This window comes from Eumetopias jubatus, unplaced genomic scaffold (assembly GCF_037043125.1).
Source record: "Eumetopias jubatus isolate StellerSeaLion01/CBP00866 unplaced genomic scaffold, mEumJub1_p1.0 scaffold_8, whole genome shotgun sequence".
NCBI classification, from domain to species: domain Eukaryota; kingdom Metazoa; phylum Chordata; class Mammalia; order Carnivora; family Otariidae; genus Eumetopias; species Eumetopias jubatus.
Window position 1 is genome coordinate 76,943,331 of NW_028274814.1, and position 132,174 is coordinate 77,075,504.

Consider the following 132,174-nt stretch of genomic DNA (forward strand, 5'->3'; position numbering starts at 1 on the left):
CAGCAGCAGCTGCTGGGAAAGTAGGAGTGGCTCCCTTCCCCCACTTGCCTGGGGCCTTCGGATCCCGGCCAGGACCTGGGAGAGGTGGAGCCATGTAGGAGAGGGGAGGAAGGGCAGACCCACGCAGGCTGCGGCCCAGGCTCCCAGTGCCCTCCTATGGCTCAGCTGGGGTACAGGTGAGGGTGACGGAGACAGACAAGGGCAGCCCAGTGGGCTGGGGCTGCCACTCCAGACCCCCTCCTGTTCCCCTATCAGTGGGACGACAGGAAGAACAGGCATTAGAAATGGAGCTTAAAATATGTATGCGAGGCAGGCAGTGTATCTAGAGGCTGGTGTTATGTCAAGCCCACCTTCCTCCCTCATCCCTTTCCAGACCACAGGTGGGCTGAGCCTAAGCCCAAGTGGGTGGGAAAGACGGCTCTAGACTGGAGCAAAGATGCCTCTGGGCTGCCGGAGGGCCCCAGGGCCTGGCCCCAGTGGAATATGATGGAGAACTTCCCCGTGAACCATTGGGGTGAGGAGATCCGAAAGCTGGTGTGGCTCTGGGTAACTGTTTTCCTGGAGTAACAGGGCATCCCACAGGGACACACCCTGGAGAGCCAAGCCCTAGGTCAGAGGACCTCATGAAGTCCAGGATTAAAGAAGTCATCCCAGAAATGTTGCTTTGCTTTGCTTTGCTTTGCTTTGCTTTGCTTTGCTTTGCCTGAGAGAGACTGGCCATCGAGAGCCTGTCCTTCGGTGTCTGATTGGTTGATGACATCTGTTTGGAGCTTTGGCTGGTCCACATCTCCAGTGGGGTCTATGGCAGTATCCGCCACGACCCCTCATTGCCTCTCAACCTGGAGCCCCGTGCTTAGCCTGCTGGAAAAGTCTAGACCAGCATCATCCAGCAGAAACCGAATGTGAGCCACATGTGCAACTTTAAATTTTCCACCACCCTCACCAGCAACAAAGTAAAAGTAAATAGATGAAGTGAATTTTAATAGTGTATTTAACCTAATATATGTAAAATAGTATCATTTCAGCGTGTAATTGGAACAGAGAAATTGTTAATGTGATGTTTTACATCCTTTTTTTCACACTCAGTCTTGAAAAGCGGTGTATATGCCACACTTGCAGCACATTGCGGTCCTGGATGACCACATCTCCAGGGCGAGCGGCCACTGTAGTGAACAGCACAGGTCTACACGGCTCGTAGCTGAGCTGCTTCTTCAGCCCCTTGCTGGGGAAGAGGCTCCAGAAGTAGAGGAGGGGGCAGGTGAGGTCCGTATGAAGGGTTAATTGGCTCTAGGAGGGAGGCCACCCACTTTGATTTTCAAGCGTCTACATCTAGACCTGGAGCCAGTCTTAACCTATAGGCAAGCAGGGAAACTGAGTCACAGAGCAGCATCTTCCTAGGCAATGGGCCTTCTCCTCCTCTTCCTCGACCTCTTGCTCTAAGCTGAAGATTGGAGGAAACCTATTTCCTCTTCAAATGTGTCAGCCGCAACCATTCTCTTTCCCCTTCCAAACCCAAACCCAAACCCAAAGGGATTCAGGCTGCAAAATTAGGCAGTGTGGGAGGAGAAGTGAATCTGGAGGGAAATACAGAGTCAAGCAGCGGATGTGTGGAGTTTAGATATTGAGTGGACAGTTGCCATCCAAGGAGGAAAGGCAAAATAAAGATCTGGGGTCACCAGTGAGAACTGGAGTTGTAGGTAGGAGTGGATGAGATCACAAGAGCAGGGAAAAGACGGGAAGGGAACCTGAAAGATGGCTAACTATAGGAACGTGGGAGAACAAAGATTCTGGGTGGGCAGAGGTGTGGCAGCCAGTGAAGGAGGCAGAGATTTAAATGAAGCAAGAGCAGGTGCCATGTCAGAATCCAAAGTGGGAGAGAAGGGGGAAAAGGGGAGATTTGCCCTCGATTGCGAATGATGATGCCTTAAAACCATTCTGATGGAAGGAGCTCACACAAACTACGATGAACAAGAAAACAGGGGTAGACTGAAGTTCAAAGCGCAAAAGACTCTTCAGGGAAAGAGGAGACACAGCTAGTAGGTGAGGTAGGGGAATGTTTAGCTTGATCGCCATCAAAGTGATGCCAATTAAAATAAGAGGAAGGTAGACGCTGTCTTCCAACATCAGTGAGAGAGCGGCGAAATTTACATGTTTGCAATCAATTTGGCAATAGATAATAAGAGCTATAAAATGGTCTCACCCTTTGCTCAGTCACGCCACCCAATGTACCCTAAACTAGATTTCTACAGCCAGAATTCAGGAGGGGGAGTGGAATATGTGCATAATGACGTTCACCCCTGCACTATTTAGAATATGGAAAGTTAAAAACAATCTGAACACCTACAACTGGAAAATTGTGAAGCAAATTATATTTCCACTTAATAGAAAATTATGAAGCTGTTATAAAGATGTTTATGAATGCAATATAGCATCACAGGAGAGTATCGATTTGTGTATGCACTGTGATGGCAACTGTAAAAAAAAAAAAAAAAACAAAAAACCCAACATGGGCACAGAGGAAAAGATCGAGAGGAAATATGCAGTAGGTACTGATTAGGTAGGATGGTATGAGTGTACATGTTTTTCTAGTCATTTAAAGATTGTCAACATTGTGAAGGAGAGTGGGGATGAAGGCCCATCAGAAGCCTAGGTTGGGCTATAAGGAGGGCCCTGACCACCTTCTGGAGGTCATGAATTCATTCATCACCTGGTTTATTTATGGGGCTCTGCGCATACGCCGAGTGCTGTCGCTGGGGCATTGGCTCAGCCCTCTCCTGGTGGGAAAAGCGCAGATTCCCTGTCTGGGTTCCAAGCTCCTGGCTCTTGTGTCACCGATGGGGGCAAGTCCTAGTCCTGGGCACGGAGGGACAGACCCCAGAGGACAGGACCCAGGCAAGTCCAGAGCAGGCGCTGGGGAAAGGGAGCGGTGCGTGTGGGTAGCAGTGGCCCCAGGGAGGGATCACCAGGGACATGGGGGCTGTGAAGACTGCTCTGCCCTGGGGGAGGAGCTGGTGGGATGTGGTTGCCACCTACTGTTTCATGTCTCCCTGAAGGTGACAGGAGATGGGAGTGGGCCATCACCTCCGCAGCCCCCCACAGGAACTCCACCTGGGCCCCACCTACGGGCACCATCCGGCCTGGCCAGCCTCCTGCCCCCACCCCCCAGCTCTCTTCCTACATTGACACACTGGGGCCTTGAAATAACACATCTTTATTTATGCCATCATTTCCACATAATTTGCCTATGATTCACTTGTTGTCAAGAGGCATTAAAACCTCCATCCCCAGCCCCCAGGCACCTACCGGTCCCCTGGCCCACTGCCCCTGTGTGCCACTGCTCTCTTCCCACTGGGTCTTCCCAGCTCTGGCCGTACCCCCCACCCTCAGCGCCTCTTCCTCTGCAGCACCCGCACCCCAGCTCTGCCCTCCCTGGCCTTGGGTGGGGAGCAGAAGGCAGGGGCTGCGAATGGCCCAGATGGGATCCGTCCGCTTCCCCAGCCCAGAACCTGGCCCGAGGGAGGCTCTGCTGGGAAGGCCCGTGGCATTAGGACTGGAGGTGACTGCTCACCAACAGGAAGCCCTGGAAAAGGGAAGAAGTTTCTCTTGGCCTAGAAGCTGTGGAGCCCCCAGCCCCAGAGGCAGCCCCCCGCCCCAACCACCACCCCCTCACTTCCTCAGGCTGGATTTTCCTCATACCTCACTCTGTTTCCTACAGGGCACAGGGGTATAGAGTTTCCACCGTGTGTGTGTGTGTGTGTGTGTGTGTGTGTGTGTGTGTGTGTGTGTGTGTGTGTGTGTGTGTGTGACAGAGAGAGAGAGAGAGAGAGAGCGCGCGCGAGAGAGCGAGAATGTGTTGGGGGATAGAAAGAGCTGTCTTCTCACACCTTCATTACCCAGTAGGGCCTTACAGCTTTGTAGCTCCCCCACCCCACCCCCTACCCCAGAATCTAGGTGAGTCAGGGAGTTATGAGGTGGGGGAGGCAGGGGAGGAAGAGGGCAAGGGGTGAGGAGGGGGCTACTGGAAGCCAAGTCAGGGTGAGGGGAGCTGCTGTGGTTGGGTTATCTGATGTGAGGAGCCAGGTGTGCTCCGGGGGTGGGGGAAGAGCAGCCGGAGGCAGAAACTCTGCCAGAGCAGCCTGGAGACACAGAGGCAGGGACAAGAAAGACCGAGCAGCACTGAATCAAGAGGAAGACGAAGGGAGACTTTAGATCTCTCCCCACTGGGGACACCTGCCTCCCAGCTCCCCAGGACCCAGAGAACAGGCAGCCTCCCCCCACCATGGGACAGAGGTGGGGGCTGGCCAGGGGGTGTGTGCGGCAGCAGGGACAAGGGTCCAGCCTTATCCCTGAATCAGAGCAGTTGGAGACAGTTGAGGGTCTATAATCTCGGTTGGGGGTTGATGGGTGGAGGAGGCTTTGCAGGAGGAGATAATGGGGTGGAGCAGAGCCCTGGTCCGGAACAGAGTGCCCTCAGGCCAGGCATGGTCAACCGGCTCTCCACCCCCAGCTCCTCCTGCCCTGGGGGACACGGATGGAAGCTGCCCTGGCCACAGGCAGAGGCAGAGCTGCGGGACTGAGCCGGGCTGTGAGCGCCCTTGGGGTGCCAGCCTGGTCCTCCACAAGAGCTGTCCACCTGCCAGTCCCAACGTCCACCTCCTCCAACCCTGCCCTGGCCATGTGTGCATGTTGAGGGGAGGGCGCTCCTTACAAGGAAGAGGGTATCTGCTTAGAGGAGAGGATCCCCAGATGGTGACGAGAACTATAGTAATCAATTATCAAACACCTGCTCAGTGCCAGGCACTCCTCTGAATGCTGTGTGTGCTGTCACTCCGTCTTCACAACACCTATTCATGGGCGTCACCGTTCACAGGTGAGGAAACCCGGGCCCAGAGACCTCAGATCATTCCCCCTGAGTAGGAAGAACCTACTTTTGAAGTCCATGTTCTTCCTCGCTAGCCTGGCTTCCCCCCAGGCCAGGAATGGCGGGAGAGGGGCTGGGAGAGGCCCTGAGCTCCCTCCGTCCATGCCACCCTCTTAGCCTAGACTGTGCTGGTCCAGGGGAGAAGGAACTGGGTAAGCCTTTGCTCAAAGAATGAACCAACAACCAAGCCCAGGTCCTCTCCAAAGGCCCCTGACAGTGTTCCCTTTCCTCCTCTCCACTCCTCCCCCACCTCAAGGCCTCCCCATAAACACAGCAAAAGGCAGGGAGCCCCTGGGGTGGGGTCCTATCAGAGAGGAAGCGGGGCTGGCTTCTCTCCCATCCCCTTTATCATTTCTCCCCATCCCCACTCAAACACAACTGGCTGATCCACTGTCCCCCCTGGGCCGCTCCCCTGGGGCTCCAGGCTGGGAGACGGAAAGAACTTTAAATCCCAGGAGCTGGGGGTGGGGTTGGGGGCGGCTGGAGGAAACAGAGAGGACCCTAGGAAGGGGTTTGTTTCCCTGGCACTCTGAACCTGGAGCTCCCAGTCCTCTGCACCCAGGCTGGGCTGACCCGGGTTGCCAATCCTTTTCTGATGGGCTGCTTGATCTCCCCGGCCCACCCTGGTAGGCAAATGGAAAAAGAGGAGCCAGGCACAGACAGTTAGGACCCCAGCCTTCTCCTGGCCCTAGCCTCACGCCTGCTGCCACAGGTGTTCACAGGCAGGATTTTTATTTAGATGGGGTTGGGTCAGAGAGGCCCAGGCCTTTCTAGAAGCCCTGTAGGGTTCTGCACATGAGTGCAAAGGACAGTGGGGCGGCCTCGTGAAGCTAAATAAGGGCTGGCCTGGGCTATGTGTGACTTCTCCACTCTCCATCGGGGTAGGGGCGCCTAGGGAGAGTTCTGCCCACTGTCTACTGTCTACAGCCTTCCTCTCCTCAGAGACTATGCCTTTCTCCCCTGAGTCCAGCTGAGACAGGGTTTGCAGAACAATCCAGCTGGGATGTGATACTCGATCCATCTCTGCCTGCATTCTCTGTATCAGATATCCCTGGATCCCCTGATCCAGGGCTCGGATCTGGTCTAATTCTATAAGAGTCTGTTCAGACTTGGGCAAGACTGTTGGGTCCCGGGGAGGGCGGAGCTGTGGAAGCATTGACAAGTTCCCCAGATTCCTGTGGATGCCTGGGTCTCTCCATCCACTCCTTTCCCCTGAGACATAATGTCTCATTGCCCACCCCATCCCCTTGCTGCCCGGGAACAACCGAAGTGTTTCTGGTCAGTGTGCTAACGTCAACCGCAGGAGGGCAGAGCCTTTGCCTCAGTCTCAGTGAACTCTGCTCATGGTCTGCAGACCTAAGTTTTGGGAGATATATGACCAGGGGAGATGGTCAGAATATTGAATGACAAAATGAGGATTCAAAGGATTCGAGCAGGCTAAGGTGTGGGATAAATCAAGTCAGATAAATAGGAATCGGGATAAATGCTAAGTTCGGCATTTTGGTCCAAAAACAAACTGTCCACCTACATGCGGAATGAGGGAGATGTGGCAGATGCTTTAGGGAGAGGTAGTTAGTGAGCATATGGGTTCTGAAGCCACAGTGACTTAACTTCTCAGTTTCCAAAGTTCAAGGGAAGGTGTTTAAATTTGCATAAGTCCGTTTGCATTTCATTTTCTAGCAGGGACCCAAGCAGATTTTTTTTTTTTCACTTGACATCTATGGTGAAGACCAGATCTTTTGGAGGCCCACAGAAGTGGGTAACACATTGCCCTGTACTCATTCATTCGTCCATTTATTCCAGCCTTTGTGGAATCGCTCGTTTATTCCAGTCTGGTAAGGAGCACCAAAGGCAAAACAGAAACTTACAACACACCACAATGGGTGCTTCATTCTACAATAGGGTGAGCGCACACTTCTACCCAAGAGAGGGTGCGCGGGCGCGGGGGGGGGGGGGCGGGGTACAGCTTGGTGAAGTTCCGGGAAGATTTTGTGAAAGACATGGGAAACCTGAGCTGGCAATGGCAGGAGTATTCGGGGGATTGAGGATGAGCGGAGGGCATGGCAGGCCCAGGAAACAACTGCATAGACAAACGTAGGTCTCGGAGTGTAGTCTAGGGGTCCCCGTGAGCCTCTGAGCCCCATGTAGGGGCAGCGCAAGATCAAAACTACTTTCGTTATAAAACTAAGGCATGGTTTACCTTTTTACTCTTGTTCTTCCACTGTGTACAGAGGAGTTTTCCAGAGGTTCCATGATGTGTGATATCCTAACAGACAATACAGAGCCAGATATGAGTCTCCAAGCTGGCTTCGATTGAGCCAGACGTTAAAGAGATTTGCGAAACTGTAAAACAGTGCCTTCTTGTCACTAAATTGTCTTGCTTTGGAAAAAGGTTATTTTTTAAATTTATTTTTAAAGATTTATTTATTTGAGAGAGAGAGAGAGAGAGAGCACACAGGTGAATGGGGGGAGAGGTAGGGGGGAGAGAATCTCGGGTAGACTCCCTGCTGAGCACGGAGCTCCACAAGGGGCTCAGATCAAGACCTGAGCTGAAACCAAGAGGTAGACGCTTCACCGACTGAGCCACCCACGTGCACCCAGAAAAAGTTTATTTTTAATAAAAAACGTGTTATTTACGTTAACTTACATTCATTATTGTTACTTTTTAAAAATTTTTAAAAAAAACTTAGGGACGCCTGGGTGGCTCAGTCATTAAGCATCTGCCTTCAGCTCAGGTCATGATTCCAGGGTCCTGGGATCGAGCCCCGCATCGGGCTCCCTCCTCCGTGGGGTGCCTGCTTCACCCTCTGCCTGCCTCTCTCTCTCTCTCTCTCTGACAAATAAATAAATAAAATCTTAAAAAATTTAATAAATACTTTAAAAATGTTTCAATTTAAATTTCCAACATGGCCAATATGGATAGATATAATCCCACATGCATAAAAGCTCTTTGGGGTCCTTATTTTCAATAGAGTGAGGGGGTCCTAAGACCAAAGCACTGAGAGCCACTGGTGTAGAGGCAGGCCCCCAGGGCGCAGGCAAATAGTCAGAGAGAGCCGCAAGCGGCTGGAGTTTCAGCGTGTGGACAGTGCCACGTGAGAGGCAGCCAGGCGGGATCGTGGTGGGCTATGTACCTAGCCAAGGGGCAAGTGTCTAGTAGACACTGGCAGAGAAAGAGCATCAGTGGAAGAAGTTGGGGACAGTATTATCTGGAGTTCCATGTGTTTCTGATTTTTGTGCCTAGCTTCCCATCACTCCCTCACCGCCCTCCCCAGCAGGGCTGTTTAGGTAGGGGCTGCTTGGGGTTTACTAAGTTGCACACCTGCCCTCTGGTGGCCAGATGCCACAATGATGCCTTCCCCCGGCTCTTAACAGCTCTTTGGGGAGTAGGAGCCCTCGGGTCCTGAGGCTGAGGTCTGGACGAGGGGCCAAGGAGACCCTCTGGAGTGAGTCCAGAGGGCTCAGCAAGGATGAGTGGTCAGAGGATGGGAGCAATGTCAACTCCTAACGAAAACTTACTTGACCATCCCTCCACTCTGAAGCCTAATGATGCTGCCCAGCATTTCTAAGTCATGGCTACATCCAGGTAGTGGGGTTGGTTTTTTAGACAGGTTATATCACAACAACAAACCCAGAAGGAGGCACCATTTTGTTGCTAATCTATAGGTGAAAATTCTGAGGCTCAAAAATGGTAAGTAAATTGCCCGAGTTCCCACAGGGCCAGGATGATGACCCAACCGTTTATGGCATCGAGTGATCTACTTGACCATCTACTTGGTGACTTCTGCTTGCGCTGCTGGGGGATGCTCTGTTTGTAGGGCTGTCTTCTCCTTTTGGACTGCACCTTTCTTGGGGGCAGTGACTGTCTTATTCACCTCTGTATTTCCCGCGCTGAGCTCAGTGCTTGTGCTTGCACGCACTAAAGGACTGCACAACCAGGCTGGACCTCAGAGGGAAGCTGGAGCCAGCATGGAAGGTGTCCAGAGGCATAAGAGCTCCGTCTTGGGGGGCCCTTAGCTAAGGTGTGTCAGATTCTCCAACGCTCCCCCCCCCCACACCTGCTGTGATTCCACAGACACCTGGGAAGCCAGAGAGCAGGTCCCTCGTCCATCCTGCTTGGTCCCTGGCATGAGGAGACAGAAAGAGCACCGGGTGCCTCCAGCAGCAGGGAGTCAGGACCTTGCTGGATCTCAACCGCCTTCACGGAGAAAAAGAGAGGCGGGAGCCGGAGATAGAGGGAGGACAGGGGAAGAGGCCAAGCAAGTAGCTCAAGCCTGTCCCTGTAGGTCAGTAGCACCACCTAGTGGTGAAGTTCAAGATGATTTAGGAAAAAAGCACTAGATTGTCCATAGCTGGGGAGAGGCGGGGAGCACTGTCCTCTGGAGGGAGCTCCAGGGACTATTGGGGTCCCCCTCCAGAGAGCCAAAGGGCAGGGCCTGGAAGCCTTCTGGGAGCTCCCCAAGGCAGAGCAGCCCACTCTGAAAAGCCCCGCCTGGTTGTACAAACTGTAAAGAAACACACCGCCAGTCCTACCTGCCCTTGGCTGAAAAGAGCCACCCAGCTCAAGGTCCTGTCAAGGTCACACTCTTCCTGGGGACTGCCCTGCATCCAATGACTAGCTGATGCAAGAATAAAAAAGCCGTCTTCCTCACCTCAACTTGGGGCCGCGTGAAGGGTCATCCCAGTTTCGGAACTCCCCATCAGGGTTAGCTGAGACGGTGGTTGAGATCACACTGCAGCCCGACTTCTCCCTCTCCCCGACCCACTTGCTTCCCTGCCACAGAAGCTGGTGATCCTGACACCTCTCTACTTCATGCTGCATTTCAGAGTCAGCTTCCTGGGGACCCGACGAGCCACACTCTCTCATATATCCTGTGTGTAACCTGTCTGAATATGGAGATTGAAAGCAGTCCTCCGGAGCAGGGACCCCGACCAGCCACTGCTTCTCACCCCCTGTGCGCAGACTGCCCCGGCAGCCTCACAGGCTTCTTGCCTACCTGGAGTACTGACCACTGACAGGACATGGGCGGGAGGAGACCTCCCCTTGGCCACGCTGGGAGACAGACACCCCCCTGCGACAGCCTCCGAGGAGCCCCGGCTGAAGCAAGAGACACCGACCAGAGGGAGGGCTCTAGCCACCCCAGACAGGCCCTGTCTGTGTGCCCCCAGGGCTGAAGGAATCCCTATTTCTCCCCCCCCCCCCACTGCTCACCTATTTACACCGCACAAAGCTCTGAGCTATCAACCCCATGGCCTGTGCTTTTCCTTTTTGTCTCTTTTAAGGAGTAGACCTATTCACAGCAGCCCAGTTACAGCCTTGCCTGGTGTAAAGGGAGGATGGTTCCTTTATAGCTTCTATGAAAAGCTAGAGTTTAGGGGCGCCTGGGTGGCTCAGTCGTTAAGCGTCTGCCTTCGGCTCAGGTCCTGATCTCAGGGTCCTGGGAACGAGCCCCGCCTCCGGCTCCCTGCTCCGCAGGAAGCCTGCTTCTCCCTCTCCCACTCCCCCTGCTTGTGTTGCCTCTCTCGCTCTCTCTGTCAAATAAATAAATAAAATCTTAAAAAAAAAAAAAGAAAGAAAAGCAGAGATTAGTAGAGTGGCTATCTGCCCAACAGATCAACAGAAGCCTATCATCCACAGTTAGTGCCAGAGAAGAACGCCTTGTGTGGACCAGCACTGTCCAGGAGCGTTTCGTGCAGCCAGGGAAATGTTCTGAGTCTGGACTGTCCATTCCCGTAGCCCTGGGGCTATTGAGCCCTGGAAATGTGGCTAGTACCACTGAAGAGCTAAATGTTTCCTTTTATTTACTTTTTTTAAAAAATATTTTTATTTATTTTTTGACACAGAGAGACACAGCGAGAGAAGGAACACAAGCAGGGGGAGTGGGAGAGGGAGAAGCAGGCTTCCCGCGGAGCAGGGAGCCCGATGCGGGGCTCGATCCCAGGACCCTGGGATCATGACCTGAGCCGAAGGCAGATGCTTAACGACTGAGCCACCCAGGTGCCCCTCCTTTTATTTACTTTTAATGAATTTTTTTAAGATTTTTTTTTATTTCTTTATCCTAACCCTAAGGTCTTTTGGGGGCGCCTTCCTCTCAGTTTATGGTAACACACAGCCTTGGAGATTCTGTATTCCTCTAGTTCATCCATAAAATGCTAAATCAGATTCTCCTAATAGTTTTCAAGACCTTCCTCTTCACACTTCTCCAGCCAGAGACATGCCCATTTATGCAGCTGTTGACTTCCTTCTCCAAGCTCATTCACCTTTCACGACAAAATAGCCCTCGGGCTCTCTCCCCGATTCTTCTAACTACCGTCTCATCTCGTGGTGACACAGTATAGTCTTTTGTCTGAAATCTTCACCGATACTTCTGAAAAATTAAAGTAAATCACATCTACACGTTTCCAGACTAACCGACTTATCCTAAAATAAATGCACTGGTTGCGCATGACTTCCCCGTTCACAGAGCGCGTGTCTTTGGTTGGGTCTTTTTGCTTGCTGCATTTAGGGGTGCTGCCTTTATCATACACCTCACTTCCTTGGGGAATGGAGTGGGGTGCCTCAGTTCCTCTGGGGCCCTTGAGAGTCTGTTTAGGCACAGGAGACCTTTGCAATTCTCCAAGTCACCGACACAACATTTTGAATACGAGGCACATTTTTTGTCAACAGTGGCCTGGTTCTCGTTCTTGAGGGTCTCAGGTAAGAGCCACACTGGATTGGACCCAACACGTGACCCCCTGCTTTCTGCGAGTAGAGCACAGTTCGACCAATCACCGCCAATTTCCGCATGTCAGGGCCTGCTTCGGGAATGGGAACCCCCCCCTTACATCCTCTTCGGTAGAGAGCTGACAAGACTGTTATCTGTCATTTGTCAGGCTCCTCAACTCAGTTGGAGGTGGACTAATGCAGCAGTTAATGAATGGCTTCCGGAGCCAGCTGCCGAGGGTTCAAATCCTATCCCCGGGTGAGTTACCCCTCGGTCAGATGGGGTTCATAGTAGCCTAGCTCCCCTGGGGTCCAAGTTGGTTTGCATAAGGTTTATTTACAGCAGTACTTGCCACAAAGTACGTGCTACGTAAGTATAAGCTCATTTTATTACCATAAGCAAAGCTTTCTTCATTTGTTTTTTTGACAAATTTCTGGCAACTTGATACTCTCTTTGGAAATCGCCGAGGAGGCACTCTGTAAAGCCTTCTTTTGCTCCTTTATTCCTTTCCCCTGATCCGTCTTACACTCCAACCTTCTCTGTTGGGAGGACCCCACTTGCTTCCAGTTAACCCCGCAGATGGATTTTCCCATCTCCCAGAATCTTGCGTCTTTGGCATCTAGGTGTGCACTTTCCAGCATTTCCAATAATATGCTTTAAACATTTTAGACTTATAAATGTCTACCTTCATTCTCTCATTCTAAAATAGAAGAGATGATAATATTTTCTTCCACTCCAGTCCTGGGAAACCTCACTTTTCCTCCCGTCTTCTCCTCCCCCACTCCTAGACTGCCCTTCGGTAGTGAGCTGGTGTCGTGGGGCCCCGGGGCTGAGGAGCTGGTGTTTCCAGGGTGTCCAGTGGGGTGCCCTGAAGAACGCAGGGCCAGAGGGAGAAGTGGGAAGGTGGAAACATTACAAAGACAAATGCACTTTATTGATAAGGCAACAGCATTATACAGAGCTGAGGCAGAGACCCCGTCTGGCCGGGGCCACACTGGGGCAGGGGTTTCTGATTCACATTGAGACACAGGCTGAGGTGTCCCTCCTCCTCCTCCTGATGGGTCAGCAGGGTGACAACTCAGGGAAGGAACGCAGGGGTCCAGGATCTAGATTTGCTGTCTGAAATCTAGACCCTCCCCTAGGGGACTAGGGCAGCCTTCGGCGGGGGGGGGGGGGGGGGGGGGGCGGGGGCGGGGCGGGAAATGGGGTCTGAGCACAAGTGTGGTGTAGTGAATAGAGTACTGGGCGGGGAGTCCACAGACCAGGCCCATCCCTGGAGCTCTTTCTAACTAGCTGTCTGAGCTCGGGGGACCACACCCTCTGCCAAGGGTCAGGTTTTCTTTAGCAAGGAAGTTGAACTAGTGTAGCAATTTTTAAGCCTTTCTTCCCCCCACTGACTAGCATGCTAGACCAGTGTCTTCTGCAGCTAAAATCCAACAAGGGCCTCTCCCTAATTCGTGAACAGCAAGGACAATAACGATAGCTGATGTATAGAATTTTTTTACAATGTACGTTTCCCCCCATAAATATCTCCTCATCAGTGGTGCCTACTACCTGCTACATTAGAATGTGGTAAAAAAAAAAAAAAAATGGAGTCTGATTCTGAAAACAACTCCTAGCTAATAAATGTCAACCTTGGCCATATCAAAGGTACTGTGCCGTGAGAAACGTGGCTGTCAGAGGTTTCTCCACCAGCAGAAACACCGGGGCTTGTGGACGCGGACAGTGCTCACAGAGGAAGCCTCACTGCTCCCCGGGGTCCTCAGAGAACAGCAAGGGAAGGTGGGGGCAGCATCGGACGGACAGGAGCTCCTCCCCAGTGAGTCATTGAAAGCAGCCGCCTTCCCCAAACTCAAGCAACCATCTGAGGGATGTTCTCTGACTCCTGGAGGGAGCCCCTCCGCAGTGGCCCCACACACCTACAACTCACTCACCGGGGGACCCCACCCCAGGGGAAACAGAGTGAGAGTTCCCACCTCCCGGGTTGGACCGACTATGGAAGGGAAAATGGAGTGTGAGGTTAAGTACACCCCACCCCTTCTGAATTTGGGGTGCTGGAGTGAGAATAAGAAGCGAACCAGCCCCACATGACTCCACCCCTGGATGCTCCCTCAGCCTAGCCACGCGAGGCCAGCCCGCTCTCCCTCCACCCACAGCGAGGTGTTGGAGCACTAGCTCCTGGGTCTCTGGGGGACGGCAGTCTTGGAACTACACCTCGATGGGCCCCCTGGGAGGGCAGGGCCTGGGCTGTCGGGGTCTGAGGTTCTTCTCTTCCATCCCACCTTGCCAGGTGGAAAAGAGGTGGCAACGCGGGTGAGCAGAGGGGCACCGCTTCTCCAGGCCGTGGGGGATTTGGGAGAATGCGCCCATCTCAGGGTCATCCTCCACCGTCCCAGGGTGAGGCCCCTCCAGCACCCACGGCCACTGGTTCTCTCTCTCCTGAGTGGGAGGCAAGGCACTGGCAGGGTGAGGATGAAGATGCTGCTGGGCATTTCTCTGCAACCTGGGGGCAATTCCGTCTTGCCACGTAGATCATCGGAAGGGGAGCTCTGGCCTCCACCAACCTCTCAGATCCAGGTCAAGGAGCCATGGGCTTGGAGACAGGGACAGCTGTGGCCACCATCCACCACTCTCCTGTGAGGCCGGCTTTGCCCGTCCCCCACTTCCTGGGCCCTGCCCTCCTCCCTCCTTGGGCCCCTCGGCAGGTGGGTTCTGGACTAGTGGTCCCTGCCGTGGGGGGAAAGCCCGCCTGACCATCGCTACTTCGGGAAGAATGTCACCATGGCAATGGGATGAAGGTAGGCACTGATGTGTTAGGTGAGTGCCCTCTGGCCAGCAGAGATGGGTGAGGGGGGGAGGTGTGACCTTTGTCACCTTGTGTTTGGTCATCCTTGGCAGTGAGTGTCCTAGACAGGCCAGGGCTGGGAAGGCGAAGGGAGAGGGCCCCATCATGGCATGAAACAGCACGGACTGGCAGCAGGATGGGATGGGGGGCGAGGGGCGGGGGTTGTGGCGAGTTATTCATCGTGGGTGGGGCAGCGGGAAGGAGAGCCCCACTCGGCTCTGGGCATCCGGGCCAGGTGTGGCGGGGAGGTCCGGGCATCTCTGTCCCTGAGGAATGGGCGCGTTTCTTGGGCCTCGCTGTTCCCTCAGCAGCAACCAGGGGCCACTTTTGGAGCCGTAGGGCCATCCCTGGGCGAGGCCCCACCTTCACCATCCGCCCTCTGCCCCCACTTGAGTTTCTTGGTCAAATAAACAGCAATTCCTCATGACTGAGGTCTCAAGGGACTGCGGGCAGCCTGTGGCCAGCAGGAAGGGGAGACCGGGCGCTAGGTCGTGCAGGAGACTGGGTGGGCTGACTGGGGAGGGGAAGTGCGGGAGGAGGGGCTGGGCCCCGGAGGGGGCGGGGAGGCCTGCGGGGCAGCAGCGGGCCCCAGGCCAGGGCACAAGGCCCCCGAGGAGCAGCCCCGCCCAGGGGCCCGGGCAGGCTGGCCTAGTCAGGAAATCTCATTGCCAAACACCTCCAGCACGAGGGGTGTGAGCTTCATGCTGCACTCGGGCTGGAAGGAGAGGCAGCGATACTGCTTGGAGTGCTCCTCATTGAGGCTACGCAGGTCGGCCAGCTTCTGGATCATCTTGGCGTAGAGCAGGTGGCTGCCCGGGGGTGGGTGGCGGCAGCGGATGTAGGTCTGTAGTGTGTTGGACAGGCGGTCCTGGATGGCCTCAACCAGGGCAGCATCCTGCACCCCGGGACGGTCTGGGCGCACAGGGAGACGGGAGGAGAAGGCACAGGAGCTCTGAGCCAGGCCCCTTAATAGTCCATCTCCCCAGGACCCCTATGCCCAGACAGACACCCAACCTCAGCATCCTCCTGGGTCACCCCTGTATGGCTGCTGACCTGTGACACCACAGTCCCCCCTAAAGCCTCTCAACCATTTCCCCTTGCATTTCGGATCAAGTGGCCCAGGTCCCATCCGGCCCTGTCTCCAGCTCAACTCTCTCCCTCTGTCCCTAGGCTCCATGTTTCCATGAGTAAACTGATGTGCCATGCTCTCTGGCCTCCATGCTTCACATTTGTGTTCCCTCTGCCTGGAACCCAGCTCTTGTGTCTTTGCCTCTTACTGATCCTTCAGGTAACAGCTTAAAAGATCTTCCTCAAGCGGGCCATTCCCGATGACCCCCCCCCACTTCCATTCCCCAGACTGCATCAGTTTCTCTCCTTCTAGTATACCCTGCTATAGTATCAGACACTTGTTTATTTTTAAAACTTTCATCACATTAAAATCAGTCATTAAATAGTAATTGTTTAATGTCTCCTCCTACAGTTCATGGAAGAGAAGTCTGTGTCCTGTTTGCTGCTAAATCCCAATGCCCAGCACAGCGCCTGCTACCTGGTAGGTGCTCAATAAATCATCGCTGAGTGTAGGAAGGAATGAATGAGTGAATGCTGGCCGGGCAGGGGGAGGGGAGCCCACGTTCCTTCCGTGGGTCCTCAGCTCATCCCTCACCCGTGGGTCCTCAGCTCATCAAGCCATTTGCTTGTTCCCTCAACACAGGTGGAGGCAGGGCTGCCCCCTGCCCTTAGGCCTCATCACTAATATAACATCCCCAGGATCACAATAACCTCCTTCTCAGCCTCTTTCTCTCTCTTCCCACCCCAACAGACAGAAGAGCTCAGGGCCACAGCACACTGCCTCCAAAATCCGTCGGGTAAGCTTCCGAGGCAGAAGCATCTGTAAGCCCCAAGTTTTTCTACCCTACCCCAGAGGTGATCTCAAGTGTCAGCAAAGTTCAGTCCAGTTCACATAAGAGCAGAACCTGAGTACTGGGGACATCCGGACCTGTCTGTGGCCTGAGAAGCCCCATTTATCTGGTTCCTCAGCGTCCCACCTATGAATCAGCTATGGTCTCAGGGCCATGGGCAGTGAAGGACCTCTCAACATACACACATCATATGGGCTGTGCAAAACCAGCAAAGTGGGTATTTCCTTGTCTCTCTTTCGTTTTGCCCCCTCCTCCCTCCAGACTGCCCTGCTGGCCTTCAGCTGGGCTAGTGCTCCATGTCCCCCCTTCCCAGGTCCCCGAGGTCCCCACCGCTAGGCCCCATACCTGGGGAGACAATGCAGATGGCCATGAGCAGGACGTGCTCCTCCTCATGCAAGTTCAGCTTCTTCAGCCCCACCTGGAACTTGATCAGGGGCTCAATCAGCTCCAGGCTGTGTCCAGCTACGAGACAGATGGCCAGACGCGGTGGGCAGAACTGAGGAGCTGCCTACCCAAACCACCCCACCCCACCTCCAACCCTGACTGGGCCTGTCTCTCACCCTTCTCACCTTGTTGCTGCCTAGCCCCCTCTAATGCACCTGATCGGGGCTCATGACCCCAGGAAGTGCAGAGCCAGAGTCTAGGAGCAGAGGATGGGGTGGAGGTGGGGCCTGAAGGTACCTTTGGCCACATCACTGATGCGGTACTTGTAGTCCTCGCTGCCACAGGTCCAGGACATGTCGTCCATGATGAAGGACTGGTTGGAGCGCAACATGATGACCTCGATGGCACTTGACTTCAGCAGCACAATCTGGTCATCAGAAGTGAGGTCTCTGCCAGGGAGGGCAGGGAGGAGTCAGGTTACTGGTCAAGAACTTCAAGTCATGCAAATCACTGTAGCATTTTGACAGGCGCCTGCCAGGTGACCAGCATGTGCCCTGGGTCCTTCATTGAAGAGCTGGTGGTCTGATCAGAAAGGAAAAAAAACTGTTTCCCCGAGGGAGAACATCTCAAGACTGTGATTGTGCACCAAGGCTGGAAGTAAATGAGCTCAGTTACTAAGGCAGAGAAAACCCAGGGACTTACTGGGGTCCCCAGGCCTAAGTGGCCAGAGCTATTAGGGGCAGGAAGAAGAGCCTGAGGGTGCTCTCAGGGTTAGAGCATGAATGCGGAGGTCAGCAAGAGGTATGGCCACAGTCATCTTCAACACCTCTCATGCCTTCTTTTTCTCCCCTTCCTGTCCTCTGGTCCTTCCCAGAAGTAAAGCTCAGCCAACTCTCTCTCCAGGACCTCTCTTGAGCCCTTGACCTCCTTCCCACTACTATCAGGACTGTTCTGGTTCAGAGCTCCATCATCTTTTTCAGTTGCCTCTTATTAGAACTCTAGAACCAAGTCTCTCTCGGGTCTCTCCTCCATGGTGCTTACGGCTCCTGCAGGGAGATACTGCCTGTGCTCGGAAACACTCCCTGACTCTCAGCCCCCTCAGGATCAAGCCCATGCTCCATCCCTTGGCTCCAACCTATCTTTCCAGCCTGCTTCCCTTCACAAACTCCACCAACCCTCCATTCTCGCAACTTCACACTACTCCGCATTCAGTGTCGTGTGTTCTTACACCAGCTTGCCTTTGGGCATGTGACAGCTTCAGCCAAGAATGCCTTGCTTCTACTGCTCCACCTCATCTTCCTGACTCTGAACCTGGTGAGGTCTCCCTTGGAGACCCCCCAGCCCCATTACCTTCAGTAGGATTAGAACCATTTCTTCACGGCCTGCAGCTTGCACTCCTACTTTGCCCTTCCCCCTTCAGCTCTGCTCTTTACATGCTTGTCTGTGTCTCGGAACATGCAAGCTCCTTGAGGGCCAGCACCACTTCCCAATTCCCTCAGTGTTGCCCACACAATGATTATTGAGCCCTGAGCACAACAAGGTCAACAAATATGTGCTGATGAGTCAAGAGGCCAATGACTAGTTCTACTATGCTGAGTCACGAGCTGGGCTTGCCTGAACAATGACAAGGAAAAAGCAGCACCCACAGATCAACTTGCTTCCAGTTTTCTCTCCTTTTCTCTTCCTGACTACATTTCCACCTGGATATCTCATGGAAGGGCTGCCGCCCTCTCCCATGGCTGCACTTTGGTACATGGAGAGGTGGGAGGCAGATGCTAATGGACGGAGAGTTCTGTATCAGCAGGTGATAGATGATGGCTAGGATGGCCGCAAAGGGTCTGCACTGAAAACAATCTCAAAGCGCTCGAGTTGGAAGGCCCCCCTTAGAGGCTATGCAATCCATTTCCTTCTTCAGCATTCCCTACAGATGCAGGATATTTCTGGGGCCAGGATACTTGAGGTCTCTGGATCTAGCCATGAGGTTGTTAACTCCTGGGTTTATAGCTTCTTCTATTGAGCTACACCCACAGGATGACACACTCATCCACTGCTTGTCATTCTGTCCTCTCAAGGAACACAGAACTAGACTTCTCCATTAGCCATGGGGCATCTTTTAACCATTTAAACAAAGTTACCATGTGCCCCTGCCTCTTCTCCAGGACAGACAGCCCTGATGACATGGTGCCTAGACATCTCACCACCCTTGCCACTTTTCTGTTGATGCTCAGTACACATTTTAAAAATAAAAACTAATGCCTCATTTTAGTTTTAACTCATTACACAATAAAAGATACTCATTATGAAATCTTTGCAAAACACAGAAAAATATAAAAGCAAATAAAAATTGTTCATAAACACAATGACCATTTTGGTCTATTTCCTTCCTATCTTTTTTTTAGATGCAAATCTCTCTCTCTCTCTTTTAAATTTATTTATTTGTGAGAGAGAGAGAGAGAGAGAAAGAGAGAGCACACCTGTGGACAGAAGAAGAGAATCCTCAAGCAGACCCCCTGCTGAGTGTGGAGGCTGTCTTGGGGCTCGATCTCAGGACCCACGAGATCATGACCTGAGCAGAAACCGAGTCGGATGCCCAACCGACTGAGCCACCCAGATGCACTGCAAATCTCTCTTTTTCAAACATACTTGAGTTCATGGTAATTCTGTGTCCCGCTTCTTACATCATGAGCAATTCTTTGGCCCAGTCCATAGCTAGTTGCATAAAATTACATCTTATCAACATACTATAAGTTATTTAATCAGTCTCCCATCCACCTATCTCGGGACATTTTGGTTGCTTCTAACTTTTGCCATTATAAGTAATTCTGTGAGGCATTTCTTTGTACATAAGCTTTTGTTCAATGGCCCATTTGAAGTGGATGGACGGAAGTGAACTTGCCAGAGAGATTTCAGGGGCACCTCTCCTACTGTGATCCAGGCACATGGCTCCTATGAAAGCAAACCTAGAACGACCTCAGATTATGGCCAGAAACCCAGGGACTCTCTAAGTGCAAGTCACAGCCAGAAGAGGGGATGGTGGCAGGTGGAAATGACGGGGAAATCGGTAAGAGAGCTCCTTCCTGCTGACAGGCACCAGTTCAGGCTCTGTGCCTCCTCCCTGGACCTGTGTAACGTCTATATCCCCTGATCAGTTCTCACACCGGTGGCCGGCTGCTTCTGGGCACCTGGGGGGTGCTCTGGAGACCTGCGGCTGTCTGGTTGTCCCCGCCCCCAGGCAGAGCCCAGCCCCTCCTCGCCTGCATTCCCACGGTACCTCCAGTAGACCTCTCTTGGTTCTTATCTCTTCACCGCAATTGTCTCACGTCTATCTCTTCCATCAGACACTGAGCCCTGGAGGTCAGGAACTGTGTCCTAGTCAACTTGTATCCTTCACAGTTGATGGAAGAAAGCTATTTGTTACATAAATGAGCAAGTGAAGACAGAGAAGAGGACATGGGAGGAGGGACACACACTATGGCCTCAGGCCTCTGACCCAGGAAGGAGCCCCTGGGAATAGAAATGACAGTGAGGTCAAAGGTCTTTCGCCCAGAGGGCTGGGCTTCAGCTGGTTTGGCCTGGTCTGTCTTACACCTCTCTTGGCAATGAAACCTGGGGGTCCTTGGTTCTCAGGTCCAAGATGGCTCCTGGCCATTTGGATGCTGCTCCTGATTTCACTTCCTCCATGCCTTTCTTTCTTAAAAGATTTTATTTATTTATTTGACAGAGAGAGAGAGAACACAAGCAGGGGGAGGGGTTGCAGGGGAGGGAGAAGCAGGCTCCCCGCTGAGCAGGGAGCCCAACAATGCAGGGCTCCATCCCAGGACCCTGGGACCATGACCTGAGCTGAAGGCAGATGCTCAACCCAGGCACCCCACCTCCAGGTGAAACACTTAGGGCGGGAGATTTGTGGGGTGCAGAGGGAGAGGCTGAGGAGGGGAGGTGGGAAGCAGGAGCAGGGCCAAGGCACACCACAGTGCAGTTCACACCCAGCACGGCCTATTCAGTCCTGCCCCACTTTGGTCCCATGCCTGCACTGGAGTCTCAGCCTGCCCCCTCCAACCCCCCCCCCCCCCGCACTCACCCACACAGAAGTCTCATCCTGCCCTCCCCACACCCTCCACCCTTGCCTACAGGCAGCAGGATCAAAGCCACCAGGGACATAGCCACTGTTCTCTCACTTCTTGGAAAAACAGAACCCCTAAGCACAGAAACCAGCAGAGCTGGAGAGCTGTGGGGCTGGCCCCATATGGGGCCCACCAGAGCCGGGGCTCTGGCCTCTGTCCAGGCTCGGTGTCACCTCTGTCCAGCCACAGAGAGTATCCCCATCAGTGGCCCCCCCACCCACAGAGCTCTTGGCCAGGCCTGCTCCCTTTTTACTGGGACACCTTCCATTCTGAGATTTCCTAAGTCACTCTGAAGAGAGAGAAGCCAACCCAAGCACGTGCAGGATCAGTGTAACAGATCTGGGATCAGTAGCTGGATCAATTCAGTGTCTGTTCCTATATAACTTACTTGGGCCATGACTGTGCGGCTAGACTGGGGAACCGGCGAAAATGAGGCTGGATGTGGGAGGAAGGGGGCAGACTACAACGCGTCCTTGGAGAGAGACATTAAAGGCAGGGTCATGCTATTTGTCAGAGTATATGTGGCCAGGGTAACCAAGGGCATGGGAGAAAAATGGGATTTTGGTTTACTCACTACAGGGTGCTGCGTTGAGGTCATCTGGTTAAATAAATATCCTTTTTTAAGGACAGTTTTGCCATATGCGCCATCCCAGCCACCACTTAGAATCAGCAAACCCGAGCATCTGGACAGAGCTTCAGGGGCCCTGTGCCCCAGCTCCCCACCGGGCTAGGAAAGACGAACCCTGCATCGGTGAGGACTGCTTTCTGGAGCTGGGATAGAAGCGGGGTGCTACTGCATATCCTTCAGCACGGTGAGGTGTTTTTGTCTCTAGCTGTTTACACAAAACAAGACTTTGGAACAGCCCGAGTTTGCAAACACTAACTTGAAGAGTGTGGGAGGGAGCTGGAACTCGGGCTAAGCCGAATGTGTTGTCAGCTCCAAGGAAAGGCTCTGGAGGATAAGTCCCAGGCCCAGTGCGACACTGCACTCACAGGTGACACTCATTCATGCTAGATGCCACAGTGGCCTTGGCTCCTTCTGCAACCAAAATGTGTGATGCGGTAGGGGTGTCTCAAGGGTGTCTCGATGCAGTAAGCGAGTTTGATGTTTTCTCTTCTTTACAATTTTCACATGAATTCCCAGGGACGAGCACAGGAGAGCCCCTGGTCTCTGAGCTGCTGAGAGGCATAAGATCACACAGAGCCAGCAATCTCAGGGCAGACACAAACTGGGAAGAACTGGGCTGGGTGCTCTGAATTATCACCATGTAGCTGTCAGTGAGGTCATTGAGACAGTGACTGATGGCTTCCTTGAACGGCAGAGAGATTCACGAAACAATAACTAGCACATCACATTAGTTCCCATTCAGAGCTAGCCAAGGTCAAATAATCTGGGGCTCCCAGAATTGCAGCACTGAATCTGAGCACTGGCATCTGGAAAGCACTCAGAAGCCCCTTCTGCTGGCAACTGCAAATACTGCTCCTTGACCTGAGGCCAACAGTAATTGCTAGCAATTTCTTTCTTTCTCTTTCTCAACCGCGTTGTCTATGTATTGTATGGCAATGCTCCAAATGATATAAATAATGTGTCAATAATGTGTCAATATAACTACCTCCCAACATTCTACTAAAAGCATCTACACTCTCTTACTTTAAGAAAATTTAATACTGCACGGCTATGTAAATAGAAGTATATGAGCCATTATTACTAAAACAATAAAACAGTTGAATGAAATTTGTATCAATGAATCTATAACAGATGATCTTTACTCCAGTAGAACTCCTTACACGTATATGTTTTGGCAAAGGTCTCAGTATGGTTAGGAAAATGCCTTTTCACAGAAATTTGGGTGACGGAGGCCCAGGTTATGTGTTCCAGGAAACCTGTCTCCCTCTGGGATCCCTAAATTATTTCACAAGTCCACTTGCGCAACCCTTTCTCCTCTCTATCACTTCATTTTGGTTTCAGATTAGGGTGTGGAGGGTTAATGGAGGTTTAATTTAAAGGGTTAGCATGGGGATTAGGCCCAAGCCAGCTGGAGAGCACACGGCAGTGAACTTGGAATTCTAGACCTTGGCTCTCACACATACTGGCTCCAGCACTAGAAAACAATCCTGGCTGGCCACTGAACCTCTCTGGGCTTCTGTTCTGTCATCCAGAAACTGTGTGTGTGTGTGGGGGTGGCGGATAGCTCTTCTAGCGTGGGCCTGCTGGGTAACGTAGATGGGTCGTACTTCCCAGAGATTCGGACCTAGGAGGCCTCAGGTAGGGTCTGGGTCTCTATTTTGGGAAGCAGTGGATTGGTGACCTCCAGGCCTTCTTCTAGCTCAGTCTAGGAGTCTGTCTCTTCTTACCTGAACCCTGGAATCATCTTGGCAAAGCCGATGACCTTTTGGATGCTGTAACTGACCAGGTCAGCCAGGTGGGGCAGCATGGAGAGCTGGGATAGGTCCAGGGTCAGAGAAGAGTCATCTGAGTCTTCTTCCCTCAGATCCAGATTGGAGAAGCTGGTTGGCTCTATCACATCTGGGGAAGGATGAGGAGAGAGAAAGAGCTACTTGAGGATACTTGAGCCAGATGCCTTCCTGCTTGGCCCTGTGAGGACCTCCCATGCCCTTGCCGCAGGGCTAGCCAGGAATACCACAGTGACTGCCTCTCTCCAAGGTCACTCTTCAGCCCAGGCTTTCCTCTAGGACTCCCCCTGGCTTTTCTTTCAAGCAGAGCAAGACAGTACAAAGATCAGAGATACTCCAAGAAATGAGATTTCCCGGAGCCATGATTTCCTGGAGCACATGTTTCTAATGACCTCAAATCAAAGATGAATTTGGAATCAATGAACTTATGGAAAACAATGTTCAACCTCACTAGTGATCAAAGAACCACAGAGTAGAACATCTAGGCTTTTCACCTATAAACTAGAAACAAATACGTTTAAATGTGGATGCCAGTGTCAAGGAATTAGGCAACGCTTGTGCCATGGGGTACTAAAGGAAGCATAAATTTGTGCAAGTAATTTAGGGAGCTATTTGACAGTAGGCATCAGAAGCCTATGATGATGTATATTCTTTGACCAGTAACCCCACTTCCATAAATTCATCATAAGGAAAAAAAATCTGGAATAAGTGCAAATATTTAGCCACAAGCATACTGTTATCTTAATGAAAAGCTGGGACACAATCTAGATTAGATATGTTATTGTACATTCATACCCCAGAATACTAATCAGCCTTTAAGCATATATTCCAGAAGCATACTGATGGCATGAAAATATGATACGATGTACTGTTAAAAGAAAAAAGCGAGTTACCAGATTGTGTATAGCATAATTCCACCTGGAAATATACATATGCATTTAAAGAAAAAAAAGAGATGGGAAAGAGATACATCACAGTGTTAACAGTGATTACCTTTGGGTAGTAGGTTTAAAGATTTTACATATATAAAAATACATATTTATTTTATATATATTATTTAGCTTATATTTTCTTAATGCCCACAGTAAACGTGTATTACCTTTGCTTAATATTTTTAAATTAAAAGGATGCCTGGGTGGCTCAGTCATGATCCTAGAGTCCTGGGATCTAGCCCTGCATAAGGCTCCCTGCTTAGCCAGAAACCTGCTTCTCCCTCTCCCACTCCCCCTGCTTGTGTTCCCTCTCTAGCTGTCTCTCTCTCTTTGTGTCAAATAAATAAATAAAGTCTTTAAAAATATTTTTAAATTAAAAATGTTAACTAGTTTGAATCTTATTTATTTATTTATTAAATTAAGTAATTTCTATGCCCAACCTGGGGCTCGAATTCATGACCCTGAGATCAAGAACTGCATGCTGTGTCAACTGAGCCAGCCAGGTGTTCCTTTAAATCAATATATGCTATATTGAACTTAACATTGGTGGGGCTGAGCACCTCATATCAATTAACCTATGAGGGTATCAAAACTATCAAATAATACGGAATTATTAAAAGCTAAATGTGTAACATGCAGACTGATCCTCATCGATGAAAATAAATACCCCACCAATTGGAAAGAGCAACAAAGTAAGGAAAGAAAATTAACACTTGGGGGGCACCTGGGTGGCTCAGTTAAGCGTCTGCCTTCGGCTCAAGTCATGATCCCAGGGTCCTGGGATGGAGTTCCGCATCGGGCTCCCTGCTGAGCAGGGAGCCTGCTTCTCCCTCTGCCCCTCCCCCCTGCTCATGCTCTTGCTTGCTCTCTCTCTCTCTCTCTCTCTCAAATGAATAAATTAAAAAAAAATCTTAAAAAAAAAAAGAAAACTAACACTTGGGAAGAAACCCTACAAGACGAGGGGCTCAAAGGGTCAATCTCTGCAGTGGTCACTGCTTCTCTTTAGTCCCTGACCACCTCCCTCCTGTCACTCCTGGGTGAGTAGACACCATGTCTGGCTCCACTGCCACCCTTGTCCAGCTGACACGGAGACCCCTCCCACCTCTTGGGGATCTGGGCACAGATCCATCAGTAGGTACAGAAGTACCATATCTGAGGGTTCTAGTTCCCCAGAAGGAAGGGGTTTTCACATCCTGCTGAATCCACGCAGAGGGCAGCAGAGTTGGGTGAGAGGCAGAGGGATGAAGGACAGGGGGAGGGGGAGGATGGAGCAGGAAGATGAAGAAGAAGGTGGAAAAGGACCATAAGAAGGAAAGCAAGGATGAGCTGGAGATGACGAGTGCTCCGGTGCTGTGGTGATCCCCCAGAGCTCAGGGTGGGGGGAAAGTAGGCTGCAACGGGACCTACATGTTCTCCCTGCACTCCAAATGTCACCTTCTAGGTTCCGATGACTGTAGTTAATGATACTGTTTTGTTTTTTTTTTAAGATTTTATTTATTTATTTGAGAGAGAGAATGAGAGATACAGAGCACGAGAGCGAAGAGGGTCAGAGGGAGAAGCAGACTCCCTGCCGACTCCAGGATCATGACCTGAGCCGAAGGCAGTCGCTTAACCAACTGAGCCACCCAGGCGCCCCAAGTTAATGATACTGTTTTGTATATTTGAAAGTTGCTAAGAGAGTAGATCTTAAAAGCTCTCAGCACAGGGCGCCTGGGTGGCTCAGTCGTTAAGCGTCTGCCTTCGGCTCTGGTCATGATCCCAGGGTCCTGGGATCGAGCCCCGCATCGGGCTCCCTGCTCCGCGGGAAGCCTGCTTCTCCCTCTCCCACTCCCCCTGCTTGTGTTCCCGCTCTCGCTGTCTCTGTCTCTGTCAAATAAATAAATAAAATCTTAAAAAAAAAAAAGAACTATAGAATTAAAAAAAAAGTTCTCAGCACAATGAAAATAAAAACTTTGTAACTCTGAGACATGATGGATAGTAGCTATGCTTATTGTGGTCATCATTTTGCAATATATACATGTATCTAATTATTATGTTGCATACCTGAAACGAACACAACGTTCTATGTCAATTATATCTCAAAAGAACTGGAAAAAACCAAAAACAGAACCCCCCAAAAGGCCCAGGCTCAAAATACCCTTGAAAGGAACCAGGTTACCCCCAGGGAGGGGGAAGGCAGGAGCAGAAGCCTGGCATGGAGGAAAGAGCAGGGACTCTGTAGACAGACCCTGCCCTGCCAGCCCCCAGCTTGGCCTCTTGCCCAGCATGAGCCCTTGGGCTAGTTAGCGGTCTTCAGTGAAAACAAGGTGGGGGCGCTGTTCTGGGGACACTGTGTGGCACACAGTATGAAAGTGTTACCTTCCCATCCACAGCCAAGGACAGGTGGGCTGTGGAAGCTCTGGGGTCTTCTCCCACTGCTGGGCTCACTGGGGGCATGCGTCGACTCACCTAGAGAGGCTGTGTAGTTATCTGAGCAGGAGGAAGAGGAGTCCCCAGAGAGGCTGGGTGTGTGGAGGGAGGAGGGCCTCGAGGAATGGCTCCCTCCACACCCATCCGCACGAGCTGGAGGCTGGAAGGGAGAGATGGAGTATCAGAAGCTCACATTGGGGGCCACTCTCCTACCTTGTCCCCGATCGCTGACAGAAGTGGCTTCAAGGCAGGCCTGCGGGAGGGGGAGGCCTCCCCCACTCCAGAGCAGCCTCCACCCATGCCCTGGGTCTGGCTGGCCGTGGCCCTCCGTCCCCACTCCCACGCCCCAGCCCCAGCTGCGGCTCTTCACTCCGCAGCTCATCCTTCCCGGCCAGCCAGGGAGCGGGCGTACCCGGAACTGGGTGAAGTCGGCATAGGTGGGGTCATAGGTCTTGTGGTGGGCATCCAGCAGGATGGCGATGATGCGTTGCTGCTCCTCGGACAGCTTGGGCCGCAGGCTGTCCCTCAAGGCTTCCTCCTCCTTCCGCTTCAGGATCATCTCCCGCTTCCGCTGCACCTCCTCATCCGTCAGGATGACTGTGGGGCAGGAAGGGGGATGTTGAGAGGGCTGGGCCTGCAGCTCCTCCGAGAAACCTTCCTCCAGGTGCTTAAGGCAGAAGATGCGAGGGGCTTACAGGGTGGGGGGAGGCTTACTGCCACGGGGGCCTCCGAGCCCACCACATGGATGGAAAACTGGGTTTCTATTGAAAAGGCAGGTGCATGAGACTGGAGGAAAAGGGATCTGAGAGGTGGGATGGTCAGGCCTTATTGGTGAGCCTGGGTTCTCAGGAGCAAGTGATCCGACTCTGGGCAAACTGTTTGAACTCTCTGGGCTTTTGTCATCTCATTAATCAAACAAGCAGTTTGCTCCATTAAAACCTCTTCTAAGGTCCTTTTGTGGTTCCTTCCTCCAGAAAGCGTGTGTATGTGGGGTGGCAGAGCGACAACACCGACCGTGGCGGATGGACTGTTCTGACAACTGAATGCATGTGTAACACAGAGCAGCTGCGTATGAAATGTTAAGCCCTGTCTTTCTCCCTCACATATTTGTCCGTGATCTTGACGGAGACATAGGGTGGGGGGGAAGAAGGGCGAGAGTCACTGTGTGGCCAGTCCCAGTGTCAGAAGCTAGGAGATGCTGAAAGACCCCTCTACAGGGGCATTCAAACGTCCAGGTTGCCAGGCATGGAACTTGGGCGTCTGATCTACTCTGACCAACTTAGCAAGACTCTGCGTCTTCGGTTCTCTGCAAAACAACCCCTCCTCCAGCCTGTCCAGTCTTGAAAGTTCTGCCCAGGGAAGTTTCTGAGCCCTCTAGAAATCCCAAAGATAACACCTCAAAGCCCTCACTTGCAGTTCTCTCCAGCTGCTAGCCCGCATGTCTGACGACGGGGAGACCGTAGGCCACCGTCGTCGGACGGTGTGGGGGCTTCTAGGGTGGCGCCCACCTCACCGTGCTGGGCAGCTGCCCAGGAGGGCAGGGCTGTGAGCAGGGATGCCTGGCACAGCAGCCGGGCAAACAGACCTCCTGGCCGGGGCTTGCCGAGTGCTGACGGCAGGAGTGGGCACTGGGGCCCTTGGCCTGTAGCTACTTGCTCTGTGCTGGTGTTGCCAGCGCTTCTGCCCACAGAACTAGGGAGTTTCACAAGAGCGGGGAAAGCAACCAGAACCCCAGGATGGGTGGGTTCAACGCTTCAAGAGAGTCCCACTGGCCCAGACCCCTCAGGTGGGCAAAGAATGAAAGAAGCTGGCGGGAGGTGGAGGGAGAGCCTATGGGGTGTGGGGGTTGGGGAGTGGGCAACCAGAGCCTCCGGCACAGCAGGAAGGGAAGCCTGTGGCAAAGGATGGCAAGTTCCCTCCACAGCTGAGGTAAGCCCTACTAAGAGGAGGCCTGGAGGAGGCCATGCCCAGCTGACTGACTCACCTGCCCAGAAAGCTGCCAGCCCTCTCCCACAGTGGGTGTCTGCTCAGACCCCAAGAGGTCAAGTAGGGTAGAAAAGGAAGGAGCAGGGAGCTTTGCACTGAAGGCAGGGTGTGGGGCCCTGGCCTGGGGAATCCAAGATTAGGTGTCTGGTCTTTCCTGCTCCCCTGAGGGTGGATGCAGGAGGTGCTGGGGCTGGAGTTGGGGGGCGAGAGTGGCATGCCACAGGCATCCATGGACATGCTTCTCAGCTTAACTGGGCTTTGATAATCTCTTGTGATTCTATGATGTCACTCTCCTGCTCAGAAACTTTTTCTGGATCCTTCCTTCTTACCATGGTCCAAGTTAAAGTCAAGATTCTCCATGATTTTACTTCTTCCTAACTTCCCATCCTCATTCCACAGTGCCTCTGGACACAGCTTCTGCTCTAGTCACATTGAGGCTGCTGACCTGCGAACATGACCTGCTCAGTCTTGTCACTGCCTTTCCACTTATGCTGGCTGCCTGTCCAACTGGGTCTTCTCTCCCCAACAGCTGGGCAAGTTCTCTCCGTTCTCCAGCACCCAGCCTTCAGCCCTCTTTTACCATGAAGCCTTTCTGGATTGCCCCGATCTGCACTGAGCTTTCATTTCTTTTTTCTGTGGTATGTCTACTGTTTCCCACACATGTTGGCACCCAACTATCTTCTGCTCTGTAATAGTTATGGTTAGTACAGGCTCCAATAAATGCCCATATAGAGAGAACCTAAGATGTTCAAGATCTCTTTCACTAGAATGATAGGTTACCTGTGTTTCCCTCCTAATGGCTAGCCCAGCGGAGCTTCCTGGCCATGGTGTTTGCTCAGTAGTCTGAGAGACTGGACACTTAACACATCCACGCTGATTATATCTACTGTGTGCTAGTCATTGTCCTCTGTTCAGGAAATGACAGTGAGAAGTGCACCAATACGTGTGTCCTATCATGTCGGGATGGTACACGTCAGATACCAGTCCACTAGATACCTGAGCCCCGCTCACCTTTTCAATTTATTTATTTATTTATTTTAATGATTTTATTTATTTATTTGACAGAGAGAGAGAGACAATAAGAGAGGGAACACAAGCAGGGGGAGTGGGAGAGGGAGAAGCAGGCTTCCCGCCGAGCAGGGAGCCCGATGTGGGACTCGATCCCAGGACCCTGGGATCATGACTTGAGCCGAAGGCAGACGCTTAACGACTGAGCCACCCAGGCGCCCCTCACCTTTTCAATTTAAATAATTGTGATTGAAATATTTTCAAGACAGAATACCTTGTAACAGAACACCTGCAACATCATGTAACCTTTACTTGATGATTCAGAGGCATCATTCGGAACAATTATTGGACTTTGCAGGAGCAAGGTTATGACCTCAGGACCATACAGGGCTGTGTTCAGGCACTATATGACTCAGCCTGCTAGGATTTGGAGGTCTTGTGCTAAGTTTCATAGCTTTCAGTCTCCCCCTCTCTGGTAAGCTCCGTGTCGTCTCTTCTTATTGGTGCCTCCCTCTAGAAGGGTGCCTTTCTTCCCCTTAACAGTTAACTTCTAGTCTGCTGGGGAGCTGGGAATCCTGGTGATCAAGTTTTAGGTAAGAAAAAAAAAATCATGTTAATAAAAATGGCTTAAAAATATAGAATCTTTTATGTACCGGGCACTATGCTAAATGCTTCTTAAATATTAACTCACAGATATTTAGTCCTCATAACAACCTCTTAGGGTGGGTGCTATTATCCCCATTTTGCAGATGAGGGACCTGAGGCTATGTACCTAGCTCCAAGTCACACGGCTAACACGTGATAAAGTTGGTACTCAGGTCTGGGCAATATGGTTCTAGAGTTCATGGTTGTAACTACTGCCCCATATCCCCTCTGATTATAATTGGCTATGACGGTTCTGTAGGACCCTTGTCCTCAGTTGTGGAACACACAAAATGTTCCAATCCATCTGAAGAGTATGAAAAAATAAAGTAGCAAAGTTTGTAAATGATTTACTCTAAAAGGACAAAGTTAAGAAGATTCTAGGTTAACCTTATGACATTATTCCTCTCAATCATTGCATCAAATGGTGACTGCCATCTGGTGTGCAGTACTAGAGAAAGAAATGCTGAGATCTGGCATTTTCTCCCCGGGCTGCCAATCCATGGGCCTCCCTCCAGGCAACAGTGTCTGGAGACTGAGTAAGTAATCAGGCTCTCGCATGTGCAGATGCTGTTGTGATTTAGGAAATGAGTTTTTTTTTTTAAAGGGGGTTACTAATTTCATAGGAAACTTTTTATAAAAATCATTTTCTCAATGAATCACTACTGAAAATGCCGTTACTATCATGTAGGAGGACACATGTTTTGGAGTTGAAAGCCATTGACCGAGAAGAAGAGCAAAGAGGTTCTGAAAGAGCATTTGATGGGCTCTCCAATGAATAAGGTGCATGAGCTGTGTCCATGGACCTTTTGAAACCCATATGGCTGCTCAGTAGCTTCTCCGCCTTCCTTCTAGGCTCTTTGCTGAGTGCTAAAATGGCTTTGCGCACGTTTATTCCCATGCAAGATGTTCCCTGCTTCATGAAGTCTAGAATTGCATTTGGAAGTCAAGATATGAAAGCATGAACAACTTAAAAACACCTCAAGTTGCCCCTGGTGGCCTAAGGACAACAGCAGAGAAGAGAACGTAACGTCTTTCCAAATGAATGACACAGGCAATATCAGATTTGGGAGATCTTCCTCATCTATAGACCAGGGGAGATGCAGAGGTACAAAGAAGCATCATGGGGAGCTAATTGTCACTCAACACATATTTATTGAGCACCTATGCTGTGCCAGGTGCTGTGCTAATGCGGGGCAGGAAAGACATACATCCGTAAAAACATTAAACAAATTCACATAGAAGTGTTTTTGTGCAGGACAGGTCAACAAGAAGCAAGAATTCAACTGTGAAAGTTCTTGGGCTCCAAGGACACGCTCAAGTCAACTAGGACTTGAAGAGAGAGAAAGGGAGTCTTCAGTGGGAACAGTCTCTTGAGCCCATCCTTTAGGGACCAGATGTGCCTGGAAATGCACAGTGGAAGAGCTCTGGCCCACTGCGGGTGCCTGGCGGGCTGCACCAGGGTAGAGCCCACAGGCCTGGCCTTTGGAAGCAAACAGACCCAGGTTAGAATGTCGATACCATACCATCTTATTTGCTCTGCTTCTGCCAGAAGGGAGCCTGTGTTTGCAGGTCCCTTCAGAGGGAGTCTTGGGGTGTCCTGTGGTTTTACAAATGTTGACACAAAATTGTCTCTGGGAGGTTGAGCCTTAAGGCAAAAGCCAACCCACATGATAAATGAGCAGCTCTCCTAGGGTTCAGAGTTGGGAGCTCCAGGCCCAGACCACTCTGACAGACTTCTCTCAGCTGGCTGACTTGAGTCTGAGAACTAGAGCCCTTCCTGAAGGACCTCCCCTTGGAGTAGTGGAGAGAACAAGCCTAGTGCTGGCTCCAGGTTTTCATTTAACCAGACTCCAAGAGCTCAGCGCTACCAGTCCACAGCTAACTCACTACAGCTCCCCGCACGGGCATCCTGAGGGTAGGGGACACAGGGCTGCACTGGGCATATAGCAGGGTGGGGCGCAGGGCTCTGTTGGGGAAGACTGGGGCTGTGTTTTGGGTGACTGAAGCACAAAGCTGTTGGGGTTTGGGGTGGGCATCCACTTCCAGATTGCTGGCTCCCATCACCACACCGTATTCCTAGGGGCACCCTGATGCACCCAAGACCTGTTTATCACCATGGATGTAGTGCTTTCTTTGGGGACCAGAAGAGGTCTAGAAGCAGACATGGAGACTTGCTTTCTGACTCCAATCCTGACATTTTTACCTTTGTGAGTCTCAGATGATTTCTAAGTGTTCTTCCTATTCTTAGCTGATGGGACATCTCCTTCCTCCTGAGACATAGGAGAGGAGTGTCTGGGACATCAGTGAGGCTGGCCCTGCCCAGGACTTCTAGGGCAGAGTCTTACTGAATCCCAGTGGTGGAACTGTGCTGTTCTTGATTGGCAGAGCCTCAGAGCCAGGCTCCCTGCCCTGTGGAGGATGTGTGCCCCTTGCGGGCAGGAGCAGGGGCTGTGTCCACTGCATCTTGTTTGTGTCCAACCTAGTGCCTCACACAGAACTGGCCGCACTAAGCCAGTGTGTGAGAAGCCCCATGAGGCACTCAGCCTTGGCCTCCTCTGCTCCAGGATAAACACAGGAGTTGGGCGGGGCAGGGGACTGCGCTAGGAGAGATCAGCATGTCCAGGCCTGCACACTCCTGTGGGGGCGAGGAGGAACAACAGCCTGGAAACTTCTTCAAAGCCTGCCAGTGTTGATGGGGGAGCCGGGATCAGGAGTGAAGAGCTGTGACCCACCAGAGGGGAGCCTGTCAAGGCCCAAGGAGGAGGCCCACCATGAGGGTCTTCATTCTGTCTCTGTTCCCCAGTAACAGAGAATTTTTTTTTTTCCCCATCAAGGAAGAAATGTTCCATCCCCTAAGCCCTGTCCTGTGACTTTTCCCTTGTGGATACATCTTCCCCATACCTGCCTCCCTCACCCCCAAAACAATAACCCCATAGCTAGGAGGGCCTCCAGGCGTGCCTGCATCTGAGCACCCCTCCTAAGCCTCCTCAGGTCCGCAGCTTAGCAAGGCATAGGCCCTGTCCCGGGGCCAAGGAGGGGATCAGTGTGCAGACTGCAGACAGGAGTGAGCAAGAGGCTGAGCAGGGTTGAAGGTGCCGAGGGTACCTGTGCCCGGACCTGCCCAGGGTCCTGGTCTCTAGCCGAGGGAGGGTCTGGCTAGCTCCTCCCAGGGTCCCCCAAATTCAATGGCTACTCTGGTTACCAAGTAACTGGTACCAGAGCTCAGATGCAAAGTCCAGGAGTTGGTTTTAACCGAGGGTTAGAACAAGTCAATCTGCCATTGGTCCTCTCCTCCACCCCAAGAGCTGGACAAGAAGTCCTATAGGACCGCTCTTCTCTCTCCATCTGGATCTGGAGGGCCAACCTAGAGTCCAGTGCTTCCCCTCACAGAGTCTCTCCCCCTGGTCTCCCCTGGGCTCCGGCCCACAGATCTGCCCCTGGGGCCAGAGTGGCCCAAAGGCCTGGGCGGGGCAGGACCCGATGCTCTGAATACTTATTCTCCCCAAAACTCCTGCCCCTCCCCAACTTCAGCAGCCCACTCTCCCAAAGTCCAAACAACCCTGGGGCCTCTGACCCTGTTGTTCCGGCCGCAGGGCCCCAGCTCCAGGCCCCGGGTGTTGGCAGCCCCAGGGGAATGGCACGCGGACCTCTTGGGCCAAACCTGCCTAAAGAGCAGCTCCGACCGCCCCCTTCTAGTGCTACCCCTGCCCTGGCCCCGGACACTCACACTCCTTCATCATGCCGATGTCCACACAGCGCTTGAGCCGGCAGGCCTGGCAGTGGCGGCGGTTGTCCTTGGTGATGCGACAGTCCCCGTTAAAGGGACAGGTGAACAGCGCCTTCCGCTTCATGCTTCGCCTGCCCGGGGAGAGAGAGCACACGCCAGCTCCGGATCACCTGCCTTCCAGCCACAGCCCTGGCTGCCTGCTGGGGCTGTGACCACCGAGACCTGCCCACAAGCCCCCCCCCCCATCTCCTTGTCTCCCACAGAGGGTTTGGGGCCCAGCCCCCGCCACTCCTAGCGACCACCACTCCCCTCCCCCACACTCTAGGCTCCTCCTTCGTCTTTCACTGCCTACTCTGCTCCCATCATCGCTTTGATTTACTTTTTTTTTTTTTTTAGTATTTGAAAGGATTTATTTATTATCACTTTCATTTTTTTAAGTGAGCTCTACACCCAACATGGGGCTTGGATTCATGACCCTGACTGAGATCAAGAGTCACCTGCTCTACCAACTGAGCCAGCCCGGCGCCCCTGATTTACTCTTACGGTACTCTACTTCTCACTCTTTTATTATTATTATTATTATTATTATTATTATTATTATTACCCAGGAAATACATGGGTGAATTAGCCTAGACATATTTTTTAAAATACTAAAATCTGCAGCTCAGCCCTCACTGCCTGTAGTGAGCCATTACGGGAGGTGAGGACGCTGGTGGCAGGTATGTCATCCAGAATCTGGAGATCTATGACTAGAGCATCCCTGGTCCAGGGACAGACATGTGCGCAGGTGCACTAAGGGAGAAGGGGCCCAAACCAAAGCTCGAGGCCTCCAGATCACACGCCAAGAGAGAAAAGGGCGGATGAGTGGGTGGGAGCCCTGAGGTCTGGCCTGGGCTTCTTTGTGTGTGTTTGTGTGTGTGAGTAAAGCGATAGAAGTTTATTAAGTGAAGATACAGATAAAGCTCTCAAGAGTGAAAGGGGTCCCGACAGGGTGGCAATGAGGGCCTTTAGGGTTGGTCTTTTATAGAAAGCTAACCAGGGAACTTCAATCCTTTTAACATCTCTATTGATAACACCTTCGATGGCTTACTTCCTTTTTAGGGGCTAGTGGTTCTTTGTTGGTCACGGGTGATTATCACAGAGACCCCCACCCTGCACGCGGAAAGGCAGAGGAAGCAAGGACTGTGGCAGGACAGAAACCTACTGAAGGTTCTTAGCTGGGAAGCCAGTACCCCTGGGACCCTGGTATTCTATGTAAAATTATGCGTGGGGGGGGGAGGTGCACACACATGTGTTCCCATGCATGCATGTGCAAGCTTGAGGGCTCATTTTCCTAATTCTGGCTTTCTGCTGCCAGCCACACCACATGGGACTTTCAGGAGGCTACATCATCTGTGTCCTAGGGGTTCCTCATACTCTTCCCAGCCCCAGTAGGGGCAGGCCCCAGTTTTTTTGCCCAGGGACAGGTGACAGGATTTAGTTGGGGAAAGATGGTGGCAGAATCACTTTCTCTGGGACCAGCAGCATCTTCCAAGGAGATGCTCAAAACTTGTGAGCAAAGGCCCGGGCCTAACCATTTCCCTCTCTCAGAGATGAGCTAGTCACACACTAGTTATGTTTCTTGGTGAAAAATGACTCACTATTCACATTCACTAGAAGACAAATGGGGTTTGGGACAAACATACTCATCAGTCGACATGGACAGATGCGGACCCATGGGGCAGCGGAGAAGAGAACACAGAAATGGCCTGCCACCAGTCGCAGGTAATCAGACTCTCAGACTAGGGGACGACCCAAGAGACAATTGGTGGACCTCCTCATCTTATAGGCGAGACCACCGAGGGGAAGAAACTTATCAGTGAGGGGATTCAGCAAGAAGCGAAGGCTCCCCGGTTGGCTGTTAGAGATGTGAAGCTCGGCTTTTGGCTTCTTGGGTTGAACACACCACTCTCATCCCTAGAAACTCAAGGTGCTCAATGAAGTGGAGCCTAGAGGCAAACAGCTCCAGCAGCTGGCCCTTGAGAACAACTCAAGGCCAAGGATGACTCAGTGGCCCATGAGGTAGCTGCTCTTGGTTTTGGGCCCTGGCCCAGTACCCTCCTGTTGCCCCTCTCCTGACCTAAGGGGGCCTCCAGTAGACCGGGGGGGTGGAACAACGCGAGGCTATGGGGGTCGAGTCCAGCCCACCAACGGCCACACCCACCCTGCGGGTGACTACCCGGAGAGAGATTGTGTACCAGGCTTTTGCCTACCTTTATGGAAAGAGAAAACGTTTCTCCTTGAGCCTCCATCCATCTATTGTAGCTCTCCAGAGGGACAGGCAAATATGGAAGTACCTTGGCTACCCCGAAATGAGCTACTATCATCACCACAGGTTATGAGATTGATTCACCCCTTTACTCCTTCCCCTCCTTCCCACTCATGGTTCCTGAGGCTCCTCCTGTTACCACAAATGTTCAGGCCCCAGGATGCCTGTAATTCTCTAAAATTACTCAAGGGCCAGAAGTTTCTAATTCAGCGTAAACTCTCATTTCCTTTTTTTTTTTTTTACAACCAGGCACTTTGCCCAGGAGCTGAGGGTCTGCTCTACCCTCCCACCCACTGTCTTGTCTGGCTCCGGGCTCTTCCTGTTAATTCTCTAGGGCTTTGGACACCAAGAGGAGCATACCTTACGTGCGGCACCTCCCGACACATGAGCCAAAACCTCTCACCAGCCCTGTGCTGGGGGTTGAGAGCTTCCTGAGGCCCCTGGTGGGAGGCAGCCCCACATCCCCCAGGGACCCGTCTCTCCTTCTTTGGGCTCTAGTGCACCTGCCTCTGACTCTCACTGGGGGGCACGTCCCCCAGCTGCAAGTTTGCTCAGAAGGCGGCACTTCACTGTCTTTCTTGGGTCTTTCTCATTGTAAATCTGAAGCCCACCCCAGGCTTCCACACGCAGGGGTGCTGGAGATGGCTACTCATCCCAGCTTTGCCGGACAACAGAAACGGACTCTAACGAGGCTGGGTAGGAATCCAAAAAAAAAAAAAAAAAAAAAAATGCAGAGCTGGCTTCAAAGAAAATACTGGGGGGAAAAACCCCAGTGTCCTTGCTTCCAGCTTTGTAGTTATACTAGGAAGCTCATGAATACTGAGAAGCAAAGCAGGAGGAGAAGGAAGAAAGGGAGGGAGGGAGGGAGGAAGGAAGGAAAGGAGAGAAGGAAGAAGGAAAATGTTAAAAGTCCTTCTGGCCAGGCACATTATCCCACAGCAAGGCTCACACCCATGCCTTTCACCCATTGCCATACTTTATCCCAAAGAACACCAACTTTGCCACATATCTCCACATTATTTGAGTGATGCAGAAAGCAGCTTATAAATTTATGGAGCTCTTGAATTATTATTATGAAAAATTATACTAAGCAGCTCTTCCCTGGCTCCTCGAAATACAGAATCAGAGACAATACCCTGGAATTGTAGCCAGGAACATGGAGGTTAGCCATCACGAAGAACTGTCACACTCTGGAGTGTCCATCAGTGTTCAGGGGAGGGAATGCTCCCTTGCCAGCTCCAACAGGCAGACCCAGGTCCCCCCCACCCCCCCAACCAGTGTGTCCAGCCCAGCATAGTTGCCAGGGCTGCAGGTCCCGCAGGCTCCGGGGCCCAGTTCTTCCCCATTCTCCAGCCTTCTAAGGGCACTCCATACATGCGGTTGCCATCTAGCCTCTGCCAGTGAGCAGGCCGGGCAGCCAGACTGGCCAGCCCTGGTTCTGTGCTTTGTCCCGAAGACCCACGCCCTGCCCTGCCTTCCTCCGCATGCTAATTGCTTGTGAGCGGCTTTCGTTTTGAGAAACAAGAGCTTCGAGTTTCCATGGGAGCCCATTGCCTTAGCTGCTCTCTTAGCCTGGACCCTGTCATCCTCTGGATGGTTGGCAATTATACCCCAGCTCAGGAAGGACGTGTTGGGGTGGTGCAACCAGGCTAAATATAGACACAGTTTCTAGAAAGTCAGGGGTGAGAGAGGACATTGACCAATTCATCAAAACATGACAGACAAGCTGTTCACAGAAGCATGAAGTGCCTGGGGCCAGGGTCTCAGGCCTGGGACCTTAGGGTCCTTCTCGGGTAGGTGGGCCCATCACCAGAGACCCACCTCGAAAAACCCCAGCCTAATCAGGGAAATCCAAATCAAAACCTCAATGAGATACCACCTCACACCAGTTAGAATGGCTAAAATTAACAAGTCAGGAAACGACAGATGTTGGCGGGGATGCGGAGAAGGGGGAACCCTCCTACACTGTTGGTGGGAATGCAAGCTGGTGCAGCCACTCTGGAAAACAGTATGGAGGTTCCTCAAAAAGTTGAAAATAGAGCTACCGTATGATCCAGTAATTGCACTACTGGGTATTTACCCCAAAGATACAAATGTAGGGATCCGAAGGGGTACGTGCACCCCGATGTTTATAGCAGCAACGTCCACAATAGCCAAACTGTGGAAAGAGCCAAGATGTCCATCGACAGATGAATGGATAAAGAAGAGGTGGTATATATACACAATGGAATATTATGCAGCCATCAAAAGGAATGAGATCTTGCCATTTGGAACGACGTGGAAGGTACTGGAGGGTGTTATGCTGAGTGAAATAAGTCAATCAGAGAAAGACATGTATCATATGACCTCACTGATATGAGGAATTCTTAATCTCAGGAAACAAACTGAGGGTTGCTGGAGTGGTCGGGGGTGGGAGGGATGGGGTGGCTGGGTGATAGACATTGGGGAGGGTATGTGCTACGGTGAGCGCTGTGAATTGTGTAAGACTGTTGAATCACAGATCTGTACTTCTGAAACAAATAACACAACATATTTAAAAAAAAAAAAAGAAAAAGAAGAAGATAGCAGGAGGGGAAGAATGAAGGGGAGTAAGTCAGAGGGGGAGACGAACCAGGAGAGACGATGGACTCTGAAAAACAAACTGAGGGTTCTAGAGGGGAGGAGGGTAGGGGGATGGGTTAGCCTGGTGATGGGTATTAAAGAGGGCACGTTCTGCGTGGAGCACTGGGTGTTATGCACAATGAATCATGGAACACTACATCCAAAACTAATGATGTAATGTATGGTGATTAACATAATAATAAAAAAAAAGAAAACCCCAGCCTGGCCCAAGTGGGAGCTCTGGCTTTGTCTCCACTGCAGCCCTGAGTATCACAGAAATCTCAGAGCCCAGAGTGGATCCAGGAGCCTATTGGAGCTCCTGATGGGAAAGACCAACAGGGTCTGATAGGGAGGACCCCACATGGCACATCTGTGTGTGGCAGCATCAAGGGCTTCTCAGGGGAGTTTAAAAAGCCAACTCTACAGGAAGCTAGGTTAACACTGTGGTAAAGAGCACGAGCCTCTTTTTTGGATGGCAGTTGGGTAATATCCACCAACACGTAAAAGGCACAGAGCCTTTAACGCAGTGAACCTACTTCTGGGAGTTCATCCTGTGAGTACATCAGCCCATGGGCCCGAAGACACGTGCATAAAGGTGGTCGCTGCAGCACTGTATGGAGAACTGGTCCTTTACATCTCAGTAGCTCCATACAGAATGACGGAGCTGCGGAAAGGACAGAGGAAGAACGTGGCCACGGGAACTAGCCTGAGGAAGTGTTCTGTAGTGGATCAAAGCAAGACGCAGAAGGGCGAGGATAGTACCCTCCCATCTTCCTGTGCACGTGCGTGTGTGCACACACATAAACCCACACATGCGCTCTTATATAAAGAATTTGGAAGCGAACACCATGAGCTGGTCCCAGGGACAGCTTCTGGAGGAGGTAGGAACGTGAGAATTGGGTAGAGAAGGAGACTTACTTGTCACTTAGACGCCCTTTTGAACTATTTGCTGCCGCTTCTTTTTTTTCTCTTAACCATATACAGGGATTATTTACACACATACTCCAGGTTCCATGAAAGAGGAGAAAACAGGACCGTCTGCTCTCAGACACAAACGCTACAGAAGGACGGGGATAACAGCGAGCACTTGCTGAGAGCCTTCTGTGCCTGGACTTCACGCATCACCTCTGACTCTCTCAACAGCCTTGCAGGACAGGCTCTATCCCTAGTCTACAGGTGGTAAGAAAAGGCCCCGGGAAGTTAAATCTCTTGCTTCATGTCATACAGCTAATAAGTATGAAAGTGGGATCAGAATCGAGGTCTGTTTGTTTCCAAAGCTTCTGGTATTCTTCCCTAATATGGTCTTCATCATGAATGTACCATATTTCAATCCAAGCCAGAGCAGCAGTGCAAACATGCCCCCAAAGGACAGGGGCACCTGAGAGGCTCAGTCAGTTAAGCGTCTGCCTTCAACTCAGGTCATGGTCCCGGGGTCCTGGGATCGAGCCCCACGTCTGCTCTCTGCTCAGCGGGAAGCCTGCTTCTCCCTCTCCCTCTGCCCCTTCTTCCTCCACGGCTTGTGCTCTCTCTCTCACTTGCCCTCTCTCTCTCTCTCTCTCTCTCAAGTAAATTAAAAAAAAATTCTAAGAGCATTCAGCAGAGGCTGTTTGAAGGTCTCCTCTAGGACAAAGCCATTGGGAGGGAAGCAGTCCCCGAGATGGGCAGTTTGGAAGTGTGGGGTACCTCTGGTGGTCCTCTCCACTGGCCCCATACTGCCATACCACAGAGAGGACCCCCCCTCATGTGCGCTGAGAGTGACTTCATGCCAATGAGCCTTGATTACAGTGCTGAGTTCCCAAAGACACGCAAGATCTTCTTCACATGCTTGCAACTGCCTTTCTTGGCAACTCCAGTGACATTTCCTCTCTAAATATTCTGGTCTCCTCTACCCAAGCTTCCAAAACTACTCTTGGCCCATCCATAGATCACCTTCCTTGTTCTCATTCATTCACAGCCTTGAGCTGCCATGGAAGGGGGCCAGCTGCCAAGCTGAACTGGACAAAGTTTTCTCCAGCAACACTCACTTTGTGGTGACTCATTTACTTGTGCCCATAGAATGCCCTGGACAGATGCTCCTCTCTCCTCTCTGTTTACTCCCGTGCTTGTGAACACTTTGAGTTTTAAGTCACTGGACATCCGCCCCCTTTCTTTGCTCGCCTTCACATCACGGCTCCTGCAGTATCAGCTGGGTGGCCTTCCTGAAAACCAGAACATTCCTCGTGTTCCTGGATCCTCACCAGCCTGGCTTTTGCCCCCTGCACTCCACAGGACTCATAATGAACAAGGTCCCTGAGAACCTTGGGGCCAGCAAACGAGAAGGCCTTTCTCCACACCATAGTTGTTAGCTTGACACTGGCAGGGCCACATCTGGATTAAGAAGGTGTCAGCAGGCAGGAAGAAAACTAGAGGACGAGGCAAACAGTGGTCTGTTTCTCAACCCTGCTTTCCAGGACCACCTCTTAAATTTCACCATACTCTTCAATCTCTTCATCAAAGTGGTCCCTCTGATTTTCTTCTCTGTCCTTTATACCTTTCCCTTTATATTAGAGCCTGGACTAAGCCACCCATGACCAGAGATTCATTCACCTCCATCGATCACCCACTATCTACTTTGTAGTAGACCTCCATATTTTTCCCCTCTGGCCTTTACTTACATTCCGGTGTTAACATAACCAAGACATATAACCTCTTAGAAGCCTGCCTATGCCAATGTTTTCTTCACACTGGAAATATCCTTTTTCCCTGAGGATGTCCACGCATTCCAGGGAGCAGAAAGCAAAAATGAAATAACTTGTGGGAGGAATTGGCCAGTGATGGTCTCTGATTCCTGACCATCGATCAATAGAACTGTGGTCACTGTCCAACCTTCAAAATCCTATTTCAGTTTGATTATGAGTTTTGGACTTGCTGAGATGACTACAACTAGCTCCTAGAGCAGGTTAATTTGACTATCTTGGAAGTCAAACCAAGCACTGAGGGTCAAATGAGATTACTGGTCCCCAGCGCTTGGAAAATCATCAGTGACCCAGCACTAAAGGGATGCTCTTTCCTTGAGAACGATCATGAAAGGGCAGGGGTGAACTCCCTGAGAGCAAGGACTCGGTTGCACTTATCTTTGTGTTCCTAAGGATGCGGAGCCTCACACAGAGAAGGCACCCCCTCTGGTAGAGACTTTTCTTCCTGGGATCAGGATTTTGCAAACAGACGTAAGTGACAAGAGGGTTCTATTTCAACTACAGTAAGGTGGAAAAACACCAAATAGAATTTGGATGAAGCAAAGGAGAAGCAGGCGAAGGGGGGAGAAAAGAGGAGCAATTATGTATATTTAGTTGATTCTTATTGGCAGCAGTTATGTTCTGTGAAGTCAACGTGAACGCTGAGTCAACACATATTGAGCCATTGTTCCTAGGGTTAGCCTCCAGCAAGCCTCTGGTCACAACATTTTCATCAATCAATCAATACATCACCTTGTTTCATGTGTGCTTTCTATTTAAAGACACCTTACTTATTGTTGATTCATTAACACTGAACTCGGCCAACAGCAATATAGCTCATGTCTGAGCGAAGCTTCTTGAACACAGGTTTTCTCTATAAGGTACGTCGAAGCATTCTTGTGCTTAGAACCTCTTAACAGCACTTTGGCACTACGCTTAGAGCCATCTTAAACAGTGAGATCACCATCAAAAAGCCCAAAACCGCAAAAACTGTGGCACTAGACAGCCCACCAAAAGGATACTTTTTTGGTAGCATGAGAGCTGAAACAAGAAGGCAGAGCATCACCTTGTTCCTCCGTGGCTGGGAATGTGTGCCTCAGGGGACTTGAATTTTTCACCACTCTGAGCACATCCAGAAATGACCACAAAATTGCTGGGAGTATTGACGTAGGGATTACAAGGAAACTTTAACAGGTGGACAAGTTTGCAAAGACAGCATCCACGAATAATGAAGATCGACCATCGGGGGGGGGTGTGTGTGTGTTTATCAAACAAAATCAAGACAAACAATAAGAGATGTTGGCTCTTCAGGAAGCACCGCTGGCCCTGTCATCAAGGCAGGGACGGTAATGATACAAGGTAGACAAAGACAGAGTAACATGACAAAAGCAGCACGCTGCCCGTAATGCCAGTACTTCATGCAAGGGTTGCTGGAGGGAGGGGCCACGGGTGGGTGACAGCAGCACAATGTGCCCATGGGCATCAGAGCCACACTGTGGCGACGTGGGTGTGCAAACATGCCATCCCTGTCCATTTGGCCAGTTCCCACACCTGGCCCTGGGCGTGAGGGAACCTGTCCTCCCTCCACCTAGATCCTAACATGGTCTCATCTCAAGAATTTGGAGACTAGTAGTGAATCTGAGGGCAGGATGCACTGGTGCATGGGGTTGGATCCACTCTAGTGACCTTCAATCTGTCATAACCCCATGAGCAGCCACCGAAGAGTCCCATCTCTCAGAGCTGAGCCCTGGGGATAGATGGCTTAGAAAGAGTGGATTGGGGGTAGGGTTCTATGGATTAACCAAACAGCCCCAAGAGCTGTTGGAGATCTTTGGATTGCAGATTGGTGACAGACAACCTTGGGTGAGAGCTCGCATATTGCCAGCTCTTAGCCCAGTGCCTTGGTCATAGATGCTCATTAAAATCTGGGGAGTGAGTGTGTGAAAGAAAAAAACAAAAGGAGGGTGGATGGCTGGAGAGACTCGTGTTTGTTTTATTAGGACAGTGTTCCATTAAGGACCCAAGTATTGACCCATCAGTCTCAAGAATAGCATATTGTACTTTGTCTTTTTTTAAAAAAGATTTATTTACTTATTAACTGAGAGAAAGAGAGAGAGAGAGAGAGAGAGGAGGGGCAGGGGGAGGAGGGACCAACTGTGCCACCCAGGCACAACTATACTTTATGTCTTTTAAAGCGCTTTTATACATGTCATCTCATCAACCCTCAGATTAACGCTATATACGAAAGGGGTCACATATTAAACTCATGCGCTTAGTTGAGGTAACCGAAACAGAGAAGTCAGAAGATTTGAGCCAGGACATACAATGGTGCAGCCAGCTCAATAGCCCACGCATTTCTGCCTGCTCTTATGATAGGAAGCAGCCCCGATGGGTGCTCCCACCATCCTTCGCCACTGGCAGGAAAGGGTCCAGGTGGCACCTGGGTTCTGGAAGGCCCACCCTGCAGGAAGTGCAGAGGAATGAGAGACGTGGCAACAGGATCTGGAGCCAGCGATGCTGCCCGTCTGGTTCCCCAAGCTGGGGAGCAGCCTGCCAGGAAGCCAAGCGGGCAACCCGCGCCAGGCCAAACAGTCAATTAGCACCCACAGAAACCCCGCTGCCCAGTGATTGCTCAAGGCAATGAAACTCCAGGTCTGCTGGTTCCCGGGACAGAGGGTAGTTGAGTTGGGAGCTGTGTTCACAACAGCCCACGGTCCTTGAGTTGGAGGTGGGGGACAGGTACCGTTCAAGTCCCAGGCTCTGATTCACTCTGCCCTCGAAGCCACTGGGTGAGCCCTTCAGTTCAGAGAATGAGGCCGACCTCTGCATCCCTGTTCTGGACTTGATTTACTCTTTTCTCTCTTGATGGCCAAAGGCCCCATTCTCTTTATTCACCTCCAGTTAAGACTACTATACAGAAGCTCTTTCTTTGATGGGTTCCTCCAGGCTTTTCTCCCTCTTACTCTCTCTCCTACATATGCCAAATACACATTTCTCCTGGTTCCCAGATCTATATTGTAATGCATCAGTTTCCCATCCTCCCGTCCTGGCTTTTTGATGGGAACACCCTTCGTCCAGCCTTTCCAGTACTTTCCCCATACTGTTGGCACTTGTGACACTGGGCTCACTGGAGGAGAGAAGAGGCAGCCGGTAGAGAAACTGGCCCTGACTGATCAGAAGTGCTGGCACATTGCTGACATTGCTCGAGCTTTCCAACCTGGGACAGCGAGCCACGGGTGACGACACGGGCACAGACCAAGAATGGAGATCCAGCCCGGGTGCAGTTCCCCTTGTTCCAAGGAATGGTTTGATTTGGATTAGAGGACGAGCTCTGAGGCTTCTGGGGCTTCCCCAAGGACATGCCTGTGATCATCAGTCTGTTAGGAGGTTCACTCCAGAAGGACAGACACACAGGTTAGGACCGTGGGTCAAAGGGGTTATGGAAAGATGGGGACCTAGATAACAGTCTCAGGAAAACCATTTCTGAGAGGGGCAGAGGACAGAGCTGGAGCTGAGGGGAGGGGAGGAAGGAGATACCCTCCCCAAGACCCCGTCACTCCCAGTGGCTGTAAGAGCTAGCATGTTCCATGGGCATGGGAAGGAAGCAGACATGGAAGATGTGGGGGTTCTCTTCATGGGCAAGAAGGGCTCTCCGTCCCCTTGCCCTTGGGGAGGACTCACCTGAAGAAGCCTTTGCAGCCTTCACAGGTCATAGCGTTGAAGTGAAAGCCTGTGGCTCGGTCTCCGCACACCCCACAGATTCGGGGCACATTCCGGTCAAAGTCGCCAGGGTCAGGCAAGGAAGTGCCAGCTGCCATTGCCTCCATCCCTGCAAGAACAGCAAGGAGGCCAAGGCCAGAGCTGGGGTCAGTGCCAAGGTTGGCTAGCATCCTTTGCTCGCCCACCCCCATCTGGCGGAAGCTCAGCGAGGCCAGGCAGCTCCCCAGGTCCCAGGCTGGAGCAGGACTTCTTGGGCGCCCCCACCTCGTGACTCTCCATGCGGCAGCTTCCCCTCCTGACTCTCTGGGGAGCAGAAGCAGGGCTCCCTTCCCCACGTCGGGAGTGATCTGCAGGGGCACGAAAGCGGCGAATCCGCTCACAGCCTGGTCTGGGTTCAAAGGCCACACCTGCCGCCCACTAGGCGGGCTCGTTTGGGTGACGGGTTTAGCCTGTCTGTGCCCTACCACCCTCCCCTGAAAAATGGCGTTTTCTTTCCAGGGTGTGAGGAAGGATGGCCTGAGTGAACATTCGCCGACTGCCGGCATCGGCTCATCTCAGTAGCAGACCTGCAGCAAGTCAGAGGCCTCTATTCTGCCCAGTGCCCCCTCCATGAGAAAAGGGGAGCGCCCCCCCGCCCCCCAGGCAGACAGAAGCCCTCAGCCACTCCTCCTAGACGGTGAGGGGAATGGAGTAAATCAATCACATGCCCAAATCAGGCCCTGTTATTTCCCTGCCGCTCCTCCCAGCCACACAGCTCAGCACTGACAGGCCCATGTCCCCGCCGTCCTGGCACCAACGTAATCAAAATCCTGTTCCCTCTTCTTTTTTTTTCCAGTATAAATTTTACCCCTTGATTTGAACGTCCTGCTGAATGAGGTGAGTCATAGACAATTAACTAATTTTGTTTTCCGAGATGGCTTTTATAAATAGGCATTATCATCTCGAGATGGATTTCACGCTTGAGGAAAGAGGAAAGACGGAGGGAACAAAACTAATAGCTTTTGGAAACCCTTCTCAGGAAGCAGCTGACTTGACTCTACCATTAGGCGTGTTGGGCCCTCGGCTTCACGCTGTCAGGCTCAGAGCTCCTCAGGCCTCCCCAAAATGCTTCAGACCCCGCTACCTCCCACCTTGTATCTGGGTCCACACAAGGGCCACTGCAGGCTTAAGTGGGTCCTAGGCCCCAGGGCAGGAGGGGCCCTCCGGGCAGAAGAAACATAAGAGAGAAAGCTAGCTATGAGCCAGTGCCATGTTCTCCTACCCACAGGTGAGAGGGATAGATTCTGGGGGGCCCTTGGGAGGCTCTGAGCTTCTTTCCAATGCAATCTCTGAGCTGAAGTTTGACATATCAAAGCCCCTTCGAGTCTTATCCCATTTACTCTTTTTATCACCCCATGAGATAAATGTTCTTCCTCTCACTCTCTTTACAAATGAAGCCCAGAGAAGCCCAAAGCTTGAGGTATCTCTAAGCAACTATGATTACAACATGCCCAAAGCGGATGCTAATTTTCTTTTTAATTCCACAAAGAGCTTCAAGCCCAAGGAAGAAAGTGGGACAGATAAGGTAGGGATGGAGGGAGCCCTGATCGCTGGCAGCCGTAGACCCCCTAACGGCCTCAGCTTTTCTTTTCCTGGGAACCGTAATGTAATATAATAATAGTGACACTATGGTCCATCCTTATCACAGCTAGATCAATACTTGTTAAACTGAAATGTTTATATATACACACATGCAGAGAGGAAATGAGACAGAGAGACTTAAAAAAAAAAAAGAACAAAGGAATGATTAACAGAAACCTTGAAGGAATTGAGATTGGGGACAGGTTTATGTAGTAACTACACTCTATTTCTTCGAGGGGTAGGTATATGGTATCTTATTACTTTTATTATTATTATTAAAACACGATTTTATGTTTTATATGCCTGTCTGTGTATATAAGACATTGCACAATTTTTAAACAATTAAAAATAGAAGAAAAAGCGTCTGTGGGTTTGTCAACATCATCCCGGTAGCCCATCCCAAGTCCAAGCTGACTCCCCCTGGGAGGCACACATCCAAGCCATGGGCAGGGATCCCAGAGGCCCAATACCATCGTGGGGCAATAGGAGAAACTGTCTAGGATGCTTGTGGCTTAGCCCCAGGTCAGCTGAGATGTTGCAACTCTCAGTCATCATGATGTTGCTACAGAGTCTGTGTCATCCAGGCGACCAACCATCTGGTGGATTTGGTGGAAAAAAGAGAAATCAAATGTGGGCGTCGGGGGGGTGGCAGGGGGAATACCAGTCAAATCGGTCCAACAAGCGTGCACCATCACACGGGCGCACTGGGGATGTCATGATGCAGGAAAGTTGGAAGAACAGGATACCCCAGCATGGCAACAGTGCCTTCCTGCAACTGCGTGAACTGTTACCTTGACACTGGGAAGGCTGCTGGCCAGGGGGTGGGGGCCCGGGCCCTGGTCAGGCCAGAGAGAAGGCTGGACCCAGCAGCCAGAGGCCCACAAAAATACAGGACCATTTCAGGGGAGCTGAGAGAAAACTCAGCTCTGTTTGGGGTTATTTGTTGCTACCAAGGAGCCAGGGCCCAGGACCAGAGTCCAGAGGTGGAAAAGAGGCCCAGGCATATACGGCCTGAGAGCTGGCAGTCCCAGCAATGGCAGGCAGAGACTGTGCAAGGTGGGAGGGATAAAGAGGAGAGGAGACTAGAGCCGGGTAGGAAACATAACCATGCCGGACAGTCCCCTGGGGGCCTGGCCTGGGAGTCAGCAAGCCCCTCCCTTCTGAGCCCCCACCCGGCCTCTAGCTGGCTCTGGGTCTCAGGAGTGGGCTGCTGTGGGTTCTGCTGACACAGGACCTGCCCCGCATATGCAAAGCCCAGGGTAGTATTCTCTTCCTTCCCTTGGCCCCCTCCTTCCTATGGCCCGCACGTGCCCCTGGAAGACAGAAGGCCAGGGAGGCTGGGGCTGATGAGTTAAACACCCACCTGAAGGAGCAGGGGGGCAGGTAAGTTGAGCCCAGGGATGCCCCTCTGTGAGGTTACAGACGCAGCCAACCAAAAGGACCCTGCAATGACAAAGGGGAAAGACTTTATCTACAGCTCGCACTGACCATAGCCAGTCCTCTAGCAAGCCCAACATGCAGTAGGTGAGATTCTTTCCAGAGACTTTAGTCTCCAGATCAGGGACTGAAAACGTGACAGAGCGATTTGTTGGGCACAGGCGTGCCATGTCATCACTGGCAGGGGTGAGGGGGTGGGAGATAGGCAGCAGCCAGAACGGGCCCTCCCTTGAGGCGGGGAGTAGCGAGAAGCAGTGGGGAAGAGGTGGGGGGGGGCAGCAATCAGCATGTGGTCCCTGCTGTAAGTTCTCCTGTTTCTTTCACAGCAGAGGGTGTCGGGAGGGAGGAAAGGCTTTCCTTTTTTAAAAGATATTTATTTATTTATTTATTTATCTATTTATTTATTTATTTATTCAAGACACAGGGAGAAAGAGAGAGTGAGCATGAACAGAGGGGGAGGGGCAGAAGCAGGCCCCCCCACTGAGTGGGGAGTCTGATGTGGACTCGATCCCAGGACCCTGGGATCATGACCTGAGCCGAAGGCAGACGGACACTTAACCGACTGAGCCACCCAGGCGCCCGGGAAGGGCTTTTTTCTAAGGGACCTCTGCTGCTCCCATGGCCCCCACCCCCAGATTTGAGGGATGCTCAGTGGGGAGCAGAGCCAGAGGGTGGCCTGGCACGCTGCTGATGGCAGGGAAAAGACCCCACCCCGGGTAGTACTGCCGAGACACCTCAGTGGGGCTGGGAATGGTGCAGGCGGAGACTGCAGGCCGGGGCCTGGCCTCTTGGGACGCCTGAAAGACAGGTGTTTGGGATGCCTGTCTGCAGACTGGGTGTGGCTGGAACAAGTACAGCAGGGGTTAAATACAGCAACTCACTGCTTTCAGACAGGATGTTTTCTGCCACTTTTAGCTCTTCCTGAGACACGCTCCACATCCCCGGCCTCAGCAAAGGCTGAAGGTGGGCCAACTCTGGTGCCCAGAGTCTATGTGTTAGTGGCATGCTGGGTCATCAAGGTGGGGCTGGCAGAATTTCACCCTTCCCACTTCTACCCACACCCAGCCCTGCTTGTCTACCCATAGAGACAGACAGACCACACACACACGCACACGCACACACACACTTCCTTCCCTGATGCCAACAGGAGGTGCCTGACCCTGAACCCTGGCAAAGGCCTGTAAGCCAATCCCCAGATGGGGAAGGTCCAGACCCCCAGCTTTTGTTTCTCTGTCTCGCAGAGGCCCAACTAGGCAGGGAAGGGAAGAGCCCAGGGGAATTCCAAGACATAGGCCCTAGGACTGTCAGCCCACTGAACCCATTTACTATCCCCTTGGGCACTGGCAGCTCCCAATAAACATCCGAGGAAAATGCTGATGGACAATGAGCAGAAATAACCTGAGCCAGGCTGGCCTGCTCCCAAGGGCCGTGGGTGGGAGGAGGCATACCTGCTGGGGACAGACATGTTGTCACTTACCCCCAAGCCAGGCTCTCCTTCACTCCCCCTGCTTGTAGTGCCCAAGGCCCCCAGCTGACCACACTCTTCTGGACTCTACCCCGTGGCCTTATCAATTTCCCGGACTCCCTGTGTGCTCCTCAGAGGTTGAGGTGAGGACTGAGTCGGTACAGAAAGGACCACTGCCTTCCTGTCTTCAACCCCTAAGATTTTCAAAAGTCAGACTTGAGATCCAGGTAGACTACCACCCTTGAGCTTAAAAAAAGAGTGTGCGGAGTATCTACCATGTGCCAACCTGTCAGGCTCTATACGTACCATCTACATAAGTCTCATAACAGTCCTGGGAGCTGGGGAGCTGTCCCACTTGACAGATGGCAAAGCCGAAGTCCAGAGCACTTTCAGTGACTTGCCCAGGGTGCCATGGCCAGCCAAGTGGTGGGGCCAGGGCCAAACAGAGACAAGCTGAGTGCAAGGCCCAGATGCTTCCCCTGCTCCTGCTGACCCCTTCCATTCCAGCGACCATCAGCGGAGACACCATACTCTCTACTGAGCCCTGCTCCAAGTTCTCCAACATGCTCACTCACTGAGGCCTCACAACCTCAACAGGCGGGCCCTGGTATGATCCCTATTCTAGCCATGGGAAAACGAAGGCACAGAGAAGTCGATTGTCTTTGGAGCCCAAAGCTGAGCCTTGACTCCCCACTCCATTGCCTTTCCTCAGGGAAAGAGCTCAGTCATCACCCCAGCCCGAAGTCCTGCATGCCCATCACTTCCACTAAGTCAGGGAGCAATGAAGAGAACAATCCCCGGGTCGTGATGGAAGGATGTCGCGGCACTTTTGCTTCCACAGCTCTCGAAGTCAGGGGATGGCAGGCAGCAGCCCCTCTTACCGGGAAAACCCCATTCGACAGATGGGCCTCTCCTCACCAGGCAACTGTGCACTACTGGATGGTCCTTTTAGGAGAGAGTAATCTAGATTTAGCCTGAAGTTCAAGTGCATGGAAAGTGGGGCAAAGACACAGGGTAGAAAAAGGACTAGTGGAAAAAAAAGCGCTTCATACCACCCCCCTTTGCCACATCATACAACCCCCAGCCCTCCCTGCAATTCATGTTCTGAGTACATAGAACATCCCATTGCTTCGGCTGGGACTGTCCCCAGAGCAACCCCCTCCTGCTCTGCTGTAGAAATACCCAAACCCCTGGCACTGAGCCTCAGAGAAACTGGGTGGGGAGCTCAATTCTGCAGAAAGCCCCTGGCTTCCATTCCTCCAGGGACTGCATCCCACATCAAAACCCCTGCCTGAGCCTGACCCAGTCCTGACCCTGCCTTAACAAGAAGTGAGGAGATAACGTGTTTCCTTCCAGTCACTGAAGCCACAACCACTGCCCGTCCTACATGTCTGCCTGTCAGCTCACACCACCTGCACCTCATCTTCCAGGGCTTCTGCTAAATGGGCATTCCCTGGGACAGGCTCGCCTAGAACAGTCTCGTGGGGGTGGTGGCTGGCAGAGTGTGCTGGGCAGAGCCTGGGGAAACCGGGATCAAAGTGCCACTGGGCTCGGTTTTACCCCACCACATTCACTGAACCGTCCTGGGAGTCCTGAGGGCGGTAAAGCTATGGCCCTGGAGTATCCGATAAGCGGTGGACGAGAGGTCTGACCTCTAAGATCTTTTCCAGATCTGAGAGTGTGCAACTCCAAGGCTGGATTTCCCATCATGATGAGGCCTTAAGACCATTCACTGAGCTTTCTCTCAGACCTCCTCAGGAACCCGTTTGAGCCCCAATACCATGCTAGTGCAAGTGAAGTTCACTCACCCTCAGAAGCCAAGGACCAGGAAGGGCATGAGTGGTGTGGCCCCTCGCGGGCCCCATGGAGAAGGGGAGCCCGGAGGGGGTGGGCCTTGCTTGCCAGTCTGGGACTGGAGGGATCAAAACTGAGCCTTCTAATTGTTGACATTGGCTCAGAGCTCCCTCTCCTTCTAGAAAGAAATGGAAAGCTAAGTGATTTCCCAGAAGAGGGAGAGAAAATTCTTCTTCCTGAAATTGGCACACACAGAATGAACCACAAGTGCATCTCTCTCTGGAGTAGATGGGTCAGTGTGTACACCCACCACGCTATACACGAGCTTGTGTGTGCCCACCCTTTTCTTGGTGTTTTTCACTTCATCATCCTTTCAACTCTGTCCACAGGGTGCTGAATGCTATAGGACATACCTCACTTTTGGCCATCTCTTTATTCTAGTGTAACTTAGGCACAGCAATGTCATGGCCAGCGAAGGTGAGGCCTTTCCTCCCTTCCCACCATCCCCAGTATATGTCCACATTCTTTTTCCAGAACAGTCTCAGCATTACCTCCCAGAAGAAGCTGAGGGGGAACAGAGTGGAAAAGAGGGAAAGGGGAGAGGAAAGTGCACCGTATGAACAGAATTTGTCGAAACTATTTCTTGCCTCATTGTCTCCCCACCCCTACACACACGCGTGTGCGCGCACACACACACGCACACACATGCACACACACACACACATTTTAAATTACAGTGAGAATGGTTGGAAATTATTTTCTGCAGACTATAATGTCCAAAGTAAAACCCAAGAGATATCGGTCACCTCAGACCTCTCAAGATTGGAAGGAAAACCTAGTCCAACCCTCTTAAATCCCCTCTGTAATATTCTAACTTGTACTTGAATTTTTTTCCTGATGGAGAACTATCTCCCATGGCAATCTACTTTCTTTGGATGGCTGTATGCTTAGAAAGTTCTTCATTATGCACAGATGGAATAGTCCCTGTAGCTTTCAATCACTGGCCCTAGACCAACTCTTTACAGCCATCTAAGATGGAAATAAGGTGAAGCTACGAGGCCATTCCCACAGAGTTCTTGGAAGAAGGGTTGGTGGGACCACCACGTGGCATCATTGTGCAAATTAAACAAGGGCCCATTCCTCATCTGCTAGAAAACGATCGTAAAAAGTAGAAAATTTTAGAATATTTATGGTGTACGTGAGGTTGCAGGGGAGAAGAAGAGAAGATAATAGGGCCACATTTAATTTTGGCTTAGACCTCGTAAACTTCCAGGTATGACCATGATTCCCACAAGGGCAGTAAATAAGGGCGGGGGAGTGCGGTGTCTTACTCCGTGGCCTTCGCCTAGAGAGAACAATTTCCAGTCCAAGAAAAGGGCTCTGTAAGAGAGTATGAGTAGCTGCATAAGCTCCCCCAAGCCTGCCTGTCTCCTCTCTTTGGCTCAGCTGTGTCCAGGGGAGGCTGGCCCTCAGCACTGCAGCACTAAGAACACAGGCAAGACATCCCAAACTATTTAACGACTGACTGAACCATGGGAATTTAAGTGACGGATGTTCCAGCAGTTGCAGGAAAGAGTTTACCCTGAAGTTGCTTCTTTTTTTTTTTTAAGATTTATTTATTTATTCCAGAGGGGGAGGGGCAGAGAGAAAGGGAGAGGGAAAGAGAGTCTTAAGCAGACTCCCCTCTGACACAGAGCTCCATCCCACGACACTGAGATCACGACCTGGATGGAAACCAACAGTCAGACGCTTAACCGACTGAGCCACTCAGGTGCCCCTGAAGGTGCTTCCTAATCAAACTTTTGGGGAATTATACATCACCTTTGAGAACCTGATAAAGGTCATAGACTGACACCCCATACAGGTCAAGGGTCAGTGGACCACTCCATAGAACCATGCTATCAGCTCCCACTCTATTGGCCATTTACCATGACTCTCTCTTAGCCGACTGTCTTGTTACTCTTGGGAGCACTGGCAAGCTTCTAGGAGTTGAGCAGAACCCAGAGGCAGGAGCCCACAGGGCCCCAGGCAGTGGGGCTGGAGATACATAGCTTACTGAGATATATTTCCACTTCTTATCAACAACAATTATTCCTGCAAGCTGCTTTTTTCCAGTGGAAACTCTGCCCTTAGCTTTGTCAACAAGATTTCTGGGTTGATTACGGCTCTCCAGGTAGCAAGCAGGCCAGGCCCTGTCACTGCTAGAAAGTGTGGGCAGTGACAGTGTTTGGTGAAGCATAGGGAACCAGCCCATTCATAAGCTGCAGCCCAATCTCTCTGGTTTTAGAGCAAAGAAACTGAGGCCATTAGAGGGGGAGGGACCTGTCCCAAGGCCACAAATGAGGAAGAGTGCTTCTCCACCTCCACCCTGGGCAAGTTCAAAACCCCTCATCACCAGCCTGAGTAGCTTCCAGGGGGTCGGAGTGGAGTGGGAGAGAAATGGGTCATGGGAAGAGGGGAACGGTGGGAAGCCACGGAAGAGGCCCTGATGTGGACTGCAGTGGGACCACCCAACCCCGATGACATCCTGACACGCCACGCAAAGGAACAAAGTGGGTAAAGGTTACCCACTTGCTCTTGCCCAACCAGCTCCCGCTCCTGGCTCTGGCCTCTGTGGCCTGAAGAAATGGATCAGGACTCAAGGCAGCAAGGGAGTATCTTAGAGGGAAGTGGGATGTGCCTGGTCTGCTCTCTCCCTACTCTAGGAGGCCCTCCTGGGATACAAGGGTGGCGGTACTTCCGTGGGGTATCTGCTCCAGGCCAAAGTTGATGGGACCAGGAGACTCATGGTCCAGTGACTTGGAGACCAAGGAATAGACATTGGAGCAGCCCAAATGGAGAACACCAAGCATACAGGGGAAGTGGTTCTAGCCCTCCTCTGGGGAGACCTGAACTCCTACTAGTGCTAATGTAGCGGATGGCTGAATGGGATTTAAAGCAACAACAAGGATGGCCTCAGGACAATAGGAGAAGGCCGCTTCTCCCTCCCAAGAGATTCCCAAGCCCAGTTGCTAGTGTCTCTGCGGGCCTCTACCAAGACTAAGTATCTTTTTCACTGCCGGGCCCTTGGCCCAAGTCTGCGTAGGCCTGAGTCCACCCCTGCTCAGACAGATGTCTTTGAGGCCTACCCCATCCCAGTCCACCCTGGCCAGTCTTCTTTTCCTTTTTCCTCTGGGACCAATGCAGTCTTTGCATCACTCAGAGACTCCCTGCACTGTCCTAAAGGTCAGTACCCAAGCCCCAGGTCCCACCAGCTCTGAGATACTCAGGATCCTCAGCATCAGATCCCTTGCTTACCTCCACAACCAGCCTGGCCAGCCTGACACCCTGGGCAATCTGCCTACCATCCAGCTTCCCCCAAAGCCCATTCCTGCACCCTTCTCTACAAACGGGGACATGATGGCCCCTGGGGCACGGGGCTGCTGCAGGGACCCACATCTCTGTGTAGCACTCAGCACCGTGCCCAGTGCCTGACACACTGCAGTTTGATGGAAGCTTGTGCTCATCGTTAAGAGCTCTAACTGCTCTCGGTACAGTCACTGGAGAGTCCAGAGCCTGGAAAAGGCTCCAGAGAGGCGCACGAAGGGCAGAAAGCCTGCTCTCAGTCCCGAACATACCACTCCAAACATTGTCTAGAAAGCCACATTTCCACTGAACTGGGAAAAAACCGACCACCCCACCCATTGGCTGTTGGCTTCCAAAAATCTGGCTGCTCGGGGTGGGGAAAAATGGATCGTTCTAATCTCTCCCCTACAAGCAGAGAAGCTGAGCTACATTGGGACTTTTCCTCTGCAAGGAAGCGAAGACCCGTGGCTCCCTAGGTGCCACGGATTACCGAGCCCCTCTGCTTATCACCCTTTCCTTCCTTTCCCTCTGCCTTCCAGTGCCATCTTCCTCCCATTTCTGTCACCTAGGGCTGGTCATGCATCTGTCATATATCTGTTCTCTCCTAGCGGGACTGGAAGCTCAGCGGCCCCGTGACGTGCGTGGCCTGTGTGTCATCGGGGCAGTGGCACTTCCTCACCTGCTTTGCCCATGTGCAGGCGCAGAACGCAGGGGAAGACTGGGGCAGAGAGCCGGGGGCTGGGGCCCAGAGGTGGCAGTGGGAGCTGCAGCTGCCCCGGGAACAGGGGGCACACCGTGGCCCCCAACCTGGACACTGGGCTGACTCTGGCTCAGTGAACCTGCACTCCTATTTGCCCCCAGCTCCTAGGGGCCCTGCAAAGCCTTTCACTTATGCTGGGATAGGCGGTTAGGCCTGTGCCAGAAACAGTGAAGGATCCCGGGTCTTCTGGGACAGGTAGGGCAGCTCTAGTCCCAAAGGTCCCGATCCACCCAGATGCATCCTCTCTATCTTCTGGGTTATTAGTGAGGGGGTGGACACTCCTCAGGTATTCAGGAAGCTTTTCAGGGCCTGGGCCAATGAGAGAGGTTCCCATCCACTTTTGAGCACAGAGCAGTTACCCCAAGGTAACACCAAGCTGCTCCTCAGTTTCTGATCAGAACCGTTTCCCCCCAAAGATCTTTCCCAGGACTTCAGCTTTGTCAGGGTTCCAGACATCCCCCCAGCCATTTCTTCTCAGGGACGCCCTTGGACGGCCAGGGAACTGTAACATTTCTTCTTGACCTCACACTGTGGTGGGCATATTGGTTCTGGCCTCTGATGCCTTATCTTCGATGGTGACCCCTAGCTGGTTTTAAGCACCAACACCATGGCAAGCCCATCCTGGAAGTCAGAGACACAATGGACAGACACACAGAGACCCTGCCCTCTTGAAGCTTCCGGTCCACGGAGGGGAACAAATGGGAAGGACAAGTGAGTAGGGTCCATAGCACCATACAGGTCAGCCCACAGGACAAGAGTGTGCGGGAGCGCCCCTAGCTTTGTGCTGGCAAGGTAAAGAAGGCTCTTCGGAGGAGGTCGCTTATCAGCCTACCAGCGGAGACAGGAAGGATCATAGTTCAACATGGCAGTGGTAGGACGGCTTAATGAGGCTTCCGGGCAGACAGCCTTTGTGCAGAGGCCGAGAGGCAAAAGGGGAAAGGGCATGTCAGAGGCGGGGAGACTAGTTCTGCACGGCCGGAGACAGGGAGGCCACCAGGAAGAGAAGAACCAAACTGACCACACTCATTGGCATAGTAGGTATCTTCCATTCTTCCTTCTACAGACTACTTCTTCTAGTAAACCCACTGAGTCTTGAATACCAGGAATTTTAAATTATTGTAATGATATTCAAACTGAAGTCGTTCAGACTCCAGTTGGATTCCCATTCCAACCTGAATCGAGCTCGGGTGTTGTGCAGAAAATAAAAATAGGGCTCTCTGCTACTGGTTTATCAAGAAAGGGCCCCAAGGCCAGCAAAGCAGTGGGCCTCTTCTTCAGACGGTGGAGGTCCCAGCTGGTGCACACCCAGAGCCACCACCACCTCCATCCTCCTTTGGGGCAAATCTTCTACCCCCAGAGTAGGACCATCACAACTGAGCTGAAAGGCAGAGATAAAGGAGAGAGTTCTAGAAAACTCAGCCCAGCTGAATAGGAAAATAGATGTTTTCTGAGAGAAAACCAAAGAAAGAACAGAAGAAGCCTCACAAAGGACAGACGGAAGTCGGTGAACAGCTCAGCCGCACGTCACCGGTTCAATCCTTATTGAATGCATCACTCTGTCCAGGGCAGCCAGATATGGTTGCCTGGCATGGGGAGAGCTGAGTTGCATATAGCCACCCATCCCCAAACCTGCCTCCACTGAGCCACTTGGCTCACCGCTCTCTCCCAGTCAACAAGGTCACTTCCTCGTTGCCAGGAATCGCTGTAAGGAAGGGCATCAGCCACAGACAGACACACAATGCTCACAAACAACTCACAGCACTCACACCTGCGGAAAGTCCCCGACCCGTGTGGGCACACGCCAACCCATACCCTGGGTCGAAATGTCCACGCTCACTGCTGGCAACAGAAGCAGCCCGGCCTTCCCCTCAGACCTAGAGCCGAAGACAGCCTTGTTTCTATGTTTCAGGCCCACACAGCCAGATCTGTCTGGAGGATTCTTCCCCAGAGCCACAAAGTGGTAGGAAATAGCTGCCTTTGTCCTAACCCCTGAACCCTCTCCCAACTATAATCCCCTCCCACAGCCCTATCCACTGGCCATCTTCCTTTTCCTTGTTTTTCTCTGACACCCAGGGGCAAAGATGGAACAGATTTACTCCACAGAGCACTTTCAGGGCTGCTGCAGGGCTCGGGAGGAGCTACACCAGCTGTCTGCAGCCCCCAGCTGCCCTGCGGTCTGGCCTGCCCACCCCCACCCCCCAACCTGGGCCTCAGCACCAGGGGACAGAATTGCCACTGCTTTTACTCCACATGCTTCCACAGCAGCAAACATCCCTGGGAAAGGCACCTGATGGGGCGGCTGGGAGCCTGCCCTCAGTTGAAGGAGCTGTGAGGGAGCCGTCACTCCCACTGGGGCAGGCCGCCCTCTGTCAGCTGCAGTTGCTGCTAGTCAGGCACAGATGGGCAGTGTTCTAGGGGAAGAGGCAGGGGCCTGGGGCCCATGTCTGCTCCCTGGGGTGGGGAGAGGGGGCAGCCCCTCCACCCACCGCTTCCCCTACACATCCCCCAACACCTTACTTTTGCCAGAGCTCCCCCTGACCTGAAAAACAACTCTGCAGCCAGGCTCTTTAGTAGCTCAGGATTGAAGTTTAACAGAGACAAAAATAATTCCCTGGAGTGAGCTATTTTCTGCCCAGCTTTGGGAACAATAGCTCAAGGTGGCAGGCAGTGGGGGCAGCCTTGGGGAGGAAGCTGGCCACGGGCCACCCACTGGGTTAGGGCCCTCTCCATGCCCCCTCCACACTCCCCCTAGAGTGGGATTTTCAGGGAGGGCGGACCTCCGGTGGGTTAACCCCAGGTGAGGAGGGAGGGTGGCAGGGAAGGGCAGGCCTGTGGGAACCCCGTGCCGCCTGCATGCTGGGTTTCAATCCTCCATGGCTACTCCTCTCTGATGGAACGGAAGGAAGAAGAAAGAGAAAACACTGCTCATTTACCAAGCCTGGGAAAGGGGCTTCTCCACCCTTCTGCCTATCTCATAGCACTGCTGTATCAGCTGAGATAAAGTGTTTTAGGAGCACCTGGGTGGCTCACTTGGTTAAGGGTCTGCCTTCGGCTCAGGTCATGATCCCAGGGTCCTGGGGTCGAGCCCCACGTTGGGCTCTCCACTCAGCAGGGAGCCTGCTGCTCCCTCTCCCTCTGCCTGCCTCTCTGTCTACTTATGCTCTCTCTCTCTGTCAAATAAATAAATAAAATCTAAAAATAAAGAAAGTGTTTTGTACAAATTGTGCTTGATAGTCCATAAAAATGTTACTAATTTACAATTATTTCCTCCAGGTCTTAAAAGGAGGATGAAATTCAGGTGTGAAAGTCCAAGGCTGTGAGAGCACGTTGGAGTAGTGCAGGGAGCACGACACTATCCAGCAGCCCGAGGTCCTCACAGCCGGGAGAGGCCAAACTGCAGCGTCTGCGTCATTCTCTGCCGCCCAAGCCCAAGCCCCAAGTTCTACTTTCCTCCCTCCCTCCCTCCCTCCCTTCCTTCCTTCCTTCCTTCCTTCCTTTTTTCCTAGAGACCCTTTGCTTGACTATTAGTTTCTTTTTGATTTCTCTACACAGAATTTTCCTTCTAACATCTGCGGGAAAATATCTGCCAGGGATACAGGGTCGGGGAGGGGGAGGGGGAGGGGATTCACTCATGGACTATAATCAGCCTGATTTCATGATAACTCTCCAGAAAGAAACACTTGGCCCCTGTAAGGTCTTATGGCGTGTTGCGCAGTGGGCCCCTGGAGAGCCATCATGCCTTTAGTGAGGAGTTCGGTATCCACGAGGGCCTTCCTGGTCCCACTCTGTCTAACAGTCACGTGTTCAAAAAAAGAAACTACCAGAACACACACTGGAGGCCCACAGGCTAAACCTGGCCACGAGTGGGTGCTGTGTACCACCACCACCATCATCACTGGTCATCAAAAATTTTTAAATTAGTTGTCAATGTTTCTGAAAAATAGAGAGATTTCACTTTTGGATGTCTAGCTTCCTGTTAAAAATATGGGATAATCTGGCCACATTGGGCTGTAGTCCCGGTGGCAGCCCTGCTGGCCTGAGGTGGAGCTACCCCTCCGGACCAGGCTGTGCCCTCCATCCCCCCCAGCCCCGGGTTTGCAGCCCTCCAGCCTCACAGGTGAGAGAACAGGCTGTGCACGCAGCTGTGTGAGTGCAAACCCTGCCTCCACCGCCCCCCTTCGGTTCCCCTCGGCTGCGTCCCAGAACCAGTGACCAGAGCTCTCTAAGCTCCCGTTCCCTGGCCTGCAAGAGGAGAAAAAGATACCTACCTCATTCGTCTGTGAGGCTCCAATGAGATTATGCATGTCAAGGACTCAGCACAGCACCTGGTAGTGGCACCTGCTCAGGGAATGCTAGTGCTTGTTCTTATCAGGATTGCTTTGGGAACTGGGGACAAGTCCTCTGAGCTGCAGCCCAGCTTTTCGTATAATGTTTTAGTCACACGAAGCACTTGCCCTTCAACTCTCTTCTCTAGCTCAGGGGACCCAGGCTACCTAGAAACATATTTCCATCCAATAAACAGTGACTGAGCATAGCTGTGATGAGTTAGGTGTTGTGTGGAGTTGGGACACTTCCAAGATGGGCTCCAGCCCTGTTCTCAGGGGCTGGAAACACAGCGGGGACATGGACCATTGAACAGACAGGCTCAGCCCTGTCAGGTGCAATTGAGCACAGAGCTTCCACACCACCCCCCGGCCCCCGCCCCGGCCCTGCCCCAACCAGCCAGGAGCTTGGCTTTCAAGAAGGAACCCTGACTCTCCTTCTCCTTCCAAGTTCCAAAACCTTCCAGAACTTTACTAAAAGACACTAAATGGCAAATTAGCTCCACTTCCCCTCCGGGTTCTCAGGCTCCACACTCGAGTTCTTCCGCGGCACACTGGTTAACAGAGTTTCATCTCAACAAAGCTGTTCAGATCTCCGACGGAGTTCATGATAATGGAATTTTACCTGAGGCTGTCACCCCCACTTCTTAACATCATGGCACCCAAGATGTTGGTGTGCTTGCCAAATAGACTGGGCAGAGGCACCTTCCCGCCCCTGGCAGAAGTCCGGAAACTCAGAGTTGTTTGGAACAAAGAACTCTGCCCCGAAGGTGTTTTCCAGCATCACCCTGGCCAGCCTGGAACTGTCCCATTCACCCTCCACTGGCACCACCTACTGCCTCTCTACCAGCCCTCCTCAGACAGGAAGGGGAGAGGGAAGACGGAGTTGAACAACCGGGACACCACACAGGGCAATTCGTGGGCAGGTGAAGCAGGGGCAGACATTCTGGACTTCAGGAGATCTGGATTTAAGTTCTAGTTCTGACTTAGGAAAGAAATTTAACCTCTTAACGTCTTCTTTCTTTCTTTCTTTCTTTTTTTAAAGATGTATTTATTTATTTTAGAGAGAGAAGAGAGCAGGGGAAAGGGGCAGAGGGAGAGGGAAAGAGAAACTTAAGCAGACTCTACGCTGAGCATGGTGCCGGACCTGGGGCTCAATCTCACAACACTGAGATCATGACCAGGGCTGAAACCAAGAACTGGAGACTTAACCGGCTGTGCCACCCAGGCTCCCCACCACTCAACTTCTTTGAACGTCAGTTTCCTCTTCTGTAAAATGGGGATAACAATATTACCTACCCCATAGGATTATTGAAGGGCATACGTGAGAAAATGCATGAAAACATTTAACACGGTGCCTGGAATGTGTCAGTTATAATAAGCCTTGGTTTATTACGATTGTCAGCTTTTATCTGGTATGTTAGCCTCACAGAGGTCAAAGGTTGGTGTAAAGAGAGACAATGGGGCAGAGTGGGGTGGGAGGTGCTTGAAGACTAGGTGGGGCTCTACCATGGAGCCCAGCATGGGCCTAGTGACCAAGCTGAGGCCCAGGGCAGAGGCACTCGCCTGCCTCTGGAGCTGACAGGCACAGACTAGAGGGGTAATTACAGGATTGCGGCCTGGGGTGGCCCATGCAACTGCCCAGCCAGCCACATTCTTTTGTGGGTGGCTGCGTGAGTGGGCAGCTGGCTGTTGATGTGGCTGCAAGGACACAGGGTCTATCTAACACCTCTTCAACCTAGCACCTCCAGGCAGAGTGTTCAACCTTGGAAGGGAAAAGGGTTCTCTGCGGGCATTCTGCTCCTTTCCCCAGGGCACCTCCTCTGTTCTCTCCACCCCAACCCTCAAGTACCCCCCCACCCCGCTCCTCAGATTGGACAAGTCAGAGGGTCAAAGATCAAGGCCAGACTTTGAACAATTAGTCTTCAGTTTACCTCACCTGGAGCCTTCAAAAGTTCAAAAAGCCCTGGACAGATGTAAATCCCATCTCTGCCCCTAGTGCCCTGAACTCTGATTAGCTAGTAAGCACAGAGTTCTGAGATTTCCATGTCCTTTTCTCAAAATCACTGCCCAGGAAAAATCTACCATCCCAACACCTTTGGCAAAATGCAATTCAGTAGGTATCACTTGGTCACCTAGTATGTGCTCAGCACTGTCACCAGGCTCTTGGTTGAACCGAACAGAACGCCAAGTGTTGGGATGGGTGTGGAGCCGTGGGGTCCCTCCCTCACTGTTGCTGGGAGCCCCGCGAGGAAGGCTTCAACCGCACGCGGAGACCCTGCACAGCGCCCGCAGAGTCAGGCTGGGGCCGCCTGCATACGACACATCAGACAGGTGTACACAAAAGCCAGTCAAGGATGATTCAATTACAAGAGCCGAAGGGGGCCTTTAGAAAGTGCAACTTTTTCATTTTAGAAATGAAGTCTATATCAGGTGTTGAAAAGGATGGGGAACAACGGGAAATTTTATCCCCTGCTAAAGGGAGTGCTTTCTGGTACCAGCACTGTGGAAGAGGGTTGGGCACTGTAGAGCAATGCCCAACCGAATTCCCTGTGCCCCAGCAGCTCTACCCCCAGGTCCCGGCCCCGGAAAAACACCTACGCACACCAGGAGACAAGCACGACATACTCCGGGCAGTGTCACCATGCTAACTCCAAACTGGAAACAACCCAAACGTCCATCACCATGAGGGATGATGGACACGTTGCAGCACATCCTTACCGTGCACACCACGCTGAGTGAAAACTAGTGAACTACCTCTGGGTGCGTCAACACGGACGAATCTCAGAAATGTGACACGGAGTAGAAGACCTACATCGCAGAGAGCATGCATGTTGGTAAGCTCCAAAGACATGCGAAGGTAAACAAATACATTGTTTGGCAAGGCTCACGTAGATGATAACTTAAAAAGAAAAGGAAGGAAATTATTAGCAGGGTGGGGAGGGAGGAAGGGGATGCAAATGGGAAGAGGAACGGGAGCTTTTAAGGTGTCACCGATGTTCCATTCCGAATTTAGGCGATATGTACAGGATATATATAATACATATATATTATATTACTCTTTAATCTATACATAAGCATATTGTGTGTATGATATATTTCACAGTTAAAGAAACAAAAAGAATGGAAGAATCTGAGTCCCAGAGAAGCTAAATAACTTTCCCAAGCTCATCAGCTAACAAATGGCAGGAAGAGAAATTTACCAAATCTGACTGCAGCCAGCTACCAAGACAGACATTCTTGGATTCTAAAGGGACCTCTCGCAATGATGAGTCTCTGGTCTAGTAAATCTGAGAACAATTGCCAGAGTCTTTACTTTTCACTGTTAAATTCCCAGCGTCTTGAATAGTGCCTGCCACACAGTAGGCCCTCAATGCATATCTACCGAATGACCATCTGTCTGCCCATGCTTTTGGAGGCCTTACTTCGTGCCAGACACTTCACTTACATCACCTCTAGTCCTCACACACGCTCTATAAGGGAGTTATTCTTATCCCAGCTGACAGATAAGGAAACTGAGATTCAGAGAGATTAAGACACCTGCCCAAGGTCACAAGCTAGAAAGTGACAAAGCCAGGATTTGAACCCGAGGGTGTCCAACTCAAACCCCGTGTTCCTCCTATTCGGTGAGGCTGCTAGCACAGCTTCTAACAAGCTACCTAACATTTCAGTCCTATGCCGAGGAACCCCGGAGGCCCCCGCTGAAGGGTGGGCTGAGCACTTTCTCTTCCTTCTCCCTCCGTGTCTGGGCTCTGGCACCGAGAGTGGTTGGCCCCGGCCAGGCCCGGCACCGACAAGCAGGGCAGAGCAGGGGTCACGGGCTAATTCTGCAGCGTGGCAGGCTGCTGCATCACTTCCAGCCTCTGTTCCCCATACACATGCTGGAGGGAGTAACAGCAGTTTCCTTCAAGCAGAAGCTGTCAAGGTTAAAGGAGATAAGAAATTGCACAGTGCCTGGCAGAGAGAGGCTGTTAGATGCATCTAGAGTCCATTTCTCCTTCCAGGTGGGCTAGCTTCAGAAGTATTTCTGAAGGGGTGGCCAGGCGGGGGAAGGGTAGACGGATGAGATTAGCTCCCGGTTGGCCAATGGGACAATGACCTTTCCTTGGTGCCCCTAGCACATAGTAGGTTATCAATAGAGTGGCTTGTGTGAAATTGAGAGAGTGTTTGTTATTTGCCTTCTAGACCACTCAAATCTTATTTGATCCCAGGCAATCTCTCTGCATGGAGCTCTGTCTCTCTTTCTCAGGTTCTTGTCTGCTGTTTTTACCCAAGTTAGGTGTCCAAGACTGCTGGAGAGGCCCTGAGGCCTGAGGGTGCTGGCAGAGGGAGCCTCCTTTGAGAGGCCACTGTCCCCAGAGTAACCTTTGGGCAAACTGAGCTTGCACCCAGGTCAACCTGTTCAAACCAGTTAGTAAATCTAACCCTGCCACTCACAAACATTTATTGCTGGCCTATTATGTACAAGGCATGGTGCTAAATGCCCTGTGGCTTCCCACGAATGCTGAAGTGGTAGGGTTCCGTGGAGGTTAAAATGGACCCAAGAGTGAGTCCTGACTGTCCCACTCCTCAGCTGTGGAGCTTCGGCACATTGCCCAACCTCACCAAGCCTCAGTTTCCCATTTGTAAAAGAAGCAAAACAGTGCTTCCTATCTCACAAGGTTGTGGCGGGTCTGGGAGGCCACGCACGCAATGTATTTAGCACAGCCCCCGGTACTACTGAACTCAGGGTTCAGCGAGTAGCTGTTCTTGGAGCTACAAATCCAATGCCAGCAGGTGGCACACACTGGATGTGTCACCAGCAAAGCCTTGCGCCTCGTAGGTGCCCCAGAGTGCCTGGAATGTCACACCTTGCACAACACCTCAAAGCTTCAACCTGTGGTCAGAAGGCCAGTGAGAGGCAGCAGCTTCCCAGGAACTGGCTTCTGGGTCCTGCCCAAGCTCCCACTTGCCCGCTGGTGCCGCTGCCCACGCCCTGCTCAGGACCAGGACTCTCCCCTGCGCAGAATGGGGACTTTGTGTGGCATCTGGTTCTGGAAACACTGCTTGGCCTATTCCTTTGGCACGGGACCTGCAGGGCAGGTTTGCAAAAGCATGACACACGCTCAGACGCCCCTAGCACCTGCTGCTTCTGCTTCTCGCTTTTGCCATTTACTGACCAGCTGCCCCCCTCCTCCCCTTCCAGCCCAGGGGGCCTCTTCCCTTCGCTGGCCCCACAAGTCGCTTCAAAGGGTGGGACTTCCCAAGAGGTCTTCACCTGCCCTCTTCATTTGCTGTTGAGGAGAACAGCTTCCTTCCTGCCAGAGTAGACAGTCCCTACACCTTACCGATGAGGCCCTACCCCCATGCCAGGCTCCCCAGTCACTCTCATGCTGGCCCCCTGAGGGCTCTCCAGGGAGCCTACCCTGAGCATCTGGACCACGAGGACCAAGAACGCAGAAGGGAGGGCAGTTTCTTTTCTACATGTCACCGCAGCAGGATGCAGTCACTGTCACCAATGCCTAGAGCTTGGGTTGAGCAAGAATAGTCTGTCCCCGCCCTGGACCATTTCCCCAATAGTCAGACCAGAGGAGACAAACTCCAGTGTCCAGGAGGACTGACTCCATCTCCTGCTAAGCAGTTTTTCTCTGGCTCTGACCTCCACTCTGCTCACCAGTTCCCCAGAACCTGACAACAAGTGACCTGCACCCTTTATCCACACGAGCAAGGTTTGACTACCTCCCCTTCTTGTTGTTTATCCGCTTGACAGCTGGACTTCCCTGTGGTATGGTGTGGCCCCCAGAGATCTGGGAAGCTGGACAGACAAAATGAAGAGGCTGCAGATATGGGGGAAGAGGGAAGAGGAAGCATGAGGCCAAGTCTTGGCTCCATTATAAATCCCAATTCCCCCAGGGGCAGCTGAAGGGGAGTTGGCAGGCCTTCCTGTCCCCATCTGAGGTAGGGGTGGGGCGGGAAAACCAAAGGTGAAGCGAGTCATAAGCCAAGGGTGAAGGGAAGTCACACGAGCAAGTGCGAGGCTGGGTGGCGGGTAGTGGGAGAAGGTGGCTGGGGGCAGTGCTGCCCTCAGGGAAAAGCCTGGAATTGGCTGATAATACCGAGGAATAAGGTGGGGGTGTTGGGGCTGCCCTCAGAATTAAGCTACCCCCATCTTCCCCTCATCATGAAGGACTTCCCCCACCTTCTCTTCCTCGTTAAACCCGCTCCCACCCAGCTTCCCCTCAGCAGTGTGACCTCCACTGGGTTTGGAGAATGACTAAATGTCCCAGTGAGGCCTTGACAGCTGTGACGTGTGTCCATTGTCCTGACTTATTAATAACACCCCTGTCACACTCAAAGTCTCCCAGTTTGGACAGTAAATTGTATGGCACTGTCCCTAGCCCACCCAGAGGGCACTGACACAGGACAGGGTGAAGAGGGAATTAGAGAAAAGCATGGCTGGGAGCAAGGCCCTGTGGTCCAGAACGCCAGCCAGGCTAGTTTCCGCCCAGCTGGATCGTCTTGGAACCGACGGTAGTGGAGAGACAGCAAGGGCAGTGCCCCTCCTGCGGCTCACACCGTCTCAGGGAAGAGGCCTGATTTGGTGGGTTCCGCTTCCTGTCATCCCTCAGAGGTCCTAGCACCAAGCTGGGTGCCTAAGAGGCTCTTAACCAAATCTTATCATTTCCTTGCTTCCCTCTACCTGCATCCACAACAGGCTCGTAGCCATGACAAACTGAAAGCCGGGGGGCTAGAACTCATCCTGTCCAGCAACAAACTGGGACATGATCCGAGCTCAGACTTCCAGTATTTCTGACTCTGGCCCTCCAGCCACCAGAACCGGACAAAGACAATAGCAGGTTTCTAGCAGAGGTTCCAGAAGCAGATCTCGGCCAAGGTGGCCACTGCCTCCTAAGGATGTGAGGTGCAGAACTGAACAGCTGCAGCTCCCTCTCCTGCTTGGATAACTGCTTGGTCTGGCCCCTGAGCCCCAAGCCAAACGTGGAAGACACCGGCTTCAGACACTGGCTACTTATTCTGAGAGCGGAGGGTGGGGGTCCAGGAGGTCCTCTTGGTGCTTGCTCCGGGACCTAATCCCAAAAGGAGATGAGTTCTGAGGTGGGATGGGGAAGAAGACCGAGAAACCACAAACACAAATAACCAGGGCACCCCAAACTGTACCAGACCTTCCACAATGTTTCTACAAATAGAGTGTGAGGGCCTTGACCAAGGTGATGTGAGGGGTCAGGAAAGCTTCCTAACTCTCCTTCCTTCCTTCCTAATCTCACTCTCCTCTTTTCTTACCTTTTCCTCTTCCCTCCTTTCTTATTCTTTACCCTGGACAGGGTCCAAGTTGTGGCTAAAGAGGGACTAGCCAAACTGAAGCCATGGGACCCAACAAGAGTACAGACTGTGAAGTCCCAGCATTTTGCAATCTGAGTCAGCCCCACAACACACCCTGGTTGTGGGCTCATGTCATATGGATCCAGAGAGGCCGCTGACAGGGGGGCAATGGACTCGGGGGCTCCTGTTTCTCCTCAAGGATCTGAACCACCCAAAACAAAAGCCAGAGAGAAATTTACAGTCTTACTACCTCCTGGTCCAGCTGCATACCATTCCGGAAGGATCCTCAATCCCCTCCAGTACTTGGACAGGGAAGGGACGAGGAAGGCCCCCCAATACACAACACTCGAAGTTCACAGAGTTGAGGGTTCCAATGTCCAGACTATCCATTTCCACCTCAACAAACCATCCCCACTTCTGAGCTTGGCTTGAAACTTTCTTTGACAACACCATGGCTTCCCTAGTCCTAGAATCTTCCTGACTTCTTGGGCACACCCACCTTGTTAGCAGAGATGGGCCGCTAACAAGATCACTAGGCAGACATGGAATGAGAGCCTGGAAGTCTACAGGGTTGGGATGTACCTCCTGATCCTTGGAGAAGGATAAGAGATGTGGATTTACTGCAAATCCAGTCTCTTCACAGTCATACCACAGCGATCCCATAATCATGGCTGTGTTGGGTGTCCCCTTCACAGGAGTGGCCACCACTGGCCTTGAGGAAGACAGCCTTCCAGCAGGGAGCTGGAGTGGAGCTGACTCTGCCTAGGGGAGCTTCTGCAATGCTCAGAAAATGCCTGCCCAGTTGCTTGCCTGGGCTCTGGCCCCTCTGGCTGCAACTGAGCCCAGACAGGAGGCTGACTCACTCACCGCAGGGAGGAGGAGGAAGAGGAGGAGGAGGAGGAGATGCGGGAAGGGCCTCTGCTGGGAGACCCAGTGCTCTCCCAGCCCAGGCAGCCTGGGTCTCAGCCTAGTGGTCCATGGGGAAGGGGGGGCAGTGTCCACTGCTCCCTCCAGACACCATGTTGTTCCCTCCTAGATACTTTTCCTGAATTCTCCCCCACCACTCACAGATGTGGGACCCCTCACTCCCCAAACAGAAACCACTCCCTGAGCCCCCTCCTCGATTAGTTGCTTGCCCCTAATTCCATGGATAGGCTCTCCTGAAAAAATAAATCCAGTGCATTAGGGTCGAGTAGATCTAAAATCATTGGTGGTTTAAAAAAGGAAAAGAAAAGAAAAGAAAAAAACCACTCTACTTAAAAGATCCAACTCCACCATCGCAGGTGACCGTACATAGGTCCGAGAAGATGTTAAGGCTACACACACCCCACCTCCAGGAGACCTTAGCACCATCGACAGCCAATCTCCCTTTCTTATTCCTCCACTCCATGCCAAGCTCCCCAAAAGAGGAAGAAAACAAATGCTTCTTGTTGCCCAAGTGCGGAGCGCTGGGCTAGCAGAGAATTTGTGTGTTAAACTGCCAAGAGCAGCGAGGAGGTCGTTGCTCCTCTCGCCAGCCTGGCACGAACTTTAGCTCTTCCTCAGACCTCAGTGTCCCGTCAGTGCCTCAGCCTCATGGCACGACAGCCCAGGTAGCCAAGTTTGCCCCGGCGATTTAGACTCCCGTGCTTGCACCCGGGCACTCAGGGCCGGTACCCCCGACGCCCCTCCCCCGGGCCCAATCCCGATCGCGGGACCCCCTTCCCCGCCGCTCCCGGTTCCGCACCTGGTCCGGCGGGTGGGCAGGCTGCTTCGCGCTCCCGGCGCCTCCGGCTCGGCGGCTGCCTTTTGACAAGCAGAGACAGCCCAGCACCTGGCCCCGCCCCCAAGGCCCCGCCCCCGGGCCTGCCCCTTCCCTTGGCCCGGCCCAGAGGACCCGCCTCGCCGGGCGAGAGCGCCGGCGGCACTGCAACCATCTTGACTTGGAATCAACCACTGGGAGGCTCCGCCCCGGGTAGTCCTCCGCGACTGCAGTGCACAGGGCAAGACGTGCTTCTAGCCTCTGTGCGTGAGAGTTTTCGATGGTTATGTGTGTGCACCTCCACGCTGTGCCCGCGTTAATCTGTGAGGCATTCGCCCACCTCCCGCCGCCGTGGTTCTACCCAGCCTGCTGCGGACGCCTCTTCCAGGTGCGTCACCTTCACCTGGGCTGACCCGACTGGGACTTCGTCGTCTGCCGGGCTGGGGCCGCCTGCCGCGGGCACCATCGCTTCTCTCTGCGCTCGTGGGAAATCCCGGGCACCGCTGGCGGTCCCGTTACCTCTGCAGAGCGCCAGGGAGCTCAGCCCGACCCTGCACGCTAGGCTAGAAGAGCAAACGGAAAACGGGGCCCAAGTGGAGCCTGGAGCTGCGTCGTTGTCCCCTTCGAAGTCCCCTCGCCCGCGACCACGGCTGATCACGGCTGATCACGTCGCGAACCTCATCCAAGCGAGTTTAGTCTCAGCTTCCCTGGGCCCTGGCCCCCGCCATCCGCCTCTTATGACACTGCTGTGAAGAGAAGAGAGGAGTTAAAGAGTATGTCATGAGATCTGGAATTGTAGGTAGATGGGGAAAATAACGCCATAGGAAATTTTGCCTAGAAATTACCCTGCTTCCCTGGCTATGTGCTAGGCACTGCTCTAGATGCTAAAGGAGAGATGAAAAAGATGTGGTCCCCTCCTTCTTAGAGCTCACTGTCCAGTGGGGGAATGTACAAACAAATAGTCATTACAACATAGTATTCTATAATGGAGATGCCACTAAGCCATCCAGCAGTTGGTGAGCTCCTTTGGACAGGGGAGGAAACCATGGCTCAGAGGAACAAACTGAACAGGTGGAAAATTGAGGCAGAGAGGTTAAGCGGCTTGCGCAACATGACACAGCGAGTCAATGAAGGACAGTACTAGAGCCCAGCCAGTCTGCTGGTACCATAGCCTCTGAACCATTTATGAAACAGTTATGCTAGACTGTATGAGATAACCCGCCCCTCTCAACCCCTCAGTAAGTGGATCAAGAGAAATGGACCAAGGCTAAGCAGAGCAAAGAACCTTCAAACAGCAAAATCTGTTAAGCACTGAAACAGTTCATGAAGAGAAAATCATGGAAACTTTCCTGCTGGAAAGGTTTAAAAAAAAAATAGAAGAGGCACATTGGTTGAATTTGGGGATGGACCATCTATTCTGAGAAACAGATGAAAGGAAGTGCCCCTTTGGAGGTCCTGCCAGACTGATGGGTGGATTCCCTGCTTGTCATGAAAATAAAAGAAAGAATCCCCTTGCCCAAAGCATCATGGGAGAGCCAGCAGTTTTTCTCGTGGGAAGAAAACTATAAGAAGAAATCTCTAATAACCAACACCTTGGGACGTTCTCAGGAAGTACCATGAGCCTCTGGAAGAAGTCATTTTTGTGGTGCTTAGTTGGCCAGATGAGTGAACCTGGCGTCTTGAAAATAAACCTTATCAAAAAGTGGTAGAAGACGACTACTGAGTATTCCATAGCTACTGACTATTAGTCTCTTTTCACAGCTCTTCAGCTGGTGTTCATCACTACATTTTGAGTAGGGCAGAGTAGAAAATACTCTCCCCATTGTACCATGACAGGCAGAGGTGTCAAAATTCTTGCAGTTGGGGAATGACAGCCACTTGAACCCAGGTCTTCTCTCTGCACTTTCCATTGTTACATGGTGCCACTCATAAAACCCCAGTTACTTCCATGGGCTTTTCACCTGTTGGACCGCCATCTAGATAACCCAGATCTGTAGATTGTAGATGTCATCAGAGTCCCCAGCATGTGCTGCCATCAGCCCTATCACTTGTCCCTAACCAAGTTCTTTTTATCTTTCCCCAATACTCGAACTGCTCTCTCTCATCTGTCTCTCCAGCCCTATCCTCTGTCAGGTTCCGTCTCTCATATCAGACCTCTCATGACATCCCTAGGCCAAAGTGACTGTCAATTCTCTGGTCTTAGTGGCATGTATTGTCTGTATGGCATGCTTGACCACCTGATAATGAGCCAGCTTGCATGTATATTGAACAAAGATGGATCTTTCACCTCAGCTTGCTTCTTAGGAGTGTCATTTTGTGAAAGTAGAAAAGCAAGAATACATGAGATTCACTTCTCCCAGTTTTGCTGTAATCAATAATTGGCCCCTGATCCTACATCGCCCTAGCCAGTGACTAGGAAGCATGGTTGCTCTCCAGACCCTGTTCTCTTGAAGACTTTGGTGACAGTCAGCATTCCTGTGCTACAGAACAGCTTTTAACTCCTCTCGCTTGACTGCTATTTGACACATGTTCTAGAACCTCTATAGAAAACACTAGTTTTCTCTTTCTTTTCCCCGAAGTTCACATTTCCGGTATTCTCACTTGTGCCCAGAAAGGGGAGGATGGTCCTTAGAGGGTGTTCACATTGTGTTTTTGTCAGTATTCATCTCTGAAAAGTTACATCAGAGAATATCTCATAGGCACTTGCTGTGGGCAAGTCGCCATGCTGTAGTGCTATAGACCCAAAGGTCTATAGAGAAACAAAAGGGCCCTTCCAGGTGTGATCCACCTTTGAGGGAAGATTCCAGAAGCGCCAGGCTGAGGTCACCCCTGCGCACTTGATTTCACGAAATGTGGGGAAAGGTGGAGACTGGCCTCTTAACCTCTCTACCAGGCTTCAGGTGGCTTGGCTGGCCTAGGCGGGCCTGCAGACACCCCCTAGCTGATGAGCTCTCCCTTTCTGCAGCCTGTTCACTCTCCTTGAGGCCGGCTGGCACTCTCCGAACTTCTTGCCATGGGGCCAGAGCTGGAGTGGATCGTGTTGTCCCTGTGAGGTTCCCAGAGACCCTGTCCCCATTGACAGAGGATTATGCTGTCCAGAGGCAACACTCCAGGTAAAAATATGCCCTTTGAACTCCCTGGAGCACACCCCATCTATTTGCTTTTCCATTTTCTAGGGCCCCTTTTTCTCCCTAAATATTTTAGAGCTATGGGCTTGGTGGAAATGAAGGGAAGACTTTCAGCACACTCCCAAAGAACATTCTGAGAGACACAGAGATCCATGGATTCATAGAGACAGAAGCGACCAGACACCTTCTCAGTTCCCTTGTTTTAGAGATTAAAAAACATGAAGTCCAGAAAGGTTAACTCATTTGTCTTTTCTAATCCATGCCAGGAATGTTCACCCTGTTTATGTTCCAGATGGTGAAAACGGAATGAATAAATGGAAGAAGCTGTAAGCAGCGAAAGCAACCTGAACAAAGGGGTCTTCCCAGGACAGTGTTTTTCAAAATTTAACTGCAACCCAAAGTAAGAGATAAGTATTTATCATGACCTAGTATACCCATGCATATATATTTTATGAAACAAGAGGTGCCCTGCAGTATTTTCCATTATTTTCCCTAACCTTCCTTCCTCCTTTCCTTTTTCCTTCCTTCCTGCCTGCCTGCCTGCCTTCTGTCTTTCTTTTTGGGATCCATCAAACTGATTGCACAACCAACAACGAGTTGTTAGCCTGAAGTTTGAAAAGTCCCTCTCACCATGGGGTCCCCTCATTTAGAACCTGCACCATGAGATTCCCTTTGAGAGACCAGCTTGGCTTATACAGAGCACCCTCAGGATGCTGGAGTGACTCTGTGGTGGCTCCAAGGCTTTGGAAGCTTCTGTCTCCAAGGCCACATGGTCAGGGTTAGGTCACTGAGAGAGCATGTCTCCACTCACTTTTTGTGGCCTTTAGCTCAGCTGTCTTACCATGCTCTAATCTTTTGGCTTCGAGGGGTTCTTTTTGCCTTAGGAAGTTTTATGGCCTCTCAGAAATCCTGACTTCTCCAGAACAGGACAGCTCTGGAGGAGTTGTGTGCAATGCCGTAAGTGAGTGGCCACAGAGTCGGCCTGCCCAGGGAGAGTAGGGCACCGATGGTTATTCAGTCCAAATTCATCTGGCTCCAGGGCTCCATTCCCAGTAGCCCAGCTCATGTCTCCATCCCCGGGGCTTTTGGCACTTGTCTTTCCCACCTGCTCCCACATCCTTGAGCCCTAGGCTGCCAGCCTGCTGGCCCACACACAGTGTCTGCTGGCATGGTAAAGCAGAGCCTAGGGGCCGGAGGAAGGAAGGTATAGACTCCCACCTGCACCTCTGAACAGAGGCAGCTCCAGAGCTCTCCAAGGCTCCCAGGTATTTGCTGGGCTCCCATCCAAACCCCAGCAGACAATGATGACTCTTCAAGCCCCAACCTCAACCACAGAGGCCAGCAAAGCTCAGGGTCCTTTCCCACCTACGATTGCCTGTGGCTGTAAGTTTTGCAACAACTACAATTACCCTAGTAGGAGATGAAGAGACCCCTGGCCCTTAGTCTTCAGAGAACTCTTATTTTGCTCCTCTAGTGAAGAGTATCTTGTGGGAGAGCCTCATAGGGGAGGTAAATGGAGGGCCCCATAGCATTGGAGTAGGCGTCTTGGGAGCAGGTGAGAACATGGGCCCTGTCACATCACTGCTACAAAGGTCAGTAGGGGAAAGCCAACTGTTCTCAAAAGAAGCCCCCTTCCACAGAGGGGTGTCTCCTAAGGCAATTAGTCAAGGAGCTCCTTTCCTTCATACCAGTGAGCAGAAGCCCCACAAGCCTCATCCTGGGCACGCCTGCTTCTTTCTCCAGAAGAACAGGAAGGACATTCCGTAAGCAGCCCAGGAATGCATTAAACAACTCTCCCCTGGGGCCCCAACTCCAGAAAGATGTGGCTGTTGACAGTTCTCCTTCGTCTTTGGCCTCTGGCCTAGGACAAACACTGCAGAGCACGGATACCCCTTTGCTGTATGTGCCTCATTGTCCTTTGTCATTAAAAATGCCACCATTGTTGAAACCGTTGTTTCTGGTGTCCACCTCCACTTCCAAAAAGTCTTGATAGTGGTGTCGTGTTGCTTTATATCATCCACATGTCCTCCAACCAAAGAGTGGTCTCTAAACATTTTTGATTATAAAAACCTACTGGCAAAAAAAGTTGCCATCCCTATACATGAATATGGTTTTTAAATTTCTATCATTAGCTCATAGGTCAAGTCACACCACACAGTTAGCAGTGAGATTCCTTAACAACATTAGCAAATGTAAGGATTTCAAATAATATTTTGTATTTCAAATGATGTTCTTGATACTTTTGAAGCTTTTTACCTCCCTGACACTGCTTCTTTGCATTCAGATGCTTCATCCAACATACCTGACATGTGACCCTCTTGTAAATGGACCAAGTGAGGGTGCTGGGGTCAATCTATATATTAAATGTATTAAAGCTTAATTTTTAAAAGGTGAAAAATAAATAAAAAAGAAAGACTTTAAGACTGTCCTCCTGTAGGGGCGCCTGGGTGGCTCAGTCGTTAAATGTCTGCCTTCACCTCAGGTCATGATCCCAGGGTCCTGGGATTGAGCCCAGCATCGGGCTCCCTGCTTGGTGGAGAGCCTGCTTCTCCCTCTCCCACTCCCCCTGCTTGTGTTCCCTCTCTTGCTGTATCTCTCTCTGTCAGATAAATAAATTAAATCTTAAAAAAAAAAAAAAAGACCGTCCTCTTGTACCTAGTAGATCATGTAGTCCATCCTCCTTTGGAGACCTCTACACTAGAGAACAGAGAAGTATGATTTAGACCATGAGGGTTCAGCAAGTGTAGGTGACCCATCCAAGTTTACAGTTGGTGAGTTACAAAGCAGGGACCAGAGGCCAAATCGATTGCCTTGAAGTCCAGGTCTCCCTCTTTGCATCACCCTGTGCCTCATCTCTCCCCTGCTCTGTGAAGAAATGGAGGCACATTATATTTGAGAGAGAGAATCTCTTGAAGCCTAAGAAGCTAAATTCTTTGATCCACTTGGCTTATTGAAGCAAAACCTGAGGCAAGATCCAGGTAGAATCTACTGTGGACTGTGTCTGGAACCACAGCTGCCAATAGTCTGACGCCACAGGCCCCCAACAGACTGAACGAGAGCGGCAAACAGGACATGCTCTCCCAGCACTGGCTATTAGCAGGAAAGGTTGTGGTATCCACTTGTGGGTAATGAGAAGTAGAAGAGGAGCCTTTACGTTCTTAGCTTGGCCGCCACCACAGACCTTTCTTCAACCCACATCCTCAAGGAGAGTTGTCGTTCAGTTAGGGTTCCTCGAACTGTGCATCCAACTTGAGTGACCTCTGAGTGGTAGTTGCCAAGCCAGAAAGAACGTGGTGAGGAGGCCTGAACCCTCATGGTCTAAATCATACTTCTCTGTTCTCTAGTGCAGAGGTCCCCAAGGGAGGATGGAGGGGTTTCAATCCCTTCTTCACAGGCCTCACCTCAGTGGCACATTTTACCCATAACCATCCTCCTCCCCGCCTTGTCTTCGCTCCCAGACAAGCCAAGTACTCCTTCCCAGAACTTTCTTTCCTGACCTCCCTCCGCTCCCAGTTTACCTCACATATCTTTGTCCCTTATTCATCACGAAGCTCCTCATCTGTCAAGCAGTGGGGAGTTTAAGGGCTGACGGTCAGTGAGCCTATGACTTGGACTTGCCCAGATAGGAGAATAATATTCCAGTTGCCAACACTTCCCCTCATTCTCTGTGCCTTTCCCTCTAGTGAAACCCAAAACACGGGTGAGGATAGGTTGGGAGAAAACATTAAAGCAAGTAGTTCAGGGGCCTGGTCTTGAAAGTGCCCACTATTGTCTCCTCACCATGTGGAGATACAGGTTCTGAACAGGATGCTGGACCCAAAACAATGAATTACTGCAACTGAGTCTGTGTTCTATACCCTCAAAGGAATCTCAGTATCCCAGTTTCCTGTCCTCTTTCCTCCCCCTGAGAACCTTATGCTTGATCTTGACAGGAATCAGAAGTGAATCCCAAAGGCAAATGTCAAAATCTTCCCTCTTGCTTCCCAGAGATGATTGCAGTAATTCAACCCCTTCCGCCATGATGGGAACTGGAACTCTGGAGAAACACATGCCTCTACATCACCTTCCCCTCCCCCATTTCCTCCCCCATTCCCTGAGACTTAAACTTTGGACTGATACAGTATACCCTGTCAGTTGTGACATTGCAATCTGCCTGATAGAGAGGCTGATTTGGTGCCTGCAGCTGGTTTACTTCCTTGTCAAAGCCCTGAATTCGAGTAGACACAATCCTTGCTTTGTGATTAATAATAGTTTCCCCTCTAATCACTTGTTATCTTACTGCTTAGACTATCCGTTGACATTTGATCTGCAATAATTAAGGATTTATTGCCATGTTTCTTTCTCCCAAACAGCACACTCCCTTCAAATAGAGGGCATCCGAGGACAAGCGGTGTTGGAACCAGAACAATTGACAAAGAATCGTATGTGTCAAGGTTGCATTAACTTCAATTCAACCCCAGCCTTGAAAAAGATGTTTAACTTCTAACAGTACAATGGATTAGATACCCTGAGTGACCCTCTCAGTGGAAATAACAATTTTAACAACAATTTTAATTAAACAACATTTAATCTTAAATGTATCACCAAGCTGGCACAAAAGAAAGCAATCTAAAGAACTCAAAATAAAGTGAAAGTAGGAGCAGAGATTGGTGAGCAATGACCAAAGGGGGTCTTTACCTAGAGAGTGTCTTTAGAACCCTAGGAACCTTGAGCTGTTACTCTGGTGGCCTCACAGGGTGTGGGGACAAGAGATACAGCCAGGGTATTATCTTGCATAAAGTTGGGCCCTCAAAGGGTACACCCCAAAACTTGGTGTAAGGAGAATGAGAAATAAACCTTCACACAGAAAGAGACAGTAAGGAAATTGGTCTGAGTCATTCCAGATGGTAGGAAAAATAATAAATATCCCCTCAGAATTCACAACCACAAACCTGAGTATGTAACCCAAATTCATATGCTGTGTGATCCAAACAAGAACAAAAACAAAACAAAACAAAAACCCTCAGGCAGAAATTTTAAATTGATCTTAGGTTGGTACTACTCAGGTAACTGGCTGAATCAAATGTAGATCCTCTCTGTGGGAACTCATCCTCATCACAACACTCAAGACTTGTCACAGGTGAAATTTTGAGGAAATTTACAGCTCATGGTCAAAGTCACAAAATACACATGGAAAAAGCACACTGAGTGGGAATCAGCAGAAATAGGTTCACAAAGTCTTAAGATGTTTAAATTTTTAAAGATTATTTCTTTATTTATTTGAAAGAGAGAAAGAAATGGGGGGGGGAGGAAGGGCAGAGGGAGAGGAAGAAGCAGACTCCCCACTGATCCCAGGACCCTGAGATCATGATCTGAGCCAAAGATGGATGCCTAACCAACTGAGCCACCCAGGCACCCCCAGATGTAAAAATTTTTAATCACAGAATATAGAATAGCTAAGTTTGGTAGGTTTAAAGAAATGAAGAAGAAGCTCACAAAAGTGATCAGGGAATAAGAGACTATAAATAACTAATCAGACTTGGAAAATAACCAAAAAGAATTCCTAGAAATAAAAAGTAGTAAGTGTTGAATCTTAAAACTCAGTGGACTGATTAAATAGCAGACTTGACATGGCTGAGGAAAGAATTAGTAACATGGAAATTGGACTGAAAAATTACCTAGAATGTAGCCCAGTAAGATGAAGACATGGACAATAATTAAGAAGCTAAAATAATTCTAAATGTGTATGCATTAATAACGTAGCCTCAAAAATATGGAACAAAATAACAGGATGATAATTAAATGATAAATCCACTACCATAATGGGAGATTTTAACATATCATTCAGAAGTGATAGACTAAGGACATAAAAAATTGGTGAGGATAAAGAAGACAGTTAATAGGCTTGATCTAATGTTCACTAAAAGAACATAGCACACAACAATTAGAGAATAAATACTCTTTTCAAGCTCTACATGAAATGTTTATGGAAATCTGCCACATTAGGCCATAAAGCTAGTCTCAACTTAAGAGTTTGCTTTCAGAAAGATCATATTCTTTGACCAAAATTCAATTAAAATAGAAATAATATCAGGTAGAATAGTATAGATCATGCTGTAGTAACAACAAACATCAAAACTTGAGGAGCTTGACACAATAACATTGACTTTTGCTCAAGGTGCAGACAGCCCTCCAGGGCAGCTGCCCATGTTGTGGGGCTCAGTGTTCCAGACTGCTCTTATCTGATGACATCTGCATCTCAATATGTGTTTCTCCAATCCCTGAGGAACTGAGCATGGAGAAAGGGAGAGAGCATGGAAAATTGCACGCTGCTTTCCTAAATGCTTCTACTCACATTTCATTGACCAACGTCAGTCTCTTGGCTGTGCCTAACGTTAGGGGTCAGCGAAGTGTAATCCTCCCAAAGATCCAGGAAGAGGAAAGCACTGGAAATATAGATGAACACAGTGGTTAATAACAAAAAGTTCAGGAAAAAACTTTTATAACTGGAAATTTTAAAGCATATCCTAAGAATAGATAATAATATAAAAGAGAAAATACATAGAACTCAATAATTATTAACAGTGTTATGTATCCAAACTTACAGAAGTGGGTAAAATAGTACTTAGAGGTCATCTACAATACTAACCTTTACTTAGCATTTACTATGACAGGCATTGTTTTATATGCTCTGCATATATTACTCATTTAATTCTCATAACAACACTTGAGGCAGGTGTCAATGAGCAAACCGAGCAACAGAGAAGCAACCTGAAGCCACAGAGCAAGTGAGCAGCAGAGCCAGGAACCAGACTCAGCCAGTCTGGCTGCAGAGTCCATGTGTTATCATTGCAAATGCTTACATTGGAAAAAAATTTAAAGCCCAGAATTAATGTATTAAGGATCTAATTTAAGAACTTGGGAGGGTGGAGAAGCAAAATGACTCAAAAAGCAGTATAAGAAAAGAAAAAAAAATAAAAATTAAGTTGAAAAAGATATAAAACAGAAAGATCAATAAAATCAAAAGCTGGGTCTTTAAAGCAACTACTAATATAGACAAATCTATGGCAAGGTGAATCAAGACAAAATAAAGATGATGCAAAGGAACAATAGGAGGGATTAAAGGGGTCTCTTTATGCCAATAAATTTGGAAAGTTGTGGAAGCGGATAAATGCCTAGAAAAATACAATTTGCTAAAACTAACTAAAGAAGAAATAGAAACCCGGATAGTTCTATAAGCATAGGGGAAAAAGAATTGGATTGGCAGTTTAATATATTCCCACCAAGAAAACACCAGACAAAACAGCTTAATCAATGTTTTGTCTGGTGTTTTGGTAACAAAACACTTGGTGGTCCAGTTTCCCCCAGAAAGTAGAGCCCAAGTCAGGGGCTTGAATGTAGATGGTTATTTTGGAAAGTGAAATGTTTTATTTTGGGAGTGGGGAACCAGGAAAGTGAAACATGGAAGGAGAAACAACCAACATAATGGTGTCACCACTATGGACAAGTAAGGCTCAACACTGCTAGGTGGAATGTATCTTAGCATTGTTTGCCCAAGGGATGGAAGAGGAAAGCATATAACCCACAGTTTCCATCCTCTGTTTGTCAAGGTTGGCCCTGTGGGTGTTAACTTTCTTGAACTTCCAGGTTTGCAAACCCTTCAAGTGCTAGGCTCCAAGCTCCCCTTACAGCGGTGGTGGAAAAGCTTTAGGACAGAAAGCGACAGATAGGTGGGGCAGTTGAGGCCAGATGCCATCAGGTTGCACCTGTATGATGCTGGTTGTCACTGCAACCGCTGGAATAAAAGGAGAGTCAAAAGCATGTGAGGTGGGGCACCAGAGGTGATGCACAAAGTAAGTTCTAGCAAGCATTCACGGACCCCTTCATTTCAATCTTAGATAATAACAGTGTACCAATACTGGTTTATTAGTTGTGACAAATGGGCTGTAGTAATGTAAGATGTTTGTAGGAGAAACTGGGCACAGAGTACAAAAGAACTGTCTCTAATACTCTTACAACTTTTCTGTAAATCTAAAACTATTCAAAAATAAAAAGTTTGTTGAATGTTTAAAAGGGGAGATTTCTTAAGAAGAAAGAGTAAAAAAAAAAAAGAAAAAAGAGTAAGAGAAAAAACTAAAAAAAAAAAAAAGACTAACAATTTTGACTGTATTAGAATGGAGAAATTTTATTTATAAAAAGACACCATCAGAAGAATAAAAGGACAAGCCAAAGAGTGTAACAAGATATTTGCCATACAGATAACCAATAAAAGATCAGTGTCAAAGATATATAAAGAACAACCTTGAATCAATAAGAAAAATACAAACAATTACATACAAAGGTGATCAGAAGACTTGAATAGGCATTTCACCATAAACACAAATGGCCCATAACTATGTGGGGAGAAAAAGTCCAACTGCATTAGCAATCAGGGAAATGCAAATTAAAACCACAATAAAATACCACTTTACATCTCCCAAATTTAAGTCAGTCAACTCAAGTTTTAGCAAAAATGTGGGGCAATCAGAATTCTCATTCACTGCAGAAGGCAGGGCAAATTGGAACTACCATAAAGAAGAGCTTACTAGTACCTACTGAGATTTGACATGTTCAAGCCTTAAAAGCCAGCAAATGCACTCCTAGATTGGTAGTTTCCAGAGACACTCTTATTAATGTGCACCAAGAGATAGGTACAAAAAACGTTCATTTAAAATTATTTAAAAGAGCAAAAAACAAACAAAAGACCATGAAGGGAAACAGATATCCATCAATGGTATAATGAATAGATAAACTGTGGTATGTCCAAAAATGGAAGACCATACGGCAATGAAAAATGAGCCTACAACAGCACATATCCACGTGGGTGAATTTCAAAAATATGCTATTAAACAGAAGAGGCAAGTGACAGAAGAATATATACAGAATGGTTTCATTTATTTAATGTCCCAAACATGCAATATTAGATCATCTAATTGTTAGGGTTAAATACACAGTTGGCAAAACTATAAAGACAAAGAAATGATTAAAAACAAAGTTTAGAATGATGGTGAACCATCAGGGGAGGAGTGCTCAGGGGGCTTCTGATGTATTGATACTGTTCTCTTTCTTAATCTAGATGTATGGGTATTCATTGTAAGAGTAGTACTCATAACAGTAGTACTGTGCATGTAATAATACGTTTTTTTGTGTGTGTATTATATGTGTACCCATTAGTCAATAACAACTAACTAGCTTAATGAAAGATATGCTGATGAGCAAGCTATGTAGACGTATTGCTGATGGTGGGAGTGAGCTGGGAGGGTTCAGTAGGTAGAATCTCTTTTCCACATCCTCTCACCAGGGCTGACTCCATTATCCAATCCACCCAATTTCTCATTTTAAATGTGTGTTTAAAAGTCTTTTCATTTTCTATCTTGCCATTCCAATGTAACCTTCCCTGTCCTTCCTAGGAACATGCTTCCTCCTGAGGCTGCACAATCAAATCTGTTCTACTCCATTCCCATTGGGACTGGGTTTATTAATGGACTTCTCTCCAAGTCCCCAGGCCTAAGACTCTGCTTTCCAGATCTGTCCTGTTATCCAAGGCTGAAGGTTCCATGTTTTATGTGAACTTCTGGTCGCCTTCTTTTGTCAGACTCTTGCCTACTCATAGCCTTCCAAGCTTCTTGTTGTTCTGCTGTTTGTGTTCTCTCCCTCTCAAAACAAGAAAAAAGTTTAGGGGACGCCTGGGTGGCTCAGTTGGTTAAGCAGCTGACTCTTGGTTTCTGCTCAGGTCACGATCTCAGGGTTGTGAGATGGAGCCCGGCATCAGGTTCTGTGCTCAGCAGGGAGTCTACTTGAAGATTCTCTCCCTCCACCCCCTCTCCCCCGAAATAAATAAATCTTTAAAAAAAAGAAGAAAGAAACTTTAGTTTAGAGTCCTGTAATCTGACCTAAGATTCCTTATTCCCACTCTACCTTCAAATTCAAAAGTTAACGATCAGTGTTTTGTCTCTGTGTTTTGACAGCATAGAGTCACGATTAAATATTATGGTTCTGGACTCAAACTTACCTAAGTTTGACTCTCAGACCTGCCATTTAACAACTGCCACCTTGAGCTATTTATTTAACCACCCAACTGCCCAGCTTCTTCATTTATTAATAAGGATAATTTTTCCCACTTCAAAATGTGTCATGAGCATTAAATTAAAAATGCACACAATGCACTTAGCAGGTTGTCTGAAATATAGCAAGCACTCAATAAATGTCAGATATTATTCCTTTGTTTTTTATCTTAATATTGTTTTGTTTTGAAAGCTACATTCTTCTTCATGGTAAAACTATTTCTTGTTTACTTTTCTGGACTCTGAAATAGTCCTTTCCCCAAATTTCTTACCCTCCTACAGTCATTTCCACCACCTTGGCATCAAAATGACATTCCAAGAAGTTAACCTAAAATCTCCCCAGATAGATGGGGAGTCTGTCCAGGTCCTAACAGGCCCTTGAGTGGCCAGAATATTCTATACTATTTTTCAGTAATTTTCCACAGTGCCACATTCTTCTGCTAGTCTTAAGACTCTTCCTGATCTCTGACTTCAATTCCTTTTACTGGGCTCTTGCCCACTTGCTTACTCTCTCTTCAGTGGCCTTAATCTTTACTTCTCTGGTATTAGCTGAAAATTCTCTATCCCCCTAGCTCTTCTCTCATTGACACAGAAAAATCATAATTGGCTTGTCCCTCCTTTCTTTCTATCATCCAATGACACTGATTTCAAAACTTTTTGGGATGTAATAAAAAAGCCAACTTTCAAGAAGCTTTGGCATTAAAATATTTAAAACTTACAAAAATTAGAATAACATAAATACACGACATAAGTAGCATTACAAATGTTACATAAATAACCTTTTATAAACTTTTAAAATAACCTCTGGCAACCACCAGGACATGTTTGATCATTAAAATAAACATCAAAAGAGGAAAGAAAAGAATGTCTTCTCCCATGTGCTAGTGGAAGTCTGCGGCTCTACTTTTGGGCTGTATTCTGTTAGACTAAATCCCTCTTAGAACACAAATGCCTCCAAGATGATGAAAATATTCTCAGAGGGATAATGCTTTAGGCTGGGCTTTTAAACTATGATCCTCAGCATGCTAGTTCCATGGGAAGTTAATAGCTATTTTTACACTGGAAAAATATTCTAATCAAATATGGTGGGAAGTGCTGAGTAAATGGACCTTGCTGTAGATGACAAGGTCCTGACTGATCTGGCCCCTCCCTTCCTCAGACCTCACCTTGTAGCACTCCTGGCTCTCCCCGGTCCAGGTGCGCCTGCCTCCCATCTTTCAGAACCCCAACATGCAAAGGCTCACTCCAGCCTGAGCACATCTTGGCATTTGCCAACCCCAGGGATGGTTTTTGCCAGGATGCCAGGGATGCCAGGGATGCTTTTTCCAGATCTTCACATAGCTGCCTTCTTCTGGTCATTCAGGTCTCAGTTCAAATGTCATATCCCCAGAAAGTGTCTTTCCTGACCATGCCCTTTAGATCCTTCCCCCGCCACCATTTAATCACTCTTCACTACAATCTTTAACAGCTTTACCTGTGTGTTATCTGCCCCCCCCAATTAAAACAGAAAACCATATGTATTCTATTAATTGCCAGAGCTCTGGTGCCTAAAATAACATCTGTAGAAACTCAGCACATGTTTGAATGAATGAATGAACCAATATCAAATAGATTTCTTCAATGCAGGACTTCTCAGGGCCTTTCATGTGGGGATCCATGTTGGAACTCCACACAGAAGATGTAGTATGCAGGATTTTCCAAACCTAAGTGTTCCCTGGAGCATCTAGCAGAAAACATTTTAATTGTTTGTGCTTTTGGAGACACTGCCTCATTTATAAATGACTTTATACCTAAATGAATTTTAGATTCTGTCTGTTCATTGGTTTAGAGGATTGGAGAGTCCACGTGCTTCCTGAGGCTGGAAACAGAGTGAGGGTATCTAGATAATGACAGTGGGGGTGGAAGAGATCCCAGAAGTAGTAGATAGAGAACTTTGTCCCAAGTTGACCCCAACATCAGATCATCAGATCTCTCTTAGGATGTCTTTGAATTAAGGTCTTGCTCATACCTCGTCATACCTCATGTTGGACTCACTTGCTTCTGCTGAGGCTTTATTTATAAACAGGAAGGTTGCCACCCTCAATAAAAACAGAGTCACACACACCTAACATACACAACTTTAGCAAATGCTCCAAATTACCTCCTGACGGATGAATTAGAATGTAACCAGCAAGGATGTTATTTTGTAACTAGCGAGGATTCCTGCCTCTCCAACATCATGGCTGTCCCTTACCTGAATGTCTCAGCAATTGCCTTCTTGCTGCACGCACCAAGGGCTGAAATCAGGGCTGACTGGGAAAATGCCAGGGAGATAGTTTTATCCACTTTCCATCTTCTGGAGAGACAATATTGAAATGTCCTTGAAAATGTCTTTCTGAAAATAACACCTTATTTCATCTTGGATAAACTGTAAACAGGTTCAGTATTTTAATTTGCTTGAAAAGTGTTTTTGTTAAGCACTTCTCAATTGGCTTAATAGTTCAGAGGAGAGAACATGATTGTTACGGAAATCGGGCCCCAATTAAACCATGTACTAGCTGCAGAAGTATTATGATGGAACTTAAAATGCAGGTATCATGCTCTGTTTCTGGAAGGAGGTATAAAAAACGGTCAACAGTGACAGCCTTTGGAAAGAGGAACTTGGGGTGGGTGAAGGATCTGTGGAGGGAAATTTTTATTTTCTGGCTTTTTTGTTCCACTTGGGTTTTTACCATATACATGTATTGCATTTTTTTTTTTTTTTAATGTCAGTGCATAAGAAGGATGAATTTTCTTAATTGGGTGGCCTCTCTACCTTTTGGTATATAGGTCTGGGGTAAGAAGAAGAGGAAACTGGAAAACGTGGAAAGAACCAGAAAGGACTATATTGGAACTGCTGTGGGAGTTGGGGCCAAGCTAAGCCAACCAGGTTTTTGGCACCACTGGCGTTATCTGAGGTATGTGGCAAGCCATACCCTATTACTAAAAAAAGAGAAGGACGTATTAATGGGATCATTGCCCCCCTTCTCCTCAACTGGTAGAATACAAGCAGGAAATCTTACACCCTATTGTTGAAAAGTATGATCCTCTGAAGAAAAGGATTTTTCTCATTTCCCTCAGAACCAGGGTGCTAAATTCAGAGACCTTGCCTGGTTCTTATCTGTCTGAACTGGAAAAATTCCCACAGCTCCCAGACTGTGTCCTTTGTGGCCTGTCCTCTCGGGTCCCTGCCCTGTAAGTGTGGGAAGGACCAGTGCGCATACACAGCTCAGGATCAGCTTCTTGAATTGGTTCTTTTGATGAAGAGACCACGCATCCTGCTAGGAAGCAAAGGTATTGAAACATTTGTTCTTGCCCCCTGGGGTAGTAAAGAAGTGTTGAATGTGAAAACTGCAAATCAAGTTTGAAGAGGAAGAAGGAAGAGGAAGAACAGGAGGGAGAGAAGGGGGAAGAAAAAGCAGAAGAAACTTAAAAAAAAAATGAAGTGGTCCTTGTATCCTTGATATCTTTATGGAAGTGTATCCTTCAGACTAGGTGACCTTTCAGGTACTTGTCATTAGGTCCTTATAGCCTCTACCTAGTCCAACCCTCCCTCCCTCTCTTTCTTTCTTTCTTTCTTTTTCTTTCTACAAATGTTTATTGAGTACCTACTAAGTGGTAGGCATTGGTGCAATATACAAAGATGAATAAGACAGATTCCTATTCTCAAATTGCTCATCAAGACCAATGGAGGGGCGCCTGGGTGGCTCAGTCGTTAAGTGTCTGCCTTCAGCTCAGGTCAGGATCCCAGGGTCCTGGGATCGAGCCCCGCATCGGGCTCCCTGCTCTGCGGGAAGCCTGCTTCTCCCTCTCCCACTCCCCCTGCTTGTGTTCCCTCTCTCGCTGTGTCTATCTCTGCCAAATAAATAAATAAAATCTCTAAAAAAAAGACCATGGAGTGCCAGTCAAGTGCGAGGAGACACTTAGCTCTGAATGAAGAGACCAGGAAGGCTTTACAACGTGATAACGTTTGAACTCAGGAGAGAAGGTATGGTGAGCAACATTTTAAGATGGTCCCCATGACGTTACTCCCTGGTGTTGCTACTCCCATGATTATACGGCAAAAGGGAAAATAGCCATGTGTGCCTCATCCTATCATGTAAGTCCTTTCAAAGCAGAGGATTTTATCCAGCTGGCAGCAGAAGAATAAGTCCGAACGATCTAAAGCGTGAGCAGGACTTGACATGCCGCCGCTGCTTTGAAGATGGCAGGGGGCGGGGCGCGGACCACGTGAGAAAGAGTGTGGAGCTGCGAGACCCCCAGCTGACAGCCAGCAAGGACATGAATGCTGCCACAAGCCTGAAGGAGTCTGGAAGCAGATTCTTGCCTAGAACCTCAGATAAGAGCCCACCCTGGCCAACAGGGTGATTTTGGCCTTATGGGGCTCTCAATAGAGAACCCAGTGGAGCCACTTGGACTTGTGACCTGAAGAACAGGGAGATCGTAAGTGGGCACTGTTTTAAGTGGTTGCATACATGATACTTCTTACCCAGCGATAGAAATCGGAAAGAGAAGAGTCTTCTGCTCAGAAAGAAGAGCAGGAGCAGGATGGAGCCAGTAGCTCAGAACCTCAGGTGGAGCAGTGCACAGAGGGGCATGGGAATCCACCAGGTTGAGCTTGAGCCGCATCGGGAAGGGCATGGGATTTCATGCCTGTCAAGGAGTTTGGGTTTTATTAAAAAAGGAAAGAAAGGAAGAAAAAGAAAGAAAGAAAGAAAGAAGAAAGAAAGAAAGAAAGAAAGAAAGAAAGAAAGAAAGAAAGAAAGAGAAAGAAAGAAAGAAAGAGAAAGAAAGAAAGAGAAAGAAAGGAAGAGAAAGAAAAAGAAAGAAAGAAAGAAAGAAAGAGAGAAAAGAAGAAGAAAGGAAGAAAGAAAGAAAGAAAGAAAGAAGAAAGAAGGAAAGAAAGAAAGAAAGAAAGAGGAAGGAAGAAAGAAAGAAAGAAAGAAGAAAGAAAGAAAGAAAGAAGAAAGAAAGAAAGAAAAAGAAAGAAAGAAAGAAAGAAAGAAAGAAAGAAAGAAAAGAAGAAGGAAGGAAGAAAGAAGGAAGGAAAGAAGGAAAGAAGGAAAGAAAGAAGAAAGAAAGAAGAAAGAAAGAAAGAAGGAAGGAAGGAAAGAAGGAAAGAAGGAAAGAAAGAAAGAAAGAAAGATCTTGCCATTTGGAACGACGTGGATGGAACTAGAGGGTATTATGCTAAGCGAAATAAGTCAATCAGAGAAAGACAAATATCATATGATTTCACTGACATGAGGAATTTGAGAAACAAGACAGAGGGTCATAGGGCAAGGAGGGAAAAATGAAACAAGACGAAACCAGAGAGGGAGACAAACCATGAGAGACTCTTAATCTCAGGAAACAAACTGAGGGTTGCTGGAGTGGAGGGGGGTCGGAGGGATGGTGTGGCTGGATGATGGACACTGAGGAGGGTGTGTGCTGTGCTGAGCGCTGTGAATTGTGTAAGACTGATGAATAACAGACCCGTACCCCTGAAACAAATAATACATTATATGTTAATTTAAAAAAAGAAAAGAAAGAAAGAAAAGAAAAAAAAAGGAGTTTGGGCTTTATTCTCGAGCACCACCTTCTTCATCCCCTCCCCCACCCCCAGCAGCTATGTCATCTCCTGCCCAGCATGGAAATACTCCTCTTATTTGACTAATGTTTGGGATGTCCATACAGTTTTTTATGCTTCTTTCTTTTCTGTTGAATATCCACCTGCTCTTCACTCTTAGTGCTCTTCTTCTTCAGGTGAGAGGATGCCCGGGAGTCCTGCCTGATGATGTGGTAGGAAGAAGACATAACTATGTGGCCACAGATTTGACAATGACCTCCCGCCCAACTCCACCAATGACCACCAGCAGGCCCGTATGAAGGGGACTGGCTGATGGTGAGAGGGAGTGAAATGAGCTTCCCTAAACAGAAGGAACAGCGTGGACTAGAAGCTAGGGGGTCTCACTTAGACCATAACAGAAGAAGTATGGGCAGCAAGGCTCTGAGCACTGACTCAAGCCTCCTATTAGTCAGAGAAGTGCTATCTGTTCAGAAAATCCGGAAGGTGAGATGCATTAGTCAGGGCCTTAACGGGAAATGTAATTCACCCCCACAGGGTCAAATGAAGAGACGTTGAAGAACAGTCAGTTGGCAGATGTGTGGGCAAGGTGAAGGGGACAAAAATGGAGTGTGGAAATGGCAGGAAATCATGGCCACCATGACTTCCATGGCCAAAGGGATAAGGGAAGAAATAGTAAGCAGAGCCCAATGGGAGCCGGAACCATGAAGAGCCAGCCCCCTGTTGGGAACTGAAAGCCACAAAGGCACAGAACAATTCCCGGAGAAGTACTTTGAAGTAGAAAGGAGCAGGGAGAAATACCCAGCCTTTTTCTTCTCCCTCTGATCCTTTGAAAGGGCCTCTCCAGCTGGACCCAGTCAGAAGCCAGTAGGTGAGAGAGCCCAGGGAAATGAGGTCCAGGGGGTCAGCCTCCTGGGGCATAGAACAGAACAAAGAAAGATGGAGAATGGATCTGGGGGCCAGGTAGGAGTGAGGAACAGAGAATACTTAGTGTATAAGGAGAACAAGAAGCTCATTGGCTTTGCTGTGACATTGACTTTGCCATGACCTGGGCCGTGTATGGTCTCAGTCATAACCACTTTGAACCCCGGGATCCTCTCTATGTGCTGGTGGGGCCCAGAGGAGGGACAATCTGAAAGGGGGAAGATCCCATGACAGCAAAGCTCACATCGTGGCCCTTCTAGTTCAGGGCCCTCTGTGAGTGCAATCACCTCCCACAACAGGAGAAGGTTTTGGGGGAACAAACACAGGGGTATCATATGTCGCTGTGGGAGCTTGTAGCCCAAGGACATCAGGGGCTTTCCAGAGATCCCAGCCTGAACTATTTAGGGTCTACAGACTCGGAGTGGTGGGAAATCAGGCTTAGAGCTGCGGGCCGCACTGACCATTTCTGCCAGGGCTGTAAGGCTGTGTTTTGGAGGGAGAGGGGCAGCAAAGAGATCACATAGGGGAAGGATGTGGTTAAGTCCTTCTTTTGGGGCCCGGCTTGTTATTCTTTGGGTCAAGAAAATTATAGGGAATTGATAAATTTACTAGAACAGCAAGAATCACATTTTTTTTTTTCAGCTTTAAATAAGGACTTTCTTTTCCCAAAATATTCTGCTTGGGCTTAGAATGATGCTAGGAAAGTTTCTGACCAATCAGAGACTTTAGAATGAATTCTGGTGAAGAGCCACAGTCAGTGTTATTAGGACAGAGGGAGTCTTGGAGCCACCCAAATCCTACTACATGTACCACCAGTCTTCCTTGTCTGGTTTGGACAACCCCTTCTCCCTGGCCACATTTGGCTCAGAAAGGTTAAGTATTATCTCTCACCTCTGGCCTAACCCCACAGCTGGCCCAGTCTGCTGGGCTCACTGAGGCAAGCCTCTCTAGCCCCATGGGACTTTAAGGACCACCAGGTAGACGACTTCCAGCAAAGCTAAAGCAGACTGAAACCCCAGATGAAGGGCCAGGGAAGGCGTTAGGCACAGGAGAGGAGAGGACTCACCCTTCGGCTGAGTACAGTCTCTCCTGCCTCCAGATGATTCTGTGTGGCCCGGCCCACCAACTCTGGGTCTGGACACTGGGCCCTCTCCCTCAACCTCAAGCAGCTGGCCAGGGCTGTTCTTCCCAGGAACACAGCCTGTTTACCCCCATGGCCCCAATTCCCTCTCGAGCCCAAAAAAAGCCCCGACAGCAGAGGTCTGGCCCCAAACTTACACAATCGGGCTCTCTTCCCCAGGTCCCCAGACACGGGGACCAGGCCAAGACGGGGGTGGGAGGCCCGGGTCAGCCTGGCCAGTGGGGAGGGTGGAAGCTGAACCCAAGACCACGCTGCCCTGTGGTATCTGCAGCCTGCCTGAGACTGCAGGCGAGACACACACAGAGGCGTCATAGCCCCAGCCATCCGGCCCTCTATGGCTCCCCAGGGACTCCCGGAGCCCATGGGCTTGGCGTGAAGCCCTCGGCCAGACTCTGCATTCATTAAATGCAGGCTGGAGAGATGGGTGGGGGGAGGCTGACCAGGGATGGCAGCCATCATTAGATCTTCCCTGGTTTGCTGTCCAAAGATAAACTAAGGGCCAGATGTGGCTGAGAGTTTATTAGCTTCACTCTAAGCAAGAGAAACCCTCTGGGAACAAAGTTGGAGCTCTCTGGGAACCATAGGTGCCTCCATCCTTGCTGTCCTAACCCCCAACGCCAGCCCCTAAGGTTCCCAAGGAGCAGATTCTGTCTCCTGGAGGCACCAGGTGCTGGGGTGTTCTCCTTGCCAACAAACCAGCTTTCAATTTCCTAACCTCACTTTGCTAAGTTCAGGTCACCCCACCACACACACCCCCGCCCAATTATACACCTCACCTGCCATGGCGGGAATCAGTAATCCGGCAATTACTCTAACTGCCGGGTGCTAGGAGGAAGGGACCCACCCACCCACCCGCGGCTGAGACACTTTCCTCCAGAGTTCTGTTTCCCTCCTCTGAGTGGGACTGACACCTGGGTGTTTTTTGGGAACTCAGTGTGCCCTCTGTTCCCAAAGACTTCCCTCCCCACCCCACCAGAGGAGATAGGGCTCAAGGCAAGTCAAGGGAGACAGAGAGCACTTCCCTGTCTCCAAGATGCTACAGACAAACCTTGAATCTGTCTCAGCTAAGCACGTGGGTGACACAGGGGTGATGTCTGCACCGAGCCCACCGGGAGACTGGGGTTTGTGCTGAGCTGCCCGAGGCACATACCCCCCTATGCTGAGGGCTGCTGCGCCCAGGCCGGGGTTCTTGCTGCCCTGCTCCCACGGCCAAGAACGCTCTCCTTATCTAGCTCTGTCCATCCAGGTCAGTCTGGGCCAACTGATGCTCAATAGCTTGGTTATAGCTGCATGTGCTTGGGGATGAACAAAAGTAGAGGAGGAAGTTGCCAGGTGAGAATATGCTCCCACTCCTGTAAATGAGAGCCAAAAAGCTCACTTGGGATTAGTACTTGTGGAAGCTTTGATCTCTTGGCTTAATTAGTGCAAGGTCTTGTACGGATGGGTCCACCCACACAGTTACTGCCTTTTATCCCACCCTTGAGGACTGAAAAATTGGTTTATTGGCCGTAAGTCGTTGTTTAGAAATTGTTTCAGTGTACCCAAAGGTCACTGATTTATGTGAACGTATATTTTTAATGGGTTTGTTTGGTTCCTAAGCATAGATTATAGCTTCTGAGAACCCTCTTGTTACCAAGAAAACCTGGCCTCTTCGATTGTTTCCCCCATGCCAGCAGGAAGGCTTTCAAGCGATGGCAGCCATCCCCTACCCCCGCCCCCAGTAGGGCCTCTGATGAGCTGGTCTTCAGATCCTGCAAGTTCGATGTAGATTGGATGGTGGCCATGGCCCTGATGATACTCACAATGTCCCCTTTATCACTCCCACCCCCAGACTCTGTCATCCCATCTCCCTGGGTCTCTGTACTTCACCTGGCATGCGATCAGGCCCTAAGAGAGTCCCCTCTTGCTGAGCCAGAAGGTAGCATGGCACTGCAGAAAGGCGAGGTTGCTCTTTTGCTCACAAGGTCTCCTGGGGCCCCCTTCGACTAGCCCACACAGCACCGCCCGCAGACTCCTGATCTGCTGCGGGCATGGCAGGGCCCCTGCCTCCTACCTGTCAGGGCTTTCCCCAGACCACAGACACAGCCTCCAGTTTCCAACCCCTAAGCCACGGGGGTGGGACTTTCAGAAATGATGCCACCTCTCCACTCACGCTCAACTCAGCCTTTTGAGGTCTAACCTCAGGTTGGATGGGGAGAGAGCCTGGACACCTCAAGCCCAACCCCATTGTGGGCAAGAAACACGGGACTCACAACGAAGTAAGTATGGCTTCATGAATCTCCTGCACTGACACCATTTGGACACCCGGTCAGTGTTGCTACCTGCCCTTCCCCTCTTCCCACTCTTACCCCAAACATCAGAGCAAAAACTCCCCCCAACCAGTTTACACTGGAGCCAGCATAGGAACTTGTGTGTGTGTATGTGTGTGTGTGCACGTGTACACGGGCACCTGTGCGTGCAAGAAGGGGGAGTTGTGGAGGGAAATATTAGATAGGAGAAACCACAGTGACTCAAGGACAGGAGGACAGAGGAAGACCCAGGTGGACAAAGCCTGGGAGAACAGAGGGTTTGCTTCAGACTTGAAGGTGCCGGTGCCGAAACAAGACCACACATTTGTGCTAAAAGAAATGGACACCCCCAGTACAAAGCCTTCCTATCGATTGTGTGAGCCAAGCGGTGGAGGACAGAGGTACACAGGACAGATCCAGGGTCAACAGATGCAGCAGGCAGTAAGGATGACTGCATCTTACACGGAAGATAAAGGCGCAGATAAGGTGACTTCCAGGGCCGGGACCAAGAAATTTGTGAAAGAGTAATTCACGTTGGCTTTCTGGGAATGGTGATGTTATTCCCGGTTCCTCTGGAGACCTCCGACCCTAGTAAAGTAAATGTGGACAACGCTAACAGACACCGTGTATCTGCTAAAGGACAGAGACTCAGATTGTTAAAAGTCAATCTATATTTTGTCCATAATTCGTAATAACACAGAAACGTCGAAAGTGAAATGATACAAAAAGAAAGTCGGGATAGCAATATTAATATCAGCAATAATAATATCGTTAATTAATAATTAGCATCAAATGGATTTTAAAGCAAGAGAAAAATAGAAGCATTACAGGGACCGAAGAGGATCATTCCTTAAAGAAACTATACCAGGAAGTCACGCTAATAACTAAATCTGCATGCAGTTAGCAATATGGTCTGGAAATACATGAAGCAAAGATTGACAGGATTACAAGTAGAAATTAAAATATCCAAAGCGAGAGTGGGAGATTTCCATTCATCTTTTCTAGAAACTCAAAGCTTAAGAAGTCAAAAATTGATGGGGCCCCTGGGTGGCTCAGTCCGCTGAGCATCTGACTCTTGGTTTCGCCTCAGGTCGTGATCTCAGGGTCGTGAGATTGAGCCCCAGGTCGGGCTCCACACTCTGCATGGGGTCTGCTTGGCCCTGCCCCTCTGCTCCTCCCCCTGCTTGCACTCATGCTCGCTCTCTCCCTCTCTCAAAATAAATAAATAAATAAAATCTTAAAAAAGACGTCAAAAATTGAAAATGAACATAAATCACAAAAATAGAATTTAAATCTCGATCTATATAAAATCTGTGCATCCCCAAACTGGAGAATACATGTCCTTTTCAAGAACACATGACAAAATATTTACAAAAATGGGCCATAAAGCAAGTCTCAAAAAAGACCAAAAAACTTTTTTTATATAGTCTGTGACCACCAATGAAGTAAAACACAAACCCAATCTCAAAATCTTATCTGGAAAACTTCAAGTGCTCTCCTAAATAATTTATAGGTCAAAGAAAAATAATTATAGTCATGAAAGTTATAACCAAATAATAATGAAAATGATACACATCAAAATATGTGGATGCAGTGAAATGGTCTTTATTGAAAAATGTGTGGCTTAAAATATATGTAAGATTGAATGTTAATGGACTACATATTCAGTGATAGACTCAAGAGGACATTCAAAGAGAGCAGAAACAGAAATAAAAGCTAAAACAAATGAATCAGGAGACAAACTCAAAAGCTGGTTTCTGAGATTATTTAACAGGACAGACTTGAAAAGAACAATAAAATAGCAAGATTCGTCCAGGGATAAAAAAGAAGGGCGGTGGCAGAAACAGCCTTCAGGTCGACCAGCAGCGGGGTAGCTAGGACAAAGCCTGCAGGACTCTCCTGGCCGCGGGGGAGCACACCTCCCTCCCGCTTTTCAGCCGGCCGCACGTGTTCTCCGTGTCTTACTCATTTTTGCATCTTCACGGGTTTGGTTGTCTAGCACATAATAGATATTCAGTGGGTCTGTGGTCTAAAATCAAACCCCATTCTTGAGCAGACAGTTGCTGGCCCCAGTGTTGGAACAAACAGTTTGTGGACAGAATTCTCAACAGAGGCTCGCACGTCACTGGTTGTTCCTGATGTTAAATAAAGCACCCCAGTTTAGGAATACTTAAAAAAATAATAATAATCAAATCAAAGTTATCCTTATCGTAATAGTTTTCTGCCTTACTTGGGTGAGACAAGATGGAATGAGGGAGAGGCTTCATCTGGCCGGGGCTGGGGCAGGGGAGGGAGGGGTGTTTATTGCTCAGGATGCCCGGGAGACTGTGTCCCACATGTCTGCCAAGCTGTTGAGGGGCAGGGTGCTTGACAACTCCTGGTTGATGATGATGGTTGTGCCCAAGCTCTGTATGGCCCAGAAACCTGGATCTGCCAGATTTTCACATCAGTCTATGAAATCAAAGAGTTGCTCTCAGCTCGCACAAACACCCAAAGCGGGTCAGGAGCAAGATCGAGAACGCATGGGGCAAGGATGGAATATTTCTGCTGGAAATGGAAATTGGCAAGGATGCAGGATGCGGAAGTCTAGGATTTCAGAGGTAGGCAAGAGGTCTCCTAACCCCTTCCCAAAACACTACCCCTTCCAGGCACTGAGGCCTGAACCACTCCTTTGTGGCTCTAACCCCCAACTTGGCTTTGTCCCCTAAAGAGAGGTCACCCCGAAGCCTTATCAGCCATTGTGAACTCTGAATTCACGTGTCGGATGCTCTCCTGACTTGAGGTTTGATGGGGGCCGGTTGCGTGAAGTGAGCTGAGGGCAGGCGGGAGGGAGGGCATGAGGACACAGGCTGCCTGAGGGAAAAACAGGGCGTTAAAACTGCCTAGCGCAGAGTTCTGCCCAGGGCCAGTCCTGAGCTGGTGGTGAGCTAAAGGGAGAGCCCACAGGCTGGGAGCCAGATGCCTTCCGGATGCCCCAGTGCTGCTGGAAGCCGTGTGGCCTCTCTGGGTCAAGGGCCAGGAGCACGAGCAAACCAGCAATCAGAGGGCGGAGGGAGACACACACACAACATCTGGCTCTGCAAGTTAACAGCTTCCAGGGAAGGGCTTCACGTGAGTGTGCTGCCGACCGGCTGCAGGGACTTGCGCAGCTATCTCTCCCTCATCTACCTGCCATGTCAGCAGCAACCGGCAACCCCCAAACAGTAATAACACACATTTGTGAGGCACTTGACAACAGAGACAGGGCTTTCAAATGTGTTATCTGCTCTAGCCTCACAACATCCTCTGGAAGTATGTATTTAAGACTGTTTTTATTTTGCAAAAGAGGAAACTGAGGCTCAGCAAAAAATAAGAAACTAGGGCAGAGCTGGGACTTCTCGCTCAGCCCCACATCAGTTATGCCTTTCCTTCTCAGAGTGTGGTCCCCGGACCAGCAGCATCAGCCTACCCTGGGAGCGTGCTAGAAATAAGGAGTCTCAAACCCAGAGGTGGTGAAACAGAATTGGTATCTTCGCAGGATATTCACATTTAATATGCACATGAAAATGTGCGAAATACTATTTCCACCCTATCAGACCGTTCCTCACAAACACCTGAGGATCTCCTTGAGTTATACACCCTTGGGAAGTCTCAGTAGTTCTGAGCTGGAAGGAGCTTCTCACAAGCACCCGTACCTACTCCATCGTGGTAAAACTGATGACACGGACAAATTTTCAGAAGCAAGTTCCCAGCAAAACTGAGGTAACAAACCCAAGTCTCCTCTGTTTGGGCTCAGAAGGCTTCCATTACAACTGCCCCTCTTCCTATTTATTTATTTTTTAAATTTCCATACTTGGTGTTTTTCATTTCCGGTTCTGTTTCAAAGGCAGGTTTCTTGGCCAATTATGTGCCATTCAGGCTAATGGTAAATTTCATTGCATTTCCTGAGCACACGTCATTAGAAAATGAAGACGAGAACAAGAACCAAAGCAATGATGGCATTTTCTTTGCTTGGTATGTGCTACTTTTTCAGTGTTTTTGTCCCCATAGTTCAGTCACATGCTAGGCAGCTGTAGAAAACCAGCCTGGTATGAAGGATTGGTCCTAGGGAAACTGGAGCAATCACCGGGGTGGTTCCAAATATACATTAGATATAATAACGTGCGAAGAGATACACTTAATAATAATGTGTGAAGAACTATCTATGTGTCTGCAAGACACAGGCCACCCTAAAACCTGTGTCTGTCCAACATAAGTGTAGGACTTTGGCAATTTTCTGGTTAATTTGCTAAGTCTAGATGGCCAAACCAGATAATTCAGGCCAGTGGTCAATTTTTTAACCTAAATGTTCTGGTTTGGTTGTCTCCATTTATCAAGTTAACCTGATACTTACCAAATCACTGAGAGTGCCCTAAGGGAAAGAAATCCTCATGTGAGTGTGAACACACACTGGTTTTAATACGTACATTTACATGTAATTCCACTTGGGTCATTTTGCTCTTTGAGAGGAAATAATATTGACTCTAACATTCATCCCACAGGTGGTGGGAAACCCAGGGTCCCTCTCAATATTGCCAGGAATGTCTGGGATAGCATTGGGGTTGGCCTTATGTTCCCCTACCCACCCGTAGGCTCTCAGTTCCTAGTTCTGGCTCTCAGTTCCTACTTCTGTGGAAGGTTCTCTCCCTCTTATGTCTTGTCTCCTGTGCACATTTCCACTCCCTACCTGCATTGAATCAAACATCTAATTTAATCCATTTTCCATGATTTCTCCAAAACATCACTCATCAAGACGAGTGGATGCAGTAGACTTTCCCTACAGACGTGGACATGACCGAGGGGCAGTTCTTTGCAGCACAGTAGAATAGATCATAATATTGATTACTAGAATCTTTGTGCTTAAAAGTCTTGCAACTATTCCCTTACTCCACATTTCCACCGTGCGGAATTGTCTTCCACTTGGGCTCAAGCCTCCTACTGTGTTGTGGTTCCTTGTTCGTCCGAGTTCCATCTAAGCTAAACAGCTCTCCCCCACAAATCCCTATTTGGGTATCTCTTTGTCCCATTCCACAACTGCCTCCACCACCCAAATGGCTTGTCATGATATTTGTTCAACAGAGGACCCGGGATGAATTCTCCTGCGGACTGTCAGTGACAGTGGACTCTCTCTTGACACATCAATGCCTTCTGTTACAGAATAAATAGATGGACAGCATCCAGGTGCTAGCGTGTGTGTGAATATACATGCAAGCGTGGGTGAGAGGATGTGCATGTGCCTGTATGCACGTGTGTGACTGTGTGTGCACGCACAGGTAGGGAGCAGCCCTGGGAATTAGACCAAATGCAATGAGGAAAATGCGTCAAGTGCGTCTAGATCCATTCATTAGGTGTTGGAGCCAATGCTGGGAAATCCCGTGTGTCAATCCAATAAAGGATTCAAGGAGGGGATTCCCCACATCCAAGCTACATTTCCTTGGGGCAACGTAGACACAAAGGAAAGTAAGGGGTAGAACCATGGGAAAGAGGAAAGACAAAAATAATGAGTGGAATAGCAGGTTCCGAGGTCATCTTGCTTCTCAGAGACCTGGGCTACAGCAACCAGCCTCAAACACCACTGGGAGGGACAAAACTGGGTAGAAGTTTCTACTCCTTAGGCATAGAAGGCCCTGGGGAGGGTATGCAAGATGGGCTGAGCCATCTCTTCTTTCCAGGGATCTCTGATGCCCCCAGAGCCTGCTTGGCAAAGTGGGGGAAGGGCCGGGCCTTCCCAGAGGGAGAAGGAAGGCAAGAATAGCCCTCTGGGAACCCAACCTGAGCCGAGAGTCTACGACCCATGGGTTTCAGGGAAAGGAATGGGAGCCCAGCTATGGCCCAAGTTAGAAGGGACAGGACCCCCAGAATGGAAGAGAGGTCAGGGTGGGGTTAGCCTTTCACCAGCGCCTTCTCCCATCCTGCTTCTAGCCCCCAGCGCTTAGTTACCTCTGGAGGACTGCGGTCACTAGACCGTATGTTTAATGTCACTGGGAGAGGCTGGTGAGGCCCGGATGCCAGTGGCCGTGTGCTGACGACCTGCCGTACCATGTGCCCAGCTCCCCTGGGCCTCGGTGTAAGGAGGCTGTTGGGAAGTTTGTGCCCTAGCCCCTGTTGTGGAGAGCATGGTCTGGGTGAGTCCTCCCTCTGAGTGCCTCCTCCCACCCCACTAGCCTCTAATCTGGTTCTGACAGATAAGTCCTCCTCCAGGGGATTAGAAAACCCAGCCTGCATCCAGCCCCATTGCTTAGTTCTGTGACCGTCACTCAGTTACAGAATTACCTGAACATTTATGTCCTTGTTTATAAAATGGCAGCAATAATGCTTTACCTTGTGGGGCCGTCTGGAGGATTAAGTGAGATAGAGCAGGAAAGGTACCCAGCCCTGTGTCTGGGGACAGTGGGTACTGGTGACGGCTTTCCTCCCAGGGCCAGATCATGTCGTCCAGTCCTCAGGGACAAGTCTTACTCATCTTTATGCCCTCAGTACCTGGGCCCGTGCCCAGCAAGCCCTAGGGTATCCGGTAAGTGTGTGTTGAAATGAAAAACATGGAAGACAAGCCAGAAGGTCATGGAAAAAGAAAGGTATGACAGGTTCCGCCTATGACCTTAAAAGGTCAAGGACCTGAGTCCCCACTGCCACGCCAGGACCCAGCTCCCCCAACCCCAACCAAGACCTCAGCCCAAGTCTCTCAGAGCTTCCTCTCTACCTCCCCCCGAGGGTGCTGCACGCTGGTGTGCTGTTGACGTGCTCTGCTCCTGACTGATCGGGTCTCCGCTCCAGCTGGCCCCCCGCTCTGCACACTGCCCCTCGCCCCATGATACGCCAGGCTCTCACCCCTCTTCCACCGGCTCCCTCCTCACTCACCAGCTTGCCAGATAAAATGCAGGATGCCCAATTACGTTTTAATTTCAGACATACTTACACTGACAAATGATTTGGTGTTTATCTGAAATTCAAATTGAACCGGGTGTTCCATATTTTTATTTGCTAATATGGCAATGCTACGTAGGAAGGGTTGTTCTACCAATCTCAGGCTTCCGGTCCTTCATACCTTTCTTCCAAGCCCACCCGAACCTCACTGTCTGTAACAGCCGAGACCACTCACTCGTGTATGTACTCACTCATGTATGTACTCAGTCCCTCATTCACCAATGTTAGTGTCTGTCTACTGAGCCCTTGGGCCTCTGGGAAGCACTGGAGACACAATGGCGACAACATCACAGTCCCTGCCCCCCGTGGAGCTTAGACTCTAGAGTAAACAAAGCAATAAAATGATTATGAGTTTAGTAGTAAACCAGGGATTAGGAAAATAAACTAAGTAGAGGGTTGAAATTGAAATGAAAGAGGAGGGCTGGTCTGGAGTGGGTGACAAGACAGGAAAATCTCTCTTGGGAGACACCTAGGCTAATCTGAGGGATGAGAATGGGGCTGGCTGTGTGTGTGGTGGGGGGATTCCAGGCCCCGAGGCAGGAAAAGAACTTTGACCCCCCAGGTGCCGGGCCAGTGGGGAGGACACAAGACAAAGCTGGGAAATGAGAAAAACAAAACAAAACAATGCTTGAGGCAGTATAGGCTCTGGTCTTGTTCTAAACACACACTCACACACACACACACAGCACACTCACACACACAGCACACTCACACACACACACACCACACTCACACCACACTCACACACACACACCACACACACACACCCCACACTCACACACACACCACACTCACACACACCACACTCACACACACCACACTCACACACACACCCCACACTCACACACACACCACACACAACCACACTCACACACACCACACTCACACACACACCACACTCACACACACACCACACACACACACCACTCACACACACACCACACTCACACACACACCACACACACACCACACTCACACACACACCACACTCACACACACACACCACACACACCACTCACACACACACCACACTCACACACACTCACACACACACACCACACTCACACACACCACACACACCACACACACCACACTCACACACACACACCACACTCACACACACCACACTCACACCACACTTACACACACTCACACCACACTCACACACACACACACACACACCACACTCACACACGCATGCACATTGAAAGGCTTGTGGGGAAAGGGTTTATGGTCTGAATGATTATTCTTATTGCTTCACTGAGACTGAAATGGAGGAGCCTCGGCTGGAAGCAGGCAGACCAGAGTCCAGGTAAGAGAGGACGGTCGTTTAAAAGAAAATGGGGTGGTGGCAGTTGAGAGACATGGTGGTATTACAAGCAGAGGATCCCACTTTGGAGGAAGGATTTGTTGGACTTGATGGGAAATTGGATGTGAAAGGTAAGGAGGACTCAAGGACCGCAGTCTTCAGCAACTAAGGAGGTGGAGGGGATGAGGGCAGGACTGGGGCATAACGGGGTGAGAATCAAGAGTTCTCCTTGCGACAGGTTATGTTGGAAACTTCTGGGAGACCTCAAGTAAAAATGTCAAGTCCGTTTCTGGGAGTCAGAGCTCAAAGAGGAGGAATGGGCCAGTCAGCATCATGGACCTGCCACCACACGGCAGTGCCTACAGCAATGGAACCACGGAGAGGGGAGCTCAAGACCGGGTCCAGGGTCACGGACGTTCGAGCCAGTTTGGAGAGGAACCTGCAGGAAGAGAACCAGGAGAGCACCGTGTGGGGAAACCCGGAGAGGGAGCACATCGGGGCAGAGCCAGCTGAGTTTAAGCTGCAGACGGAGAGGGAGCGAGGCCAAGAAGTTGGGTTTGGCGAATTTCTTACGAGTGGGTGTGGTGGGGCCGAAGCCAGGCTCGAGGGGGAGGATGAAGGGGGAATGGCAGGGGAGGAGGTAGAAGCCGCCACTGTCGTCTGCTCTTGGGAAGAGTGTGACCGTGAAAGCGGCAGGGCCGTGCAGCTGTGGCTGGAAGGGCATGGGTCTTGGAGAGGAATTTTTTTTAAAGACCAGAGCTCCAGCATGTTTGCATGCTGACCAGAAGGTCCTGGCAGGAAGATAGAGAGGGAAGACGCAAAGCAGAAAGGGGTTAACCCACCCTCAGGTGTGCCCGGCTTCCCCCCAACAGGGATGAGGGCGACCTTGCCCCTAGACCCAGACCCAGGCACTTGGCCCCTCCCCAGAGTGGGATGGAGGGGCAGTGCCCAAGGCCTGGGGTAAAGGAAGCTGGGAGGGGAGGGCCCGTCTTGCCCTGGAAATAGAAAACTGACCCTGGTAACTCAGTAACTCCTGGACAGGGGGCAAAGGCACTGGCAGACTCTGAAGGAGCAAAAATCATCGGTCCCACTTGGGCAGTGAGGCAGATCCACCGGGGGGCGGAGAGGCCCAGCCTGTGGTCGCTCAGCCCACAGCATCCCTCCTCGGCCCACAGGGCAAGCACTGTTCCTCTCAGTCTTACTCTGTGCCCCACAAAGCACCCCCCCAGCCCCGCCAGGAGCGATGGAGCCTGGTAGGCAGAGCATCGTCAAGCCGAGGTCACGCACTCAGTGCCTAGGCCAGCCAGCTCGGTTCCCTCTGTCCCACAGCCACTCCCTGCTCCAGACCCCAGGCAAGCTCACCACGCAGACAGACGGACAGATGGACAGGGCAGAGCCCCACAGAGCCCCGGCCAGGCAGAGGAGCCTGAGTACAGGGCTCTGTTCAACCCCACGGGCCACTCCCTCTCCAGTCACCCCAGCTGCTCAAGGCCTAACTCAACATCCAGCCCCCAGGAGACAGGCCTCCGTCTTCTGAGGTCCCGAAGCTTGTGCCACGTACCTGCCCACACACACCCCCGCCCCCCAGCTAGATTACAGCTTCCTCAGGCAGCCTCACAGCATGTGTGAGTGGACTGAGGGGTGGGCTGCCTTGGGAGTGCAGAAGCTGCTGACAGGATCTGGGCCTTCTCCCTTTTAGCCTCAGCACCTCTGTCCTCTCTCACCTTGGGGCGAAGGCTGCCCAGGCTCACCTCGAAGATCACATCTCATGGGCCCACAATGGCAGGAGATGAGCGAGGCCCGAGGGGGAAGTTCTGCTCTGGGTTCAGCTCCCAGGTCTGCCCCTCCTCCGCGGCAGGCCTTGTCTGAGGAAAGCAGGGGTTTGAGCAAGAGAAGGTGCCAGGCTCCAGAGAAGGGGGTTGGGCCCCTCTCTGCTGGGGAGGAAAAGAAGGTGAGAATCACTGACCTGGGAAGTTTCCATGAACTCTGGCTATGGGGGAGAAGGGAGGGAGAGGGCAGCAGGAGCAGGGCCAAGCGCAGGGGGAGGGAAGCCACCTCACAAAGTGGTTTCCTTACCATAAACTTCTAATTGAATCCCATGGTAAACAGACACGCTGGACCTGCCCTGAGGAATGAGAATGGCTGGGCACCGCTTGCACCGAGGACATCAGAAGAGGTAGAGGTGTTTGGAGCAAGGAGAATCATGGGCTGGACCACTGGGGACGCCGATCCTGGGCGAGGGGGGGGCAGCTTGTCCAGGTGGGACACAAGGGCTGTGCCCACCCCCGCCCCCTCTGCCTCCCAGCACAGAAGTGTGGTCTGTTTATGGGTGCACAGCGAGTGTGAGTGAGAGGGAAGGGGTCGTGGGGGTTCCTTGGGAGGCCCGAGATCTGTACCAGCTGCTGACTCAACCATTCCCCCCCACCCCACAACACCTCTTTCCCAAGCTGATGGGAACAAAGCAGCCGCAAGTTTCCAGTTGTAAAAATCGGGGAGGAGCCATCAAGAACAAAGATCAAGGCTTTGGATTTTCCATGACACTTGGGCAGGGGCGGGGGCACCTGGCCTATCTGGCACAGTTCCCATGGCCCATGCCCTCTGGGAAGCAGGAAGCTGCCATGCGGGCATGGGGCAGTGCCGGCCTCACCATCCGTGTGGTGCCCTCTCCTGGGGTGGCCTTGGCAGGAGGCAAGCTGACCTTGCAGTTTGTCCGGAGCAGTGTCTTCTGAACCCTGGGCCTTTCCAGCCCCAATTCCTGCCAGCTCTCTGAGACCGGACAGCCTCAGAGGCCAGGAGCTCGCCCAGCAGCTGCTGAGCCTGCAGCACTAGGCAGAGGTCAAGGCTCAGGAGGCAGAAAGGGAAGGAGATGGAGACAGTGGACTTTGGGGTGGGTGAGGTTGATACTCCCCACCCCAGGAAGACTGGGGGAGCTGGGACCCAGGGGGGCCAATCCCGTTAGACACATGATGGTACATCTGTTTAGTGGAGTGCTCTTCAGCTGTTATAAAGAAGTGAAATAAATCCATACATACTGACAGGGAAGATAACCAAAGTACAGTCAGTGAAAAAAAGTTGAAAAACAATAGGTAGATTCTGATACTATTCTGTTGGAAATAATTATTAATTGACAACTATTAATTAATTAACAACAGTTGCCTTTAGATATGTAAATCTAAATAACTATTTGTGCTTAGAAAGAAGTACAGAAGAACACATGGCAAATGGTTAAAATAAATTATGTCTGGGATCATCTGGATTAGAATTAGAAAAAAGGAGACACTTTTGTATTTGAATTTTCTATAACTACAATGAATAATTTTTAATGAAAAGCAAAAAGCTGAGGGTGGGGGGAATGGTTCCGAGCAGTCCAAGTGTGCAGATAGAGCTGGGCGTACAGACATGCCAGGTGCACACATACTCACACGCATGTGCTCACAACAACCACACCTGGCCCACCAAGGAGGACACACCTGGTAAGTCTGGCAACAACTTGGGCACATACCTGGCTCAGGCATATCCTCGTGGTCCCAGGCCCTCTTGGCATGTGCCAGGCAGGGCCCTTTCTAGGCATCCATCCCATCCCAGATGGACTTCTAGCTCCTTCTAGCTAGAGGGTAGTTTCCCTAACTTCCAGCTACTCTCCCCTGGGCCTCCACCTTTTCTTGCCGGGGACCCATACAGCAGGGCCCTACAGATCCAGGAGGGGAGCATCTGGCTTGGCTTCGAAGAGGGCCTCCCCCTGCTCTGGGCATTGGGGTGCTGCTCTCCAACACCGGGGTTGTCACAGGGATTCTGATTTGACTAAGAAACCTCTCCAGGCATCAGCCAATCCAAATATACTCCTGGTTGTCCGCTTACTGGTTGGGTGGCCTTGGACTTGTTATCTAACCTTTCTGGGCCTCAGTTTTCTCATCTGTAAAGTGGGAATAATAAGGTTACTGTGAAACTCAAAGATGATACTATCTAAAAGGCTAAATGCTTTGGAAGACAAACAAGGAAATGATGATCACAAAAGTCAGGAGACAGTTCCCTCCGAGGCGGAGGGGTGGGGCTGATGAGGGAGGCACACAGTTCTTCTGGGGTGCTGATAGTATTCTATCTCTTGACCTGGCCTGTGGAAACATGGGTCTGTGATTTAAATTACTTATTAAACTCTACATATATGTTCAGTAGAAGTGTATCACTTTTCTTAATAAGAAAAAAATGCTTTGCAAAGTTTCATGTTCAGTATAAACATAAAATTGTATTAGGAAGTACAAATTCCCATTCTCATACCCCTCTGGGACTCTAAATTTTGCTGTGGTCCAAGTTAGCCAGCAGTAAGGATCACCTAAGAAGTAACGATTTCAGTTATAAATTTAGACCTGCGTTGTCTTCCTTGCCGGGGGAGACCTAGGAGGGCAGATGTGCCTCAGGGGTGTACCTCATTATGAGGGAGGTCTTGAACACGGCTGTCAGTCCACTCACAGTCCTGAGCCGGCTCTTCCCCATGGTTCCTCACCCCTGCAGACTGCTGAGCACTGCGGGCACATCCTCCCACCCAGACTTCCTGGCCAGAGTAATCCTCACCCTGCAAGGAGCCAAGCGCTCTGAAACCCAGACAACCTCCTTTACACCGCCACCCACCACCCCTCATTCTTCAACAGCCTGGCCACTTCCTTGTCCTGCTCGGCTGGCACCCCACCTCGTGCCTGAAAAGGCAGCCCCCCAACCCCCGGCCTCTCCTACCCCTGCGACTGGCTCCCCGAGACTGCAAGGCACTCTTCCCCCCATAGCTCCTCAAGGCTCCACAGCCCAGTCTGCACAGGGGCATCACCCCCTTACAGGCTCCAGTGGAGGGAGCCCTCCGGAGAACCTGGCGTGGAGGGGCAGGACCTCCCTGCCCGCCCAGGCCTGAGACCCCATGCTGGGTCCCCCCACCCCACCCGCACCCGATGGCACCAGACAGCCCTTAGGGCCGAGCCCACCCTGCCATCAGAGGCCACAGGAATTTCCATGTGGGTCTGGCCAGGGGCACTGCCGAGTGGCTGTCCATTCCCTACCCCCACATCTGACTTGCTCCCTGTCTCTTTCTGACTCGACTTCTGTTCGACTCTATGATTTACTTTCTCTCCGATCCCTGAATTTCTGTGGGTCTCTGTCTCAGCCATCCCCCACCCCGGCCAGCATAGGGGCAGCGTGAACCTTCCATCTGTGTGGGGGGCAGCCTGGGGCCCCTGCTTTTGGCCCTTGGCGTGGGCCTCTGCCAGCTGAGGAGGTCGCCCTGGCTGAGGCCCCACCCCCAGTGGGGAGGTGACTAAGGTGACAGTTTTGGAAAAGAGCCTGTGGGCCTCAGAGGCAGAGCAGAACTGAGAGGGAAGAGGCCGCTGATGAAGCTGGAGCTGTGGGAAGATGGCACTTCTCTTTGAAGTTCAGGAGCACAGGGTGTGGTTGGGGGGAATGAAAAGCAACTGGGGTGCGTGGGGACTCTGAGATACTGTGTAATAAAGGCTGAGAAGGAAGTCGAGCTCTGAAGTAAAGCAGGTCTTGGGCGAAATAAAGGTGGATTTCAGGGATAGGGTCTGATATTAAGTTCTTTTCAGTGTCTAACCTCAATCCTGCCTGCTGCAGAGCCAACTCTTTCCATCTGTTTAGCTCTTGCATCTTCAGAATTCATGTGCAACATAAAGTGAAAGCCAGTGCAAGAGGTGCTTGTGAGCAGCAGAGAGCCTCTCTCCTCAGCCTGGGAAGCCACCAGCGTGTCGCCTCCCACCCCCAATCACCTGAGAGCTCCCCAGTCCTTGGCACGACCCGGAGACCGAGCTGTTGGCAGTGGCAGCTTCAAGTCACTTAGACAATCTTCCTTTCACTAGTTTATTTATTATTCTTTTCCCACCTCTCCACCCCTTCCCCACCAGCTGCTTAAAATATTTTTTCAAACAGAAAAATCCAACCACAGCTGGAAACCAACCCTAAAGTTAGTGGAGAACGTGGGAGCTGCCAGGGAAAATTGCCGGAGTTGGGGCGGGGCTGTGAGAGGAAGGGCCCCAGCCACGGAGCCAGCCCCGCTCTGCAGGAGCCCTGGTGGTGGGGCTGCAGACCAGGCGAGAGGCCACTTGGGTCCCCTCGTCCTCGTTCCACAAACAGTCTGCGAGGACCCGCCGGGGGTGGGGGGGAGGCACAAACTGGCTTAAGTAAAAGAGGAGGACCCTCCCCTCAAGGAGCTGTGGGCTTAAGGAGGAGGTAGGGCAGAGACGCGAACATACCGACGACAACGGCCTCCACTGAGAGAGGATTTCCTGCGCACAAGGTGCTGGTCTAAGGACTTCACATGCATCCACTCACTCAAAGCCCTATCAAGCCTGTAAGGAAGGTACTATTGTTATCCCCATCTTGTGGAGGAGCGAACTGAGGCACACGGAAGTTAAGAAACTCACACACCACCACACGACTGGTATAACAGTCGGGCTCTGTGCCCAGGGGGTCCCGAATCCAAGGTCTCAGCCCCTGGGCTATGCCGCCTCTCTAGGATCACGCAAGGGGCGAGGCAAAAACCCTCGGGGGAGAGAAGTATAAACCAAAGTATATAGAGAAGTATATATCAGAGGGATAACGTGAGATCATCCCTGGCAGAGGGTCAGGACTGAAGTGCTTCATGGAGGAAGTAACACATGTGCTGCTTCTGGAAGGAGAGCGGGACTGAGGGCCTAAGCTCAGTGGCAGGGATATACCATAAGAGCAGAGAAAGTGGAGGCTCGAGCAGAGAAAGCGGAGGCTCGAGCAGAGGCAGAAACGGGACCCAAGAGACCCAGCTCCCGACGTATGGCGCCCATCACGCAAGAGGCTGACCTCACAGCAGCCCAGGGCTGAGAGAAGGATGCCAGGCCGCCACTGTGGACAGTGATCCGGATTCACGCTCCATCTCGCCAGCACCCTCGGCTGCTTCTCACCTCTGACACCTCCCTTACCTGCCCGGTTCCCTCACTCTTACTCTTTGTACTGTCCTTTACAAACCTGCCCATAAGGAGGGGTGAGAGACAAAACAAGAACACTCAAAAACTCTTCATAATACAAATGTTTGGTGCCATTTATGTTAGACAAAAATCACCAAGCTATCTTGGTTGAGACGGATGGCCCACTAGAGCGGACACACAGCCACGTGGCTCAAAGACCCCAAGAGATAGGGTAGTGGGTCAGTGGACTGGACCCTTCTCCCTGCCCTGCCGCTCCTTGTCTCTGTGACCTTTACCAGGTCACTTGGCATCTCTGGGCCTCAGTTCTCTCTCTGATTCTGTCTGGCGTGCTCCCTTTCAAATCCAAAAGCCCCATGAGCTCAGAGTCCCTGGGTCCTCTTCTCCACACCTAAAAAGGACTTGGAATGACGAGCTGGGGCGATGCTCAAAGCTAGTCCAAAGATGGCGACAATACTGCCAGGACACCGGTCTAGCTCCTCTCCCATATGCCTTCAACCGTAAGCTTCTGAGGGCCGGTTGATAGAGAATCACCATCATGACGATAGCTGTGACTTATTGAATGCTTGCTACCTGATCTATCAGGTCTGTCATGGAATAACTTTTTTTTTTTTAAAGATTTTATTTATTTATTTGAGAGAGAGAGAATGAGAGAGAGAGAGCACGAGAGGGAAGAGGGTCAGAGGGAGAAGCAGACTCCCCGCCGAGCAGGGAGCCCGATGCGGGACTCGATCCCGGGACTCCAGGATCATGACCTGAGCCGAAGGCAGTCGCTTAACCAACTGAGCCACCCAGACGCCCTGTCATGGAATAACTTATTCCATCATTTTAATAATGCTTCACATGAGGAACCTGAGGTACAGAAGGGGTTAAGGTCAGTGCCCAAGGTCACACATTCCCATGCAGCAGTATGGCTCCAGAAGCCACTGGAAGGAGGCAGGTGCAGGGCTTTCACAGGGGGAGCACCTGATGGGTGGGGACTACGTCCTGTTCATCGCTGTCTCCCAGGACCCCAGACCCCTTGAAAGATTGGGTTGGCCTTCACTGGCATGGGGTAGAGCAGGGAGACAGAGCTGTGAGTTCTAACGAGTTGCTAGTGTCCAGGAATTTGTGCAAACTAGCTGCCCCCATGCCCATGATGTGAGGGGCTCTGAGCCCATTCCCAGCTCTGAACCAGTTCGGCCCCAGCCATAGCCACCAGCTGCAAGCCCCTATCTGTCCCAAGGTGGGCCTTGCTGTCCCATCAGGCCAGCCAATCCCAGGCCTGCTGCTGCAGTAACCCAGCTTTGGGTGGGCTCCTTCCCTTAGAAGCTGGCCGCCTCCTGGACCCTTCTGTGGAGGGGAACAACGCCAAACCTCTGCAGGTTTTAAGGCTGAGCCTCAAGGGGAAGAGAGCTTCCAGGGTGGAGGCCTCAGGTGCTGGGCCTCCCGCGCCCCCTGGCGGAAGGAACAGAGCTGTGCCCGGGCCTGTACTGTCACCCAAGTCCCCCCTTCCCTCCCCTCTCCCGCCCTCTGTCCTCTCTCCTTCTGCCTCTAGTCATTCACCTCGACTGCACGTCCACTGGGTACCAAGCACATGCCATGAGATGGGGACACAAAATGTGTCCTGTGACTATGACACTGTCCCTGCCCTAAGGTGCCCCGCCCCCCACTCATTCACTCATCTCACTCAACAAAATATTTAGGCAGCTCCTACTCTCTGCCAGGCTTTCTTCTAGGCTTCAGGGACACCAACCCTGCCCTCGGGGAGTGTACAGTCTAACAGGACACCCACCCTGGTTCACAGGCAGTTATCATAAAGCAGGGAGAGCACAGGTGCTGGAGGCGAGTCCAATGGACGGATGGGACAGCGGCAGCACTGACGCTGAGCGGGGTGCGTACGGGGACAGCAGGAGATCGGTTTGCAGGGAAGATTGCAGAGTGGCATCGGGGCTAGGCTTGGATGGCAGGAAATGGGGTGTGGAGTGGGGTGGGGCAGGGAGAAAAGAATGTCCTACACAGAGAGGACAGAATGAGCAAGCACATACAGTGCCGGCATGTTCAGGGAGCTGCAAATAGTCTTCTGTGGTTAGAGTGTGTGGTTAGTGGGAAGAGAGCAGCAGGAGAGTGGAGAGGGCCTTGTGAGCTCTGGAAGGGGTTTGGGTCTTTTTCTGAAGCCTGTGAGGAGCCTCTGAAGGTTTTAAGAAACAGGACAACTGGGTGGCTCAGCCGGTTGGGCGTCTGCCTTCGGCTCAGGTCATGATCCCGGTATCCTAGGATTGAGCCCCGCATCGAGCTTCCTGCTTGGCAGGGAGCCTGCTTCTTCCTCTACCCCCTCCCACCACCCGGCCACTTGTGCTGGCTCTCTCTCACTCACTCTCTTGCAAAAATAAATAAATAAAATCTTAAAAAAAAAAAGAAACAGAATGACATGACTCCATTGGCATTTCATTAAAGGACCACAAGACTAGACCACTCCCTCAATGGAGTGTGGGGGAAGAGCCAGAAGGGCAGGTGGCCAGACATGGTGTGGTGTTCGTATTCCAGCTGGGTGACATTGGGCAAGTCATTTCACTTCTCCGAGCCACATATGCCCCATCCATCAAATGGGGGTGTTGATACCCAGCCCGCAGAGTTGTTGAGAGAACCAACCGTGAAGATAGTGCCTACCACAGTGCCTGACACATAACAGATACTCAGGAAATTACTTTTTTTTTAAGCCAGGAAACCTACTAAGAAGGCCATTGCATTGCCTCAGCAAAAGATGGACATGGCCTGACTGTAGATGGGGAGGAGAAGACACCAAGAGCAATTTCAGACGGTTGACTTTTGGGATGGGGTTGAGTATGCATTTTGTTTTTTCTCAAATCCTTTTGGAGCTCACCTCGGCCATCTGTCCTCAGGCTCTGCCCTGTGGCTCCCTCACTCCTCGCCCATGGGTTTTACTGCCTGCTTTGCACAGGGCGTCCACTCATTCACTGCTCGTCCCGCTTCCATTCGTCTGGTGGGTCTCAGATAGAGGCTACTGGGGGCAGAGGCTCAATGCCCAGCACAGCAGCATACGCAGATAAGAGTTTACCGGCAGTTTCTGACAACAATCAGGTGTGGATCTGTTTGGCTGCCAGGGTTGCCCCTGAGGCTGGCACAGGCCAGGGGGATAAAGGCAGTGCTGGGGGAGGTTGACCAGGAAGACTGGCTGACTCCTGCTCGGGTTTCGTCAAACACTTGCTGAGGAGTTAAAATCCAGCAAGCCCACCCTCAGCTTCCCCAGTTCTCTGGCCTCGGCAACTTCCTCCCACATCTGGCCTGAGGCCGCCAGCTCCCAACACAGTTCCCATTCAGGAGGTCCAGAACTTCCAGGCGGGGGTGCCAAGGGGTGGCAGGTCCTGGAGCGGTGGAGGCCATGCATGTATGTCACGGGCTTACAGCACACACAGGCGTGACTCAGCGCGTGTTCCTCAGAGGTTGTCAGCGGTGGAGGGGCTTTTGGCATTTCCTAAGGCCCAAGGCCCCCACAGCCCTCACACGGACCCTGGGGACAGTTGTTACCAGTGTCCGAGGGCCAGGTATTTGTCTCCTCAATCTGCTAGTCCCCCTACCAGAGAATCTGGTTCTGGTGTTTGTTTTAAGATGTTAGCTTGTGTTTCGGTCTTCCTTGTACGACAGTCCCGCCTTCCAAAGAGATAACGGTCCTTTGGGTTTCTTTGATTTCTGGGGTGGAAATAGTTGCTAAAAGATTGCTTTAAGCAAATCCCCTCAGCTGTCTTTATTCAATGGCTCAGCTCTCTGGAGAGATGACACCGGGTGTTCCTGAAGTGCCATTGAGGGGAAAAGGGAGACCGTGGGGAGGGCAGGGAGAGACATGGCCTGCGCCAGGCAAGGGAGGGAGCTCCGGCCGGCCAGCCTGCTGGACGGTCTGTGAGGATTTAAGACCTTGGCCCTGGCATCGCCGTAGGGAACGGCTGCACTGTGCCCTGGGCCTGCCGGTCCCTGGGCACCAGCTCCGCCAGCCCAGGCAAAGATGCCCGCGCCCCAGGAAAGCAGTCACATCCCCCAAACCAGAGGCCCATAGCACACTGTACGAGGACAGGAGGAGAGAGCGTGACACGGTGCTGGCCTGCTTCCGGGGTTCAACGAAGCAAGTGCCGACTCTTTCACGTACCGGGCGTCACTTAACTTCAAGCAAATTCTCCCGAGTGTGAATAAAGGGAGCAGAATGAAGACCTTGAAGAGCGCTCCCAGCTCTACACCCTCAGCCTCCATGCCAGCGCGGAGGGAGGTTACCAGAGTCCTACACGCTCCCCTGCACGGTCCTGGCCGTGGGTGTGAGGGGAGGGTACGGAGCTGAGCAGAGCCGGGCCCCCACCTCCCCCTCTCCCTCAGGGCCTTTCAGGAGAGCAGCCCCTGGGCCTCTACTGCCCTCAGCCTGGGAGGCCAGGGCTACCTAGAGCACATGGAGACCCTGGGTGTGCAGGGATCCCCAGGTGGCCCCACTCTGCCCTGGCCCACCCGGAGAGCCCCAGTGAGCTCATGTCTGCAGTGACCTCACTGCTCATAACCAGGACGGTGAGACAAACCTGGAAGCCAGGCAAAGGTGAGAAGTGATGGGTGGCTCCTCAGGAATGTGCTGCCCAATTAAAACTGCCTCCCGGATGGCACGGGCGGTTGCTGGGACTACTCCCCCAGGCAGTGCTGGCCAGCCTTCAGGCTGAGCCATTCCGCAAGCATTTATCGAGAGCCTACTGTGCAGGTGTCGAGCTGGGATCTGGGGAGATGAGGAGATAGAAGAGCCACACTGGAGAGCGTAGTCTATCTGTCCCAGACACACTGTCAGAAGCAGATTGTCAGAAAGCCTCAGGGGTTCTGCTGGCTAAGTCCCCAGCCCCCTTTATAGCCCCTACCAACCCGAAGTCCTTTCTATCCTCACCACAGGCCCAAGTGCTTAGCCTGTTCCCTATACTTTTTGAAGCATCCACAGCCCTCCATCTTGCTCTGGTCTCCCCCTCCTCTTAAGCTGGTATAAATCAGGCTGCCTCTTCACCCTTCCTGCTCCTGGGACAGCCTGGACCCTCTGTAATGTCCATCTGTAGTGTGGACATCAGTCCTTGGCAGCGTTCCAACAGAGGCCACAAGGTGAGGCAACACCCACATGACAAGGGGATGGGCTCATTCCCCAGATTCCCCATGTGAATTCCCTGTCAGAAGTCGGTACTCAGACAAGAAAGCTGAACTTGGAAGAAAGGCCTCACACAGGAAAGAGGCCTCCCTCCTACTAAGAGCAGATGTTAGGGGCGCCTGGGTGGCTCAGTCGTTACGCATCCGCCTTCAGCTCAGGTCATGATCCTAAGGTCCTGGGATCGAGCCCCGCATTGGGCTCTCTTTTCAGAGCCCGCTTCTCCCTCTCCCACTCCCCCTGCTTGTGTTCCCTCTCTCGCTGTGTCTCTGTCAAATAAATAAATAAAATCTTAAAAAAAAAAAAAAGAGCAGATGTTAGAAGAGGATAGAAACCTAAGCGTGGCCTATGTAGTGTGTGATTAAAGTCGTCATGCTGCTTGTGTTAAAACCCAGGCTTTACCCTTAATTAGGTCTGTGTCTGTATCTTTTAGGATGGCATCCTATGGTGAAAGACACGCCAAAAAACACAATTTTGATGGGGAGTGGTTATTTTTCTCATGTAATATGAAGTCATAAGATAGGTAGTGCAGGGCCTGAATGTGGCTCCAAATGCTATGGGGACTGAGGCTCCTTGTATGCTTCTACCCAGCCTCCCGTAGCATGCACTTCTTGCCTCATGGTCACAAGATGGCTGCCCTGTCTCCAACATCAAGTCCAAGTTACACACAGGAAGAGGAAGGTGAAAGGACCAGTTGAGTTTCCGTCCCTTTTAAGGAGCTTTCCAGGAAGCACCACACAACCTCTGCTTATATCTCATTGGCTCAAACTGTGTCACATGGCAAGGAAGGCTGGGAGATGTATCGTTAATCGAGAATATTGTTTTCCCAAACACAATCAGATTTGTATAAAGAATATAAATTGGTATAGAGCTTGCAAAGAGAGAGGTGAAGACCAGATTTCAGGAAGAAGGTATGGCCTGGAGGTAGAAAAAGAGCAACAATGGCTCCTTGTTGCTTCTGATAAAGTTCTTTGCTTGACCAAACTTTAGTCAGGCTCCTAAAACTTCTCATAGTCCCATCAGTGTGCTTATTGTAAAATCCAGTTTTAGCAAGAAAACTCCCAACCCTGGATACCTGATCTTTCTCCACCATCCCCTAGGAGATGTCTGATCACCCTGTCCTGTCTTCAGCAAGAATCCTGTTAGGTCAGTTTAGCCAGAATTCTCCTTACCCCTGATGTTTCCTCTTAGTAGTTTTCCATCCACTGACCCCCACCCTGCTCCTTGGCTCTAAATTCCTACTTGCCCATGCTGTATTCAGAGCTGTGCCCAATCTCTCTATCCCACAGCAAGTCCCCGTTGCAGCTGTCCCTACACCCATTGCCATGGCCCCCTTTAGTAAAGTCTGCCTCACGGTCTTTAACAAGTGTCATTCGATATTTCTGTTTTAGCCCTTCTTACTCTAAAAGGCTCAGTGGACCGACTGTGACCAGGAGTTGGGCAGGTGGCTAGACAACAGAAGGAGCACCCAGCCTTCCCCACAGAATGAGGAGAGAGATACGGAGGTGGTAGACCTCGGAAGTCGCCAGCTTCGCTCCCATTGCCACCCAGTTCAGGATCTCTCCTCTCCCCAGCATCATCTTAAGCAATGTCACCTGCTAAATGTCTGCCCTCTGCTGCAGGCTAAGCTCAAGCGGGTAGTCCGTACAAAGAAACCCACCCTTAAAAAAGTGTTCTCCAACCCCTTCTGTGCATGCCTTTGTGTGTGTGTGGACAACTCGCGAAGGGGAGGACTAAAAACAGCAGGGGGGCAGGTTCCGTGTGTTCTGTACCCTTGTACCCTCAGCGTCCACACCGCCCCTGTGCTCCAACAGTAGTTAAGAATGGCTTTGGCCGCCGCCAGCTCCTTCCTCGTCCCCAGGCAGCGACAACGCGGCTCCGGAAACTTGACTCGGGCCCCTCCCGGCGTTTCTGAGGAACTGAGGAGTGTCACCCTCTGCCCCAGTCCGCCCCCCCCAAACCACTCCGGGCGCCGCTCTCCACCGCCCTCTGCCGGGGCCGCAGCTGGGTTGCGAAGAGCGCACGCGCGAGCGCACGCCGGCGTCCCCCTCCTCCCCACCCCCCCTTCCCCGCGGCGCTTGCCCTTCGGCGCGTGCGCAGCGAGTCCCGGCAGCTGCGAGGACTGAAGAGGCAGGTAAGCCTGAGGGAGCGAGCGGGCAGGTGGCGGCGGCTGCGGCCGGGAGAGGAGCTGCCAGGAGTTGGCGCCCTGCAGGTCCGGGGACGTCGGCGTTCCGCTCACGCCTGGGCGACTCTGGTGGGCTCAGAGTGTCACTCTGCCAGGGGGCGTGACCTGAGCCCGCCTCCCGGGGCCGGGAGAGGAGGGGGATGGGGAGCTCGAAGGCCTGTTATTGATTTGGTGACTGTTGTTTGTCCGGGAAGGTTTTCACGAGGAGAGCCCAGAGTTTGCAGATAGAGGACAGGAAGGGGCGAGGCTGGGGCCAGGTGGGAGCTGGGGTGCGTCGAGTCCGCAGGCCGTGAGGAGCTGGGCAGGTTGGCGGAGGGGGCTGTTCCTCTGGCTTTATGTAGCGGGTGGGAGGGAGGTGGGGAACGTTGCTACAAAATGATGATCCTGGTGGAAATTGTGCAGCTGTTTGAAATCACGGGACGGCAGTTGGGTCATTTTTGTGTTTTCACTTTTCTCATAGATGCAGTTTCTTCTCTCCTGGTTTGGTGTGGCCACTAACCTGCATTCACTTGCCTCTGTACCTCCTAGGACATGACACAAGTGGCACATCCCGGCCATGGGGTCCCAGCATTCCACCTCTGCTCGCCGCTCTTACTGCAGGCGAAAGAAAGAGGACGGGGAGGATTTGCTGTCCGACAGGGAGCAGGAAGAAGCCATTGCTCAGTTCCCCTATGTGGAGTTCACTGGTCGAGATAGCATCACCTGTCTCACATGCCAGGGGACAGGCTACATTCCAACAGGTGAGAATCTTTGGTAATCATGGGAAGAATTCCCAAGGTGCCCACAGGGCTTCTCCGGCCTCCCAGACAGAGCTTTTCTTCTAGGCAGTGGTGCCGTAGTCAGAGACAGTGCCCTGAACAGGAGCCAGTTGAGCTGACTTGATAAATTTGGGTAGGTTCCACAACTTCTGCTGGTCTCCTTATATCTGAAAGCCTTTCTTCACTTCCACTCTTTTGTTCTTTGTTTCCTTGCTTTGGAACATTCAGTTTGCTCTGCGCTGTGGGGTTTGTTGACAGGCACATCTTTTTATTGCTCTCACTCATAAGACCTGGCACTGCTTTGCAGGGGAACCATCTTGGAAGCTTCTTTTCAGGGAAGCAGGTAGTAAATCATTAACAGCCTAAGGTCTGGAAAATATTTCAAGTGGGGAGAGAAAAACATGCTCAGGAGTGGAGCCGTGATTAAGGACAGGATCATCTGTCACTAAGTTGGCCCTCAGAAAGTCTTAACAGTTCAGATGGAGAGTCACAGACGTTTACAGCTGGTAAGAACCCTAGAAACCATCTACTCCCAAGCCTTCATATGACACATGAGGAGACAGTGGCCTAGAGAGGTAATGATTACTTCCCTCAGGCCATTCGGCAGCGCCAGGCCATGTGGTAATACTAGAACAGGATCCTAGATTTCTCAGCCTCCATGTCACTGTCCTGGTAGGACTGATAGGATGTTTTGTAATTTGTGGCACACTCTATAGATGTACTTGTTTCTTGTTCTTTAGGCCCAAAACGTGAAACCTGTATTATAGAAATGTCTGATTCCAGACAAGCATGTGTTGCGGCAGGTTGAAGTGCGATGTAAAGGAGAGTGCCACCAGCGCATGGGATTTGTTTTTTTTACCAAAATAATTGTTCGGTTCTTTCCTAGAACAAGTAAATGAGTTGGTGGCTTTGATCCCACACAGTGATCAGAGATTGCGCCCTCAGAGAACGTGAGTTTCGTGCCTCTCTCCTATCAATGCCTACTTCTGTCCTTCTACCCCAGTCCCATATATTTATGAGCACCAGCTAACTTTTCAAAAACTTTTACCTGTTCTTGTGAATGCCCCATTTCCTTTAATACTATGTGCTCAAGCAAGATATCTCTTCCCTATCCTAATCCGGGGGAGAAACTGCTAGAAACATTCTAAGGGCCAAGTGAAAGAGTTGACTTGGAAGGCGTTGGAGAACAGGGTTATTGTTCGTGGGAGGTGAGGGAATATTTCTGTCTTCAGAGCTCCTCTCTTCAGCTTCTCTTCCCAGATGACAGCATTCAAGGGGGCTTTAAAGACTTCTCCCACTCCACTCAGTCTTGCCTGGTTTGTGGTTCCTGGCTTTTTGTACTTTCCCTTTCCCCTCATTCCCGGTTTTGCTTTTAATCTTGAGTAGCTGGACCTTGATATCTGACTGCCTGGCCAATCATGTGCTGTGTCATTTGCAGCAAGCAGTACGTCCTCCTGTCTGTCCTGCTCTGTCTCCTGGCGTCTGGCTTGGTGGTTTTCTTCCTGTTTCCACATTCAGTCCTTGTAGATGATGACGGCATCAAAGTGGTGAAAGTCACATTTAATAAGCAAGACTCCCTTGTCATCCTTGCCATCACGGTAAGACATAGGGCCTTGTTCCCAGATCGTGCAGCTGCAGGTCTTGGACCCAGGATACTCATCCTTGTTTCCTCACTTGCCCTCATGCAGGCCACCCTGAAAATCAGGAACTCCAACTTCTACTCGGTGGCAGTGACCAGCCTGTCCAGCCAGGTTCAGTACATGAACACAGTGGTTGGCACATATGTGACTGCTAACGTCTCCCTCATTCCACCTCGGAGCGAGCAACTGGTATGCTGTTCTCTTAGGGTCCTTGCTTCTCAGGCTTCAGGGAGGAGGAGTAAGGGCTGTGGGATGCTGTAGCCTCATGACTTTGCTTCCCCTCTCATTCCCACTGGTAGGAACTGGTTGGTGAGGAAGATCTGACATGCCCTGTAATTATGAGAAATTAGGGGGGGGAAATCAGCATTTAAGTATTAGGGGAACAAAAGAATTTGTAAGAGCAAGCAATTCGCTACAAATCAAGAAGAGGAGGTATTACAGTCTGAGGTCCATTGGCCTCCCAGAAGGGAGGAGGTTGCAGGCATTGTTAGAGGGACATGGTGTGTGTCAGGGACAGTCTTGGGGAAGTACTTTGTATGTGACGGAAGAAGGCTCCCAGGTCTATGGAGTGCCAATAAGAGTACTGTTCTGTGTCAAGCCTGCCTGGCCACAGACTGACTCTGGTGTCTTACTTTCAGGTGAATTTCACTGTGAAGGCCGACATGGGAGGACCGTTTTCCTATGTGTAGTAAGGACCGTGTTCTCTATGTGTGCTCTCTGCTGGGTGAAAGGGATTCGGAGTGTACTCAGCTGATGGGGGCCGGTCCCACCTTAAGTCCCAGCCTTTGGCCTGTAGGTTCCCTAAGCTTTGGATATCTTGAGGTTTATTTGGAGCATATGTTGTTGGATATGCTGACTTGCTGGAATTTCTAAAAGAACATTAAGCCACTTAGAAACATTTCCAAGCTCCAGCATTTATATGGTGGGTTTGAAAAAACAAAAAGGATCATGACGTGGGGGGGTGCATGGACACCGTGGGGGGGACCCTGTGGGGGGACACTCAGAGCTAGTGAGCCTTGGCAGCACTTAGGTGGGGAAGGGAGGGAAGGAGCCCCAAGCAGGGCCCCACGCAGGACTGACCATGTAACTCAGCACTCTTCTGATGATTCTCTTTTTTTTTTTCTTTTTTTTTTTTTTAAACCAAACTGACTGTCTCCATATTTGCTGTTTGGAAGCTTCTTCTGTACATTGCCCAATATTCTGGTGCACAACATAGTGATCTTCATGCGGTATGTGGCTCTTCTTCCTGTCCTCATGGCCTTTGTGTTTGCTCCTGGACCATCAAACTGTGTGACCTCGCCACCTGTGCTCGGGAGGTGCCGTGTAACTCGCCAGGCAGAGGCACCTAACCAAAGAGAGGACACCCCGTGCCTTACAGATACAGTAGACCCTCGGGTGTCCTCTAGATGCAGGGTCCCAATCACAAATCTCCAGATTCACGGTCAGCAGCTAGACCGTTCTCTCCATGAAGTCGCGTCTAGTTTTGTGATCCCTTTAGAATCCTAACAAGACTAGTAAAGAACAGAAAAGCTTCTCAAGGTGTAAGTACTGAGCATTTGGCCAGCTTACTTTCTGTCCACACAAGTGACCCTGTGTCACGGATCTTCAGGGTTCGGCCTAGAACCATGACTGTTAAATCTACCCATGAGAAGCACCTGCTGCGGGCATTTGAAACATGAGGGTCTAGAGTAGGGTTTCTCAGCCTCAGCAAAGGATTCACAACCATTTGTTGTGAGGAACTGTCCTGTGTATTGCAGGATGTTTAACAGCATCCCGGGCCTCTATCTGCTAAGTGCCAGTAACAGTCACCACTTCTCCCCGCCCTCAGTTGTAACACCCTAGAATGTTTCCAGAGAATGCCAGAAGTTTCCTGTGGGGTAAAATTGTCCTGGGTTGAGAGTCACTTCTTGAGAAGGTCACCTCATGGCATAGCATTTCTGTGAAGGTACAGAGATTCTCTGACCTCCTGGTTATGTAACCATGAAGATACACATCTGGGACCCATGGATACTGTTGCCTGAGCTTGCAAGAAGTTATTTAGGCAATTGTTCTTACTTGATCTCAAAAACAGAATTTATTCTTCTTGGTTTTTTTTTTCTCCCCCCTAGAACTTCAGTGAAGATTTCGTACATTGGCCACATGACCCAGAGCTCCTTGGAGACCCATCACTATGTGGATTGTGGAGCAAATTCCACAGCTGTTTAGAAACTGCTCTTGGTTCCTCCATAGCAGCACCTGCCAGAAGAGACACAGCATCTGTTCCCAGGGCCCGAGTTTCATACTTATCCCTGGTGGTAGAAGTAGAAGAGAAATTGGTTCTCTTAGTCCCCAGCAAACATCCTCCTGCCACTTGAGGGGGGAGAACTCCTCTCTGTGGCACCACCCATGTTTCTCAGAACCAGCAGAATCACTGCCCAGTGCCTAGCCTGTGCCCAGCAAATAGCAGGCACTTAGAGCAAGTTTGGAGAATTGAATTCTGATCTTTTCAGCTCTTCTTGGGGCATTGCGCCCTGAAATCCTGCCGTGGTTCTAGGTTCGCAGACCATGAGAGACGTGGAGGTTGGCCTGTGAGGGCAGCCGCGGACTGGCCCCACTCCTCTGCACAGAAGAGGCAGCAGGGCAGGAATGTTGGAATACCTAAGAAAGCACAGACCCTTTAATATGGGAAATTTTTTCACCTGCTCTCAAATGCCTAGGAACTTTAAAAAAAAAAAAACTTTTTCCTGTAGAAAGTTACAATTGTTTTTACCAAGAGTCTATGTGAGGCTTGATTTACCCCTCATCCATTGGCTGGAACATGGATTAGGGATTTGGTAGAAAAATAAACCCTGCTTTTGATTCATCTGCGTCTCCTCTGATTGCCTGGATGTCTTAGGAGCCACCTCTGGGGGACTGTAGACTAGTTGCCTGCTAAGTGGGTCAGCACAGGAGGGGAGGGAAGGAGAGGAGCCCTGACTGCAATGTCCCCGGGAGCGCCCCTCACAGAAAGCAGCCTCCCGCCACAGCAGCCTTGCTTCTCTCCATCTGGCCGCCACAGCAGCCTTGCTTCTCTCCATCTGGCCGGGGTGGTGACAGGCTGCGCCCCTGCCCCCTCCCCTTCCGGGACAGAGTGCTGGGCTCCCCCCCGGGAGGTAGCTAGCAGTAGGGCAGATGCCTGATGAGTGAGACGCTGCTTTCCTACCGAGGAACAACCTCCCCCACCCATTGGCTGTAGCGCTGAGAGGACCTAGTTTGAGGCTGAAAGCTTGAAGTGTGGCCACCCTCTTGGCACCCCAGGAGTGGGCTGCAGCCCCATGACAGCAGTGAATCCCGCTGAGTAGTTAGGTTTCTGAACTTGGCTGAGGTGATCTCCCTAACAGAGCAATAGATGGTGGCAGGGAGTCTCTATTAGTTTTTGTCCCCATTCCTGTCGCTTGCTGCTCACGATTTGCTTAATGATTTTTGCAATCTGAACCTTCAGACAACCATTAAATTTCATGACTGTTTGGCTGATGTTGACCATGACTGAGTCACCCAAAGCTGAGGGTTGAAAGCCGCTTGAGGGGGGAGAACTCCTCTCTGTGGCACCACCCATGTTTCTCAGAACCAGCAGAATCACTGCCCAGTGCCTAGCCTGTGCCCAGCAAATAGCAGGCACTTAGAGCAAGTTTGGAGAATTGAATTCTGATCTTTTCAGCTCTTCTTGGGGCATTGCGCCCTGAAATCCTGCCGTGGTTCTAGGTTCGCAGGTTCCGCATTCCACCGAATCCTTCAGTGGTGTGTATGTCTGTACGCAATAGTGATGCACACGTTGGGTGCAATGGTGCGGGAGCACGTCACCATTTGTGAGAACATTGTCCCAAACAGAGCGTGCCCTGAATGCATGAAGATGGTCACAGTTAGATGTCTTCTCTTTTGTCTTCCCATTTCCCAAATAGCCTCTAGCATATTTTCCGTATAAATTTGAAAAGGTTACTCAGTTTTGAGTCACATTTTATGGCCGTGTGCCTCAGTAGCATTTCTACTACATAGTACCTTAGAATTCAGCTACGATGTTCAAATGAGAGCACTTACAATTTTTAAACTCATCTGACTGCGTAATGCTATGTGCATTCTCATGCCTGTTTATATCCCTGGCATCCCAAAAGACACTTTGGGAAGTTCTGCATAGTTTTATTATGCTATCTGCCAATTACTGAATAAATGCATGTAATTTGCTGTCAGCAACACCAAAATAGAAGGGCAAGCGGTTGGCTTGGACATCATTGTTGTCACTGTTGTTTTCCTAGTGCCCTGGGATTTGGAGAGAATACCTTTCCTAGAGATGAGGCTTTACTGGAGATCTCTGTAGTTTCTGGCTTGGCCTGTACTCTGATCTTTCTTGCTCTCAAACAACTTCTCTGTCACCTGGTGGAAATCTCCATTTGTTCACTTACTCAAGCCAGAAAAAATGTTTATTGAGCACCCGCTGTACGCCAAGGATGGCATTTTGTCTGATGCATTTTTGTCAAGAATCGTAGCTAGAAGTTTATCTATCACAAGCTTTTGATATTTGCCAGGCCCCATAGAGGCCACAGTTTGCCTCCACAGTCTATTCTGCAACCCCAGTTTCCCCAGAGCAGGTTCCCTGAGATCCCCGGATCAGCTGTTCTAGGAACTCTAGCCTCAGGTGTGAACCAAATTATTTTGAAAGTTTTGCCTATTCGGTGGCACCCTGGCTGGCTTAGTTGGTAGAGCATGCGACTCTTGATCTCGGGAGTCGTGAGTTCAAGCCTCACATTGGGTGTAGAGCCTACATTAAAAAAATAAATAAATAATGAAAATTAAAAACGGAGCCTATTTGTAAAAGCTCTACATGAATCTAAAGCATCCCAGATACTTCTTCTGGGCAAAGTAATTCTTATTCTTTGCCTTTATAAGTAAGATTCTTTGGTTTTAATTTCAGTATAGTTAACATACGGTGTTATAGGGGCGCCTGGGTGGCTCAGTCGTTAAGCGTCTGCCTTCGGCTCGGATCCTGATCCCAGGGTCCTGGGATCGAGCCCCGCATCGGGCTCCCTGCTCTGCGGGAAGCCTGCTTCTCCCTCTCCCACTCCCCCTGCTTGGGTTCCCTCTCTCACTGTCTCTCTCTGTCACATAAATAAAATCTTAAAAAAAAATACAGTGCTATATTAGTTGTAGGTGTATGTTAGTAGTGAGTCAATGCTTCTATACATTACTGAGTGCTTAGCCTAAGTGTGCTCTTCACCTGCTTCACCTGTTTCCCCCATCCCTGCTTCCCTCTCCCCTCCGGCAACCATCAGTTTGTTCTCTGTAGTTCTCTGTTTCTTGCTTTCTCTCTTTTCCTTTGCTTGTTTGTTTTATTTCTTCGATTCCACATATGAGTGAAATCATACGGCATTTGTCTTTCTCTGATTGACTTATTTCACTTCACATTATCCTAGTTACATCCAAATTATTGCAAATGGTAAGATTTCATTCTTTCTATGGCTGAATAATATTCCATTGTGTATATAGACCGCATGTTCTTTATCCATTCATCAGTCAGTAGACACTTGGGCTGCTTCCGTAATTTGGCTTTTGTAAATAATGCTGCAATAAATGTGAGGGTGCATGTATCCCTTCGAATTAGTGTTTTTGTATTTTGGGGGTAAGTACCCATTCATGTGATAACTGGATCATATCGTAATTCTATTTTTAATTTTTGAGGAACCCCCATACTGTCTTTCACCATGGCTGCCACAGTTTGCATTCCCACCAACAGTGCAAGAGGGTTTCCTTTTTCTCCACCTCCTTGCCAACACTTGTTTCTTGTGTTTTTGATTTTAGCCATTCTGGCAGGTGTGAGGTGATACCTCATTGTAGTTTTGACTTGCATTTCCCTGATGATGAGTGATGTTGAGCATCTTTTCAAGTGTCTGTTGGCCTTCCATATGTCTTCTTTGGGGCAAGGTCTGTTCATGTCTTTTGCCCATTTTTTAATTGGATTATTTGTTCTTTGGGTATTGAGTTGTATCAGTTCTTTATATATTTTGGATACTAACCCTTTATCAGATACATCATTTGCAAACATCTTCTCCCATTCTGTAGGTTGCCTTTTAGTTTTGTTGATTGTTTCCTTCACTTTAAAAAAAGCACAGAAACTTTATTTTGATGTAGTCCCAATAGTTTATTTTTGCTTTTGTTTGCCTTGCCTCAGGAGACCTTTCTAGAGAAATGTTGCTACAGCCGGTGTCAGAGAAATTACTGCCTATGCTCTCTTCCAGGATGATTATGGTTTCAAGTCTCACATTTAGGTCTTTAATCCATTTTGAGTTTATTTTGTATATGGTGTAAGAAAGGGGTCCAGTTTCATTCTTTTGCCTGTAGCTGTCCAGTTTTCCCAACACCATTTGTTAAAGAGACTGTCTTTTTCCCATTGGATATTCCTTCCCCCTTTGTCAAAGATTAATTGGCCATATATTTGTGGGCTTATTTCTGGGTTTTCTCTTCTGTTCCATTGATCTTTGTGTCTGTTATTGTGCCAGTACCATACTGATTTGATTACTACAAGTTTTATGATATGAGTTGAAGTCTGGAATTGTGAGGTCTCCAGCTTTGCTTTGCTTTTTCAGAATTGCTTTAGTTATTTAGGATCTTTTATGGTCCCATATAAATTTTAGGAGTGTTTGTTCTAGTTCTGTGAAAAATTCTGTTGGTATTTTAATGGAGATTGCATTAAATCTGTAGATTGCTTTGGGTAGTTAGATATTGTAATGATATTTGTGCTTCCAATCTATGTATGGAATATCTTTCCATTTCTTTGTGTCATCTTCAATTTTCTTTGTCAGTGCTTTATAGTTTTCAGAGTATAGCTCTTTCACCCGTTTTAAATTTATTGCTAGATATTTTAATCTTTTGGTGCAATTGTAGATGGGATTGTTTTCTTAATTTCACTTTCTGCTGCTTCATTATTAGTGTATAGAAATGCAATGGGGGGGGCACCTGGGTGACTCAGTTGGTTAAATGTCTGCCTTCGGCTCAGGTCATGATCCCAGGGTCCTGGGATCAAGTCCCACAACAGGCTCCCTGCTCAGCAGGGAGTCTCCTCCTCCCTGTCCCTCTGCCCCTCCCCTAGCTTGCACTCTCTCTCTCTCACTCTCTTTCTCAAATAAGTAAATAAAATATTTAAAAAAAGAAATGCAATGGATTTCTACACATTGATTTTGTATACTGTGATTTTCCTGAATTCATTTATCAGTTCTAGTAGTATTTTGGTGGAGTCTTTAAGGTTTTCTATATATAGTATCATGTCATCTGCAAATAGTGACAGTTTAATTTCTTCCTTACCAATATGGATGCCTCATTTCTTTTTCTCGTCTGATTGCTGTGGCTAGGACTTCCAGTACTATGTTGAATAAAAAGTGGTGAGAGTGGACATCTTTGTCTTATTCCTGATCTTAGGAGGAAAGTTCTCAGTTTTTCCCCACTGAGTATGATGTTATCTGTGGGTTTTTCATATATGGCCTTTATTATGTTGTGGTATGTTCCCTGTAGCCCTACTTTGCAGAGGATTTTTACCATGAATGGGTGTTCTACTTTGTCATATGCTTTTTCTGCGTCTATTGAAATGATAATATGGTTTTCATCCTTTTTCTGATTGATGTAATGTATCTCCTTGATTGATTTGAATATTGAACCACACTTGCACCCTGGGAATAAATCCCATTTGATCATGGTATATGATTTTTTTAATATATTGTTGGATTTGGTTGCTAATGTTTTGTTGAGGACTTCTGCATCTATATTCATGAGAGATAATGGCCTATATTTCTCATTTTTTCTGGTGTCTATATTTGGGTTTGGTATCAGGGTAATACTAGCCTCACAGAATGAATTTGGAAGATTTCCTTCTTCTAGTTTCTGGAATAGTTTGAGAATAAGTATTAACTCTTCTTTAAATGTTTGGTAGAATTCACCCATGAAGTTGTCTGGTCCTGGATTTTTGTTTGTTGGGAGTTTTTTGATTACTGATTCAGTTCATTGCTAGTAATTGGCCTCTTCAAATTTTCTATTTCTTCCTGCTTCAGTTTTGGGAAGTTATATTTGTCTAGGAATTTATCCATTTCTTTATGTTGTCCAACTTTTTGCATATAGGTTTTCATAATATTCTGTTACAATTGTTTGTATTTCTGTGGTGTTGGTCATTATTTCTCCTCTTTTATTAGTGATTTTATTTAGGTTGCCTGCCTCTCTCTCCCTCCCTCCTTCCCTCCCTCCCTCTCTTTTTGATGAGTCTAACTAGAGGTTTATCGATTTTGTTGATCTTTTCAAAGAACCAGCTTCTGTATTCACTGATCTGTTTTTCTGTTTTGTTTTTGTTTCTATATCATGTATTTCTGCTCTAATCTTTATTATTTCCTCCCTTTTGCTGGTTTTGGGCTTTTTGTTTTTCTAGTTCTTTTAGGTGCAAAGTTAGGTTGTTTATTTGAGATTCTTCTTGCTTCTTGAGATAGGCCTGTATTGCTATAGACTTCCCTCTTAGAACAGCTTTTGCTGGGATGCCTGGGTGGCTCAACCAGTTAAGTGTCTGCCTTCGGCTCAGGTCATGATCCCAGGGTCCTGGGATGGAGCCCCACATCGGGCTCCCTGCTCAGCAGGGAGTCTGCTTCTCCCTCTCCCTCTGCCTGCTGTTCCCCCTGCTTATGCTCTCTCTCTCTGTGTGTCAAATAAATAAATAAAATCTTAAAAAAAAAAAAAACAGCTTTTGCTGTATCCCAAAGATTTTGGACCCTTGTGTTTTGATTGTCTCCATGTATTTTTTTATTTCCTTTTTGACTTCTTGGTTGACCCTTCACTGTTTAGTAGCATGTTATTTAACCTCCATGTACTTGTGTTCTTTCCAGATATTTTTCTTGTGGTTGATTTCTAGATTCACAGCATTGTGGTCAAAAAGATGCATGGCATGACTTTGATTTTGAATACGTTGAGGCTGGCTTTGTGGCCTAATATGTGATCTGTTCTGGAGAATGCTCCATGTGCACTCAAAAAGAATATGTATTCTGCTGTTTCAGGATGGTATGTTCTGAGTATGTCTATTAGACCCATCTGGTCCAGTATGTCATCCAAAGCTCCTTCCTTGATATTCTGTTTGAATGGTCTGTCCATTCATGTAAGTGAGTTGTTAAAGTCCTCCACTACTATTGTATTACTCTTTATTACTTCCTTTTTGTTGTTAATAGCTACTTTATGTATTTGGGTGCTCCCATGTTGTGTGCATAAATATTTACAATTGTTATATCTTCCTGTTGAATTGTCCCTTTATGATTATGTAGTGCCCTTCTTTGTCTCTTGTTACAGTCTGTTCATAAGTCTATTTTGTCTGATAAAAGCATTGCTACTCTATTTTCTGGCTTTCTTTTTACTTCCATTTGGCTGATAAATGCTTTTCTATCCTTCCACTTTCAATCTGCATGTGTCTTTATGTCTGAACTGAGTCTCTTGTAGGGAGCAAATAGATGGGTCTTGCTTTTTTATCCATTCCATCACTCTATGGAGCATTTAGTTCATTTACAATCAAAGTAATTATTTATAGGCATATACTTTTTGCCATTTTGTTACTTGTTTTATATTTGTTTTTGTGGTTCTTCTCTGCTCCTTTCTTCTCTTGCTCTCCTTCACAGTTTGCTTGCATTCTTTAATGATATACTTGGATTCCTTTCTCTTTATTCTTTGCATATCTATCAGTGGCTTTTTATTTGTGGTTACCATTAGGTTTGTCTGTAACGTCTTCTGCATATAGGAGTCTATATTAAGTTGATGGTCGCTTAAGTTTGAACCCGTTCTTTATTCCTCTCCCCCAACCCCACGTTTTAGGCTTATGGTGTCATACTTTATATCCTTTTGTGAATCGCTTGACTGATTTTTACAGATATACCTATTTTTACTGCTTTTGTGCTCCCTACTTTTCTTATTCCTACTTATTGTCTTTCTTTTGCACCCAAAGAGTTCCGTTTAATATTTCTTGTATGGCTGTCTTAGGGGTCATGAGCTCCTTTAACTTTTGGGGTTTTTGTTTTTGTTTTTTTGTTTTTAAGATTTATTTATTTTTTAGAGAGAGAGAGTAGGGTGAGAGGGAGAGAGAGAATCTCAAGCAGACTCCCCACTGAGCACAGAGCCCAGCGCGGTGCTCAATCTCACAGTCCTGAGATCATGACCTGAGCTGAAACCAGGAGTCGGACGCTCAACTGACTGAGCCACCCAGGTGCCCCTAACTTTTGTTTTTTGTTTGTTTGTTTGTTTGTTTTTGTTTTTGAGAAATTCTTTCTCTCTCCTTCTATTCTGAATGATAGCCTAGCTGGATAGAATATTCTTGGCTGCAGGGATTTTTCTTCCAACACTTTGAATATATCACACTGCTCCCTTCTGACTTAGAAAAGTCCTGCTGAAAAGTCCCCTAATAGCCTTATGGCTTTCCCTTGTATATAACTTTTCTTTTCTCCTGCTGCTTTTAAAATTCTTTATTACTATTTTTTGGCCATTTTAATTACTATGTGCCTTCCTTCTTGGGTTGATTTTGTTGGGAGCTCTCTTTGCCTTCTGGATCTAGATTTCTGTTTCCTTCCCTCAGATTCGGAATGTTTCTAGCTACTATGTCTTCAAATTTTCTGCACCCTTTTCTCTCTCTTCTCCTTCTGAGATACCTATAATGCAAACGTTATTATGCTTGATGGAACCACTGAGTCCCTATGTCTGTTTTCTTTCTCTTTCTCCCTCTCCCTTCCTCCATCCCTCCCTCTCCTATTCAGCTCTCTTGCTTTCCATTACTCTGTCCTTCGGGTTGCTGATCCATTTTTCTGCTTCCTCTAGTCTACTATTTATTCCATGTAGTGTATTTTTCAGTTATTGAGTTCTTCATCTCTGAGTGGTTCTTTTTTTTTTTTATGTTTTCTATCTCTTTGTTAAGGGTCCTACTGAGATCCTCCAGTCTTTTCTCAGTACAGTGAGTATCTTTATGACCATTACTTAAAATTCTCTCTTAGTCATACTACTTATCTCAATTTTGTTTAAGCCCTCTTTCTGTGATTTTGTCCTGATCTTTCATCTGGGACATATCCCTTTGTCTCCTCATTTTGTCTAACTCTCTGTGTCTGTTTCTCTGTGTCAGGGAAATCAGCTACATCTCCTGTTCTTGAAAGTAGTGGCTTTATGAAGAAGAGGTCCTATAGTGCCCTTCAGTGCAATGTCCTCTGTTCATCAGAACCTGGTGCTTCAGGGGTGTCTCCTATGTGTTTTGCATGAGCCCTGCTGTTGTGGCTGAGCCATGTTGGCCTTCAGTCTGGTCGTCAGCAGTGGCTTTCTTTGCCTGTTGTGGGTAGTGTTTGGTCCCTGTGTTGTTAGTGGGCCTGTCTGGGTCCACCTTGGGCTTGAATCAGTCTGGATGTTTGCCAGTGATGTAGTAGCACCAAACTGCAGGGTGTTTTCCTTGTGTTGTCCCCTGAGAAGCTTCCGTTGGTGGGTGAGGTCAGCAATCACATCAGCTGTCTGCCCCCAGCACACTGTTGGGGTGACAGTTGGACTTATGTGTATGGTTATCTTCCCCTTTCCCCAGGGCAGCAGTCCCTTTAGAGTGGTGCTGGCCCCTCTGGGGGCTGTCTGCACACTGTCAAGCTTGTGGCACCACTTTGGATAGGCTCTGGCCAAAGGCGTATTGGAGGGAGCAGGTCCACAGGACAGCATGGGAGCAGGGCTCATGGCCAGTAACTTTTGCACCCTTCCACTGTGGGAGAGGATATGCAGCTGCTCAAAACTCTGGCCAAGGCCAGCCAGGTTGGAGGGGGCATGTCCACAGGAGAACACTGGGGTGGGGACATTGTTAGCAAGCTAGGTGGGGAATGTTGATGTCACACTGGTTCCCTCAGGTGTCCTTGTGTCTAGGCTGGGAGGCAGGGGAAGGAAATGCTGCCTGCTAGCTCCCTTGTTCCTAGAGAAGTCTCCCAAAGATCCCAGCTCCTCCAGCACATGCTCTGAGATTAGCAAATGAATCTCCCTCCCATATACCCGAGCATCTTTCAAATTACTGCTTCTGTGCTGTGTCTCAGCAGGGCTGTTTGTATACTGTCTCTTTAAGGGTGGGGACTCCATTCCCTCTCACCCTCCCAGCTCTCCCAGAGCTGAGCCTGCTTATTTTAAAGTTCCAGGTATTAAGCTCCTGCTGATTGTAAGAACTACAAAGTTTTGCCTGTGTGGTTTTCAAAGCCAAATGTTATGGGAATTTGTTTTCCCTTTGCGTGTTCCCCATGCCTGGGATTTCTGACGTGAGGGTCTGTTCTCTCCTGTCTCTAGGCCCCTGGTGTCCCTTCCTCCCATGGAGAGTCCTGTAAATCTGCTTAGCTCTGGACCACATCTTGGCCCTTTCTACCGTTTCTGATGTGGCCTCTTTGCATTTAGCTATGGAAAGTCTGTTCTACTATTTGCGTCATTTTTTGGGTTATTTACAGTGATGTGGGTGTTTCTAGATGTATCTGTGGGACAGGGTGAGCTTAGGGTCTTCTTACTCTGCAGTCTTCCCCAGAAGTAACTATAAGTCAAATCCTTCTCACCTTGACAGCACTCTTAACATTCTCTCTGTGTTCCTTCACATGGTCAGAAGGGGAGCCAATTTCAGAAGTTGTGATTTACCCAGGATCCAGGTGACTTGAGGAAATCTGAGCTCCAGTTCCTAGTTAAAGCCTTTTAATGCCGTACATTTGTATGGCTATGAAGGATCTCATTTTATTTTTTTTTTTAAGGTTTTATTTATTTGACAGAGACACAGCGAGAGGGAACACAAGCAGGGAGAGTGGGAGATGGAGAAGCAGGCTCTCCAAGCAGGGAGCCCGATGCGGTGCTCGATTCCAGGACCCTGGGATCATGACCTGAGCCGAAGGCAGACGCTTAATGACCGAGCCACCCAGGCGCCCCGAGGGATCTCATTTTAGTAAACCAGGTCTGTCCACTCAATCCTGCTGGGGTCAGGGGAGGCTGTTCTCAGCAGAGAGAACTTTCGCCTTTCCTGGGGCATCAGGGATCACAGGAATTAGTAACAAAGCTTGTTATTCTCACCTTCCCCTCTCGGCTAAGTCAGGACAAGGGAGCGGAGGTAGGTAGCACAGCACTGGCAGCCAAGGTTGTACGTTTCGCTTTGACCACCGAGGAAGCCGCTGCAGGCTTTCAGAGTGCGTTCCTGGAGGGAGCTACAGGGCGGAGTAGCTCCACCTTTGTCTAAGGAGTTTTCAGAAGCAGCTGTATACCCCACTGCCCTCCCCTTGCCCGCATTAGCTCTCTTGGCAGGGCTATTTTAACTTATGAGATAGCTTTTCTTTTTTTTTTTTTTTTTAATTTTATTATGTTATGTTAGTCACCATACAGTACATCATTAGTTTTTGATGTGGTGATCCACGATCCATTGTTTTCGTATAACACCCAGTGCTCCATGCAGTACGTGCCCTCTTTAATACCCATCACCGGGCTAACCCATCCCCCCACCCCCTCCCCTCTAGAATCCTCAGTTTGTTTCTCAGAGTCCATAGTCCCTCATGGTTCGTCTCCCCCTCCGATTCCCCCCTTCATTTTTCCCTTCCTTCTCCTGACGTCCTCCATGCCATTCCTTATGTTCCACAAATAAGTGAAACCACATGATAATTGACTTTCTCTGCTTGACTTATTTCACTTAGCATAATCTCCTCCAGTCCCATCCATGTTGATATAAAAGTTGGGTATTCATCCTTTCTGATGGCTGAGTAATAGTCCATTGTATATATGGACCACATCTTCTTTATCCATCCGTCTGTTGAAGGGCATCTCGGCTCTTTCCACAGTTTGGCTGTTGCGGACATTGCTGTGAGACAGCTTTTCTAGTTAGGTATTTTTACTTATGTTTTCATCTTACTCTTTTAGTTTGTCATGAATTAGCCCTGATAAGATAATTTATTGAACAGTTTACACTATAAGTTGAATATTAATACAAACAAGTCCAACAAAATGTCTTAGGTATTTTTATTTTTGTTGTTTCTTTACTAGGAAAGCCATCTGTGTTCATCTGGACGAAGGGGGAGGCAGCGACAGGAGACAGGGGCAGAGAAAGCGATGGCCCTCTGGTTTATCAGTAGTGCCAGGTATCTTTTGAAATGTGTTTCATAAATTAGTACCGTTGTCGATTTTGACTGGTTTTGTGTCTCCCGCCCACTTCACACATCACCACCACTGTGCCCTCTGGTGGGGAAGGTGACCGTTTCCTCATTGTGCCACACAAGAGTCATTGGAAAGCAAGGGACCCCTGATGGTAGGGAGAAATGGGAGGCTATCCATTCATAAGGCTGGTGTTGAGAGGAAGCTTTAAGTGCAGGCCCAGGAAGTAGAGAAGGGAGGGCCAGAGGAAGGGGCAGGAAAATGGAATAAGGGGTAGGGACAAGCATGTAACACTTCCACGTCTCCTTGACCTAAAAATCTTAGAGAAGGACACAGATCATCAAGACTGGCCGATTGTGCGCACTTATCACGGGTCCCTGCGGACTTGCTCCCCGCCCCACCTTCCCCACCCTCCCTCAGGAACATCTCTGAGCTCCCCTGTCCAGCAAGAGGTGGCCCACACCCTGTCCCAATCCCCATGCGCTAGAGTTGTGTTTTGTGTTACTCAAGAACAAGGCCATGCCTATATTTTCTGCCCCCCTTCCCAAATCTTGGCCTCTGGTCCCAGTTCCTTCCTTGGTTCCAGGAAGTGCGAAGGTTACAAAAGGAGGCAAGTATGTGTTTGTGTGAGGTCACTAAACCAGGCAGCGTGACTCTAATGTCCTCCCTCCTGGGGGAAAAAGTCAATAGATGAAGGCCTTAGGGTGGCCATTTGGTCATGCCTACAGAATCAAAGACAAGGGGAAAATAAAGAACAAAAAGCACAGGTCAATATGTACTTTCCAATAATTTTTTTGTTTT

The 132,174-nt window shown here is 50.0% G+C and overlaps 2 protein-coding genes across 4 annotated transcripts; one reads left to right on the plus strand and one right to left on the minus strand.

Moving 5' to 3' along the window:
• Nucleotides 1-1,040: 1,040 nt before the first annotated feature.
• On the minus strand, nt 1,041-69,217 carry VDR (vitamin D receptor). Of its 2 annotated transcripts, XM_088026026.1 has the most exons (11): nt 69,149-69,217; nt 48,343-48,422; nt 45,321-45,468; nt 34,017-34,147; nt 27,063-27,247; nt 26,690-26,810; nt 23,250-23,421; nt 17,071-17,222; nt 16,735-16,851; nt 7,122-7,187; nt 1,041-1,352 (listed from the first exon to the last, which is right to left on the minus strand). In XM_088026026.1, the coding sequence occupies exons 3-10, from the start codon at nt 45,464-45,466 to the stop codon at nt 7,126-7,128; spliced, it is 1,086 nt and encodes a 361-aa protein (XP_087882152.1). In that variant the 5' UTR covers nt 45,467-45,468; nt 48,343-48,422; nt 69,149-69,217; the 3' UTR covers nt 1,041-1,352; nt 7,122-7,125. The 2 variants fall into 2 exon arrangements, with proteins under 2 accessions (XP_087882152.1, XP_027978928.1); XM_028123127.2 differs by lacking the exons at nt 1,041-1,352; nt 7,122-7,187 and adding an exon at nt 12,534-15,382.
• A 45,525-nt stretch (nt 69,218-114,742) lies between these two features.
• On the plus strand, nt 114,743-120,082 carry TMEM106C (transmembrane protein 106C). Of its 2 annotated transcripts, none has more exons than XM_028123177.2 (8): nt 114,743-114,797; nt 115,377-115,588; nt 116,493-116,556; nt 117,045-117,204; nt 117,295-117,435; nt 117,885-117,934; nt 118,422-118,475; nt 119,355-120,082. In XM_028123177.2, exons 2-8 carry the CDS (start codon nt 115,405-115,407, stop codon nt 119,449-119,451), a joined length of 750 nt encoding a protein of 249 aa, XP_027978978.1. In that variant the 5' UTR covers nt 114,743-114,797; nt 115,377-115,404; the 3' UTR covers nt 119,452-120,082. The 2 variants fall into 2 exon arrangements, with proteins under 2 accessions (XP_027978978.1, XP_027978979.1); XM_028123178.2 differs by having other exon boundaries at nt 114,797-114,875.
• Nucleotides 120,083-132,174: the final 12,092 nt, after the last annotated feature.

Excerpts from the sequence above, each read along its gene's own strand:
- VDR (XM_028123127.2), bottom strand. The coding sequence starts at position 45,466 with ATGGAGGCAATGGCAGCTGGCACTTCCTTGCCTGACCCTGGCGACTTT. Across the intron at positions 26,811-27,062 it reads CCGACTTCACCCAGTTCCGG|CCTCCAGCTCGTGCGGATGG; the intron begins GTACGCCCGCTC and ends TCTCCCTTCCAG. Across the intron at positions 23,422-26,689 it reads TAACTACACAGCCTCTCTAG|ATGTGATAGAGCCAACCAGC; the intron begins GTGAGTCGACGC and ends ATCCTTCCCCAG.
- TMEM106C (XM_028123177.2), top strand. The coding sequence starts at position 115,405 with ATGGGGTCCCAGCATTCCACCTCTGCTCGCCGCTCTTACTGCAGGCGA. Across the intron at positions 117,205-117,294 it reads TTGTCATCCTTGCCATCACG|GCCACCCTGAAAATCAGGAA; the intron begins GTAAGACATAGG and ends GCCCTCATGCAG. Across the intron at positions 117,935-118,421 it reads GGACCGTTTTCCTATGTGTA|CTTCTTCTGTACATTGCCCA; the intron begins GTAAGGACCGTG and ends GCTGTTTGGAAG.